The sequence below is a fragment of the Petaurus breviceps genome, unplaced genomic scaffold, assembly GCF_028583685.1.
Source record: "Petaurus breviceps papuanus isolate PSGF00001 unplaced genomic scaffold, PetGlider_PUasm1.0 90903, whole genome shotgun sequence".
Classification (NCBI taxonomy): Eukaryota; Metazoa; Chordata; class Mammalia; order Diprotodontia; family Petauridae; genus Petaurus; species Petaurus breviceps.
Window position 1 is genome coordinate 13,385,157 of NW_027187376.1, and position 144,179 is coordinate 13,529,335.

Here is a 144,179-nt window from a genome sequence, read left to right on the forward strand (position 1 = left end):
GGTCTAAGCAAAGACTGGAGGACTTACTCATGGAATCATAAATCTAGAGCTCACTAGTGGTCATGTGATGCATTTTACAGATGAGTAAACTGAGGCCCGGATGATTTGCTCAGAATCTCTGGTCATAAATTACAGCTTAGACTCAAAGTCAGCTCCTGTGACTCCAAGATTTATTCTTTTTCCTCTGTCTCTAGCATTGATCCTTAATACTATCCAATGCCTAATGTCAAGTGTTGTTCATTATTTTTGTCAGTTGTGTTCCCCTCTTCATGAGGTTTTCTTGGCAAAGATACCAGCATCGTTTTCCATTTCCTTCTCCCATTAATTTTATAGATGAGGAAACGGAGGCAAACATGGTTAAGTGACTTGCCCAGAGTCACACAGCTAAGAAATATCTAAGGCTGGATTTGAACTCTGCTCTTCCTGACTTCAGCAGGGCACTCTATCCATTGTATCACCCAGCTGTCCTAACATTTTAACAGAGAATAGTCCCTGTCATTGCCAAGAGCCAGTGAGTGATAAAGCAATTGAGAAGAAAAAAAAAGGAAGTAGTTTTTTTTTTTTAATATTTTATTGAGAAAACTGACACAGCCTGCTAATTGGTCCTGCCCATGGGTGGTATTTGGTTTATGGTTTATGGTTCCTCCTCCCAGTGGTAAAGGCTAGTAGGGTCACAGGACCTGATACTGTTTGTTTCGTTAGAAAACATATGGTCAGGCACTAATGGGGCTGGAATGGACTGGAAGCCCAGATTATCTTGCCAACTGTCAGGGTGAGATGGGAAGGAACAATGAGGATCTATCTATCTGCTCAGTAGCTTGTCCTTGTTCTTTTGCCCTTGAAAGGGTTGAAAGTCCCCTGCTTTTTTTCTTGCCTTTAGAATTTCTGAGTATTTCATTTTGTTCACATGGAAGAAGAAAAAGGAAGACACTTTAAACTTCTTTATACTCCAGGAAAAAAAAAAAGTGCCTGTAGGTCACATTGCCTTGGAGAGTTAGTTTTGAGATATTTAAAAATTAAAAAAAAATTTTTTTCCTTTCTTTCTCCTAAGGTTAGTTTCTCTGATGGGCCAATTTACCCTGAGGTTTCTGGGATTTGGGCTGAGTGGGGAAGAATAGGCCAAAAAAACTTTCTCTGGTCAGAACTTAACTGGTTTGGCTGGCCTGATCTTGGGATCACTGTTATGGCAACCGGAGGCAGATAATTTTTTGTTTTTGTTTTTCAAACTGGAGGTTATCAAAGGCTAGTGCTCTCTAGCTAACCAAGCAATTGTCTCACCGAGCTAACAATTTAATGATGCATAGTTTCCTCAGAGCCATTTGCAGTGCAAATCTTTCTCCCCTCCCCCATCTCTCCTATCCACAAAGGCAGAAGAGTGCAGCCCTCTTTTATGATATTGCAGAGCTAATAATGATCTCTATTGATTTTTGTGAGCCTCTCTGCCACTGGGGACCTGGGGTGAGGGGGCTGGGCTCCATCCTAGATGTGTGCTTTCTTCAGTGCTTTTGCAGGCCTCCTTTTAGTAAAGAGCACTGGGTGGGGTTTATTTTATGTTTTGGTTTGTAGAGGATTTTTAGCGGAGTGCTAGCTTTCCGAAGGTCAAGTGTACCTGTACATTTTGTTCCTACTGAGTTAGATCTGCCCTCCCAGCCTGCACAGAGTTGGCCAACTTTCTACCAGGGCAGCAGCCAGATCCGATTGCTTGATTCGGTGCCCTTGAGAAGAGCCTCAAGGAGCTAGTTAGTGGGTGTTGTTGGCCAGTGGAATGTGGTTATAAACTCGTGCCTACAGGAATGGGTGAGGTTTCCTCTTTGCTTAGAAAGCCAGCAAAACATCAACAGAAAGGTTATGAGTGAGAAAAATATACCCAAGCTTTGAGACCTCTCACCAGCCAAATTCACACTGAGTTTAGTGAGGAACTTGGATCTTTTAGAAGGTCAAGTCAACAAGAATTTATTAGGTACCCACTGTGTGCACAGGGGTTGTAGACATGTAAACAAAAACAAGTCACTGCCCTCAACAGCTTTTTCCATCACTTGCCCCCCTTTTTAACATTTTATTCCCCCTTTTGCTTCTCTTTTCCCTTTTCTTCACACCTGTTGTTTATGACTGAGCTAGTTTCTTCCATATGGGCAGAAAATAATTTATTAGTATAGAATCCTGGACATTATTACCATCAGCAAAAGATCTCCAAGAGATCAGTGCCTACTGCCTCATATACTTGTACTTTCTCTAACTACAAAGTATTCCTGAGAATAACTTACATACCTGACAGGGTTATCCTTGAAGGTATGAGAATAGAACCTGTAGATTTTCACAAATTATGTTCTAGAGCAGACCATATCTTTATAGTTGCATAGTTGACTAAAAGATGCAGAGAATAAAAGATTCTGTGGTTATTTACTCTTTGTTTGACTATTGAAAAAATAGATTCAGGAGAACAAAATGCAGTCTTAACAGCTCTCTTCCAGCAAGATGTCTGTCATGCATATTTAAAATGATATGATTCCCTGATAGATGCATCAAAAAGGATATCTTTTGTCAGCAATTCTCTAATTGTAAATATCACACAACCTAGAAAAGGGGAGACACAGAGTTGCCAGAGGTGCTTGTGGCTGTCCTGGAGGATGCCTAGCTTAGAGTCTGAATGGAAGAGAGGTTCCAAGGGTGAAGTACTGCAGATGCTCAGGTTTGCTGGTGACATTGTGCTGGTTGAATTAAGCTCTAGAACTTTGGAGAATCTACTAAATGTCATCAGAAATTATCCCTAAAGAGTTCAACCCATCTATATACAAAGGAAAAGCCAAGGGAATAAGGAATATCTGTTTCTACTTTGATGTAAAGTCATTTGGACAAGTCATTGAGCTGGTCTATCAGTATGTGTACATATACACACATACACACACTTATGTACATATGTATGTATGTATGCACATACGGTCAGGATATGTACATTAACCTTTTCATTTTGAGGTTATCTTTGCCAATATGCTGGGTGTGAAAGAAAGCATCAGTGTTTGTTTTGTTTTGTTTTTAATTTGTGTTTCTCTTATGAGTAATGCAAGGTATAATTTCATACATTGCTAGCTGGTTTGCCATTCTTCTTTGGAAAATTGTTTATATCCTTTGATCTTTGGTTCATAGTCATATAGTCTGCATCTATTCCCTATATATTTATTAAGCATGTATGTATGTGTGTATATATATATATTTTTATACACACACACTTTTTATTAGGGAAAATTAATCTTTTTTTTTTCAGTAATGGTTTTTTTTTTTTCTGGTGAGACTTTGTGGTTGCAAATCTTGGAATAATAGAGTCTTCAAGGCATCAAAGTCTCAGGTCATCCAGAGGATAAAGGAGGGATATGTGATGGACATGAGTAGTCTGCAGGATCTTACAAAATCTTACAAATCTGACATGAGCTGCATGTATTATGTGGCACAAAAGATGTCATTAAAGATATGTATGACTAGGAAAGGTGACCTGGTTGTGTAGCCAGCAGAGTGAGGCATAATAGTCCACATTGAATTGGAAGTCATCTCATTTCTGGATATTGGAGTCCCACAGGGCAAGTGGGTGCTGATGGGTTGCTGTTTGCAGTGTTGGGGGAACACTATGCCTTAGTGAGGTACTAAATCTTATGAAAGGTTGAAGCTAGCAGGATGGCATCAGGGATTTGACTTGGTGGTGCTAGAAGGACAGTCAGGCTTCACTTTTCTATGCTTAGAAAGAGGGCGTGTTGGTAGTGCCATTGAGGACTCCCTAGTTAGTAGCTGCTGGCATTCACAGAGCAGGCTCACAAAGAGGGGTTGGTAATCTAGTCTATCTTCTTGACTGTTAACAAGCATTTATGGAATATCATTTTATGTTTAGGGTGCTGGTAGTTTCCGTTCTTTTCTTTAAGTTAATCATTATTCCACCAAACTTTGAGTCAAGACCATGGTAATGACTATATGATCTGAGGCAGTATGGAGCAGTGGAATGAATACCGGGTTTGGAGTCAGAAGACCTAGATTCAAATCCTGGGCACTTGAGTTACCTTGGGAAAGTCATTTCCTTCACATTTCTGGGTCTCATTTCCTCTTCTATAAAATGATAAGGCTGTATTACATGGCCTCTGAGGCCTCCTATGATCCTATGCTTTTTTGTTAGAGGGGGAAAGGCAGAGCAGTTGGGGCTAAGTGACTTGCCCAAGGTCACATGGCTAGTAAGTGTTAAGTGTCTGAGGCTGGATTTGAACTCAAGCCCTCCTGATTCCAGGGCTGGTGCTCTACTCACTGTGCCACCTAGCCGCCCCTGATCCTAAGAATATTAAGTTTGGAGAACAAAGAGCACATGTGTTTGTCGGGGGCTGAGGCTTATTTTTTCAGGTTAGTTTCTTGTTTGAGCAGACATTATAATATCTGCTCTTAATTCTCCTGTGTATTTGACAGTACGTTCATTTTTGTCTTGGGCTTTCTCCAATACCAGAAAAAAAGGAAGAGATTTTTACAGATATTAGATTCACTCACACCCTTTCTTGAATGCTCAGAAGACAATTTGCCAAATGCAACCAGTGTTGTTGAGGGTGCTTGTGAAAAGAACCTTTCCTAATTCATTCTTCCTTGTCTCTAACATTACTTTCCAATGGTGTTTTCCCAAGAACTTTTGCCCTTAGAAAAACTATCTTCAAGAATGTCAGCCCAGGGGACCTTATATAATGGCAGTTACACTTGCTAACCACGTAGCTAGTATCAGCCACATCTTCTAAGCAAAGAAACAACAGAACTATGACTCTTCCATGATCACAAGGTGAATTGAGGGCCGGACCAAGACAGGGCATAATGTAGTTCCCCTCAATCAGTTTTTCCCCTTAAGGCACATTTTTTTTTAAATATAAGCATATTTGAAATAGAAGGGCCTATCCACTACATGCCTTTTAGCCCATTGATTGCCTGGTCATCAAACACAAAGACATTTTCATTCGAACCTTCAGATTCTCCAATGTATAGAGATAGAACTGGGTCAAGTGTCCATTTTCCCCTTAAGCTGATATCCTGTCTTAAGAGGTGGGTCCCCTTCTGTATATGTCTTCTATCTGAGGAAACCAGTAGGCCCTAGAAGACAGGATTTACACACAGGAATAAGAAGTTTGTATGTAATAATTAGAGTTCTGATTGCTGCTGGTCTATTTTCCACTACTTCTGTTTTTTCCTACTTCTGAACTTCCTCTTCTGCTGCTGCTACATCTTGCATGACTGGATTCCTTCTCTTTGAGCCATGAAGTGGGATGGCAGAGAAAAAATACTGAGATGATCAAAATTAACCAAGAACTACTAGTCCCAAGGGTACATGAAATAGACTTAATGGAGGTTGGTTTAGTCTAACTTTATTTATGTATTTTCTTAAATTAGGAAATGCCTTTTAAAAATATTCCTTAAGGAAAACACACATACACACACATCAAAATTCTATCTCCTTGTATTTTGCTTTAACTAAACACAAACAAAAAGGGTCTCTAATAAACTGTAAATTTGAAGTGTGCGTGTGTGTACGTGTGTGCGTGTGTGTGTGTTCGTTTTAAAATTTCAGCACTTCATAGAAGTTACTGGAGCAGCTTTCTGTGGATTATCCTAGTTCCCTTCCTTCTCTGCAGTTATAAGGAAGGGGGAAAGGTGGTTGGGAGTGACAGAAGTGGACTGCTATCTTGACCACCCACTTCCCCTCTGAAAAAAAAGAGGAAGTGGCCAGTGAAAATTTGAGAACTTAACAGAGGGGAGCAAAGCGATGGGTATTTAAAGTAAGACTTTTGTACTTTGCTCCCTTTCCTCTCAACAAATAAAGGCATATACCAAGTGCTAACTGGCAGATCTAGGGCCAGGGTAGATGCTCCATAGAGGAAATAGGGTCTTGTGAAATAGGCTGGAGCTTGGGGTACTGCATTGTATTTTCAGCTCTGATCCTGACTTAGAATATCTGCTTGTGTAAGAGCTGTAGAGGATTAATTGACCCTGGTGGTAGGTAGAGTTTGAGGGTCATTGGTTTGTTGCATTAATTGAATACTTTGAGATTCTTGGATGTAGTGAAGGTGGGTTATTAGTAGCTAAAGTATTTGTGTGCTGTTCTAAGTTATACTAATGATTTAACTCCATGAACTATGGTGGGGGGGGGTTACATTTTGCTTGAGTAGAAGTCAATAAGAGAGGGATCATAATATTTTTTTTTATCTCAGAGGTAGCTAGATGGCACAATAGATGGTGTTCTAGAATTGGAGTCAAGAAAATCTGAGTTTAAATCCTTCATCAGTCACTTACAATTAGGTGATCCTAGATAAATCATTTCACCCTTCTCAATCTGTTTCGTTATCTGTAAAATGGGGATAATAGTCATATCTATCTCACATGTGGTTGTTTTGGGCACCAAATAATCTGTAAAGTGTTTAGCCAATTATATAAATGTTAGTGATTACCCTAAAGAGTGACTGATATGACAGATCATTTTCAGATTTGGGGAAAAGGACATTTGTAGGAAGCATAGCCCCCATGTTACTTTCCATGAAGATTTAAGATCTAGATAACCAACCAGATTTGATAGTGCTGGAGTATATATTGCCTGGTTTTTGTCTTGCCTTTTTTGGGATGCTTTCTGGAGAAGGCCTTTTCTATAAGTCTCTTGCCTGGTGAATCTTGGTTAGAGAGTTTAGTATATCTTTCAAAGTGTGTGATAAAAGGTTATTCCTTATCTTTTGACTTATGGTGCTCCTTGAGTCCACACAGTTGGTCTTGAGTAAAGCCTGGGGGATTCGACACTGTTGGCTTCTCTGTCCTACTGATATATGCCACAGGCTCTTTTTGTGGAGGAGGTTCAAGCCTGGCATGACCATGAAGCTCATGAAGATAGCAGATGCTGCTATGGGCAGTGAAACTCTCCTCCAGGCAGTGTCTCTGCTGGGGCTCCCATGCTGGGAAATTCTCAAGAGAGAAAACACATTTTCTTTACAGGGAATCTCTATTAGCCAAGGTGTTCCGGTATCTGATTCAGGTTAATTACTGATATAGTTAGGTTGGTGTTTTGCCACGGTTTCTATTCCAGTAAGCAGAACATTGGGGAAAAGTCAGAATTGGTATAGCAAGCCCCATTCAGAAAGGAATCCCTGATGTAGAAAACTGAAATAAATGCCTCTGTAGTAGACTTATCAAAAAAGATATTTTTGAATTGATTCCTAATTCAGATGCAACTTTAGACTTTGAATTCACCTAGGGTCCCAACCCTTGCTGTACACTTCAAGGAGAAAAATATATCATTTTTGAATGGAAACATTCTCTAACATGTGCTGGTGGATGTAGTGATTGAGGCCAGATCAGATTTAGAGCATCTGTAACTGTCCTCCTGTGCTTAAGGTCACTGTTTTCATGGGTCTTCAGAGTTCATTTCAAATCAGGGTGATGCACTTTAACCTAAATTCTATCGTGCATATGTATTAACCCTCCTTGGAGGTCAAAATGACTTTCCCCATCTATATTGGAAATTTGATTTTCTCCCTCATGCTGCTAATGCTGTCCTTATGCTTCTGGGATTTCCCCTTAGTGTGGGGGTGATGGTCTTTGAAAGTGTATGGAAATTGGTTCGGGCAGGAACAAAGGAAAGAGGAATTGCAGCGATGATTCAAATTAGTGTCTCTCTCTTTGAGAGCGTAGCACTTCTTCTGGTGTGAGTGTCAGCCGATATCATCAGACTTGTTCAGGGTTAAGTAAGGTTACAGAGCTATTGGGATCAGAACTTCCAGATCTCCTTTTGCTTAGTCCAGTGAATGATAACTCCCTTGTCAAGTTGAGTTGAATTGTTAATTTGAAATCCCTAGCATTGTAATGTGGTTCAGAAGTGGGGCAGACACAATTCACTCTTCCTGACATGATGGAATATTCAGCTTTCTCTTTCCTCTCACACCTCTTCCAAGGCAACATGTAAAAAAGGTTTTCTGTGGCCCTTTCGCTGAACAAAAAAAGTGATAGCTTGGGGACTCAAGGATCTAATGATAGACTTAGAGGGGGACATCTCAAGCGCCAATGAATAGCTTCTAACTTTCACTGCCAGTAGATGAACAAAAATAAATCCAACAGCCTATTGATATGGCTCCATGTAAGCACACGTTTAGTATTTTCACCCTCTATCCTAACCTATTTCAAGTGAGTACCCTCTTAATTAGATTTTGGATCCATTCCAGGTTCAATGCTTGAGGTTACATCGTATCTGAGTGGTTGTGGTTTGAGATAACTAGCCCCCTCTTAGCAGAAAAGCTCTGTTAGGTCAAATTCAAAAACATGGAATAAAATCGTCCTTTGTCTGAAAATCATGTAAAAATCATCAGACTGGACTAGGGCAGGTATTCCAAAAGGATCACACCTGAATCATCCTACAGAGTTGGAGTTGGTAAAATTCAGATGTTGGAGCTTTCCTGATATATGTTTTGGAATAGTCTTTCACGCTAAAAAGAATTATCTATGGGGGAGAGAATTCTGATTCATATACCCTGATTCTGTGATAAATACAAAAATGTAAGAAGAGGGTCAAGTTTCACTTTTTATCTATAGGTAATACTAACTAAGACTAACATTGTGGAGATCTGAAAGCCCCAAGCTGGGCTGAGCTTTTAACCAAGAGTCCCTCAGGATATAAGCACCTGGGGTCTAGGGGAGATGAGAAGGGGTTTGGGGCGTGTGTGCATGCCTGTTTTCCCCATCCCTACACGAACACCTTGAGTGCATGATGCAATACTAGCTTTTGTGGAGAAATGACCTCCGCACTTACTTGAAGTGAAGCAATTGGAAGAGACCAGAGGCCTTTGGGGTCAGTTCTGTACACAACTTGGTTTTGAGACAAGATTCCATTTTTAGTCAGACCTAACGAGTGTGAATGAGTGAATGTTTTCTACTTGCTCTATGTGAATAAAGTGAAGAGGTTTTTTCTTGGGTAGGAAGTTTTAGGTGAGAGAAACAATGACAGCTAGTCTCCATTTATCTCAGGGCAATTTTGATTGATTGTTATCAAGAATCCAGCACTCTGGTGAAGAGAGATGTTGGCATCTCCAGGCACTCCTGTTATTTTCCAACATGCAATGAGGTTCACAAAAAACGATTTTACCTTCCTTTCAATACGTCTTGATGCACTTTACAGGTAGAGGGGGGTGGTGTAACCCAAATTAAACAACTCCCCAAATGTTGGGACCCATTTGATCTGCAGTCGTAGTGCTAGAAGTTATACTGTTGATGGGATTGGCTTGCTGCTCACTAAGCCTCCAAAGCAAACTTTCTTAGACTCCATAATGCAACATCTATATATATTTGTTTTTCTGACTTTTCTGACCCCAGTTATTTTTTTTTTTGTGGGGGAGGGAATTCTTGACAAAGATACTAGAATGGTTTGCCATTCCCTTCTTTAGCTCATTTTACAGATGAAGAAACAGATAAACAGGGTTAAAGGACTTGCTTAAGGTCAAACAACGAGGATAGGTCTAAAGCCAGATTTGAGCTCAGGAAGATGAATTTTCCTGACTTCAGGCTCAGAATTCTATCCACTGTATCACCTAACTGACTGCATCTATGCAAACTTTGACCATTTTATATCAGCTAGTCAACAAACTTTTATTAATCACACATGTCACCGTGCTAGACATTGGGGATCTTGTTTTCTTGCTTTCTCATCTATCCCCTTTCTTTCTCTCTCTCTCTTTTTAAGCAATTGGGGTTAAGTAACTTGCTCAAGATTACATGGCCAGTTATTCTGTGTGGGTGTTAAGTATGTGAGGCCAGAACTGGGGCTGGTGCTCTTAGTCACTGCACCACCTGGCCGCCCCTCTTTTCTCTTTTTCTCTCCCTCTCTCCTGTTTGTCTCCTTTCCTTTCTCCTCTCTCCCCTTTTCTCTCCCCTTTCTCTCCTCTTTCCTCTCTTGTTTTCTCTCTCCTCCTGGCTCTCCTTTCCATTTCCCTCTCCCCCTTTTCTTTCTTTTCTTTTCTCTCCCCTTCTCTTCATCTTCCTTTTTTTTTAATCTCCCTTCTCTCTCTTCCCCTCCCCTTTCTTCTTTCTTTTTCCACTCTCTGTCATACTTACTACATCCTTGCAAAATGGAAAGATGTTTGAAATGTTTAAAAGTATTTAGCATTAAAAAGACAAGAAAATCCCACCTATGTTCCTTTACTGAAATGAAGCATAGCACAGTAGATAGAACACTGACCTTGGCATCAGGAAGATCTAGGACCTAGATTCTAGGTTCATTTCCCATCTCTGACACATACTAACTGGGTGACCCCAGAGAAGTCACATAACCTCTCAGTGCCCCAGCAGCTCTTCAAGACTTTAAATTGCAGAGAAGGAGCTGGCCAGAAAATTGGTAAAGGGAATTACTGGGAGCTCCCTAAGATGATGAAATCACAGAGAAAAAAAATGATCCTTTGTTACTTACTGCCATGTGAACTTCTGAAATCATGAACTCACAGGAAGAACTTTCCTCTTAACTAAAAGGCTTATAGACTCCTGGGGCTGGAAGGGGCCATGGAGATCTTCTGGTCCTGTTCCCTCATTTAAAAAAGGTGGAAACTGAAATGGAAACAAAGCTAGATTTGCCCAGAGTTGCCAAGTCAGTACCCAGAATTCCCAAGCAAGTGCCTTTTCTTCTAGCAATAGACTGTCAATAACTGAAATCTATCTGGTCTCCTGGAAATTTTTGAGGTGCTCAGTACAGTTCCTGGCACAGAGTAGGCACTTAATAAATGTTTGTCCATTTATTGTTGCTATGGGAGTCTGTGGTGGTCTTGCCTATTGCAGATAGGGAAGGGGCAAGATAGCTAATACTTTAGCTGAAGCTAGCAGCCCCGTGCTGAGTATATGTCTGTGTAAGTGAACATTTAAATGAACTTGTGTGTGTGTGTGTGTGTGTGTGTGTGTGTGTGTGTGTGTGTGATGATCCTAAGCTACATAAATCAGACCGTTCCCTAGAGGAACACACTCCCTGGTGAGAACTGGCTGCTTTTTGGTGTCTACAGTTCATTTGGTGCTATGCAGATCTCCTCACTTTGTGCCACCTTCTCTCTTGAATATCTCACCAAGAAGATGGGTAGGGATCATAGTTTTGAAAGCCTCACGGAGAAGATCACTACCCATTAAATTGCCTCTGTACTGAAAAGTCCCTTGGGACTGGAACCTGTTATTCCTGGGAAATCCAGTCTTTGTGTGTATGTCCAAGTGTGTTTTTAGTGAGGATGAAATTGTATGTGTAATTTTGGGGGGGAGTGGGAGTGGGGGAGGGATGAAAGCTAGAAGGAGGTGGAGAATGTGTACTTAATTAACCCGACCAAAAAGGGAATAACAATATCTTGGGAGGGAGTGAATGAAACTGGCTTATTTAAAAAATACCAACAGCCTGAGTCAGCCTGTGCTTGCGATTTGGAAGAGGAAGGGGGAGGTGATGTCATGTGTTCGGCATGCTCCCCCTTGTCTAGCTAAGTGCAAAGGGATTTGGGGAGTTGGGCTGAGGGGAGCTCTGCGTGTATTTGTGTGAGGGAGAGAGTGTCTCAGCTCCTTGAAGTTAGCAGCAGGCAGGGATGGGGAAAGGGGTAGGGACAAGGGTAGTAAGAAGAAAAGAGTATTAATAACGCCTTGTCAGCTTGCCCTGTTGTTAACGGTTTTTTTTTTTTTTTAACATGAGTTGATTTGCATGAAGACTTTATAGGCTGTTAATGTTTGTTTATTTCCCTTGGAAAAGCATGGTGGGGGAAGGGAGGAGTTGGATGAGGAGTGTGTCTGTGTGTTTTATTTTTGTTGTCAAATTCGGTTTTCCATTTTGGGAGAGGGTGGTGGGCTCTGCTGGTTTGGAATTTCAACCAGGGCTGCCTTCCCCACCCCCACCTCCAAGAGGCAGGAGGCAAGATGTGGCCAGCTGGTGTCTTGAACTGACACAGGTGCAGAGGCTGTGGGGGGTGGGGAACCAAGAATAATTACAGGTTTCTGAAGCATCAGGCCTCGCCTGACAAGGGCTCATCGAGAAAACTGTTCTTTATGGAAAATTAATGGTGAAGCTGGGAAAAAAAAAAAAGAAAACAAAACAAAACACTACACACAAAAAACTGGTCAGGGCCATTGTTGCTCTTGGGAAGTCATCCTTCCTTAAAGGGATCGGCTCTTCAGAAGTCTTTAGGCCAGAATGAAGAGGAAAGATAGAGTCCTCTCCTTCTGGAGCCGGAACCAATTGACTCTGTCACTAGGCTGAATGGACTCATCCTCTGGGAGTTTCTCTCCCATCCACATTTTGTCTTCCTTTTTTCTCTCTCCCTTCATCTCAGATTCCAAGATTAAGTTTATTTTCTCACTGGTACCTTTTTCCCTTTCCTTGTAGGATGGGTTCTTACATTAGAATAAAATATTTATGCTGTATTTGCCTCATCAAACATACAGGAGAAAGTTAAAAGACAGGAAGGAGAGAACTGTCAAAGGCTCGTTCTTTGTTTGGCTAGTAACAGATGGGCCTTTGCTCCAGTGGTCCTAAATTTCATACTAAGACCAGAATGGGTCTGGTTCTGGTGAGGATATTATTCAATCTTTATCTGTTTATATAATACAGAAATAGTATAATCTACAAGCATATACCAGTGAAAGTTTTTTTTTTTGTTTTGAATTCTGGAATTAGTCAAGTTACCTGGCACCTAGAATCTTTCTTTTTCTTTTTTTCCCCCTGGTTCTAAAAAGCAGTGAGTGACTGGTGTTGTTTCTGATTTATAGACATGTAGGAATTGCATATCATGGGGAAGAATTTGAGAACCCTTTCTTGGTCATCCCTAAAAAGCCACAGCTGAAAGAACAATGAACCAGCTGAGGAAACAATTGTGTAGGACAGTGGGCCATCTCCTTTTCTCCGAAGTGGACTTTTTTTTCTACTTGATACATTGAAGAATCTGTGGATTTATTGGTATGGGTCCACCCCTCCTCATATTTCTATTTACTAAGATTCTGTGATCTCTCTGTGCATACACGGTCTTACTGACATGAGGATTCCTTCTACCAGTGAAGTTAAAACATAATATACTTTTCTTCCTAGTGAAAGTCTTGTTCATTTTTTCCCCTAAATCTTGTAGAGAACATTATACCAATGAGCCAGTTCTTTTAACGTATATTTCTGTAACGCAGGGAAGCAGGATGTTGTTTGTCCTTCGTTCTTGAAGAGGACCATGACATCAGTAAGAAGATGTCATGGCTTACAAGTGAATTACAAGAGTCGGAATGGAGTAGTGACTGGATAGAGGGCAGGACTTGGAGTCACAAAGACCATTTCAGAGTCTCACTGTCTGTGATGTTGGGCATATATTAAAAACTCTGTATCTCAACTGCCTTATCTGTAAAGTAGGGGTGGGGTGGGAGTTTGACCCATAGCTTTCTAATGTTCCTTCTAGCTCCAAATCTATGATCCTATTAAAGAGGGAGATGGTTAATTTCAGAGTGACTTTGGGGGATGGGGAAGAAAATTGGCCAACTCTTCAAACTACCTGAATAGACATGTTAAGTATATATGTTAAAATGTAAAGCAAACCAAAATACCAATATTGGGTCGAGCCAGAGCTAGACCCAAACCTTTAAAACTGCTGCTTCCTGTTTTGGGCAGAATTCTATGCCGGTACAACTTGCTCTAATACCTAATGCAAACTCTTTGGTTCAGGCCTCGCTTCAGAGTGGCACCTAAGGACATATTGTCAGGTTGTGGTCCCAGCTGGATGTCTGAAGTATGGCCTTGGTCACTATCCTCTTCCTAGAACCCAAGTTCCACATGTTTAAAAGTAAAAGGACTGAAAAAACAACAACAATAGAACAAACCAACAAAAGGGGGGGGGGGCGGCTAAGTGGTGCAATGAATAGAGCACCAGCCCTGGAGTCAGGAGGATCTGAGTTCAAATCCAGCCTCAGACACTTGACACACTTACTAGCTGTGTGACCTTGGGCAACCCAATTGCCTTGCCTTCCCCCCTCCAAAAAAAAAAAAGTAAAAGGATTGAATTATATAGGCTCCAGGTTTTGGGAGGCTATGAAATCTTATTTATTTATTTATTTATAACACAATTGGGGTTAAGTAACTTGCTCAAGGTTACATGGCCAGGTATTTCTGGGTGGGTGCTAAGTGTCTGAGCTGGATTCGATCCCAGGTCATCCCGACACTAGGGCCGATGCTCTTACTTGCTGTGCTACTTGGCCACCCTGATGCTATGAAATCTTGAAGGATGCAATGGGACAATTATTTAAAACTGATTTGTACCAGAAAAGAGATATACTTTCAATGAACTGTTTCCCTTTTTACCCTGCTCCCCCCTTCTCCTAACTCAAGGAAAGGGGACAAAACCCACAGGAACAATTTTGAAAACAGTTCTGGGAAAAGAACATGCTGGAGCAGCTTTGATAAAGATTTCAGCATTTTCATGTTTACATTGGACTAAATTAATGTTCACAACATTGTTTCTCAGATTTTGCAAATTACCAAAGGGAAAATGTAAATTCAGTTTCAGTTCAAGCAACTAGTTGATGTGAGAAGCTATCTGAAGAAATGCAGCCTTACATTGGTTACAATACTGTGGTTATTCTGCGGAGTTCAGCAGTTCTGACAGTAATGTGTAATGCTATTGTACCTCTGGGGTGTACTATAGATGGTTTTGTGTATTTCCTCCCACCTGATAGCTTAAAAAATGCAGTAAGAAGAACACCTCACTAGGATATTACTTGCTTATCCATGGTTCCTAAAGGAATCTCATTTTCTTCTGACCTTCTGCTCAATATCTTCTGGTAATGAAAGTCAAAAGAAAAGTTGCTTAGCTTTTGGTTTTTAAAATGTCCCAGAAAATGATTCCTTAGTTTTGCATAGCTTATTATAACTAATTTATAGCCACAATATGTGGATATATGATATATATATATATGGATCTCTCTCTCTTTCTATATGTATATATTTATATGTACACACACACACACTCACACACTCAATATGGGGTAGATCAATATTAACACCACTTGTCCCCCAACCTGGTTTTAAAATCCTTGACCTGAGACACAAGAAGGTTAGATGACAGTTTCCCCAGCTATATATCTAGTCCTAAACATCTCTGGGATTCGGGGTCTGGGATCTAAGTTACTCTATAGTCCTGTGACAGAAGACTGTGACATCTTTGTGTAAAGGTCATTTAGACATATTAATGATTTTATCTCCCTGGGGGAAAATGGTAGCTGACCTCAACAAGTATTTACCATTCTTCCCACTTCAGTTCCAATTCTAATAACTATAAATACCTGTGTAAGGAGGAAGGGAGGTGGGTGAGGTAAGTTTCTACCAGAAACCAGATTAGATTTCATGAGGAATACAAGAAGGACCTAAATGCAAGTCAGATGGATTAGAGGTTTGTAAAGTAAGGGGTATATGGTTAGATTCAGGGGTTCCATGAACTGGGATGGGAAAATAATTACATGTTTATTTTCATTAACCTCTAATCACAATTAAGCATTTCCTTCAATTATTTAAAAATATTATTCTAAGGAAGAGTTCATGACCAAAAAAGGTTAATCTGTGGTGTAAAGTAAACAGACAATTTGCTAATAGGAGTTAGAGAAGACAAAAAAATGTGCCTGAGATTTTAGTAAATATCAACCCTAAAGTTCAGGAGAGTTGAGATTTGGTTCCCTATGTTAATTTCATCTTTCCATTTTAGACGCCCTCGAGGATCTCAAAGCACAAAAAAGTAAATTAATTGTCATCATACACCCCAGGAGAAAGGTATGGGAAAGCCAGGGATTAGTCCCTCTGTTTCTGTATTTCAGACTCACTTGGGGTTGTGGCACCAAGGCTAACCACTCAGGGCAGAACTGCTAGTAATAAAGGACCTAAAGGAATCCCTTAGGAGATCAAACCTTCAGGTGCTGTTTACTCAGGCAAAGTGCAATTATATGGGCTAACATTCAGCCCAGGAACCACTGCTCATGCCTTATTCCTCTTTGCTGGATGTGTCTTCAAGTCAGTCATGCTCTATGTCTGAGGAGAGGACCAGAAGATCTAGCTGACCCAAGAGCCAATAAGAGGCCATATTATCGGCCATCATATATTCCGTATCCCTCCATTTCCCTCCAGCTGTCTCACAAGATATCTCTCCACTCCTAGGGTTTGGTCCCACATTTCTTCAACTAGGAGTATGTGGAAGCAGGATTATGTGTATAAAGCCCAGCAAAGGACTGCCAGATAACTGCAGATTGATTATAAATTGTAGGCACTGGTTAGATGGGACTTTTGCTATATTAACTCTGGATTACTTCAGTGAAATTCAATAGTAAGATTCAATTCTTTTGATTTTTATTTATGAGCATCTCACTTGGGTATATTTCCGGTGAGGCACTTCCTTAGTTCAACAGAACAGAAATTTTCAACTATTGATTGAATGACTGTTGACTTAATGGGTAGGTCTGGTACAACATCAGAATGATAGCTTTGAATTCACCTGTGTGTATCTCTTTTGAAAAGCACAAGGGTAAATACACCAAACCCCTTAGTGTGGACACAGTGGGGTTGCAGGCTATTTTTACACTACATAGGGCCTTCAGTAGTATGAAAATTTCTGTGTTTCAAGCATCATACTAACCAAATGTGGAGAGTCAGGAAGGTTAGCAGGGATATGTTATAAATGTTTAACAAAAAGTTCTGAAAAAATAATGTATGCAGGACACACTTTTAAATTTAATCTTCATTATTGACATTTTATCCATCACTTTAAGTTTAAACAATCAATAAAACATTAAATCAAGCCTCAGTTTGTGGCATTCTCCAATTTCTAAGGTATAAATGCTCACACTGAAAATTTCAACAGTGTGTTTAAGTTGGTTTCCACACTTAGAGGTATACTTATACTTAGAGGTAACATAGGATGATATAGTTATTTTTCACTACAAAAAGTGTCTTGGCTTTGTGATGTAAATATTTAATTCTAGGCAATATCAAATTTTGGTGTCATTTGGCATAGGGACATATCATTTACAACCCTATTAGATTCAAACTTCTCTTAAATCCTCTCATTTCCCTCCACTTTTTGGAGCTGAAGCAATTACTAGACCAATTCTTCCTTAACCTATTCCCAATACTTTTTAGAACATCATCTCATTCTCATCTAAGGTATATACCTGTTCTTTGACTAGAGTTGCAAAAGATTTTTTAAAAAAAATCTGACAATTTAACATCTAAATTCTAACCCACTTATCCCAAACTCTATTTTATTTGAAACCTGTTACCATCTTTTTTTTTAACATCTTGTCACTTACCCCCAGTAAACAATCATTGTTGAGTATTATCAAGTTTACTTCCAAAATAAGTACCAAGTGCATTTCCTCCTTTCCATTTCCACTGCCATCACCTTATTTTAGGCTCTCATTTCAGCTCCTAAATTATTTCCCCCTGTTGTCAGTTTCTTTTCCCCCTTTATGCTTCCTCTAGATTAATCATAGATCAAATGTCATTCCATTGATTTCCAAACCATCAATAACTCCTTATTTCCTAATAGTTAAATTTGAAATTCTTTTTTTTTTTTTTTGCCTTTTGGAGGGAAATTGGGGTTAAGTAATTTGCCCAAGGTTACACGGCTAGTGTCTTTGTGTGTGTGTGTGTGTGTGTGTGTGTGTGTGTGTGTGTGTGTGTCCAGAACCAAACTTGGGTCCTTGGGTCCTCCTGACTCTGGGGCCTGTGCTTTACTCACTGCACCACCTAGCTGCCCCAAATTTGAAATTCTTTACCAGGCATTCAAGACCCTCCAATCTACCTTTGGATCTTTACCTCTCCTTTAATAGTCATTGCTTGAGTTAGTCTGGTCTACACTCTTCCCTTACCTTTTACTTGCCATTCCCTATGTTTGGAACACTCTCCCTCCCTCCCCCACCCATTCCTACATCTTCAAATGCTACCCATCCTTCAAGACACAGCTCATGAGCAACCTCCTCCATGAAATCTTTTGTGAATCTCCACCCCCCTAATGCAGAAATGATCTTTCCTTCTTCATAACTTTTATAGCATCTTGTTTGTACCCTTTAAGCAATTACCATATTCCCTGATGCATCAAGGACAGGGACCATATCTTTTTTATTGTGATGCCTCCCACAATATCAAGCATAGTGCTGGGTATATAGCAAGTACTTGATAAAAGTTTGCTGGATCAACCCATGATACAAAACCTATTCACAACTCTCAAAGAAATTACAGTCTTGGGGTACTGAATGGATAACACAAATGTTTAATGTTAACTTCAAAAAGGTATTTTGGGAATATTATTGCATTGTATTGTGGCACCTATAACTTGTATTATGAATGAAAGGAGGATTAACTGATAATTAAAGGACTGATTTTTAGGCAATTTGGTATGAGAAAAAGGAAAGAGAAATGAAGATGTAAAGGAAAACATAGAAAGTGAAAGGAAGTTTTAGGGATAACAGTAGAGGTATTTGGGGAATTTGGTGAAGAAAATTGAAGCATAGAGTAATTGTAATTTACAGTGAAATGAATATAGGCTTGAACTGAAGCTTTTTGGTGTTTATAGTATGCAAACTTGGATGGTGGGAGAGGGTTATACATTTTTGTTTGATTTCATTTTATTCCCCTGTTCCAAGAGAGAGGTTAGCTCTTGCTCAGAATAGGAAAGCTGAGCAAATTTGCTTTTTGATTTGAGCTGGGGGTGGAGGGAAGGTGGGAGGGATGAGCTGGATAATTCCCATTGGAGCTTTTGCACTTAACAGAAATGGTGGGTATGATATCAGCAATGCTTGTGCCTTTGAGATCAATAAGGGAGTGCTGGGCTTGATCCAACCAGTGCCTGGTCCTCAGTAGCAAGCAAGCAAGAGGACTTACTGCTTATGTTTTAGATTGAAATGATCAAACCAATGAAGAGAAGGTTTCTTTAATGGAGAAGTAGAGTGATTGGCACCTGTATTAGGAATGTGACTATTGGAAAAAAGGGTCAGGGCCATTTTGGCAATGTGGCTTAGGCAGAATTTTCAGGTGTGAGATTCCAGCCTGAATGAGGAGAAAGAGTTAAAGATGACAGCTGCTAGCAACCAAGATGATGCCTCATTGAGCTAGATAGACACATTCCAGGATCAGATAAAAACAACAACTAAAACAAACAAAAAACCCCAAACAGACCCAGAACAAACCCAGAACCCAGATCAAAATCTGTTGTCTCCAGGAAAATCTCTGCTTAATTCTCACTACTTATCCCTTATGCATTTGTAAAGTTTTGGATCCCAAGACCTTCAAGGACAAGGATAAGTGATCTTTATTCCTCCTCCTTAAACTTTTTCCTACCAAATGCCTGGAGGTGATGTTATTAATACCAGTGTTAATAGTCGTATTAGAAGAATGCTGTGCACACTACGGGTGTTGAATGAATATTGGAATCACTTATTTATGCATAATCTTTTTTTCTTTTTAAGTAACAATGATGCCCAAAGGCAGCTCAAAGCTCAAATCTGGTCTCCTTATCTAATAATGCAGAGTTCTACCAGAAGTTTGATTTTTTTTCTCTCCCTTTGCTTTATCTTTGTAAATGTCACCAAAAATAGAGACATATTTAACTTGTTGACAGGTACATTACAGATTAGATAAATGATTGAGAATAAAAGCCTGAAGACAGAACATCCGATTAAAAAAAAAAAGGTTTGATAGAAGGAATATGGAAATATAGTGGCAGTCTACTCCCTCCCCCTCCCTAATTTTTTGTTATAAATATCTGACTGTGGTAGTTCTACATTTGGTCATATGTAAGCAGATTGACATGAAGGCTGTAAATTGCTAATCACCATTAAAGAGCTGGAAGGGACCTTAGAAATTGTGTACTCAACCTTATTTTATAGCTGAGGAAACTGAAACCCAGAGAGGTTGTGATTTGTCTAAAGTCATCCAGGTTGTCAGTTATAAAACTAATATTTGAATCTAGGACCACTTAATTCCAAATCCAGATTATTTTCTATTTGTAACAATTTCATTTTGTTTCCAGGGTAGAAACTCTTTTCATATTTTATAACTGATACCTTCAGTCTTAGATGATCTTAGAGCGCTTGCCCATAGTCACATAGGTATGGGATTTGAACCCAGATCTTCCTGACTAGGAAGGCTTAGATTTCTTTCTGTTGACTATACTAATGCCTCTCAATGTTGTAGAAGCATGCAGAAAGTCTCTTGTTGATTTCCCCTCACCCTTTAAAAATAACAACCAAGGAGGGGTTTTAGGACACAAATTTGGCCATTCCTTAAAAGTCCATTTTGAGCTATTCTAAAGATTTGGGCTTAATGATTCAAGATTTGCAGATATTATGAAGCATTTTGGATTTTTCTTTTCTTATACTATTAAATCTTATGAGAGATGGAGCTTTGGGTTTTGTTGAGACCAGTCTTTACCAGATCTCTTAACTGTGTATGAAGTTATTTCATAATGTGGTTAGAGGCTCCAAGCCAGGGGTGGGGAACCTGTGACCTTGAGACTACATGTGGTCCTCTAGGTCCTCAACTGTGGCCCTTTGACTCAATCTGCTTGGACTGGCCACACTTGAGGATGTAGAGGGCCAGATGTGGCCTCAAGGACAGGATTCACACTCACATACAATGCTGCTGCAAAGCATGTTGCAATTGTATTTGGAAACAATGCCTCTAGAAGTATCAATGCTATATCTGTCATAGTATCTGCAAAAGCTACTCTTTAAAAATGATTTGGAGTTTCAGTTGGAGAATATTGGTAGAAATATGACATTGGTTGAGAGAAAACAGAGAAACATGATTTTTATTTTTGTTGCCTGCTTAATAGCTACTTTGAAGGAGAATGTTGGACAATAGCAAGGCTTTCTCTTACTATGGTGGGTTTTTAATTTGATTTCCCTACTTTTTGTTCACACGGGAATGACCTCCAACAAGTCCTTTGAACTTGTGCACATTATTTCATCTGCAAAATGGGCTTATCTGTTTTATCTCCATACATTCTATGGGGCACCATAGAAATGTAAAATTATTAGCTATAAAATGAGGCCCTTAGATTAACTGATCTCCGATCTTTCTTTTAGCTCTACCAAATGTTGATTTGGTGATTTTTAATGATGGTGGATGGCTCTGAACTGGATTAGAAGGGAGATTATCTCTTGTCGGTTCACCTCCAACACTATCGTGCTGACTGATCTTGAGAGAGTTAGCTAGCCCTTCTGAGCCTTCATTTCCCCATCCAGGTAGTTGGGATAATGGCATCTGACCTGGTATAAGCCTCTGGAAATTAGCACGAGAGCCTTCAAGGAGACTGAGGATGTTAGGCCTTATTAATAAATAAAGAGACTGCTCTGGTTCCAGCTATGGTATATTTTCTTGTAATTTCTTCCTTTGCCTTCTGCTAGCATGTAGGCTTGTGGTGTTCTTTGCTTCTGATAGCTGTTTCTTTCCCTCCTCCTCCCCTTTTGTAGACATGCCTCGAATTGGAACGCTACTTGCAGACAGAGCCCAGGAGGATCTCAGAGACTTTTGGAGAGGACTTGGACTGTTTCCTTCATGCCGCTCCTCACCCAAGCATTGAGGAAAGCTTCCGGCGCCTGGATCCCCTCCTGCTCCCCATGGAAGCTTCCACGTGTGAGAAAAGCTCTGCAGTGGACATTCTGCTCTCCCGGGACAAGTTGCTATCTGAGACCTGCCTCAGCCTGCAGCCTCCAAGTTCCTCCTTAGATAGCTACGCAGCAGTCAACCAGGCCCAGCTCAATGCAGTGACCTCATTAACGCCTCCTTCCTCCCCTGAGCTCAGCCGCCATTTGGTCAAAACCTCACAGACTCTCTCAGCTGTAGATGGCACAGTGACATTGAAACTGGTGGCCAAGAAGGCCTCACTTAGCTCAGTAAAGGTGGGAGGGGTGGCAGCCGCGGCCGCAGTGGCATCAGCTGGGGCCATAAAGAGTGGACAGAGTGACAGTGAACAAGGAGGGATAGGGGCTGACGCATCCCCTGAAAACAAGAAGAGGGTTCACCGTTGTCAGTTTAACGGGTGCCGGAAGGTTTATACAAAAAGCTCCCACTTAAAGGCCCACCAGAGGACTCACACAGGTAGTGGTACAAGTAGGACACATGTGATTTCTCTCCTTTTTTCCTCCTTTAGCCCCATAGTGTAATGGACCTACTCTTATTCTGAGGCTTGTTACTCCATAGGCTATTTCTGAGGACAATGGCAGTGGGAGGTGGGAGGTGAGAGAATGGAATGGTTGGCTTTTTGGTGCCAGATGTCAAGATGCCCCATGTTCTAGAGGTGGCATTAGGCTTGATATTAGGAACCATTTCCTACAATAAGGTCTATCCCAAAGTATAATTGTGCTGCCACCAAAGGTACTGAATTCCATTTCTCTAGAGATCTTTGAGTGACTTTTTATCAAGATTGTAGGTATAGGTTGGACCACTAGAAGGTCTCTGAGGTTATTTAGGGGGTCACTGGACACTGTGGCTATGAAATACCTTCATAAATTTGGTGGGGTTGATTCTTTATGATTAGATTTAGGCAATCTGTCCTTTTCAAAGAAGGAAGCAGCAGTAATCTAGCTATGTAATCCACTGTAGTCATCTAGCTGCTGTTATTCTATGGTCTCTTTATGTATTTAGACTTTGTTATTAATTTAACTTGATATGTATGTGATTATAGAATTTCAGCCATTGTATTTGGTTTGGTTTATTTTTATTTATTTTTTGGTTGGAGGCATCCTTCCATGAATTCACTATTAAAAGAGAGACCTAGGGTTTTACTAGCCCCAGTTCCTCCAGCAATTCTGATTTTTATCACTCACCAACAGCAGGGGAGTTTCATTAGATGTGATCATTCTGTAATTAATTGGCATTTCCTCTTTTGCATTGTTCTCTTGCTTTTGCTTTACTGGGAGATGGTAAGATAGCTTTATAATGAGCTTGTTATTACAAAATTGCTAACATGTGCCTGTATTGCAATGTGTGTGGCATGGAGGGGTCAGTATATTTCAGTAGGACCTCCTTGGTATAGGTAGACTAGAAGCCAGATTGATCTTTTTTTTTTGCCTTTTGGAGGAAAACTGGGGTTAAGTAACTTGCCCAAGGTTACACAGGTAGTGTGTGTGTGTGTGTGTGTGTGTGTGTGTGTGTGTGTGTGTAACCGAACTCGGGTCCTCCTGACTCCGGGGCCGGAGTTTTACTCACTGTGCCACCTAGCTGCCCCCCAGATTGATCTTTTAAGCTAAATAATATCATAGTTAAACTAATATAGTATGGTTTACCCAAAACCAGAGTGCATTTATTCCTGTAAAGAAGATGTTGAAATCCTCTAGTGAGTGTATTTTCAGGGATCTTGTAAGAGCCACCAGTGGTGGTCACCAGTGGCATAGTGATGGTCACCAGTGGCATAGTGATGAATGTCCTAGGCATCACCTTAATCAAGACTATCAAGTGATAGTCTTTGTGACCAAGATAGTCAGAAAAGAAACAAAATCATATATGGGTTAGGAAGAGGATGAAGTGAAGAGGGGCGGCTAGGTGGCACAGTGAATAGAGCACCGGCCCTGGAGTCCAAAGGACCTGAGTTCAAATCCGGCCTCAGACACTTAATACAAAAACTAGCCATGTGACCCTGGGCAAGTCACTTAACCCCAATTGCCTTCCAAAAAGCAAAAAAAAAGGAAAATAAAGTAAGAGGATGAAGTATATGGAAAAAATTGGGTGGACAACTCAAAGGTGATTGGTCAGTTAGTATTGGGAGCACTCTTTGGTGCAACTCATGGGACTAATCTCAGAGAAGCAGTTCTGGGACTTACAGAACTTGTCCCAACCAAATGGCATTGGCCTTTTATTTGAAATTGGTCTCTTTCAAAGCTTTTAGGCAGGAGAGAATATGACATATTTTATAATGTAGGGCATAATACATAGCAAGATACAGCTATAATGTTTGACCTCTAAATCTTTATCACAGGGACACTGGGATGAGCCGCATCTGATATTGTTCCTTTGCCAGCAAAGGACTGGGACATATGCCCCTCTAAATCACAGCCTTAATTTCCCATATGGCTCACGGTTGGTGTAAGTCTTCTTGGGAGGCATACTTTTATAATGCTGTAGGCTCATCAGAAGAGTGACCTTCATGCTTGCCGTTGAATGGTTGATTTAGTTACTAGATTTCAGGGTCTGAACTTTCTTCTGTCTAGACCAAAACTATCTCTGTTGATTCTCTATCTCTTGTTGTTCTTAGTTATTTCTTTTTCTTATAACAACTTTATTCTCAATTTTTTTTAGTCTTTAGAGTCAATGATTAAAATATTGAGGAGACGCTGAATTGTTAGCCAACTTGACATCCTAAGCTATCTCATCTTGCTTCCTCTTCAGTGACTTGAAGGAGACAGGAGGAAAAGTTGGAGGAGTAAGTTGGAAAAAGGGCATAGGTGGTTCCCACATATGTGCAGAATTTGTGATTATGGACCTAGATCCAGTAAAATCCAATTGCTATGAGTGACAGTCCTGGAGTGGTCATATCAGCAAGAAAACTTTGGAAAGCAAAGATCCTTTCCTTACCTGTCACAGGTCTTAAAGAAACAAACACATACTCTAGAGGTTCAGGATTTACTTACTCACCTTGAAACTTTGGATGCAGAGCCACATCCCACAGTGGGAGGCAGAACTAGAGAACTATTTCCCACATTGGCAACTCATTTCAGTGTAAAATCAAGGACTGGTCAGGGATTACTGATGCTTGAAAGGTGGCATGCCTCTTGGAACCCAGAGTACACACACAATGGGATGGTAAGTTAGCATTAGGGGAGTTTGCTAAATTAGTTTGCTAAATTTGCTAAGTTAGATTTGCTAATCCAGGTAAAATGCTAAAGTTGTTTTATCCCTCCCTTCCCTCAGAGCCCCCACAATTGTGTCCTACTTTTCAGTAAAAACTGAGTGGGAGATGGTGACCCAGGCTAGACTGCCAATGAAAATGAATGATGAGTCACCCCTCATCAGTAGAATGTGTTTTGGTATCTATTAATGGTCCATTGAAGTTGTAGTGGTCTTTAGCAATACTGATGGCTTTATCCTCTGAAGAAAAGAGAAAGTTATCACTTTGTATCCCGGAGAAACAGTTTGCCTGTGAAACCTTCCTCAGGGGAAAAATCTTTAGAAGGAAGGATAGGTGTCTGAGAGCAAAGAGAGAGAATTAATTCAGGCTAAATGGATGGGAATGCAAAGTATTTATTTGGATTTGGTGTGAATGGGGCACAGGGGGAACTGAAAAAAAGGTGATAATTTATGTGGTGTAGATGAACCAAGAATAATGGAGGAAGTGTGAAGGATGGAATTAAATTAAATCCAAACATAGATCAGGAAAGAGGAGAGTAAAATTTGGAGGGGAGAGGGACACCAGTACATGGCAAAGGGGATTCTGGAAAGAAAAAAAAATCTGCTGATATAAGTGAGAAATGCAGGGAGAGCTGCTGACCAAATGTTTGGAGGAGGTTAAAAAAGCTGAGCAGGATAGATTGGTTCTGGTTGGGTAGAGATTTAATCCAGCCACTCTAACCCAGGGCTCCCATGAATTCAATATTGACTGTTCTAGCCTCTTCCTCTCTTGGAAGTGTAGGCAGAGAGGGCCACCCCTGAAGAGGAGGGGATGGGGAGAGGTAAAGAAGTTTTTGATTGGTTTCTAGAAGCACATAGAAGTATGGCAAATACCTTGGGCCTTGAGATCCAGGAAGTAGTTGGAATAAATAAGGACACGTGAGGCTTTCCCTGGCCCCTGTACAAACAAAGAGTTCCAATAAATCACCAATATTGATGATTTGCTTACCTTGGGGATTTAAGAACTATTTGTTTTAATCTCTATAAAGATAGCATTCACTGCCCTGGCAAGGATGTCTCTCTCTGTGTGGCAGGCTCCTTCTAGGTTGATTCTTTCAAACTCTCTGCCATGGAGGAGGCCAGACAATGAAGTTAAATGAATTTTAAAGGCAGGAAAATGTCCAACCTAATGTCCAAGGCATTAATACTAGTTGGCCATGGAAGTGGGAGCGGGGAGAGGTGAAGGAGCCAGGTCAGAAATGGGACAAAAGAGGTAATAGACCTCTGTAAAATAAAGTTCATGCAAATGGAGACATGGTTTAGTCTTCCTTCTTGCCCCCAACACAAAACACACCCAAGTGCGCACACAAGCATAAGCACACACACACTCCTACTTTTAAAACTTTAGTGCTTGCATATCTTAACAACACCCCCTTTGGAATTCATGCTGTTCTCTCTGGTCCCTCTTTCATCACATTTTTGTTATGGGGGGGGTTCCTTTCTTTGTAATTAAGCTATTGTGAACATAGTCTAATGGGTTGATTGATTCAAGGTGAAACAAGCATTACTCCTAGTTATAGTTCCACTAAAATTATTTTTGTTTATTATCAGTGCCCAAATCCCTCCAACCCCCACCCCACCAAAATGGTGTGTTAAAATGTTATTTCCCTCTGCTGAAGATAAAATGTAAATTTGCTTATTCTCAAATGCTCCTTTAAACAAGAAAGAAAAAAGACTTATTAAAATTAGTAGTTTATATATTATTGGTTTAGAAATAATTTGACAAGTCGTTTAAACCTAGGATCATATACATACAATATGATAGAGTAATTAGAATTGAAGAGATCCTGGGAAGGTCCTTTAATTGTATCCTCTAAGACCTAAACTCTCATCAGCAGATGGGTGTGTTTTGTTTGAATTTATTTGTTGAAGGAAAATATTTTAGAACATGAAAACCATAGCAACTAGATTGTAAACAATAACAGGAAAACATTTTTTTTTAGCCATAGGGCTAAAAAAATCATAGGATTGCAGATTTAAAACTAGAAGGAACCTCAGGGACCATCTAATCCAACCCTTTCATTTTAAAGATGAGAAATTTGAAGTATGTGGAGGCTATGATTTGCCCAAGGTCCTGTGGGAAGTAGGCATCAGAGGTGGGCTTTGAATCCAGGGTTTCATGTTTTTGTAGCCATCTCTAGACATTCCACAGTGATTACAGGGGTAACATGGAAAGTGGAAATCCACCTATTATGCCAAAACCTAATCTTAGCAAATCATGTCAACCTTCTCCCAAACCAAGCTTTCTTATAGGATACTGTGACAAAAAAACTAAATGAACTTTTATCACTTGAATACAATCAGCGCACAAGTTCTCTATAAAAGTAAAGACAAAACTTCCTCTTGAACCAGCAAGATTCTGCTAAGAAGTATATTTGTGACACCATTAGGGGAAATTATTTTATTGTTTCACTGCCCTGCTTACTCTTTGCCCTGATTAAGTTGACTTAGAATTGACCATTTGCCTTTTTGGAGAATTACTCTTTTTTATAGGCCAGTTTTAGGACTACCAGTCTAGCTAGGATGGAACACTGCACATTCTGGAGTCCAGAAGACCACTTGGGGAGTGAAGCTTGTTCTAAGTCAGATTAGTGTGTAATACAGATTAGGGCTTTTGAGTTTAAGTAGACACCAAGCCAGACTCTTAGGGTAGTTCTGTGGACCTGCTTCAGTGTTAAACCCTTAAGGAATGCTGTGGATCCAGAAAGAGAGAAATGATAAGTACAATGAATATTGGTTTTTTTCCTTAGCCAAGTATTAAAAGGAATCGAGCTTGTAGTTTAAAACCAAATGGAGTAAATGGTAGCCACTTTATTTGCATCCCAAAAGAAAGTACTGGGAAAGGTTTTTAAAAGCCCCAATTACCAGATGAAGTAATTAGTCCAAGGAGATTACAAAAATGTCTCCTTCTGTTTTCCTATCTCCACCTTTTGAACTGTTGCTGTTTCAACTAAGAATCATCTTGCATTTATATAGGGGATTTCCTGTGAAATCCCCAAGCAATTTTACATAAAAATGACATCATTTTTCTATTTGCTGTTTCCCAAAATAAGTAACCTCTGTTGCCTGCTGTCAAAGCAGAGAAAACTGAGGTCCAGAGAAGTTAAATGTTTGATCAGGGTAAGGGAAGCCTTGTCAGTCAAACTCAAATTCAGGTCTGCTGACTATAGAATGGGGTGGGGAACCCGTCTCCTCAAGGCCACATATGGCTTTCTAGGTCCTTGGGTGCTGCCTTTTGACTGAGTCCAAGTTTTACAGAACAGATCATTAAGGGGATTTGTTCTGTGAAGTTTGGATTCAAAGAGCCACACTTGAGGACCTAGAGGGCCACATGTGACCTCAAGGTGACAAGTTTCCCACCCCAGCTATAGACCATCTCATTTCTTATTTACTCAGTGGATTTGGTCTTTTCCAAGTAGGAAAGATGAAAGAAGGAGGGAGGGGCAGGAATTCAGGGAAGAGGCAGTCTATGAAAGTGAGAGAGTAAATGGTTGTAAATCTTTGCACTTGGATGTCAGAGACAGTATGGATGAAAATGTTTGAGCTGGTGATAGGAAATAGCTGATGGGGTAATAGGATGCACCTCAGCTAGGAGAAAGACTCGTGATGAAATGCTCCATTTCTCCTGTAGAACTGGGTGGTGTCTGATGTTATGCTTGTCTTTCAAAATGATGCCATGGGTGATAATACCCTTATTTATAGTTATGGTGGCCTTATTTCAGTATCAGAAACATCAATCACCAGGGGAAAAAAATGAAATACTTCAATATATATCAGGAGAATATCTGCCACTTGCACTGCTGGACTACAGAAAGGGAACACTTGGGTGTGTACAATGGATAAATTTAAGATGTTAAAGAACATTTAATATGCTAACACAGGGCTGAGCTGTTAATGAGGCTCATTAATTAAGTTTGTCCATGTGGTAAGAGAAACTCATTAAAACCTGATTACAGGAGAAAAAGTTGAATAAAGTCAGTCAATCCAAAAAAAATACATAAAAGTTTAATAGTCAGATCCTAATATTTGGTCTCAGTATGTTATTTAAAGATGGAGAAGAGGGGATATGCAGTAAAGTGCCCCCAATGAATTAGATGACATGATTTTTCAAGTTAGGAATCATTTTTCATTAGCAAGAATGTTGGGAGAACTGAACCACATGATATTGGGCAGAATAGCATAAATGGTGCCTACATACGAGAAGAACATTTATTTAGCATTATAACATCTAATAGATGTTGGTGTTATGGTAAACTCACTCCAGATGTCTTTGTAATGCATAATTGGTAGTCACAAACTACATAAATATATGTTACAAAAGGGATGGAAGAGAAAGAAAAAATATATATAGCTAATGGGTATTTAATAATCACCAATTAAGATCTATCAAGGGTCTATTACACTTAGCACGGAATAGTCCCTGTCCTCAAGGACCTTACATTTTAATGTAAGGAAGCTTAAATACGCAAGAGCAGGGTATTTAATAATGCTATTATGGTTGAAATCTGATCTCAAAAAAGGATCTAGCTTAACAACATGGGGTTCCTGAAGGGCAGTGAAAAATGATAGGACGTAGGGGTGAAAGCTTGCTCATGCACAAAAGATTAAAAAGATTAGGCTGGTTTTATTTGAAATAGAGCGGAGAGATGCTATGAAAGAGCCCCAACTCAAAGAATGGCATCGAAAGGCAGATTGGGCACAATCCCTTTGCCTTACTCTTTAACTAGAGAACAATGGAACATTAAACAAAAACTGTATCCATTGCAGTGTGGTGATGATTATGGTAATAGTGCTTATCCCATACATTTTGCTTGGGGTTTTTTTGACAATAGGAAGAAAGTAAAATGAGTTGTAGTTTGGAAGCAGAAGGGATGGCGTAATGGGTTCTAAATTATTGCAGGTAGGCATCATTATTACTCTTATAGCTCCTGAAGTTGAAATAGCAGTAAAAAGAGGAATGATTTCACTTGGATGAAGCAGATGAAACTTGAGCATGTCCTGAGTGATAAAAGGAAATCTTTGCCGCTTTTAAATTTTGATGGGACTCACTCACCATCTTAAAAGTTAATAAATACAAGAGGATATATGAAAGAATATTTGTAAAATACTCGGAAACACCTCGATTAGGTAATGCAATTAATAAAGCCTTTCGGGACAAAATCAGCCCCTTTGAACAATCTTTATAAATTAAGCATTCCTGTTGAAATGCTCATGTGCCAAACCAAAAGCAACCAAAATGACTGTTTATTTCTTTATCTGTAAAATGAGGCTTAACTAAATGACCTCTAAGATCCCCTCAAACCCCCCTCTCCCCCCTCCAGCTCTTAAAAGTCTATGTCTATGATTCTACCTCTCCAAATAGTTTCTATAGGTATGTGCAGAGCTGAAATTAAATAGGCCAAATCCTTGGCAAAGTTTTTGAATCTAAAGAATTTATCTTCCTAGTTCTAGCTTACTCTTTCTGTACACATTTTTTCACTCCTGTAGCAACCTCTCTTCATCTATTTCTCTCCTTTTACCTCTATTAAAATTGAAAGGACACAGTATTGTTCATTTATATCTTAGATTTAGAACTAGAGGAGATGAGAGGTTATCTAATTGCTTCCCCTCCTTTGACAGGTAAGAACAGTAGTTAGTTTGAGGCAGAACCAGGATTTTATCTTGGGTCCTCAGGTGGTAAATCCATTTCCCCCCCACTCTTACTTTCTGATTACATGTTGGTGTCAGTGTTACTTTAACCAGTTGTTTGTGTTTTAATATTAGATTATAGAAGGATTTGCTCAGGGTTAAGAGAATTTCTGGAATTAACCAGCAGGTCAGGAGAGGTTTGGTTTGGGGCGGAGGAGCTCTCTCTGTCTGTTTCTGTTTGTCTCTCTGTCTCTATCTCTTCTTGGCAAGACCTAACTGAGGATCAGATGAGATGTTTATAAAGCATTTAGCTCAGTGGCTGGCACATAGTAGGCCCTTAATAAATGCCCACTCCCTTGTTCTCTTAGCAGATCCCTTCCTTCCCAGACTCCTCTGGGTCCTCCTTTTCTCTCCAACCACCCCCTTTTCCTCTTTAAGCAGAGGTCAGCTCTTTCTCCTTGTCTCCTTCAGTCTCAAAACCCCAAGTCTTTTTTTTTTTGCTTTCTAACACATGTGGCACTAGTTTAATGAACTTTAAACAATCTTTTTATATAGTAATCACCACTTTTTGATGCCCTGAAATGCATCCATTGAATTCTGTGTCATATCTACTTCTGATAAGGAAGCCTCTACAAAGACTTGTCATTGGAATGCATTTTCTTGATTAATTTTTTAGTTTACATTCCATGTTTAAAATATGGAAGGAGGGGTGGCAAGGTGGTGCAATGAACAGAGCACCTGCCCTGGACACTTAACACTTAATAGCCATGTGACCTTGGGCAAGTTGCTTAACCCCAATTGCCTGCCTTCCCCCCTCCAAAAAGCAAAAAAAAAAAATATGGAAGGTGTCAAAATAATAGTAGTACAGGGTATCCCAAAAGCCTTAATCCAAATAGTTTAAGTTTTTGTAGCTTAAAACTAATTGAAGACTTTGGGAATATGCTATATGCCATTTTTTCACAAGCAACATAGTTTTTAGAGGTTTAAGTATACCTGAATGATAAAAGCCACAATAGTTTACTAGACCAGATAAAGAAAATAATAGATACTAGTGTGTTTGCCATAAGGGAAAAAAATGACCTATTACCATCTGTGAGAGACATTTTCCTTCAGGGTTGAATTTTGCCCAGTTGAGTATGTTATTGTTTAACTTTTGCCTCTGAAATATCTTGCCTATGTTGCTTTTCAGACATAAGATATTTTACTCAAAGGTTTATTGGATTGTTTCTGTATAGAAACTGATGTTAAGTGAGAGCTATTCCCCAGGCCCCAGGAGTCTAAGGAATGGATTATCAAATACAATGTGTAATTGCATTTGTCCAGAAAAAAGTTACACAGGTTGGTTGTGTGTATGCCTTATGTGGAATAGGGGGAAAGAAGAAAGTCTGAGTTTAGCCAGCAGAGCTGGCTTTGAATCCTGCTCATGATATTTCTTAGCTCCTTAACCATGGGCATGTCACCTAATGCCTCTTAGACTGTTTTTTTTTTTTAATATGGGGGGAAAACAGGGGAGGGGAGAAGGATTATATTCCTTACCTGATGGGTAGTTGTGAAGACAGTGCTTTGTAAATGGTAAAATACTACAAAAATATGAACTAAACAACACAAACTGACTTGTGCACATCCGAAATCACAGTATTGCACATGGAGATATGCTGAATATTTTAGAATTTTTGCAATTTTTTTTTACCCTTATGTCACAATAGTTGCCAAGTCATGCATTTAGGAGTTTCTCTTTGCGTCTTCCAACATAATGTCACCTCAGTGGAATTAATTACTGTAGTGACAGAGATCTAACCTGGTGGTCTCAGCCCCTTTGCAACCAAATGCAGAGAAACTTACTGTCTACTCGTCTCAAGGTTTTACCTGTGCCAAGGAAATGATGAGTTCCCAATGCATCTGAGCCTTTTGAACTGCTGAATCTTGTACTTATGTTTACAAACACACAGAGCCAAAAGATAACTAGATCTCCTCTCTTTGATAGAAATAATAGAATATTTTTTAGTTCTAGGGTTTAGGTGGAAGTTTCAGAAAATCATTTTGTACAAATTCAAGGGTATAGAGCTTTCGATCTAAATATAGTATGTGTTTAAAATGGCAGGATGGATTATTAAATACCTTTTTCCTTGACCCAGACATAAATACAAACATTCAAGGAAGGTGCCACAGGCTATTTAGACATTTCCACAAGGTATGTTTGGCTGTTATCTATGTGTAGGTTGGGGAGGGGGTTAAGCTTTTTAAAAGTGTCTGAAGGCTTACAACTAAACAGAATTTGAAACTAAATACTGTCATTATGGAAGACTTTTTTTTTCTTTTTCTTTCTTATCTTTTTTTTTTTTTAGTTCTTCCAATCTCTCTGGGGACAAAATAATGGCAGCTTGGAGCAGTAGAGAAACAGTAATTAGGGCAAATAGTAATGCTGTGTATGATTGAGGGAGATGTGAAGAAGGGAGGGAGAAAATGCAACAGACAGACTTGTACAGCTTGTTACTAGGAAACCACATCAGCATTAAATACAGTGTGCTAATTGGCTATCCTGTTACTGCCTGGGTACCAGCCTGGGCCTGCTACACCACAGCTGTTTCTGCTCTTTCTGGTTGCTAGGTAACTGCATCATTTTTTTTTTCCTCCCTTTGTATTCTAGAGGCTAATTGGCTACTTCTGCTACTGGTGTTGCTGCTGGGTACCAGTCTGGGCCTGCTGCTTTGCTGTTCTCCTGTCTCCTGAGGGATTTAGTTGGGGGGAGGAGAGGAAAGGAGAAGGGAAGATATGCAGGCGATTAATGGAGCATAAGTGCAAATTCTACATGATGTCTGGCACCTGCGTCCCCTAGACTGATTCTCTGTTAAACCCTCCACCTTAGAATTCGTGTTAGAATCCTGAAGTTGGTCTCTTTTTTGATTAGCCTTATGAAGTCACTCTAAAAGAAAGGAGAATTTTGAAAGCTTATCATAAAAATTATGATTCTTACCTATTTAAGAAGGAGTTAATATATTAGACACAGATTTTTACACAATGTAAAAATTGCTAATGCCCTTATAAGGAGACACCTTTACTCTTAATGCTATAAGATATCTAATTATTTATTTTTTTAAAAGCCCTGAGCTTGCCTTCTTAGAATCAGAATAAAATACTATTCCTTTTGCCAGTGTAGGACCATTGATGCCAAATAAAGGAGACCACAAGTAGATCATGTTCATGTGTATCACATGACTGCTAACTCAAAAATGAGGGCAAAAATGGAAAATTCTTGTTTCTTATAACCACTGATAGTGAATTAGCTTGTTATTGGCCAAACTATCTTCCCTGATGGCTATACATGTATTCTATGTTCTTTTCATGATAATGAATGTGCTCACGTGCTCATGTAACATGTGTTATTAAAAGAATTAACATAGCACATAATGTATGAATAATTTAATAAAATTCGTGGGTTTTAAAAATTCTGTCAGATATCCCAAATAGGAATGCAATGAATATGAAACTGATTTTAGTTAAAAAAAAAGAAAAAAGAAAACCATGGAGAAAAAAGACTTAGGATCTTTTGTTAAATAGGATTTTCCATTTCTCCATAGGTGATAGGTGTAGCCAATCATTTAAAGAAGTGAGTAGAGCATGGGGCAATGGAAGGGTCTGTAAACACATGGAAAATTAAGAGGAAGGTCTAGAATAGTTTCATTTTAAAAGGCTGAGAAACTGTGCCTAACTTGCTTCCTTCAGAGAATGAACAGAGGGAAATTGTTTGCTTTTGAGAAGTCAGAGGTTGTTGTGTTGAATATAAGGGCAGCAAGTAAGTCCCTAGAAAGGAGACTTTTTACTTGAGCACAAACCCAGAGCATCATTTTTCTTACACTGCTTCCATACCCAATTCCCATCATAACATGAACAGCAAGACCTCTGTCCCAAAAACCTTTAACTGAAGAAAATTATCTGGCCAGCTCTCTAGTAGCATGGTTCAGTGGAAAGGATACTAGACTTGGAATCACCTCTGCTGCTTTCTAGCTGTTTTATCTTAAGCTAGCCACTTGAACATTAGAGTCTCACTTGTGTAAAATAGCAATATAATATTTGCAAAATATAACTCATAAGGCTGTTAACATGAGTCAAAAAGTTCTTTTTAGCCATCCAGCTCTATATCATTGTAAACTGTTTTTTCCCCAGGTGCAATTAAAAGGGAGCTACTACAAAGTCCCCCTCCCCTTACAGTGAAGTGTGGACTGTGTTCAGTGGGTGACACTCAAGAGACCCAAATTTAGGTGAAACCCCAGCAACTTGGCTGTAAGATTTAGGAAAACGAATTGTCTAATCTCTCCTGTTATTTAGAGAGTGAAATTGAAACTCAAATAAAAAAAACTACTCAGAAGTGAGTATATCCTTGTTTCTGTATTGGTTAGATGGAGCAGTGGTCTTTGTGTTTTTATCTTGGATATCTCCCACTCTTGATAAATTTTGCTTATTTTTCTTCTCCCTTCAATCAAATTAGGATCATGGATCTAGTGCTGGGAGAGACTCTAGTTCAATACCCTCATTTTACAGATGAAGAAACTGAGGCCCAAGGAGGTTGCATGTCTTGGCCAAGGTCACCCAGTTAGTAAGTGTCAGAGGTGGGATAGGAATACAGGTCATCCAAATTCACAGCTGGTTGTCAAAATGGCAACTTCCTATTTGGGTGAGAGTTGATTTCCATTGTACTCAAATAGGGCCAATGGATTCATAGAATGATAAAACTAGATGGGTCTCTTGAGATTTGTTAGTTCACCTCCCTTATTATGCAAATGAGAAAACTAAGGCCCAGGCAGAGTATATATACTAATGGAATAGGAAAAAAAGTTACCCAGTGTCCTGTCTTCACAGCCAGTAGAAACTGTTCTCTGACCTGTGTGATCATGCTTGAAGGTCTTTTCAGAGATACTAGATTGTTAGTTAAAGGCAATGATATTCGGTGTATTATTAGACAGACACAGAGGTCTGGGCTCCCAGGATAGGTATCCTGGTGCCTGAAGTCACAATGGTTAGGAATCTCAGCTATAAATAAACCCTTGGACATACTTCTTTCCTTTATTGTTATTCTTGGAAGGCAGCTTTTAGTTTTTTTTTTTTTTATTCTTTTGATCTATAAAGTCCTTGACTGGTGTGTGTGTGTGTGTGTGTGTGTGTGTGTGTGTGTGTGTGTGTGTGTGTCTGTGTTTATGAGGTCTTTGGAACTTTGAAGGGACATCATCCAACGGCAACAGAAACACTTGCATCTTTTCCCTCTTAGAGATCTCTGGGTTGGAAAACCAGTAAAACAAATTGGATTACTTATCCTCAACTGAGAAAGACCCTCAGATAGATCAATGAATGAAGATGGAAGGGAAAGATGAGCTTAGAAATGCTATTTATCTACTCAGTGCTGACCTCTGACCTCACCTAGTACCTTCAAAGTAGAGAAACTAAATCCATGGTCTTGTGTCCTTCTGCAAGGATAAAAATTTTTTTAAAGCTAAAAACATCAGACCTTGTCATAGGCACCAGCAATATAAAGACAAAACTGAAAAATCCCTGACCTTAAAGGAGATAACATGTACATATATGTATAAGTATATATAGAAAGATTCAAGGCAGTTTTTCAAGAGAAGGAATTAGTAACTTCAGAGGGGGAGATAAGAAAAGGTCTTGAGCAGAAGGTGGCATGTGAATTGAGTTATAAAGAAGACCAGAAATTCTAAGGGTTCCAGATGAGAGAATGAGGGACAACCAGAGCAAAGAGATGGAGATGGGAAATAAAATGCTTCAAGAAGCCAAGTCTAACTGAGTTATTGACCAAATGAAGGTAGATAATGCACAATAAGGCTAGAAGGGTAGGTCGGGGCTAGGTTGTGAGCTAACAAGAGTTTCTATTTGATTCTAGAAGAAATAAGGAGCCCCTATTGAAAATCCTTCCCATATCCAGCATTTTCCTCCTTAAGAACTCAAAGTACTGCACACATCCTGCAGTAGTTTTCTCATGGCATTTGTGTGAGCCAAATAAAAGATACAACAAAGTGAGTTATATCTTGGCAAAATTGAGATTGAGTGCTTTTCCGTGCCTTCATGTTCTCCCGGGCCCCTTCTGGCTCTAGATAAATAATCTTGTGACCATAAAGCAATCCAAAAGGAAAATCAGAACTAGAAGCCTAAAGTCATGGGACTTCTACCCTTAATCCAGAAGGGTAAACGTCTTTTCTTTGTATTACCTGTAGTGCCTATGTACACAGTAAGAACCTGATAACAGACATTCTCCTCATACCATGAGTCAATTCTAGTTAGATACAGGTCTTTTCTTCTACATGAATAGGAAGCAGAACAGTCAGGAGTCCCATATTTGGACACAGAGGTCAATAATACATTGCAAGGTCAATAATAAGTGTGTGTCACATTGCCTTTAGTATTCAGAGCCAATACTGCTGACATTATTTCTTGCGTACATTCTATTCTCATCAGGTTACTCCTTGGACTTTTGTTCCTTTGTTATTTTCATCCCATTCAGTCCATCTCTAAGTTGTCAGTTTCCTACATTGTTTTTTTGAGCCAGTATCTAATATATGCCCCCACACCTCTATCTGTTAGATGTAATTTTTTATCCTCTCTGAAGGTGTCCCCAAGCCTATCCCTATGTGAAGCGATCTCTATCCCTCCTTACGTTTCACATAACACTTTTCTTTGCACTTATCATTGTATCATAATCATTTGTGTTCCTATTTTCCCCTCTCCACCTCTACTCCAGTGTAAACTCCTAGAAAGTAGGGTTTCTCTTATTTTGTCTTTGTGTCTCTAGTGCTATCCCTTAAGTAGACACTTAATAAATTCTTGTTGAGTGGATGCTGAATAAATGAATGGATGGATGGATGTGGCCTTGGGGATGGATGTATATAATCTATGGACGCCACTCTGATTAGTCTACCTTTTACAACTCGCAGGGACTAATAGCAGTGAACTAGCCCTAAGGTTACCTAGGGTTGGTAGCATATTTGTATTGGCACTTGTTTCTGGTATCTTAATTTTTGGAAGAGTGTAATGGGTGTTCATTGTCATCCTGTTGCCCTAGGGCTAAAAGATACCCTTAAATAATACTTCATAGAAAAGAATAAAAGAAGTTAAAATGATACTTGGTCATTGTGATTGAGTAATTCCAATGTGTACCCTAAGAATGGCTGAAGACATCCATGCTTTTGTATTTCTTACAGTCTGATTTGGTAATCTAGGTTCTTCTTCAAGTACTCATTTTAATTGAACAAGCATTTATTGAGCACCTTCAGTGTGCTAGAGACAGTGTTAAGCATCATCAGGACACTGTGCTTGATGTCCAGTGCTGTCTTCATTCCTGTTGAGCCTAAATCAATAGAAATTAGAAGTAGTTTCAGTTATTTTATTTCAGGGAAAAATGCTTAATATTTACAATGTTACATATACATATATATCAAGTCACTCAGGAGTCAGTGCCCAACACGGCCATCATGACAACAAATTCAAGATTGTTAGGAAAACAGCCAAATAATGCCGGTTCTTCTAGGCTAATTCCATTTACTTGTTTTCAATCTAGGAACTTTTTCATTTTTAAAAATAAACCTGGAAAGGGAATGGGATCTTTGTTGTTGATTCTTGAAGTAATGTGCCAATGTTTTGTAGTATTCTTTGGGAATGGGTATGCTATCGTGGACTAGGTAGTCAGTATAGTACTGTAGAGTTAGGGTTAGGATTTATATTAGAGTCAGAGGGCTTGGTTTTGAGTGACCTTTGTCGAGTGACTTAACCTCTTTGGTACTAAGTTTCTTCATCTCAACAGAAATTTGTAGCATTCAATCCTCTGAGAAAGATAGTTAGAAGTTATAATTTAAATAATTACCTGATTGGAGTTTTTACTATGACAAAAGAAAATCTGAAATACAGCCAAGGAAAAAATTATTTTAAGAAAAAAACCCTTAGAAATATCAATGTTTTATAAGTAGGAGGCAGTTATGTATATTGTGAATTCCTAAATATATATTTTATCATAATAAAATAAAATTGTGCCCCCAAATTCCCAAATTACAATTTTATTCACAATTTTGAAAACTATTTTGGAAAGTTTTGCTTTGCCTCTAATTTTACTAGGTGAATATGGCAATTTTTTTTTAGCACTTTCAATTCTCTTAATATGAAAAAATGGAGAAAAGGTTTATGCTACTTTCTTCATCCCTTCCCTACTTTGTGAGGATCTTAATGATTGAATTATATACCTTTATTTTAAAAATGCCTTATAAATATAAATATATTATTATCAATTTGTTAATGGGCCACAATATGAAACCCAGGCAGTTCATGTGGTTATTTTGAAAGATAAGGAAATAAGGACAGCAAAGTCTACTCTGCATTTATGCAAGCCAAGATTCCATCTTGCCAAATGGCACTCTCTCCATGGGTGTCCCAGTGGTGGTAGCTCTCATTGTTTTTGACAGATCTGTAGATGTAAAAGGTTGCAGTACTAGAAAACATGTTATCTGGAATCATTCTGTACTGCCAGGTAAGTGAGGAGGAGTAGACCACATGACCCATAACAGCTTTGCAGTCTTAAGGGTCTGATTCTGGGATTTTCTTTGTTTCAGGGTGTACGGTTCTGTTCTTGAAACCTAACTTTATTTTTGGTGTATTCTACAGTGAAGAAGTAATCCTAATTAAAGAATGTTCTGGCTGCATTCCTCAACCTTGAGCTTAGCCTTTTTTCTACTTGTAGAAATCTTAAAAACAGTGAATAAGCATTCAGAAGGCTGTTTCACACACCTGTGTGAGGCCTTTTTTTTTTCTTGTGTCCCCCCCTCCAATCCAGCCCAATCTTTAAGTGTTATATGGTTTTCTTGCATAATGAGCATAGGAGGATCTGGAAATAATCCTTTCAGTTGAGAAAAACCTTTTATAAAGTCATTCCCACTACTGTCATTAAAGGAGTTAGCAACATCATGGGCAGCTTGTAGGCTCAATTACCAAGAGATTTTTAAAAATATTATTCACCCATTGTAGGGTGAATAAAGCTATAATTAAAATGAACAGTTAGGGCAGCTTTTGCTCTATTGAGGCGTTAAATCTTTATGTAAACACAATCCCTGTCTGCAAACATGGTGCTTTCCAGTTGGGTGATTTAGGAAGCCAAACCAGTTAAGTTTTGAGGTCTCTGGGTCAAGGATCTCTTTTGACACGGCTTGAAAGGTCACCTGCTCATTTGCTTCTGAGTTAATGCTACCCAGGGTAATGGAAGCAGGCACGATTCCTGGCAGCACAAAGAGACCCTGTCTGACATTTGGCAGATAACGGTTTATGATGGAAAAGGAAGGAATCTTCAAACAAAGCCAGACTCAGTTACAGCAGCAAATCGGGAGTACTTCAGAAAAATCTCTGGAGCACTTGCAACAAAATTGCTTGAATGTTGAGAAAACAGCCGTTATAAAATATAAATGTGTTTTTTATTACACTAGGCCTATACTATATAATTTTACACACTCATATATATGATTTACTGCCTTAGCTTGATATCAAATAGAATCTAGCTAATTTACCCAAATTGATAGGGAGGCCCACTGAAGATTATCCAATTGTATAGAGCAGTAACTGGGGGAAAATGATTAAAAAAATTTTTTACAGGCGGCTGCTGTATCAGAAGCATTCTTTGTTCATTTATTTTGATAAGCTTAGTTTAGTTTTAATTATTCATGATAACGCCTCCTATTTAACTAGGCAAATGGTCTGTGTGAGTGTATGTTGTAAAGCGGAAGAACTAAGGTTAGTTTTTTTCATAAGATCTGTGATGCTTTCAGATTTGAAAGGTGAGAAATGTTGATTTCCTTTAGCACCTGTCACCACTGACTGAGGTGTGTGGGCAGGTGCTTCTAAGATGAATCCTACATCTCCCAGGCAGGAGCTAGGGAAAGACATTTAAGAACACAAGCAAAGGCCAACAAAGAGAAAGACTTTTTTTTTCATCTGACCTGTGTCCTTGTCTTGGATCAGCTTGCCACCATTATTATTAACAACTTTATGAAGTGGCTTTTGTCTCAAATGTATGCCTACTTAAGTATTCTGGAAGTTTTGAGGAAGGGAAATATTTGGGGAACTTTCAGGAGGAAAGACACTTTGGGACAGACTTATTCTGCTATTGATTACTCCTTAAGCATAGAAAGCTCCCATGGCTCTTACATGCAAGTTTCACACTCAGAAGTTAATAAGATGCTGAAAAAACTTGATAGCACGTTTATACATAATCATTCTTTCTAGAGTGGAAGACAATAACACTGAGTTTGAAGCAAAGTGCTCCATATTCCTTAAAGCACTGGGTAAAATGTTAGTTGCTATTACTCTTCGTATGGTACTTTCCAGTTTTCTCTTTCACATCCATCATCTCATTCCAACACAACAAAACCCCATGAGGCCGATAGGAAGAATGGTGTTATGGTGTAGTGGACAGAGCACTAGATTGGGAATTGGAGGACAAGCGTTTAAATCTTAGCTGTGTGACCCTGGGGAAGTCACTCAACCTCTGAGCCTCAGTTTGCTCATTTGTAAAATAAGGAGATGGGACTAGAAGGTCTTTGAAGACTCTTCCATTTCTAAAATCTATGATGCCCATTTAGAAAATGAAGAGACTCCAAAGGTCAGTGAGGTTACATCACTTATCCATAGTCACAGGGGCAGAGATGTTCTTTCCATCTGAGTCTTCTGATTCCCAAGCTATTCTATGTTGTTGTTGTTTTTCAGTTGAGTCCGACACTTCATGACTTTCTTGGTAAAGATACTGGAGTGGTTTGCCATTTCCTCCTCCAGCTCATTTTACAAATGAAGAAACTGAGGTAAATAGGGTTAAGTGACTTGCCCAGGGTGACACAGTTGGTAAGTGTCTGAGGTGAGATTTGAACTCCTGAAGATGAGTCTCCCTGACTCCAAGACTATCCACTGCATCACCTAGCTGCCATATTCTCCTGTCCTATTCTCAAAAAACTATTGGCCTAGATGTTCTAGAGATCTTTTCTTCCCCTGAATGGCTGAACGGATGGTCCACAGTGCTTTGATCCTGAAGTGTTCACATTTCTTGAAATTTGACACTGAGGTCACTGTGTGACATTTCAAAATATCCTTTTACTGTGTGTTCTAAATGTGAATAAATGTTCCCCATCCCTGATTAGGTCTTTGGGGAAGAGAGGTTAGAGCAGAATAAAGACACCATATTCTTCCTTAGTCTCTTCTACTTTATTAAGGCTTGCCAGCTCTTCTTAGTATGAGGTTAAGAAAGGGAACCCCTCACAGGGCTTCTGTTGCTCAGATGGCAGAGGCTTTGGGTGATGTATATGTTCTCTATAGCTGTGCCCCAGAGCTATATAGAATATTATCTATCTTCTTGGTTGCTGTGGAGGAAAAGTAGATTCCTATAAAATGGAGAAGCTGAATGTCCTTCTGGGCATACTGTATAGAATAACAAAATCATTGTAAAATATTTCTCCTTTTGAAATTTTCTATAGACACTAGAGATACTTTGGAAATGAAATTTTAGCCAAGGAAACCGATATAAACCATGAAGCCTAATAACAATGCTGTCTTATGTTTGTACAGTTATGAGAGTTTATAGGGTCTTAGAGATAGGGGAGACTTTCAAGTGTATCTGATCCAGCTTCCTCATTTTACAAATGAGGAAAGAAAGCCCAGAAAAGTTAGGCACTATGCCACCTGTCCTGGGGCAATTGATGGATTAATTGATCAGCCAAGGTCACATAGGTTATAGCAGAGTTCAGAATTTGAAATGTCAGAATCAAGTCCAAGTCAAAAGGGATCAAAGACCATCTGGTTCAACCTATTCTTGATCAAGGATCCTCTCTACAACGTACCCATCAAATGTTCCCCACCCCTAATTAAAAATCTTGTTCGGAGCAGCCAGGTGGTACAGTGGATAGAGCACTGGCCCTGGAGTCAGGAGGACCTGAGTTCAAATCCAAACTCAGACACTTGCTAGCTGTGTGACCCTGGGCAAGTCATTTAACCTTGATTGCCTAGAAAGAAAGAAGGGAAGGAAGGAAGGAAGGAAGGAAGGAAGGAAGGAAGGAAGGAAGGAAGGAAGGAAGGAAGGAAGGAAGGAAGGAAGGAAGGAAGGAAGGAAGGAAGGAAAGAAGGAAGGAAGGAAGGAAGAAAAAAAAAAGAAAATCCTTAGGGAGGGGGCACTTACTAATTCTCAAATCAGCCTATTTCACTTCTTGTCAGCTTTAGCTGTTAGAGGGTTTTTCCTTACATTGAGCCTGAATCTGGTACTTCCACAACTTCCCCTGTTGGTCCCAGTTCTGCCCTTTGGGGCTAAGCAAAACAAGCCTAATCTCTCTTTCACAGCCTTAAATATTTGAATGCAGCTCTTCTATCTCCCGGCTAAGTCTTTTCTTGTAAGCTAAGAATGCTCAGTTCTTTCAACTGATTCCATAAAGCAGGATTTAAGGCTTTCGCCATCCTACTTTTCCTCTTCTGGATACCCTCTAGTTTACTGATTTTCTTCCTAAAAGGGGGTGCTTTGACCTGGACAGAACTCTCCAGCTGGCATCTAACCAGGACAGAGAGCAGTGAGACAATGGGTGCTTCTTCTGTTGTTGAATCGTTTTGGTCATGTCTGACTCTTCACAACCACATTTTGGGGTTTTCTTGGCAAAGATACTAGGGTAGTTTGCCATTTCTTTCTCCAGCTCATTTTGCAGATGAGTAAACCAAGGCAAACACAGTTAAGTGACTTGCCCAGGGTCGCACAGTTCCTAAGTACCTGAGGCCAGATTTGAACTCTGGAAGAGAGTCTTCCTGGTTCCAAACCCAGCTCTCTATCCACTGTACCACCAAGCGGCTTCTCTTAATACAGCCTAAAATCAGATTAATTTTTTTTAAGCTGCCTATCACAATATATTAATTCATATCAAGCTTTCAATCCACTAAAGCCCCTGGCTCTTTTTCAAACAAACTGCTGTCTAGTTATACCTCTGCCTTGTACTTAGGATGATTATTTTTTGTACCCAGGGGTAAGACTTTACAATTATTTATTTATTCCCCATTCAATTTCATCTCATATCTTCAGAGTTGAGAGAGACCTTAAAGAACATGTAGTTTAAATCTCCTAATTTTATAGATGAAGATGCAGAGCCCCAGAGAGGCCCAGTGATTTGCCCAAGGTAGGAAGGTGACTGAGCTGGGTTTTGAACTCAGCGTCTCTGATTTCAAACCAGACAGTTTTTTTACCATGTCATTCTGTCTCTTGAGATGCAATCCTGCTGAGATTTTTTTGGATATTGATTCTGTCCTCCATTTTATCCCTTCTACTATTTTGTCATCAGAAAATGTGATAAGTATGCCATGCATATCATCCATGTTAGTCAAAAAGGAGTAGTCATGACAACTTAGCTCTAATTGATGGAAAAGTAGGCTCTAGAGTGAAGTGGCACCTTTCTCTTAGCCTTACCTATTTCTACATGGGCCTCCGGACAACTGCTTCCTTATAACATCCTCTGAAAAAGAGCAGACTTTTTAAAAAATGTGCTTCTTTTTCATTTTTATATTCTAATTTCCTGCATTCTATAAAAGCCTGTTCCAATGCAATTACATGGACTGGGGTGAAGTAACAGTTGAAAATAGCACTTAGCTTTGAAGATGATCTACAATACCAGAGCTCTGTGAAATTAATGGGTATGGCCTCGAACAAGTTGCAGCAATTGTTATGTTCAGGGTATAGAAAAGACTATGTCCTCTTTGTGGCTTTTAGGCCATAGTATTTGCATGCAGTGACACAGAGAGGGATGGGGGACCGTGACAGTGATTTCAGTTATATAGAGAACTCCCATGTGAGGGAAACCCCTCTACCAAAACAGTTCTGCATCTTCTCTGCAAATTATAGTCCCAGTGTGGCCTCAAGCCCTGAGCAATTAGTGGACTTTTCCAGGGTCACACAGCTCATAGGTGTTAGAGACAGTGTCTGAACACAGCTGTTTCTGTTGTCAAGGTCAGTCCCCTACACACAATGATGCCTACCTCTAAGACTGTGGCCCTGATTAACCACATTAATGTAGTGAGCATCTCACTCTTATACTTGAAGGATGACTTATACTGATTTTAAGTCCAGAACCCTAAACAAAAGTTTTCTTGTTTTTTTGCATGGTTGCTTCCCATTAATCTCTGCCAAAAACTCTGTTGCAAAGAAACCAATAAATTGACCATGTCTGACAATGTATACTCCAGTTCATACTATTAATTTACCACCTGTTTACTAAGAGAAAGGAAGTATATTTTTTTCCATCAGTTCTCTGGAATCAAGAATTACATTGATATGAACTCTGATATTCTTTCAGTTTTGTTTTGCCATGATATTATTCTAGTAATGTTGGGTTTGTTCTCATAATTCTGCTGAATTTTTGTTGTTGAGTAGTGATTTCAGTCATGTCTGACTTTTTATAACCCCATTTGGGGTTTTCTTGGCAAAGATATGGGAGTTCTTTGCCATTTCCTTCTCCAGTTCATTTTAAAAATGAGGAAACCGAGGCAAGCAAGGTTAAGTGACTTGTCCAGGGTCACACAGCCAGTAAATGTCTGAGGACATATTTGAACTCTGGAAGAGAAATCTTCGATACTTCAGGCCTGGCACTCTCATCTACTATACCACCTAGCTGTCCCCTGCTTAATTTACTTGGCACCAATTCATAAAAATCTTCTAAAGTTTTTCTGAACCCTTCATATTTGTAATTATGGTACAATGATATTCCATTACATTTTTATACCACAACTTGTACAGCTATTTCCCAATCAATGGGACATTCACTTTGCCTCCAGGCTTTTGAAACCATGGAAAATACTGCTATTAATATTTTTCTATTTGTAGGATGTTTCTTTGTGTTTATCCCCCTTGAGATATAAACTCAGTAGTTATATCTCTGGGTCAAAAATTATTAAAGGAATAAAAAAAAGTTAATATAGCATAATGAATAGAGTGCTGGGCTCAGAGTCAGGAATGATTTAAATTCAATGTTTACTTCCCATACTGGCCACTATTCATCCAATTAGTAAATCATTCAATTTCTTTGAGCCTCAGTTTCCTCATCTGCCAAATGGGGATAATAATACATCAAGTAATCCTTCACAGGATTGTTATGAGTCTCAAGTGAAATAACATACATGAAGTGTTTTGTAGATCTCAAGGTATGTTTTTCCAATATCAGTTACTTTTATGATTATTATTATTTATCCATACATAGTTTCGAATTATTTTCCAGAATGGCCCAACCAATTCACAACTCCACCATCAGTGTATTAGTGTCTTTCTACAGGCCCTCCAACACACACTGTTTTTGTCATTTGTCATCTTTGTCAATTTTCCAGCACTTTTCCAATGGACTTTTCATAAAAATATACTGTCCACATCAAAGAAATTAGTGTAGTCTTGTGCCATGTTCTTTTTTCCTGGTTGTCTTCATTCACAGTGATCATGTGCATGGTTTTGGGAGCCTCTCTGTTTTGGATGGCTCGCAAGATAGTGGACAGGGACACAGAATTAATTTGGGGAAGGGAGAAGAAAAAGCAGAGCAATAGTTAACATTTAACCTTGATGACTTGGGACATTCTGTTAGAATTGATAAATGGGAAAGATCTAATCTTCTCTTTTAAGGAAGAGATCTTGTTAATATAATAAGTCTAATATTGTATGGCAGTCATCTCTGCATTATGCTGAGGCAAAGTTGAGCAGACACTGGACTGGAAATTATAAGCTTTGAGTTACAGTCTAGGTAGGCAAGTATGTTTTAAATTAACAATAAGTACATCTGTACTTGGGTGCATCTGAATGCCCCAGACATTCTTTCCAGTTGAAACATTTGTTTCACCAGCAAATATTTCCAAAGTGGGTAGAAGCATTTCTTGTATTTTAATTGTTCATGCTGAAATGAGCGTCTGTTTAGGGCTTTCAAACACTTCTATATAGTGGAAGTGGGTGGTTAGGTGGAATTGGTCCACAAATCTTGGCCCTTTAGGATAATTCGCAGCATCATCTTTTTAAAGATGAACTCGCAATAAGTCTTTCTCATTTGAAAAATGTTGTCCTCTTTCCCACAGCTGACTTGTTAGTATATATCAGTCTTACATAACCTGAGGCAAGTCATTCAGTTATCAGGGCTTTGCTTTCCACCAACTAGTTATTAAAAATAGAAATAGACTGTAACTTATTTTTTTCTTCTAATTAATAATGGTGATCTAAATATCTTTTATTGGATTTTATAGTTTAAGAAGACCTTAAAAGTAGTAAGAGACAAGGATCCTAGACTTGAATCTGGAAAGGACTTTAGAGTTTGTCTGTGCAACCCTTTCATTTTTCCAAATGAAGAAACTGAGACCACCCAAGGTGAAATTATTTGTTCAAGATCACAAAAGAAATAAATAAAGCATGTGAATGCAGATCATCTGGCTCAGTGGGCAATATTCTCTCTCTCTCTCTCTCTCTCTCTCTCTCTCTCTCTCTCTCTCTCTCTCTCTCTCTCTCTCTCTTTGCTTTTTGGAGGGTGGAAGGCAGGGCGATTGGGGTTAAGTGACTTGCCCAAGGTCATACAACTAGTGTTAAGTGTCTGAGGTCGGATTTGAACTCGGGTGGATCCTCCTGACCCCAGGGCAGATGCTCTATTCACCGTGCCACCTAGCTGCCCCAGGCAATACTTTTTCTAGTATATTTTGCACCTGTTTTCTTATAACTAGTGGACCATTTTGTGATCCAACAAGCTGGAGTGACATGAATAATCTCTGGATTGATTAAATCAAAGGTGACACAAGGAGCCAGCCTGCATCTTGGCTCATATGAATTCTATGTTGTAACTACTCAAGTTCTCCAGATGTAAACTAGATACCATGTTTGTCATTAACTGCTCTTCATATGGACAGTGTTGTATATGACATTATTTTGTGAATAGTTTTTTGAGGTAGCCTTTCAAGGTACAGTAGCACCTCATAAAGAAAAGTTTTAAAGTGTCTGTAGCTAGAAGATTACCCTGGGAATTGGGAAACCTGGGTTCTAGTCCTGGTTTTGCCATTGATTCACTGTGTGATCTTCAACTAATCACACAGTCACTTTACCGTGACTGATCTGAATGACCATAAGATCCTGCAGAGCTATAAAATTCTTTTTCCATAAGGTATAAGATGATTTTATTTTACAAATTTTTGACCCAGCATTAGTGGCATCTAAGTTTTCCAAGAAGACTGGAAAGGTTGGGGTGGTAGTGGAGGTTATGAAGAGTCACGGAATGCTAAACAGAGGTTTTGGTATTTGATCCTGGAGGTAATAGGGAGCCACTGGAGTTTATTGAATATGGGGGTGACATGTTTAGATATGCACTTTGGGAAGATCACAGGATTAGTGATCTCTTCCATAGCAGAGCCAATTGTCATGCCCTAACCAAAACAGTATTGATTTGAATATTGTACCAAGAGCCAGAGATGAAAGCATAGGGTATTGGTGGTAAGCTGTAGTGGAATACATGAACACGCAACAGGGTGGATGGCAAGATGGCTAGATGGAATGCAAAATTTCATGTGGTACTGACTAGACAGAGTGGACTAGGTCTGTGCTAGCTCACTAATCAAGATAGTTTGAGAAGTCAGTTTTAAACAATGTCGTACTATAGAGACTTTGATAAAGGAGTGTGAGGGTTAAGAAATGGCAACGAGGACCTCATTACTGACTTTTGAGACAGCAGTTTTAGCTGATTGGCAGTGGAAGCCATTTTGCAAGCAACTGATAAATGAGTGGCCATACCACTTCCCTGCTTGAACACTTTCAGTGCTTCTCAAACTCAAACTCCTCCTCACCTTGGAATGTAAAGCCCTTTACAATCTGCCATCAGTCTATTTTTACAGAGTTATTTTCATGTTATTCCCTTTTATAAACTACATGTCCCAATAAAACTGGTCTACTTGTTCCCTAAAGTTGACAATTTATTTTCTCACCTTTGTACTTTTTCTATATGCTAGTCCCCAAGCTTAAAATGGATTATCCTCTCACTTCTACCTTTTCAATTCCTTAGCCTCTTTCAAGCCTCAGGTCAGGTGCCACCCCCTCCATGAAGCTTTTCCTGTTTTCCCAGTTGCTAGTACCTTCTCCATCCTCAAATCATCTTGCATTAACTTATCTGTGTACATATTGTATCCCCAGCAGATTGTAACCATCATGAAGCTAGATACCATTTATTTTTTCTATTTACTTTCCCAGAACCAAGCACAGTGTCTTGCATGAAATAGGAATTTAATAAATGCTTCCTAAATGAGAAAGAGGAGGAATCTTTATTGGTAAAGGGTTGCTCAGGATATAGTGTTTTTATGGGGATTCATTGCAACTAGTTAAAGGATGGAGAATTAGCATTCATGGAAGTAGACTGTTGAAAACAGAATGCATGTCTTAAAAAACTGGAAGTAGGGACAGAAAAGAATGGAATCGGCTCATGAAGAGTCGAGTTGGATGCTAGGGAGGAAGGTATGAGAGGCTGAGGGACAATAGAAAACATGCATATTGGGACCTAGGCCATAGTCCTGGAAGACTGAGGTTAGAAAACCAGAAGATAAGTTTGGGAGGTAAGATAAGAGAGGGCACAGTCAGGCAGTAGATGAAAGAGGACCAATTAGACAATGTTTAGTTAATGGTAGAAGGAAAGAATTTGAAATTTGCATTTAATGAAAATATTGCATTATTTGAATGAGTAATTGATGATTTTGTGAACAAATGTCTAATTCAGGTTAACCATGATTGTGCATGTTGTGACACTTTGTCTTTTTAGAGCGTAAACTTATATTGCATTGATGTTTTTCTCCTAGGATCTCCTTGTGCAGGATAGTTATTTTATTTCATTGCCGCAATGTGCGTGTATCTTTTGAGGGAGGGATTCAGGGATTTGTATTTTTTTTTATTAGAACAGCTAAAAGAAATCATTTGGGGGTTATTTGGCTTGGTATGGATATGTTGAGTATTTGAGGTTAGGAGTATATATACTGACAGGCTGTGTGGGGGTGTAGCTACATATGTGGGTGCCAGTATGTTTGAGCCAAATTGTTGGCAGATCTTTAACTTGGAAGGGGGAGGGGGGTGTTTCTGTGTGGGTTGGTGTGTGTGTGTGTGTGTGTGTGTGTGTGTGTGTGTATGGAATCTAGATGTCTATACCACGGGTGGCTTATATTGTATTGTTTCCCATTATTAGAATTCCTAGCATGGAATGATAGGGGAAGCTGTGGGAGTGTAAAATGATAAAAAGATTTGGGGAAAGGAGAAGAACACATGCATTAGAATCTGCCTATTGGTTTTCTGGTGGATGAAATCATTTTTGCATGTTTTGCATGGGATGAGGTGGAGATGAGCTGACCAGAGTGTTATTGAAGGCCTTGCTCTAATTTGGAGCTGTAACAACCATGGCACAGCCAAGATTGCTGGCGGATTGTGCTGCTCTGAGGAACCAAGGACCAGTTGACACCATGCCCTCTGCAAGAGCGTTTGGAAGTGGAAATGCAAAGTCTTTATACAGTATAGAGTAGTTCCAGTTTATTTTAAATGAAGAGAACAAATCAAATAGCCTTAAAACAGTATCAGGCACAGTAGCATTGTAGAGAAAAACAACTTTGAAAGACTTAAAAACTAATCAGTGCAATGACCAGCCTGATTCCAGGGACTGGTGCTGAAGCATGCTACTCCCCTACTGAGAGAGGGGCAATGAACTCTGGCTGCTAAATGAGACATATATTTTGGGATATTTACCAGTGCAGGAACCTATTTTTGTTTGGCTATCCATATTTATTAAAAGGCTAAAGGGGAGGCAAAAGGGAGAGAAAATAAGTGCTTTTTAAGTGAAATAAGAATATAAAAGTTATATTTAAAAACAATTGGGTACACAGATATTTATGCTCAACTGTGTATCAGTGAATTGAAATGCACTACAGTTCAGATGACTGAAAGTTATGGAGATTGAATAGTCTTATGGACTTTAATTAACCTGTTATCTATTGATCGGTCAGATGTTTATTGAGGGCCTTCTTAGTGTAAGGCACCCTACTGAGGGAAATACAAAGAAATTGAAGAAGCAACCTCTGTCCTTCAGAAGGTTATATTCCAGGGAAAAAGAATAAGATCTATCCCTATTAAAAATGATTGACAAAATAGTAATTAAATATGTTAACAAAAATTAACATGTTATTTAAAATGAATAACAAAATAATTAACAAAAATGGAGCAAAGTACCAGATAGACTTAATATGTACTATGAATGCATTTTTAAAAAAGCATTCATAAAGTGTTTACCATCATGTGTCAAATACTGTGCTTGGGAGGTTCAAATAGAAAAAAAAATCAAGAGTGTCTACTTTCAAGCATCTCAGAAAAAGCAGCCAACTTTAGGCTGTAATGTGAGTCTAGTCTTTATAAAAAGTACAGGATTTGAGCTGAGTTTCAGATAGGCAGAGAGAATTGAGAAGCACATTTTGTGGTTGAAGTTAGAAAGTAGAACAGTTCAACAGGAGAGATAAGTAAAAAAAAAAAAAAAGTGAGAGAGATGGAGGAAACATAGGTAGGTCTTTACTGCACAGATTCCATTACCTAGAGCCTACCCATGTAAGGTTTATCGTTGTCAAAATGAGAGTAAAATTTTCTGACAAAATTCATCACAACTGTACCTAAAACTTCTGTGGCACCTTTAAATTTACAAAATACTTTCCATACAATGAACCTATGGGGCAGGTAGTCCAGGTATTACTGTGTCTCTCTTTCACAGAAGAGGAAATTCAAGTTCAAGGGGATTACATGATTTACCTACAGTTGTGCACTCAGGTGTTGAAACTGAGATCTGAACCCAGATCTTCTTAGTCTTGGTCCAATATTTAAAGTCAACAAACAACCAGGGTGAATCACATTGTCTCTCATGCTTTAAATGTTGAACTTGCCTTCGACTTAAGGGGAAATTCTATATGCTAAAAGGCAATTTGATCATTTTCAAACTGGTTGTTTGTTGACTTTAATTCTACTGTGTTTTAAGGTTTGTGATGAGGTGCTGGTCTTGTTCAATAATTGCCCCTTGGCAGGGTGAAGGTGGAGGACTGTTATCACTTGGGGCTTGGAGAAAAACTTATAGAGGGCAGGAATATCATGTCTGCTGAACTCATATGATATCTTATGCTGAGCTATTTTTGACCTTTACTTCTTACAGTCAACTTTCAACTAGCCATGCAAATTAACACTCTTGATTTTTAACCCAAGGTAAATTTTCTCTTGAGGCACATCCCCCTTTCATCAAATGGTATATGGTCAGGGAGTAGAAACGTATAGCTCCTATTGTCCTTCTAACATGAACTATGTCCATTTTTGCTATCTTTAACATTTTTCTAGATAATTTGCATTTCTCTTGTCATTAGTGATTTTGAAGTCATTCTCTATGTTTTTAAAAAATTATTTGCAATTCTTCTTTTGAGAACTTTGTTCATATCTATTGGGGAATGGCCCATGTCATGTATTTTTGCCAACTCCCTACATTATGAATACCAAATCTTGATTAGAAGTTTTTGATGTAAAGATTTTTTCCTCATTCAACAGTTTCCCTTCTTAGCCTATCTCCATTGATTTTGTTCAAGCAAAAAAACCCCAAACAAACAAATAACAACTGCAACTTTGTTTTAGGCAACTAAAATTGTCTATATTTTGTGATTCTATGCCTTGTGTGATTAAGAATTTTCCCTTTAGCCATAGTTCTGAAAGATGCCTCCATCCATTGCCCTTGATTTTTTTTTAAATAACATGACCTTTTATATTTAAATCAAATATCTATTTGGAGCTTATCCTGCTATGTAGTATCAGATGCTGGTCTAAACTTGTTTTTTGCTTCTAAGATTTCTCAAACATCAGGTAGGTCTCAGTAATTACATTATCATCAACATCGTTGACATTCAAGTAGCAATTTAAGGACAGCAAAAGGCTTTACATAAATTTTCATTTGATAACCACAGTCTTGTGAGATATTATTCCCATGTTGCAGATGAAGAAACTGAGACTTGCAGATATTGAGTGACTGATTTTCCCAGTCAGTTTCCCACATGGCTAGTAAAAGTGTCTTAAAAACAAACGGACAAACAGATATGAACATAGGTTTCCTGAGTCAAGGCTCAGTGTTCTAGCCATTGCACCACCTACCTGCCTCTAGCATATGTTATACTTGGTTAGATTTATGATCTCAACAATGAGGATCCCTCCTCAGCAGTGTAAATTACAGCCTTTTCAAATCCTTTCATCTTGCCTAATTTATAATTCTTCTCCATGGCGCAGTTAAGTGACACAGAAGATAGAGAACTTGTCTGGAGTAGGAAGATCTGAGTTCAAATCTGGCCTCAGACACTGTGTAACTCGGGGCAAGTCACTTCACCTCTGTTTGCTTCGGTTTTCTCATCCTATTCCCCATTCCTACAATGGAGTTATTAATAGCACCTACGTCCCAGGATTGTTCTATCACAAAGGGCTAGCACAGTGGTCGGCACATAGCAGTATATAAATATTAACCATGATGATGATGATGATGATGATGTCCACCCAGAAATCCTTAGGGAGCCCACTCAACATGCTGAAGGGCTCCCCCAGTTCTCTTGAGATTGCTTGGATACCAGTGGAATACGTGCGTAGGTTCTAAGTTCTTCCTTGTTTTTGCTACAAGACCAGTTTGCCTTTTTCTACACTTGCAGGTCTCATGCAGCCTCTACCCATCTCCCCACATGTAATCGTTGACCAAACTACATTGTGACCAACCCACCACCACCATACTTCTCCGTCTTGTTGACTTTTGAGGCTTATTCTTTAGGGACTGGGTTATTCTATGAGTTGTAGTCATGCAGCATCACTAGAACATCATTATTTTAAAGATGGGCCTTCATTCAGGGAGAAGCTTCTGTATGCATCTTCCAAAAATCTAAGCTGGTTAGTGAGTGTGCTGTGCATCCATATCAGTTTCTCTAGGCAACTTCCCTTTTATCCTTGCCAATATTATTTTTCATTATGTCTTCAGATTTTCATTCTGGAGAGCTCCTTATTCCTGTTGGGAAGGCTTCCCCTGGTAGAATTTTAATATGTAGTATTTAATCCTATCCTTTCTCTGAACCTTTTGAAATCTACTCCCCCAAGATGTAGAACACAGGTCAGACTATGTCCAGCTTTCTTTTTCTTCTTTATCGTTACTCATTCAATCAATTAACCAGCATTTATTAAGCACCTACTTTGTGCAGGTACAATATAGTTGCTGCAGATATAAGTAGATATAATGAAATTATCCCTCCTCATATTGAGCTTAATGGGGAAGACAAGTCCATATTAAAATATGCACAGTATAAATGTAATGTTAATAAATACACATACACAAATATGCACAAAGTAAGTAATTACAGGTACTATAGAAGAAAGGGCACAAGTATTTGGAAGAGATTAGGAAAGTCTTTATGCTTGATGATATCAGAGCTTCATTTTAAAGGAGAAGAGGAGCTCTATGAGTGGAGGTAAGAAGAGCTTCCATTCCACATATGAGAGATGACATATACAAAGGCACGAAAATGGGATACTCTATCTGTATGATGATATTCTATCATCAGTAAGGAACATGAATTCTAGGATGGATTAATTGCTTACCCCAAAATTCATATCATTTCTACCTCAGCTTGTTGGTGAGAATCATGTCCAGAATAGACATTTCCCTCTTCCAAAAGGTATTATCAGTAAAACAAGCTAAGAAATTTATGAGCAACTTTGCTCTTCACAGAGACAGAAAAGGCTCCACTATTTGTTTGGATAATTGAAATCTTCTATCTCTGTCTTAATGCCAGGCTTGTGTGAATTTTTCCTTTATTTTCCCTTTGTTCCTAGGTGGTCTGTAGTAGAGTCTGGTGATTTTTTTGTTTGTTTCTCTTCTTATTTTTTCCCAAATGTTTTTCATTCTGCTAACCCCACCCCAATCTTCCTCCTCCCAATTCCTGGAATTAATCTCATGAGTTTATGATCTTAAGATACAGTATTAGTCAAATTCCCTTTTGCCTAGCCTTCAAATAGGTCTGCTCACTAAAAGTCATATTCTAAGCATGCATCTCATACCATCAAGTTACAGTGATATTGATGAGGTCAAATTTTCTTCTTTACATTAAGATTTCTGAACTTAATTGTTTGTTACTCAAACATTATGCATTTCTATATAGGCATCAGAGATTCTAAGTAGTGTGTGTTTCTTGTTAGTTTTTTATTTTTTAGATTTTGTCTTCTGAGAGAAGACAAAATTCACATTTCTGGGTATCTCCACTCCTTTTTCCTACACGACAGCTATTTTTCTGATATGTACTTTGGTGGATATATGTAGACAATATTCTCCTGCCTTTCTTTTCAGTTTTCTAATCTTTTGATTAGATTTGTAGGACTCCAGGAAGATACATTTCCTACCCTAGCACTTGTTAGGTATACTCCATCCCTGGCCAAGAGACTATTATCTATTTTTAAGCTATGAGCTCCAAATCCAAATCCCATTTTCATACATCATCTTCTTAACCAGCTCAAATCTACCCTTTTTTTCTGAAGCACTTTTTTTCAACGTCAGTCATGAAGGCACCACCTAAGTCCCTAAGGTCTTTAGTTTCTTGCTTAAGATGTCATAATCTTTAACAATACTTTCCAGACTGCTTCTGGCAGCATCATCGTGACTCATTTGAATCACCAGAAGTGGGTAGCAGTCATCAGGTTAAGTAAAAGATAAGATTGTGATATATCAGAACTACTTGGTCATAATATAAATTAACCATCGTGATTATATATCATTTAGAAATAGAATAGAAATTCTGTCAATATTTATCTCTTTTTGTTAAATACTTAAAACTGATGTCAAAGAAAAATGAACTTTTGTTCACTGTCCATAGTGAATAGCTAATGTCCCCACATATGTTCCATGCATTGTTATGCAATATATAGTTGTGAAACTTGATATGATGTATGTTACTCTTGTGGGTTTTGAGTGTTGAGAATTAAGGTTAGACTTGGGATCAGGTTGTTTTTCAAGTTTCAAGTTCCCACATTGTTATGGTGCACTTAGAACTGGCTGAGGTCAGACCTTTCTTACTGGCTAAAATGAACTTCTGAAAATCACTATTGAATGAACTCTAATTACATAGACTGCTTTCTTAAAACAAAAGGGGAAACATATATTAATTGCACACTTAAAAAAAAAATCCTGGCTCTCCTCACTCCTGAAAACCAGGATGGCATGCCCTTAGCATCATCCTTGTTATTTTTGAGGGCTAATGAAAAATAAGATTATTTTAACTGAAATGCTGAAGGGCATTAAATTTGCTCCAGATTTAACTCCAGTAAAGTAGAGTAAGAGAGAAAGTAGAATCAAATAATTTTGGGGCCAGCAAGACATTACCCTCACCCCCTTCCTTCCCAAAGACATAGCCTTTCCTATGCTCACCAGTTTCATAGCAATGTGTATTAACTGGTTATAAATTACTATAACCAAGAGAAGGGGAGTTTGCTGGTGTTAAGGTCTATATATATTTTGTACTAATTCCCTTTTTTCAAAATTACATCACCTTAATTTTTTCCACACCTCATCAAGAAACCTGAGTAATGTTTGACTGCTATTCATTTTTAAAGGAAGACAAATGAAAATAGATGGAATTTAAAAATTTTGTGCAATGTTTTTAGATAATTGCAAATACCCTGCTATATCTCAAAATTACAGTTGGAATTCACTGGTTCAGTGCGACAAAACCTCTTAATTTCCCACAGCTCAATTTCTGCTAGGATCTGGGACAGCGTTCAAAGCAGCTGGAAGTAACGTTTTATAGGAGACAGTGATAGGTACTGAACCTGTGATTTTACTGGTCTAGCTAGGTCCTTGATGAGGATATTACCTCTACCATTGCTGATCAATACTTTCCCTCACTCTTCTGATCTGAAAATTACCTGTAGTAGTGGCAAGTTATTTATATGAAGTCACACAGCCAGTATGAGTAGGTAGGGCCACGGTCTTACTTGGCTCTGAGAATTAATGCAAAAATCTTCAGCAATACTCCCCATCCTCTCCCCTTGTGGTAAACTTTGGGTATTGACTAAACTTGTGTATTACATCAATAATTTTAAGAAATGACTTATTGTGTAATTCACACACATGCAAGCAGTTCGTCTCCGATTTCACACCTGTATCCATGTTGGGCTGTGCTCTAGTTTGGGAAGAGTTTTTTTTCTGAACTGTTTATCCTTTTGGCAGTTTTATTTTTAATACTCCCCCAAATGTTTTAGTGAGTAAATGTTCTAAATTCAAGGGGCAGGAACTGTGAGTTTATGTATTCTGTACAAATTTTGGATGTTCGGTTCCAGGCACCCTCTTAAATTGGATGAATGTTTGAACAAATTAGTAAATGATTAAGCAATCCTCTTTCTTCAGACGGTCTTCCTCTTCTTTCTCCTGCCTCACAACCAAAATAATCTTTTGTGATAAAGTCGAACTCTTAACAGGCACAACCTTGGCAGGATATCCTAAGATGCTAATCATTGCCTGCTTTACTTTATTATGTGCTATAGTGTCACAACCACTGACTCTGTGACAGAGAAGATCAAATAAGCATATATACAGTGATTAACAAATTGTAAAACCAGATATATACACAAATGCTAGCTATCATTGTTATTGCTAATCCTGTACCTTCTGTCCAATGTGACTTATCAAATTTGTCTCTGTGAGAACAATATGGAGGAAAGAGAATGTGTTTCAGTATTATTATCCACGTACACATTTTCAGCTCATACAAACCAATCTGCCTTGAGTTCCTTTTTATTTTTCCATTGTTTTTGAGGTTAATGTTGCTTAAATTTTTTTGATGACCAGAAACATGTTTATAATAATAGTAACTAACATTTATAACTAATATTTATATTTATATAGTCAGGCACTGTATTAAGCACTTTACAGTATTAAGCACTTTACAAATATTTTCTCATTAGAGCCATACAATCCTGAGAGGTAGGTGCTATTATTATTTCCATTTTACAGTTGAGGAAATTGAGGCAAGCAAGGTTAAGTGATCTGCCCAGGGTCATACAGTTAATAAGCATCTGAGTCTGGATTTGAACTCAGGTCTTTCTTACACTAGGGCATGCATGATAGTAATATCTAGAGCCTTTTCAAGACTGTGGTAGGAAAGTTCTATATTTTTCTAAGTAATTTACTCAGCAGATATGACCAAAACCTTGTACCTTTTCTGTGGGCAGTTTCTTGTCTATAAATTAGGATCAGTACTATTGATGATAATTTAAGTAATAGTAAAAATAAATGTTCCTTGAGTGGAAGATGCTATGATAATTATTTCCCTGCTACATATTACTATCTATGAAATATTAGACTACGGAAGACAATTCCTGTTAGGGAAAATTGAAAACACAATATATTTGAAATAGCACTTACACGTTCTCCAAGTCCAATCAGTGGAAAGCAGCTGCACCAATGAGTTTCATAAAATGACGCACTTGCTATCCCTGTGGAGTGACACCCAAGAGGACTGTGGTATCAGGCACAAGAACAGAGTCTTAAGGGAAATGTAGGGGTGTTCATTGTCTAGGCTGGGGGGCGATGGAGGAGTCTGTGATTTCTGGGCCATTGTCAAGGGACTCTCAGGAGGTACTTGGGGAAGGCAAAGCGGTGTGTCAGGTTAAAAACTATGCGTTTTCCTTTCTTATTACAGCATAACTGTATTACACTGGGGAAAACCATAATCTGGGCAGATCCTAGCAGTTGTCTAGAGTGGCATTGCCAATCAGAGTAATTTCCACTCTTCTAACAACTAGTCAAGTAGTCTGTAATCTCCTGGATCTAGAAAAGTCAAAGACATACATCACTGGCTCAGCCCAGTTCTGTGTTCTATGTCATTCTATCAACAACATTATTTTTGTGTGTTAGAGAATGATTTCTCTCTATAATTCAGCCTTCCTGTTTCCAGTCCCCTCCCCTCCCCCCAGTTAGGATTGTACCACAAACTTCCTTTAATAACATTTTGTGGGACAGTATAGCATAAATCTGTTTATATTATCAATATATCATCTATTTGGGGTTCAACTTTTTCCAACAACTGTGTAAGAGGCCACAAATGAGACAGAGAAATGAATTCTGAATTTGAAATGCTGAATAAACTCAAAAGAGTCATAGGGTCTGAGCTCAGATTCAAGCTTTACACTCATTACCTATGTAGTGACTTCATGCAAATCCCTTAATATTTCTGGACCACAGTTTCTTCATCTGTAAAATGAGGGACTAGATGACTTCCAAGGCTTCTTTCCTCTCTAGGTCAATGATCCAATTTTTAAATTTATCTCAGACTACTACCAATAAGTTACAAGGGAGGGAGCATGATGCCTGTTAGTCTTCTGAGACATGGTAAATAGTAATATTATCATTCTGTTCATACTTTTTGTGACTTTTATAAACTTTGGTCTTCTTTCCAGATGAAAACTTGCTTCTTGGGGGTTCATCTTCTTTATCACTTTTTTTTGTTCATACAAGTAGATCTTTCTTGGTGAATTTAGTTTCCCTTTTCTATAGACCTTTTCTAGCTTCCAGAGTCTCTGGAGAGGAGAAGACTATGTCATCATAGTAATTGGAACTGTAATCAGTTGTAAAACTTTCCAGGTCTTTTGAGTCTAAACACACCATTTTAGAGATAAAGAAATGAACTTGTCCAAAGTTGCAATGATAAGTCTATGTGTTATTACAGATATATTCCCACTTTAGTTTCATATGCATTACCCAGGAGGACAGCCCTCTCAATAGAGAGGAAACAGAATGGTGGGACAATAGGAGATGAGGGCATTGAAGGAATTTGTTCCAAATGGTCATTGTTGCCTTTGTACCAAGATAATAGATCAGATCACACCTGTTTATTTATAATTTACAAAGTGTTTTCTTGACAAAAATTCTGAGAGAAGGGAATTAAAGAATCAGTGGTACAAGGATTATTATTCCTATTTTACAAATAAGGAAATAGATGCTTAGGTTAAATGTCCACTGGCAGAGTCAGGTCCTGAACCTGGATTTCCTTCCTCTAGGTCCAGGACTCATTCCACAACACTACAAGGCCTCTCTGATTATGGATAGAGTCTGCTTCAACTGTGATCCAACTGACTGGTTTCTTGGGGAGGAGGGACATAGCCTCTTGCAAAATAAGCATTTTACTAAAATAACAAACAAACAAAAACTCTAGGATGAAAACAAATACATTGAGGGCTTTTCAGCTCAGCCATGCAATTATCTGGTGAACCACAGGTATGACCTTAAACACATTGACAGAAGATTCTCCTTTCTTTCCCTCTTGGATGGTTATTGGTGTCTGGAAAGTGGATAGAGAATTCTAAAAGAACTTTCCCTGCCCTCCCCCCCTCATTGTCTGTGGTCCTTTACCAATTTAACCAAGACATTCCTGTATTTCTTCCTGATGTCTAGAACCAGCATGATTTGGAGCAAGGCTGATTATGGTACATAAGCCCCTCTTGTTTGGATGAGAGTCTCTGGTTTTCTGCTGTTTTCATTTCATTTTGATATTTTCATCAGACATGATATGGTATAAGCAAACCAATTAGGGGGATGAGGAAGACATCTTTATGAAACAGTAAGATGTAACCAGGCTAGATACCATCCAGACCCAGAGGGGCCATGCTTAAATATTCTAGGCAACACCTTCCACACTGAGAGCAGTTAAAGCTTGTAAAATGATAACATTCATAAATAATAATTGGGCTGCCTGAAGTTGCTGTATAGCTAGAAGTTAGTATAGTAGTACTCTGAGACAGTATATATTAAAACAGCCCAGAGAGACCTGGAAAAGTGGGTGGGGGATCCTTGCTGGGTGAGTAACTCAGTGCATATATTATCTGCCTTGAGTGCACCAGCAAGTTTCATTGTGCATCAAGGGAAAAACTTATTTAATAAATAACCAAATCTAGGTACAGAATGTGGGGGTGGAAATGTTTGCTTTGAATTAAAGGATAACTTCCTCAGCTTTCCTTTTTCCCCTTCCCCTTCTTTTGTCCTTCAGAACACAGTTAGCCTATGATAGGCCAGTCAGCTAGATAGATGGATTGATTTCTGGGACCTGGCTCTCTGTGTTCACCACTGCAGTCTTTCATGGGATTTCCTCTAAACCTTATTGCTGGGTTTTGAATTTTATTTGGTCCTGGAGGCTCTGAGTGTTTCTTACTTGTTTTTAAAGGTCTTTGGGAGGGCAGGGCATTTTGAATTTCTAAAATCCAGTGACTTCCTTTCTCTGTTTGGAACCAATTTTCTATTTTGAAATCTCTCTGATGATCAATAACATTGGCAAATGGCAAGAGCTGCCAAGATAAATCCCTTTCCTCCCTTCTCTCTCCTTTCTTGGACAGAGCTCTGACTTATTCCCCCTCAAACATTCAGTTCCATAAGTGCAAGCCCGTGCTTCCTGTTTGATATACTAGGAGCAAATGCAGAAACCTTACAAAAACCTTGCATTTCCTGGGAACAAAGTTAGCAGAAGGCCAGGCTTGGTGGTGTCATATCACATAGAACAATAAATGTTTTCTTTGGTGGCCTGATTGTAAATATCACTTGAACAGATCCAGGGGGTAGATAGTAAGACAGGAAAGGTAAGGCATGAATCTTGCATTTGTGACCTGGGATTGCTGTTGTCTTTGCTATGCAGCACGGAGCAAGTCACTTAACCCTGTTTGCCTCAGTTTCCTCATCTGTAAAATGAACTGGTTTTCATTGCCAAGAAAACCCTGAAAAGACTTACAACTGAAAAAAAATGACTAAAGAAATGGGACAGGAAGGGAGGGACCTGATGCTTCCCTTTTACCTGGGATTTGTTTATTTAACAGTTAACAAAAGGACAAAGGAGATAGCTATCTGTGTTAGTATTTTATCTCCCCACTAGACTGTAAGCTGCATGAGGCCAGAAAACTTGATCTATTTAAATATTGTGCTTCCACTAGCAAAGTGTCAAGTTACAGGTTGCTATGGTATCCTTTCTGGAATTTTGACTGAAGTCCCCAAATTTAGACTCATGATAATAATCAGTGAAATTGTTTTTTTTCTGACTTTTATACTGATTCCTGGTTTCTCCCATACCTCTAATCCTCATTCCCAAGCTCTTAGAGTATTTAAAAGAAAATATTTCTTATTGGCATTGACACATGAAGGAAAAAAAAACATTAAGATTTAGTTTTAGTGTAAGCTAGACTGAAGAAAGACTATCTCTTTCCTGATCACATTTTAAGGAGAAGAGAGAAGAGGGGAGAAGAAAATGAATTATGTAGTATGCCTGGACCATAAATGTCTCCTATAGTTTCAAAGTGAAGGGCAGGTTTAGCTTGTCAAAGTAGAAATAATGGAGCAACCAACAGGATATCAATAGTAATAAGTATTTATTCTCCAAACCTTCTGAATTCCCAAGATTTAACATTTTAAGAGTGTTGACTTTGGAGTAAAATCCCCCCGGAACCGAGGTTTTAATCCTACCTCTAACTCTTGCAAATTATGTGAATGACTCTGGACATGTTACTGAAACACTCTGACTCTGAGTTTCTTTAGGTGTATGATTAGAGCCAATGTGATATAGTGGATAAAGGGCTAGCTTTGGAGTCAGGAAAACCTAGATTCAGTTTCTGACTTGTACTAGCAGTGTGCCCATGGATGAATCACTTAACCACTCAAGTGTCTCCAGGTAACTCTCTGAGATTGTCAATCAGTAAACATTTATTAAATACCTACTGTGCCAGACACTGTGCTAAGGTAAACTCCAGGGATCCAAAAAGGGGCAAAAGACAGTCCCTGCCCTCAAAAAGTCACAATCTAATGGATGAATTATAAAATTATCTGATATTCTGTATCAACAAAGAGAGTTGCGCCCCACAAATGTGATATATTGGTAAAATAATAGATCTGAACTACACTCCACTGCCCCATGGTGGGAGATGGGAGGGGTGAGAAAAATGGTGAAAATACTTGTAGTAACCACCTCATCTGGTTGTTGCTAGGCTCAAATGTGATATGGAATATAAAACTCTATGAAAGCCTTAGGGTCTTGTATAAATGTCAGCTATTATTATTAGTAAATCAATGTCTACAACTGTTATCTTATGGGAATTTTCCCTGAAATTGTCCTTCCAATAGGGTGAAAAGTGTAAATGTGTGTCATGTTTGGGGATAGACATGATGGGAAAGAAGGCTTTAAAGAAAAATCCTCTTCTTCCCTGTACTGTGTCTCTTGGTCTGTAGTTGCTATATGGAAAGGTCCTTCAGGGAATCCTAAATGCTATAATTTCAGACTTACTGATGTAAGAGCTCCATTCTGGCTAAAACATGCCTCCTAAATTGGCTTGCAGTCTCTGGTGGCAGGATACGTCAGAGCTCAGAATCGAGCTCTCAGCTTTGCTAAGCAGGGTTTTCATGGCTGAAGGTAACGCGGCTGCCTGAGACCTTTCACACATTTGGTTTGCCTTGTCTTCCCTAAGATTGTGTTCTTCCTTTTGCCTATTTATTCACCTGCATTTACTGGAAGGAACAATCGTCACTCTTGGAGTCGTGAGTTGCTGTCCTTATAAATCAGCCACAAGCCTACAGTTTGTGGTGATAGGGAAAAAGGAGAGATGGAGGGGGAGACCAAGAAGCCAGAAATGGCGAATTACCGTAGGTTCTGGCGGAAAATAGAATTAGAAGCATTTGTGGTTCTAATGAAAATAGCACATTTCCTTCCTGCTCAGGCAGTGGGGGTGAGCATCCTCCTGGGATAAGAAATGACTGCTTTACAAGTTGAAGGAAATGCCCTAACTCTGGGAACCAAAATAGGATTTCCAGATGCAGGGACCTGGTAAGAACACTACTGAGGTCCATTTAAATCTCTCACCTTGCCACCTGTGAAGCCAGGGAGTTTTACCCTTTAAAGTAGCTCTTTCCAAGATAGTGGCCATTGAAGTAGTGAAGTGTGCTGCCATTTACTAACAGGCCTCATTTCATCTCTTCCTGCAGGTGAGAAGCCTTATAAGTGTTCATGGGAAGGGTGTGAGTGGCGTTTTGCACGAAGTGACGAGCTTACGAGGCACTACAGGAAACACACGGGTGCAAAGCCCTTTAAATGCAACCACTGCGACAGGTAAAGTGGTTTACGAGATGATTTGGGGAATTGATGGAGGGGAGAAGTGTGTGGATTGATCAGCCTGGAGGACTGAACACAAGTCTTTTCCAAAGCATGTTTGTCTTCGGCTTTTCCATTAAGAGAATTGGGACCATAGAGGTGTTCTCCCGAGGAAGTTTTAAATAGGAAAACTGAAAGCATGGGATTTTAATTTTACTCTACCAGCTATGAGTTCCCTAGTAACTCTGCCTCATGCTAAGAAAGGAAACAAGTCCTTGGTTTGATATGCTGCTCCCTCCCCTCTCTGCTTTCTCTTGGTCATGCAGTTGTTATAATCTTATATTCTTTCTGTTAGAGATAGAATTATAAATACAAAATGATTTCCTCTAAAAGCAACTCCTTAATAATTCCACTCAGTATTTATTAAGCACCTACTACATGCCAGGCATCGGGGAGACAGAAAAAAATAAACCTCAAATTTGATTTAATGATCCCTTGTTGAGTGCCTGTTATGTGAAAGGCAGTGTTAGGAACTATGAGGTTAAAACTGATGAATAGGGCAGGATCTCAGATCTCAAGAACCTTGCGATTTAGAAGTTTTTAGTAAGCCATGCACTTAAAAATGTCTAACACAAAATACAGTGTGAAAACCCACAACAGAAATGCAAAGTAAATGGCGCTCCAGAGTCTTTGTGTTGTTTTAAATTTGAATAGCTTGAAATGGCACTAAGATTTTTGGGATACCTGGGACTATGAAAACTCAGAGAGGAAAGTATTGCATGTGGTATAAGTGAAAGAGGTGAAATTTCAACTGGACCTTGAAGCCTGAATAAGTGGGATTTCAGATTCCTGCTCTTTCTTCCTGGCTCTCAAGAAGTTGAGTCTATGTTTTCTAAGGACATTCCTGTTCTTTCAGAACAAAGCATCAAAAATCAGAAGACTTGGGTTCAAGTCCCACCTCGGATAAACTACCTAAGTGACCCAGCATGTCCCAAGTCTCAGTTTCCTCATCTTTATTTATAAAAAAAAATTATTTATTTATTTTTTTCTTTTTATGGAGGGGAGAGGGCAGGGCAATTGGGATTAAGTGACTTGCCCAAGGTCACATGGCTAGTAAGTGTTAAGTGTCTGAGGCTGGATTTGAACTCAAGTCCTTTATTCGCTGCGTCACCTAGCCGCCCCTCCTCGTCTTTAAAATGAAGGGGTTGTATTAGCTGGCCTCTGAGGTCCCTTCTGGCTCTCGATCTATTGATCTTATGAAATAAGAGAGAAAGGTCCAAGAGTTGCAAGATGGAAAGGTTTCAAAGAATTATCCTAAAATTTAATTTCAAGTCTTTAGAATTTGGAGTGGAGGAAAGGACGAGTAACAGCAGACACGGCCCAAGTAATAATATCTGACAGCGCTGACATTATCAACCAATAAAACCCCCAAACTGGAGACTGTGCAGACCAAGGTGAAGCCAGGATTAGGTTTAGACATAATCAAATAACGTGCTTGCATCTGAGCGTGTTATCCTTCTAATCCTATTTCTGTATTAAAAAAGAAGCTTAAGAAAATTAACTGTCTTTTTAATGCAATACTAAGGGTCTCGGTTGTGATAAGAAAAATGCTTCTAATACAATAAAGGCTAACTGAAAGCCTCTGGGCTCTCTGAGTTGGCTGAGAGCATGCAGAATGGCAGGAGGGGGTGGACAGGATGTAAACAAAGACCCAGCTTTCATAAGGAAGGAAATGCGATCAGTTTCGCATCCTGTCTTCCCAAGCCCTGATGTCCCACTCCGGTCTCCTTTCACCAGGGCTTCCTCTCTGCCTGTTATCCCTGTATTAGTTTTTGTTTGTTTCAAATGAAACACAGGATAAGCCAGGTCTGCGGCTGCGAGAGGGGACTTTTTCCTCTTTCTCTTAGATATTTGTAAAAGAGAATTCACATTTCTTTGTTTTTGGCAGACCCTTCCCTCTGCCTACCTTTCTTCCTCTTCTAAAAGGGGTTATTTCCCATCTTATCATCATTCTTTAAGAATGAAATAGAAACCTTGCTTCCTAAAGTCAAAGAATTAAACTCCCCACACCAGGGCATAAGGAAGTATAGTAGCTAAAGGTGTTATTACTCATTCTCTAAGAGTCTGCTCCTCTTCCATTAGGAGGGGCTACTCTTTTCCCCTTATATGCATTGCTCCCAAACTCATTAAGTTGACATCAGCCAAGCTCTGTCTTCCTACTGAGGGTCCTTTGGTCCTTTGGGTCCTTTGGGCTCCTTATATCCTACTGTCTAATGTCTTTCATTCCCATCTCTAGACTAGATCAATCTTCCCTCTTGGCTAACTGAAGTGTTAGGTCTTTATAGGAGGCTAGAATCTTTAGCCACCTCTCTGTACATCATACAAACTTCTCATGTGCCTCAGGAAGACAAATTCTTTGGGAGCTTTCAGATATTTTCAGCTATGGGGTAGTCAAGTCCCAATAGAAAGCTGACCACTTCTGAAGGGCAGTTGAGACTCTAAATTAGAGATAGTGTGGGCATGGCCACATTGGTTGAGGTAGTACTTGGAAGAGAAGGACTGACATTGGGGAATTTACAGCTTTCTCATGACAGATGTGTCAGAACCTAAAGTGTCCATTCATGCATCGAGTAAAGATGGATCGATCGAACTGTTGCAGTCATGTTTGTGGAAGGGGAGAAGAAGATAGATATATTGGTAGTGTCCTGTATTTTGTGTCTTTGATTCCAACATATTTTAGTTTCTGGACCTGGAAATTTGCAGGTAACTGGTTGGATGATGTGAACTGCTTTTCTCTTGATATTTTGGAAAAGTATAAACAGACCAAATTCCCAACTGGAAAAGTAACTATGACATGGGCAAACAATGGGTATCCTTGAATCCAGGGGCTGAGGTTTGTGCTGAGGCTTCAGGACGCACAAATGCTGGAGTTAGTTTGAGTTGGCAGGCCATCTTCCTTTTCAATCAGCATTTATGTGCTAAGAATAGCATTGATTTGGGATGTGGCATGGGGAGCCAGAGAGAGAGCTGACATGGCACAAAGATGTGGGAGAAAAGCCCTGGGCAGCTGGATGATTACCATTCCTGACCTCCCACACTGAGTCTCACCTTTAAGACGGTTGTAATGCTCTATACCAGCACAGTGCAGCCATCTTAGCAGAGTGTGAATGAATGGGAATCAGAGCCTTCTCTTGCTTTGAATCTGGTACTCACTTTAGGAATGCCATCCTGTGGAGTTATCAGCTATGATTGAGGTTTTCTTTGGCAAAAAGTGTGCATGTGGCGGTGGTATCTTGACTGCCATGTGTGAGGATGGATTTGGTCATCCTTTACATCCCATCAACTCCTCAATATTCTCTGACTTTTCTGTGGCCTGGCAGAGGAAGGCCATGTTGTTCTCTTGGGCTGATAACCTCCTCACTGTTTGATGGGGATGTTTCCCACTCTCACCAGCTGCAAGGGGGAAGAGCTAGAGGGAGGCACCAGGCTTCTTTGTTTACAGAAATGCTCTCACATAGCATGACGCTGCTGATAGGAAACAGTGCTTTGTTCCCATTAGCACTAATATCCAGCGTTACTATGCCACTGACTCAGCAGGCTTGCAAGAGTCCAGGAAGGCTGCTTCTGGCAGAGGGAATGCAAGAAGTGATCAGGGCATTGGGAGGAAAGAAGTGGACCTTTGGAGTTCTCAGCCCAACCTAGTGCTAGGTAGGAATGCAAGCTGGTGGCTGTTTCTTTGGTATTCACTAAAATGGCTATTTGTTTTGGCAGCCATATGTCTTTCATTACTATGTGACTCCCAGCAATGACAAATTCAGAGTTTGGCTGGCTTTCTGCTCCTGTCTAGTTTATATGTGTGTGTGTATGCACACACATGTATTGCACACATGTTACATATATAATAAAACATGTTATATATCACACATTAATATATACACATACATGCACAAACTACATGTATACATATTAACACATAAGTATATACATGACATATATACAGTATACATGTACACATATATGTACGTATTAATTATATTTTTACATATTGTAATTATATAAATTGTGTCATATAATTATATTCCATATAATTATATATTGCACATATAACATGTTATGCTATTATTATATTATTATTAACAACAAACAGCTCACACTTACATAGCATTTTCATAGTTTACAAAGCACTTTCCTTCTAATGTGACCTTGAGGTAGGGAGCAGCTCAAGGATTTTCACCGTCATTTTACAGAAAACAAAAGTGAGACTCTGAGAAAATCAGTGCCATGTCCGAGCTCATACAATTATTCTAGGTTGAAAGCAGGACTTCTGCATATGTCTCCTGATTCAGTCTTCTGGCAGCCTCTTGGAATGCTTGGATTTTGTGTTTCTGGATTCCAGACTTCCTCAGTATCACATGTCACTCCTCATCAGTGTTCAGGTACTTTTTTGGTCAGGAGCTGTGATTTCATCCATGTTTGATAAACAGGAATGGAGATAGTGTCAGGACTTGGGACTATCCATTTACTGATATAGTTCAGTAGATCCTAGTTAATAATAGTTAAGTATGTTGATGTTCTATTGAATAGGAAATTCAATTTCAATCAAGGGATCCAGTCTAACCCTTCTTGTACAGTGCTTATAATTTGAACAAGTAACAGCGATAAATAGCTCTGCCTAACACACAAGACAAATTTCATTAAAGTGGCTACCAATGCGTTAGACCTTTTTTTGGTTTGATTTTCATTGATTTCTTTTTTCACTGGAACTTTCCATGTCCTTAGAGCAACACAGTTTTTGCGTAAATATATCTCAGTACACAGGGCTAGGCACATTCTGTGTATTGTTGAATGAATGGCTAAAGATGCAAAGTAGACACATTTCTGAAAAATAAAAATTTAAGCAAACTTCTGTATATTGAATCTTATTTCCTGATTGGTTTCTATTGCACAGTTAGAGAAAATTTTTTTGCCCATTGCTAGAACTACTAGACTCTTACTTCCTATATCTTCCTAGCTTTTGTGGTCTTTTCCTGATAGGCCTCAACTTTAATGTTAATGGGAATAATCCAGTAAAATCCCTTCTTTTCCTCCACTGTTTTACCTCATCTTATGTGCTTTTTGACCTCTCACCTTGCCCTCAGCTCCTCATTTTGGTCTCCAGGATGTCCCTTATTCAGAGTTTTGTTCCTGAGATCTAGCCATCTGCTTCTAGGGGTGGGGAACCTGTGGCCTCAAGGCCACGTGTGGCCCTCTAGGTCCTCAAGTGCAGCCTTTTGACTGAATCCAAACTTCACAGAACAAATCCCTTTAATAAAAGGATTTGTTCTGTAAAACTTGGACCCAGTCAAAAAGCCACATCCAAGGAACTAGAAGACCACATGTGGCCTTGGGGCCTCAGGTTGCCTGAGAAATCCCTTGGAAATCCATCATCTTTCTTCTATTTTCAATCTGGAAGGTGATATGTGATGGTGATATGTGATTTTTAACCCCTTTTAGAATAGGACTCCTTTTTTTAAGGACAATAGGAGGAAGAAATAAAGAATAGAACACAAGGAGAAAGTGGGTGGGATACAAAGCAATACCTAGCTGCTGAACCTTTTATGACCAGGTCAGCAGCAATATATGCAATGACCTTGACCATTAAGACCAACATATAGTGACATGATGATTGTTGTTCAGTCATGTCCAACTCGTTGTGACACCATTTGGGGTTTTCTTGGCAAAGCTACTAGAGTGGTTTGCAGTTTCCTTTTAGAGTGTGTTCCCAATTTACAAATCAGGAACTGAGGCAGATAGGGGTTAAATGACCCTTGCCCAGGGTCACACAGTTAGTAAATGTCTGAGGTTGGATTTGAACTCAGATCTTAACTCCAGGTCTGGAGATCTATCCATTGCGCCACCTAGCTGCCCATGACATGATATCTTTGCCATTCAATACTGATTTTTTTTTATGCACCCTAATATTATGCTGACTTGGAAAGAGATACTACTCTGCTGATCTGTAAGTTGGTCAGATATCCTTCTTGATAACTCTAAGGAGGTTGTTCAAGTTCTTTGGTTTAGTTGTTACTTCTGTTGTGATTCCATTGATAGGTTTATTCCATCTATTAATGCAGATCTCAGCCCCTCCAGTCTCCAAGAGTTTACCAAAGTCAAAAACATCACCTGGAGATGTAGTTCCTAGGGGTGGCTAGGTGGTGCAGTGAATAGAGCGCTGGTCCTGGAATCAGAATGACCTGAGTTCAAACCTAGACACTTAACACAAAAACTAGCCATGTGACCTTGGGCAAGTCACTTAATCCCAATTGCCCTACCTTCACCCCTCCAAAAAGCAAAAAAAAAAAAAAAGATTTGTAGTTCCCAGAACTGGTCTTTTATTGATTGACACAGGCTTGTATTCCAAGTTCTTCTGGCATAGTAGAACCTGCTGGTGCTGATTTAACCCTTTGATCATCTAGTGACTCTTTCATGACATTATGAGTCATTGAGTAGGACCTTAATAGAGAATGTATTCAACTGTTGCTTGAAATAATGACAGATTTTGGCTTGGGACATGTGCATCTTAGTTTTACAGAAACTTTGTAGGGTCCTGTTTTTCACAGGTTTTGATCTATACTCCATTTATGATCCCTTATAGTCAATTTATGATTATTCTTATTATTTGTCTATATCTGGAGAGGCCCTATGGTACATTGGGAAGAGTGCTTGATTTGGGACCAAAGGTCCCAGCTTTGTCACTTATCATCTGTGTGACCTTAGATAGATTATATAATCTCTCTGGGGTCTCAGATTCTTCATCTGTAAAATGAGGGAATTGGGCTTAATGAGACCTTTAAGGTACCTTTCAACTCAAAATCTAGGATCTAATGGCCATTATTTTTACTGATTATTGCCAGCTTTGTATCTATTTAAGAACAAGACATGTTGGTCTAGAGTGGATAAGAGAGTTCCCTGCCAGTAAGACTAGCTTAGAAAGTTTCTTAGTCTACCATGATTTTGTACACTTTGATTTCATTGTGGTCCCATGGAGAGGGGGTATACTCTTTTTTTCTCTATTTTACTCAATTAAAGAAGAAATCTCTGTCTAAAAACTTACCTGCACTCACAAGTAGGTTTAGGAGTCAGTATAGTTATTAATCTATATCTGCTATCTATAGGATATAGTTGTACTTTAATGTCTATATTTTTGTGATGGTATGCATGATGAGAGAAAATGGAAAGAATGTGAGAATATGCATGAATGGAGAGAAACCCCAGCCCAAAGAGAAAATTTGTAAACAACTTGTTAGCATATTTTTAAGTACTTCTGACTATGGGGCCTTCTTCTTCAGGATAAGAAAAGCCTTGGGGAGTGTTCTCAAAGGCAGGAAAGCTATCAGGCTTAAGAAAAAGGAGGCCAAATGGGAGAATAGGAAGGTACTCACACCAGGCATTTTGACAGTTTTCCATTTTAAGAGCCTGAATCTAGTGAAACTTTTCAGCCCCTGATTATGAATTGCAGAAAAAGAGGCAAATAGAGCTTACTTGACAGTTGATCAGAGTGGTAAAAATCAGGAAAATATTCTGTGGCTTTTTAAGATACCAGTGGTGGATTCTGTGTTTATAGTACCTATGGTAATGTAGTGATTTTAAGGGGATGAATTATTTGAAAGAAAATTTAATATATTTGAAATATATTTTCAAAAATTGAATTTTTGTAGTTTTTTCTAAATTTTAATTTTTTTTAATTTATGGAATAAAGCATTTTCATATTACATGATAGAAATGCTGTTATGAAAATGATTGTTTTATTCCATAAATTAAAAATAAAATAAATAAAAATTCAAACAAAAACAAAAATTTAATGTATTTGAAATATATTTTTAAAGTAAAATCAAATAATGGAATCTTGGCATAGTAGAAAGAGGACCCAAGTTTGGGTCCTTACCCTTGTACTTACTACATTGGGCAAGTCATTTAAGCTTTCTTGTTCTCAATCCCATCATTTGTAAAAGCAGTTAGAGCATAGATAGAGTCCTGGCCTTGCAATCTGGAATATCTTCTCAAATCATATCATCTGGGTGACGTTGGGCAAGTGATTTAAACTTTTTTACCCTCATCTGTCAAGTGAGATTTAATAATAACACCTATAGGGGTGTTATGAGGATCCAATGAGGTGACATATTCAAAAGGGGTATTGCGAACCTTAAAGTGCTGTATCAGCATTAGCTATTATTATCATCAGAATTATTGCTGCTATTGATTCTTTGTGATCTCCAAGATTCTTTATGGGATCAAATCAGAAACCCTATGACCACAGTTCTATAATGTTATCGTCTCACACAGATTCTTTCCTGTTAGATGAGGGTGACCCTTGTCTTTTGGATAGAAGGAGGCCTCCATTTTCATGCAGTGCATTAATTTTGTGTTGTTTCTTATTTTCTTAGGTGTTTTTCCAGGTCTGACCACCTTGCCCTCCATATGAAGAGACATATCTAAATAACCTAATGACCAGAGTAGCTCCATGGCACCGGCTGTTGTCTAAAGGAAGAATCTTTAGACAGATGGCTGGAATTTGGTCAGAACTTTGCTGCCTTGCAGAAGAGAGAGAGAGAAAGAAAGAGAGAGAAAGAGAGAGTTCTCACTTATAAACCTCTATACACACACACACACACACACACACACACAGTCATGCACTCAACTATACTCAAGATATCTACATCTGTTCTTTATGCCTTGCCCTAGCCAGATGGTAGAAGATGATGAAGAAACCGGGTGAACTCTCAGCAAGGCAGAAAGGCTGCCTACTTCAGCGCTATCAGAATTGCATCCCGCTGTTGGCAATGGAATTCAAAGAAAATGGATGTGACTTCTCTGCAGGTGGACGGCAGCAGTAAGAGGGGCTTATTTAACTTGCTTCTCAATGCAACTTGATAGGAGAATACATCATCTTAAAGTTGCATACTTGTAGCACTAACTTGTCTTCTTTTTAAATGGTTGGGGGAAAAAATGACCTAGAAAACCAAATCCCAGTTTGGTAGCCAAAATTAACCTCTTGGTTCATTTGTCCTTTGTGTCAGAAAAATCCCAATATTCAAAGCGTCAGACTTCCTCACAGACCTTTTGATCTGTTTTGGTTCTTCATAGGACTGAGCTATTGAGATCTTTTCAAGTCCGTACCAATGGCCTTAACGGCAGTAGACTGTGGAATGACACCTTACACTTTCTGGCCTGCGTTTGTGTAGACTTCGTGAAAGAGGAATTTTCTTTTCTTACTTTTTGCACACCATATGCACTAGGGATTCTGGAAACTTCTAGCATGACTGCAAAGTGGCCAAGAGAATAAAACCCTTGAAAAAAATCACAGTGTATACCTTTGGCCTCACCTTATTGCCATAGCTAGATTTTTTCTTTTTAATCTCTCTGATTTTGCTAATGAAAACTTGAAAAGCTTATTTCGAAGCTTAAATGTTTTATCTTTTCTCCATGGACTAAAACCTCTAGAACTATCTCGTCACCTGGATGCCCGAATCTTGGAGTGGCCAATCAGATGTGACATCACACTTCTTATATCCTCCTTGGGGGCGTGCTGGCCTCAGCCCATGGTGATCAACAAATTGTGTTGTGTGTTATTATTGTGACCCTACTAACCAGTTACAGCATAGATGTCTCTAGCCTCAGTGGGCATCTGTGTCTTTAACCTAACTTTGGGTTATGACCTGACAAAAAAAAAGCCAAAAATACCCCTCCATCCAGGAGAGGAGGGAAAATGAGGATGTCTCCCAAGTCCAGAGGCTTTACACAGCATCAGTCAATCCTTCTTTCTTATTTCCACTGAGCTCACATTATCCTGCTTGTTAAAAAGGGGAAAATATATATATATATATATAGATAGATAGATAGATATGTCTATATATCTATCTATCTCTATATATATACTTTTAGAATCCATTGTGGGAACGAAGGGCTGGCATTTATGCAAAGTGTTGAGGTTTTTCCATCTAAGGGAGAGAAGTATTGCTTATTTCAGGCAGTGGGCCCAGCATGACCTGTGACTTAGAGCATCAGGACTAGCAGAGGCCCCTAAATTATTCTCCAAGCTAAATCCTGCCCATTGCTAAATTTGACCTTTGGAGCTCAAAGGAGATTAAAATTTCTCACTTTTTCATCACACACGTAAAAACTGATATCTACATACCTGTATCTCTAGCTAGTTGGCACTGGCCTCAACTCCAAAGACTGCCTTTAGGGCCATTAAATGGCCTATGCAAGCAGGTGGGGTGGTCACTAGGACAGGTTGTATATTTTGTATATTCTCGGACCATCCCGTCAAGACACATCTAGGAAACAAAAATGTCATTTGGTCCACCAATGGTCGCGGTTCCTTCATACCAGCCGGCTACCCTCCTGCCCTCCTTTTGACTGTTTTGACTCATTGACTGTTAAAATGTCACCCCAGACATATTTGGGATGCAAAACTGAACTCTCTTTAAAATAATAACAATAATAACAATTAAACATAAACAACATGAGTAGTCATCAAGATCTTTGGCACTTGATTTTCCTCAGCTTTCTGTAATTTTTATTTCATTGAAATGTTGAAATTCCTCCACTGTGAGTAAATGAGCCTCTTTAGCCAAATGCTGTGGGCTTGCCACTTGGACGTTTGGGGGGTGGGGGGAGGGATTTTGAGGTCTGGCCCATAGAATTTCTTTTGAGACGTGGACCAAAACAAACAAAAACTCAACAACTGAAAAAAAAACACACACACACAGAAATTCTACCCATCTGCTGGAGGCAATGATATAAACATTAGTCGGAGGGTATTTTTTAAGAAAAAAATTAATTTTATTCCAAAGATGTAAAACTTAACACAAGTTAGAAACAATTCCTGGAGCACTGCTTGCTGACAATCTTGTAGTCGTCTACTTGTACATTTGAATACTTTTTTGGCCATTCCATCCGGAGTTCCATGGGATTGCATTTGAATGTGTGGAGCTTCCTTTAGGGGTGATAGCTGGGAGTGTGAGTGTACTTGAACCTCAGCTGTATTCCTCTGCAGCGCATCCAGCCAGTGCGTTAGATGAAAATGTAGACACCCTAGAATCTCATTTCTGTTTGCGGCCTTCAGCATGAGTGCATGGACACATCACATCACTCGCGATAATAGGCCTTGGGCTGCCAACATCCATAAGGGTCCTCTCCTGAGCCATAGCTGCTCTTATCTCTTGAAATGCTACTATTAAGGGTCTACAAGACTTAAATTTTAAACTGACAATTCAATGCAAGGCTCTTAAAAAAATAACACCCATAACTTTTTTTTTTATAAAGAGTAATCATTAATTATTTACTTCCTATTGTCATTTGTGGTCTTGTCAGGTTCTCATTTAAATGTGGCAGAACAAGGGCCCTTTGGTACTCATCAGAATGTCTGGAATGTATTGGTAATCCCTCTACCTTTCCTTGTACCAGTGAGACCCTTTGTTAATTTGTTCTTGACCTCTCCTAGAGCTGGGCTCACTGATACTTGGTGGTGGCACTCTCTTACTCCTGATTCATTTGTTGGAACATTAGAATTGCTGAAGAATTTGATAGTTGCTATATATGTTACTTTAAAGCTATATTCCTTTAAGCTGAAGTCTCATCTGTGAATTAGCACCAGCCCCAATTGGCACAGGAACTAGATGCGATTGTTTGGGAGAAACAATCGAGACCACTGAATATCCACTGAAAATGCCTTTCTTACCAGCTGGTGAGAAGGTACAAGGATGATTTGTAAGGGCCTATTTAAGGAACTAATCTTAGTGTGTACATATGTGTATATACATACACATTCACATGTACATATATATAGATCTGGTACACATATATGCCTGTGTGTATATATGTGTATATGTGCACATGTGTATACACACATATCTATACATTTAAATGAGAGAGGGAAGGAAATTAAGGAAGATTGGATATTTAGAGCAGTATTTTCTGAGTTGTTCCCATTGGAACAACAATTTCTTCCCCTTCTTCACTTGAAATGGTGTCTTCTAACATGCTGGGGAATCCCAACCTTGCAAGGACAGTGCTGACATGTTATTTCATGTAACAGATCTTTCAAACGTACCTTGCTCTGGGGCCCACAATTAACTTTGCAGAATGGAAAATATTGTTCTCTTCTGCTTATGTGTCTTTTCCCCCTGTCATTTGAATATAAGTCAAGGACAAGGTACCGTTAAATCATAATGCTGCTCATGGCTACCAGCCTCTCAGTCATTGTGTACAAATCCCACAGAGCCTCCTGCCCCTTGAATGACTAATTGGCACAGCCCAATGGCCCAGTAGTAAAGGGTATTATGTCCAGAAAAATAGATGTCTGAATTCCATGACAAAGCAGCATCTTATAAAATATTCCCAGACTCAGAATGAATCTCATAAACCAATTCTTTCCTTCCCTCCCCCCGCCCAATGTGCTTTCTCCAGCAAAGATCATAACAAATCTTCCCCATTTCATCACTTCATCCTGATTCTACTAGAGACTGCCCCCTCCACCCCCATCTTTCACTCCCTTTTCGCCATCTTCTCCTCCCTCTTTTTGGAAGGTTTGATTCTGAGGAGATAAAAGGAAACTCATATACATATTTAACTGCACTGATTCCTCTTTTTAAAATTCTCTACAAGCCTAGAAAGCAAAGGAGATTTTAAAAGAAGGATTTCACTTTGGCTCAACTTCCAGGATAGCCATGTGGAGTTTTTGCACCGAAGGGAGGAAATAAATTGGACCTCAGATGTGTATATTCAATATATTAAAGACATAGATACTGCTATGTCACTGCATAAGCTAAGCTTAAAGGAAGGATATTAATCCAATGTCATTTAAACAAGAGAACTACTTTTAATGGCTCAAATATATTTTTGAAAATTTTCCCCTCTGTGGAAGTCACTCCTTTAAAATTCATGGTATGGGTAATATTTACCATTTCCATTTCCCACTATTTGCCCTTTGGAAGGAGGGAGAAGAATGAAAAAAAGGTATAGGGATGCAAAGCATTTAATTATATCACCCAGAAAATCAGATGCATTTTTTTTTTAAATCTCTGTTCTGTGACAGCCAGCTTTTCTGGCTGTTATCCTGCCCCCAGATCTTTGCCAAAATAAAATAAAATTTCAGAAATTAGAACCTGATTGAAATGTACCAGCTGAAGCTTTCCAACTTGCATTTCCCAGAAGTAATTGGCTGTCTTACATAGGGGTAGGAGAGCAAGTTTTGGAAGGTTGTCATTCACTTGGATAGATGTAATGGGATACTTTATTTTGAACCATCAAATGTTGCAAATGGAGGTTAGATTGACTTCTTGGGTCCTTTTCCTATGCATGATAGTTACGCATAGGGAGCAAGAAAGCAGTTCTGGGAAATTGTGATTCATTTGGATAAGTGTGGTGGGATACCTTATTTTGAATTTTAAAATACTAGGGAATAGAGACTAGGCCGAGTCCCGCTTCCCAGGGTCTTCAGGATCCCTGGAGCTGAGGAAGCAACAAAAAGCTTCAGAGTAAACAGCAACCGCGTCAACATTAAAAAAAAACTGCTTGTAAATACCACTAACAGCCTAAGACTCCAGGGTTTTCTCTTTCCTTTAAGTACACTCAAATCTCCCTTGCTGGATCTTCTGCAAGATCACAGAAAAGCTATCATTGACTATATTCATCCTTCAAATCCTAATACTGCTGGATCTAGGTGGAGTTCACGGGAAGCATGTGTCCACAAACAGAGGAATCGCTTAAAGTCCTCAATCCCCAACTATCCCAAACCAGAGACTTTGTTTTGGGGCCTTTTTTGTCCCCCACCCCTCTCCCTAAACAGGGCTTCTCTGACTGTGAGGGAAGGCGGATGCATTCTTTATTGGGATTGTTTTTACAAGTTTTTTCAACTGTAAGCTTGGAAATCTTCAATTGATTTCACTCCAGCTTTTGTATACTGCCATAAAATGAGCCCCACATCAAAATTCTGAGGGTGGTGTTCACACACATATGTGCGTGCAATACTTTCACCGAAGGAAATCAGTTGGGCTGCAAATATTTTAAGTGGAGTAGCCACCAGTGCCTATTATCTTCTTTGGAGGGAAGCATGCTTACAGTTGCCAGTCTATCAAAACTAGTCAATGCTGGGAGGAGAACACAATGAGGGGACATTTTAACTGTGATGCCTTTGGGCTCGAGGTGGAATAATCGCAATCGTATACACCCAGAAAGGTTTTCTGGCTTATGGGCTGGTCCTCGATTTGGATTTATTTTTTCTAGCATGCATTTGCTATCTGAATACAGTCTCAACTTAGAGGGTTTTTTTTTTCTTTTTCTTTAACTCTGCATTTGTATTTCATGACCAAGAAGGGGTCAAAACAAAACAACAACCACTTATTATCACCCAGATCTCCCCTATCAACACTTAAGGCAAAATAAATGTTTAATGGTTTTCCTAGCCCTTCCCTCTTCACTATTAAAACTACCCCCAAAGTTCCTCTCTCACTCCCACAATCCTCCACGCACAAGCTTATTAACTTTTAAATTACATCTGATCCTCCTTTTTTTTTTCTTAATGATACTGCTTGAAGGAATTTGTTTTTTGCACTATATCATTTCTTTTGCCAAGATGTGTCTAACAAGTGTGTTTGGAGAGACCCACCCCTCAACCCCACAGTCACATTCTCTCAGGCCTTCTCTGGTATTTATAATATATCACAGAAGTACCTAGTCTTATAGCCCTCAGTTCTGCCTTTTTTTGACATTTTATTTTTTTTAAGCTTTTTATATATATATAAATATATTACTTTGTCAAGTTTTTTTGCTGTACAAAAGTCTTAAGATTTAAAAATATTATTTGTATTATATGATGGTGGTATGTTAATGTTACAAAATTATTAATGAAGAAAAAAATTTATTTTTGTTACTGGTCTGTTTCATAATTCTTTTTTAAATTGGTATATTGTAAGATATCTATGCAAAAAATGTTATGTGACGCATTTTTATTTAAGAATGTAATATGTGTAATAAACAGTAGAATGTGTTTGGCCTGGGAATGGCTCAGTGTATCCTCCTTCTCATTTGATTAGAAGTAAAAAACAATCACAGAAGCACAAGTCAGACATTATGTACTTCATGCTGTAACTTTTTCTCCAGGACAGAAAGGTACCAGAAGAGGTCACCTCAGGTCTTTTTAGTTTGAGAGTAAAAACAAAAAATTATCAGGTCCAATGAGATCATTCAAAGCTCAGATAAGAAGGGTAGGAGAAAGTTCATGCCTTTGAGGGAAGGAAGAATGAGTGGAGGTTTTGAAAGGCAATATTTTAGACTGAGTCAGATTATGGAAAGTTAGATGGGGAGACTTGTTGGAAGCAATTTCTTTTAGGTGTGGGATATAGGAGGTTATTTGCTCTGCAGCTGGTTAAAGGAGGCAAATTTTTTCAAAGGGATTAACTGATAACTTTTTATGATGGGGAAGAGGAGGAAGGGAAGGTTTATAAAGGTAGCTTGATTAGGTGGGGAAAAGGGGTTTATAGGAGTTTATTATGAAGGGGAAAGGAGAGGGTCTATCAGAGGGGGTGGTCCTTTAAGACTCATCACAGTAAAACAGGAATACAAAAGTAGGCCTCAACCTCACAAACAAGAGGAGGAGAAAAAACTCGTAGATGTTGGGAAGGGAAGACTATAGACTAGGCCCCAAACAAATTTGAGGATTGGAACAAAACTTAAAATATCCTGTTAGTCCAGTGGTTTCAAGGGAATGTTAAATTAAGAAAAAATATATGGAGTGTACAGTTTAATTCTCTGCACCCTTTCACAATACGTGCTTCACCAAGGCAGGTAGTATCCTACTTCCACTTAAATCTGAAATGTATTGTTTGCCATGAGGGAGGCAACATCACCAAATCATCACCTGCTGGGCTCATGAGGAAGAATTAAATCAGAGGCAGATGACTAAAGGCAACGGAGCCTTGGACTTTGATTCATAATCAAGGGAGTATCCTGAAAGAAGGAAAGTTGAATAGGATTATATGAAAAGCTATAATTACAAGGGTGGTGTCAGAAGTTACACTCCCTTCTCAGGTAAGGAAGCCCAGTAGGGAAATAGCTTTAGAAAAGAATTTGAGTGACAATCTTCTGATCCCAGAGCTTTGTCCTTAATGAACAGACAAAGCCTAACCTGGGAAGAAGTTGTTTTAGAAAAAAATAATTTCACCTGAAATATCTTCTGCTTAACATGTGAGATGAAAGTATTGCAGGCAAAGACATGACCAAACTATGTATGGGAAAGCTTGCCCTAACTAGGAGTCAGAAGCATGGGGTTTGTACTTTGCTTCCCCTAACTAGTTGTAGGACACTGGGTAAGTCATTTAACTTTTCTGATAAGTGGAAAGACTCTTGCCTAGAATTGTATAGAATGAAAGAATCCTTTAGAGGCAGTACAGTAGAATGGAAGGAAGCTAGATTTGGAGTTAGAATAGCTAACTATGTGATCTTGAGTAAGACATTTAACCTCAATGGACCAAAGTTACAAAATGAGAGGGTTGGACTACATGACCTCTGACATCCCTTCCACCTCTAACTATTACTTTGTGAACCTTATAAAACTAAGTTGTCATATTGAAGAGCCAGAAGTGGAAGACCAAATGTTTGCTATAAATTTTGAAAAGTCATACTAATGGGGTACTTTTCATCAGAATTTACTTACAAACTATAAACTTATTTTTTAAAATCATAGCTTTAATTTGGAAGCTAATTTGGTAAACTGATTGAGGCATGGGGATACTTGTCTATACTTGAATGACAGAAGGAGGTGAAAGACAATGTTCTGGGTTGGGGAAGCTGAAGTCTTGGGGCCACATGTGCCTCTCTAGGTCCTCAAGTGCAGCCCTATTGAGTCAAAGGGCCATATTTGAGGACCTAGAGGGCCACATGTGGGCTCAAGGCTGCAGGTTCCCCATTCCTGGTATATGTTTTGTTTCTCTGGCATCAAAGAATGAAATGTTTTAATTTTTTTTTAAGTTTCACTTTACTGAAATTTTAGTTTTTAAAGAGCAAAACTTTTTCATTTCCCCCCTAAAGTTTGCCTGTTTTAATGAACTGAGAATATGAACAAAATTGACTAATTTTTGTGTGACTCAAGGTCATCATTATAAAGATCACTTGTTAAACTATACTGTTTTATAGTGAGGACCTTAGGGTTTATTGAAGGGTGTGGAGCTGTTTTTGCCAGCAATGATGATCCTAGGCTGCTTTGGATCTCTACTGTTTTCCTCACTGTCAGCTACAACTTCTTAGTCCATCAGCTCTAAGCAGCTCTCACCCCTTCCTATTTAACAAAAGACATTTGTGAAGGGAAAACCAAGTTTGTTGAGTCAGCAAGTTCAATTTTCCACCACCTTCTAAGTTTCTTGACCCCATTCTGAAGGGGGCTCCATTTCCCTGAAGGAAATAAAGCAGGGCAATGATTCTCAAAGTTTTTGGTCTTCAGACCCTTTTATACAAAAATGATGGAAGACACCTCCCAGAAAGGCCTTTTGTTCATGTGAGTTATATCTATTGATATTTGTCATATTAGAAATTAAAATATCTCAATATTATGATGAAAAAGTTTTGACCTCATGGGAACTTCTAGGGGTCCTCAGACTTCACTTGGAAACTACTGGTTTGGTGGAAAAAAGCATTGGTTTGGAAGTCAAAATACTTCAGTTTGAATCTCAGTTCTACTTCTGTATGATCTGAAAATTGTATGACCTTGGGCAAGTTATATCTCTCTGAGTCAGTTTCCTCATCTTTAAATGGAAGGGTTGAGCAAGATGGTCTCTAAGGTTCCTTCTAGCTCTAAATACTATCATCCATCACTGTGAGTGAGTGAGATTATCAAGTGGGCAATATTTATATAAAGAAGAGAAGAGAACCAAGGACAGACTCTTGGAGACATAGCAAGGTTTTGAGGAGAACACAAGAAGAGGAGGAGAAGAAAGGGGTAAAGAAGTAAAGGAAGTGAAGAAAGAGAGGAATTAGGAAGGAAAAGAATAGTTTAGGATCTCTGAAATTGAGAGAAAAATCTAATGAAAAGTGTATGTGTAGGGGGAGAGGAGGTAAGTCAATAGCGTACTAATGTGGAGAAAGGTCAAAGATGATAAGATAAAAAAGGCCATTGGATGTCGTCATTAGGGATTATCTGGTGGTCTTTGAGAAAACGTTTTGAGTAGACTGATGTGTAGGGGTTAGGGTAGATGCTGGATTGCAAGGATATGTGGAAAGAGGAGATAGGAAGTTTGGGCATCATCTATGATAGCTAAGATTGATGTAGCATTCTAAGATTTCAATCTACTTTACATATAGTATCTTCAGAACAACCATCTAAAGTAGGTGTTATTATTATACCCATTTTATGGATGAGGACACTGAAGTTCAAAAAGGTTAGGCATTTGCCTCACTAGGGCTCCTACTGCTAGTAAATGTCTAAGTCATGGTTGACTTTAGATCTTTCTATAAAGAGGGAACAGAACAAACATTTATTAAGTGTTTCCTCTGGGTCAGGAATTGCCCTAAGCATTTAGATGATCCTTAAAACCAACATGTGAAAGTCATATCATACCCATTTTGTGATGAGAAAATGGAAGCAAGCAGAGGTTAAGTGATTTATCCAGGGTCACAAACTAATTAGTTTCTAAGGCTGGATTTGAACTCAGATCTTCCTGACTCCATGCCCAGAGTTCTATCCACTGCTTCCATAACCTTTTTGAACAAATGTAACAGTGGTGAGGAAAAGCAAGATGGAGAAAGATGAGGCAGTAACTATAAGGTGTTGACTGATTGAGGAAAAAAATTTTTTAAGGACTTGAGAAGACTCAAATTTCTCAGTAGGCAGACGGGAAAGAGTTAGTAGTCAGGAAGAGATGGAATGTTTTTAAAATAAAGGGTCCTGATTGTTACAACAAGGCCCTCCCAGCAGCATGAATGAGATGAATTGAGGTTGTAATAGAGAACTTATATATAGTTTGATAAAGGAATAACTCTTTTATGACAAGAAGAAAATAAGAAACAGTGGCTGATGGAATGGAGGAGGGCAACTGAGGGAGGGTGACCTCTATCTTCTCAGTGCAGATGGAGGCCAAGTGCTTAGCTGTTAAGTATGGGGGAGGAATTTACATTTTTTTCAATTTAAAATTTTATATGAAATTGGGAAGTAGAATTGGGGAAAAGAGAAGAGAAGAAAAAAGGAAAAGCTGGTCCCTATTTGGAAATCATCAGGGAGGCTATCAAAATGGATAGAGTCCAAATGATGTTGAGCCACACGTAGCAAGGATTAGATGAGGTTATATATGCTATAACTTCAGCTTTTCCCAGAATTAGTAACAAATAGAAAGGAAAAAAAAGACTGATTTGAGCATAATCTATTTTTCCTGCTAGAGGTAGTCATGAATAAGGAAATGACCATAAGGAAGGTACCCAGAGGGCAGAAGAAATGAAGATATTGGATAAATCCCTCTAGATCACTGAGAGTTGACTCAGTGCTTCTTAAATTGTGGGTCCTGACCCCATATGGGGTCTCAAAAAATTTGGCAACAGTAAAAGGTTTCTGAATGTGTAATGACCAAAAATTAATTAAAAATCAAACTCGTAATGAATCTGAGGTGTTTCTGGCAACGCTTACCCATGTTGCATCTTACAACTTTGCTACAGCCTTGGTTCTGAACACAAAGCATGTGCCCTTTGCATTGCACATGCTGCCAGTCTGCACAGTGCCAAGGAACACTGCCAAAAAGTGAAAAGGAGTAGAAAGTAAAAAAAAAACAAAACTTTAAGAAGCCTGTATTATATACTTTTCCATATATATAAACATGTCATAATAAACAATCTCCTGGACTATATCATGTCTCCCCACTCATCCCTCCCCATCATTTCCTGTCCTGATTACAGCTGATAATCTATGCGATGTTTTTTATGCCCCCCAACACCTATACAAGGTCTGACTTTCAATGGGTGTGACATTTCTATGTAGGCTTTCATGTTCATTTTTTAGTCTACGTGATTTTCCTTGGGACTTAAGTTGGAAAAAAAAAGGTTGTTCTGCATTTCATATTGGGTATTTTCTGTCATATCCACGGAAAGATTTAATACATGCTAATCTGATTCTTGTGAAGGTTACTTAAAGGTATCAGAACACTTTTGACAAAGGAGAAATAATATTGCATGTAATAGGAGTAAGTGTATAGGTTTTATCTCTCTTTTACGCTTTCCAACAGACACATTCACCCATAGGGGAGTGAACTGTGCTTGGATGGTAATGGGTAAATGGAGCATTGGGCATAAACTATTGAGATTAGGTGTTGAAGATATTAAAATGTTGTTTTATTCTTGTTCAATTGTTTTCAGTGATTTCAGACTCTTTGTGACCCCTTTTGGGGTCTTCTTGGCAAAGATACTAAAGTGGTTTGCTATTTCCTTCTCTAGCTCCCAGTTAAGGAAACCGAGGCAAACAGGGTTAAGTGACTTGCTTAAAATCATACAACTACTAAGTGTCTGAGACTGGATTTGAACTCAGGAAGATGAGTCTTCCTGACTCAGTGTACATCACTCTATTCATTTCACCACCACTCTCTCAAAATCACTAAGTAATACCACTCCCATACATATACATTATAGCATTATACATATACTTATAGCACTATCTTCAAGAGTAGGTATTTACCTTTGAGGTGTGGTTTTGGCCACCAAAACTAACAGACAAAGAGAAAAACACACAAAAGCCAAAACCCCAATCCTTTCCTCCTATGGACTTTCTTATTCCTAAAACGATACCAGTAAGAATCAATTCCTTTGACCTCCTTTTTCCTTTACTATTAAAAAGGTAAGTACTCCTATAAAAATTATGCCTTATCAGTCACTTACCCTTTAGCAAGAATTCAATTTTTTAAAAAAACTAGACCAGGGATTTCATCAGAATTGGGAGCTCCCAGTGAAGAACTTCCTTTTACCTCTATTAAAACTTCAAATTTTACAGTGGAAGGTTAGTTGACTTGTCCAAGATTTACATGGTGTGTGGTGAAGACTGGATTCAATTTTCCTTACTTCCTGACTCCAAAGTCAGCTCTTTGGCCCATTCCTGAAACCACTGCTCCTGAATGAGATTATCACCTCTTTTTCTAAGTGTAAATTGGGAGGTAGAAGGAACTTGGAGAAGAAAATACTTGGAAGGCATGGTAAAAATAAGGAGGAAGGGGTAGCAAATCTCTTGATTCCATGGTTGTGCCTTGGGTATTCACAGTGTTCTTGGGGTGTGGTGACAGGGGTGAGGCAAAGATCTCTGATATCTTTTCTGACATTGTAACTCTGCCTGTGAGAGATTGGGGGCAATTAGACCCAGTGAATCATAGAATGTTAGGAAAGAACTTTGATCTCCACTAGCTTGGGTTCCACTGCTCAGTTACCAGACAATTCAGTGAATTTCCTGAAGAATATGATTTAAAAGAGCATTTTGTATTGACTGCAAACAGAGTCATCTGCATGATCAGAAGAATGATAGCCTGATTCTGCAAGACTTCCATTGGGAAAACAGTCACTAGCCTTAATGGATGGCCTCTAGTTATGCGAGATGCTGACAAGCAGGTCAATGGCAGATCAATGGATCAATGACAGATCCATGATGATTCAGTCTAATTCTGTGTGTAAAGCAATAATTTCTTGGGTCCTAATATTGCCGGTAAGCAATTGTGTCTTTATTGATGGTAGGTATATTCACTCATGTGAGTCATTGGGGGACATTTGTGACATCTTTTTCAGTATACTAAATCATGTCAAGATGGATGCCCCGATGGAGCCACATCTTTGAAGCTTGTCATTTTCCTGAAGTCCGACAGCCCAGGAGACAGTCTGAATTTAGTTTAAGGCTCAGTGCATGTTTAGGGCCTTCTCAGGACATGGTCACTCACATAAATTCTCCTCTGGAGCTACTATTTCCCCGTTTTTTCAACTTAAGTTTTTCCCCTAAGTTTTTTCAACTTAGAATGTGTGTATTCACAGATCCTCTCCACCCTACCTACCTATCTAGGGGCCTATGATTGCTTACTTACATTGAGGGGGCATCATAACTAACATTGATATGCTAATGTTGCTATTAAACTATGTTGGACTCTTGTAAATATGCAAAAAGATTTGTCGTAGGTACCTTCAAACAAACAGTCTTGTGTTTTTGTTGCAAAATTATTTTACATGTCAGAAACATCTATGTATGCCATTATATTTTACAATATTCTATGTTGTTGCTAATGACTCACAATGTCATCCAAGATCCTTTAGTTAGAAAATGAATACCACATATTTTGGCTCTGGAAATTTTCCATAAGAATGTTACTACCTTCTCTGTCATCTATGTATTGACTACCTATACCTTTCCTTCCCCCACCTCTTCTCCTTTTCTGTCCTTCCCTTTTGTTTTTTCATTTAACCATTTCCTTATATTCCCTTTTCCTATTAGTCATCTTGAGCCATAGTTCCTACAGCTGTTTGGCCTACTCTTCAATCTAGTATCCATTTACCCACTTTCTCTTAGAGTATCTCCTCTCTGTTTCTGTGTCTTTCTCCATGTTTGTTCCTGGCTCCATCTTTCAGTCACCATCCGTCTCTGTTACTCTATCTGTTTCACTTTCTTTCTCCGCATATTCCTCAGAGGTGGAAGGTCACTATGTCTCTTGATTACAGTTTTGACCTATCTGCTTCTAAATACATTTAAGATTGGGAATTCTGAGTAGTAGTTGCTTTCTGTTGGCTTCCTGGGACTCTTAGGTACAAACTGACATTCTTATAATTTAGAAGCAGGATTGAAAATTCCAGTGTGTCATGAAACCACCTCAGCTTTTCACACACACACACATTGGACTGCTTAACAACTACTGTGCAGACTTGCAAAGAATAACTATTTGCATACTAGGAACTAGGAAAGGCCATGAGAGGAAAAACACTTAGATAATTCCCCAAACAGTTCATTCAACATAATTCATTCATTATACCTAGAGGTTCCTTTGTAAAATAGATCTGTTTCTGTAATGTTATGTCTAAAACACATCATGAGAAGCAACATGGCATAATTGATTGAGAGCTCGCCCCAGAAGAAGCTGGGTTCAAGTCCCAACTTTGACATATAATGGGTGTGATCCTGGACAAGTCACTTAATCTCAAAGGTCTGGGAAACTCTGCAAGACTAAATTGCAGGGAAATACCAACCTGCACTGGTAGGAAGAGTTGATTCAATCAGGAATTTCATATACCGGTGGGATCATAGGTCCTGTCTCTTTCCCCTCTCCCAAAACAAATCTCATTTCAAAAGTTATAGAGGAAAAAATTTTAAAGTCTTTTTTTGTTTGTTTACAAAAATGTAGAGTTAAAGGGGACCTGTATCTGAATAGAACTTCCCTCTACAACATCCCAAACAACTGGTCATTCACCCTGTTATTGAAAACCTACCGGGAGGGACAATTCAGTGCCTTCTGAGGCAGTGCATTCTCCTTGGGAACAGCTCTATTATTAGAAAAACCTTACAGTGAGCCAAAATCCACCTTTCTTCAACTTCCATTCTTTGTTTCTGGTTCTGCCTTCTGGGATAAGAAAGAAAGCTAACCTTCTTCGAAATGACTTAAAGAAAGCTATCATGACCCCCTAAGCTTTCCTAGTCCAAGATAAACATCCTTAGCTCCTTTCACAGATTCTCAGATGGAATGATATTCAGTCCATTCTCTATTCTAGCTGTCCTCTTTTGAATATACTGCGATTAGTTAATGTGCTTCCAAAAATATGGCACTCCAAAGTAAACACAATACTGTCGATATGGCCTGAAAGAGCCCGTGTAGTACAGGGACAGTATCAACTCTGTTGTTCTGGTCATGTTTGTCTACTATGTTTACACTTTTGCAAATGACTTTTCAAGTGACTAAAAACATAAGATTTTTTTTTAATCTTCACGAACTATTGTCTAGTCATATTTCTTCTTTGTACTTGTGAGATTGATTTTTTGAACCCAAGTATAGAACTTGACATTTATCTCTGTCAGGTTTCATCATGTAAGAATTAGTCTCCCTGCTTTGTGTTATCTGTAGATTTGATAAGCATGTCATTAAGTTCACTTATGAAATATCAAAGGGCATAGAGCTAAGGACAGATCTCTGGGAAATGCCACTGGAGATTTCTTTCCAAGGTGACACTGACCCATTAGTGCCTACTGTTTGGGTCAGTCCATTTATCCAGTTCTAAATTTACCTAACTGTACTGTCATCTAACCCAATTTATCCAACTCATTCAAAGGAGGAGAGATTGGGTCAAATGTCTCACTAAAATCTAAGTAATGAAACAGGGACTGAAAATGTGATTTCATTGGTATAGGGAACTCCTGGGTGGTATAGAGAGCCCTCTGCCAATGAAGGTCAGCACATTTTCTCTAGCCTTTGGAGTTTCCTAGATAACTGAGACATAAAGTGAAATACATGTATATCTCATTTATAGCATCCACTTGATCTACCAATCTAATAATCCTGTCAGAAAATGAAATGAGGTTAGGAAGTCATTCTTGATAAAGCCATGCTGGTTTTTAGTGATCGCTATTTTCCTTTCTTAATTCTCACAAACCATCCCTTTGAATACTGGGTTTTAGTCTAACAGTGACTACAGGCAACAACTTAACTGAGATTTCAGGGTTGGCAGTATGTTCCATTCCCTATCCTTTATCTTCCTTTGTGGTTTGCCTAGGTTCAGTTCTAGCAGAGACTGACCTCTCCTTGGGATATTGGGCTCTCTACACTCATATTCACTAGCTTGTCACCTTCACATTAGCTATACTGGGAACAATTCTATTTTTAGCTTTAGTCTAGGGTTTCCACAAATGGGGGAAAGTAAAAGAGGTACTCAGTGTACAAATATGTATTGTGAAGAGGAGGCAATTTATTGCCACTTGAATAAAGCTATGGTAAGCACAAGAAAATCATTGTGTGCCACAGATTGATCATAACAGAATTCAGTAGCTTACTCATTACTGCTAGCACAGTGCTTTGGCAGGCCAACATTCAAGCTTCCTTGAGACATAGGATAATTAATCCAGATCCACTCATTAGCCCCTTCACATTTTACCTCTTCAACTGGCATTGTCTGATCAAAGAGTCAAACTTGATTTGGCTCTTTACAATGCTGCTTCTTCCTTGGAGCGTGCCCATTCCAGCTGATGCTTAGCTGTGTTCTACTGCAGGTAGTTGTAGCGGCAAGCACCCCAAGGGTCCTCAGGGTTTGCAGCTACCACAGGTTCTTGGATCTGCTTTGTTAAAGGAAAGCAACTCAAAATGGGTTAACAAGCTTACTTTAATCAGTCAGACATATATCGTTTACCTTGTTCAGGGGAAAAAGGTCAGCACCCCGAACTTCAAAGCATACAGGCAGAATTATCAAGACAGAAACAGATCAAGTAGACAGATTTCCAAACTGTCCAACCATTACATCCATACCCAGTCAACATCTGGGTTTCCACATCTGGGTTTTTCAAAGCCGGGGGACTCTCAACAACGGCTTCCCAGAATTCAGATCAAATCACAGAACACTTCTCAAAGTGAGTCCCAAAACAAAGCTACACATCAGGGTTTATATAGCCTTCTCCTGGCTCAGAGAATGTAACAACCTTTTGGACCCACTGGCCAATCAAAAAGTATCTACTGAAAAACAAGCCTCCCACCCTAGACTTCAGGTGCACTTTAGCCTAGGGGCAGGGAAGATCTTCCAAATTTGCATTTCCATTACAGTAGTCAAACTGCCCAACACAGTCATCCCCTCTGTTGTCAGTCACTGCCCCTCCAGGGTGATGTTGGAGGCTATCTCCAGTCATTCTTACACTATATCTGGCCTCTGGACTCAGATGGCTCTGGAGGAAAGAGTGAGGCTGGTGACTTTGCACAGTCCTCCCTCATTTAAATCCGATTCATTTCCAAGTCATGGAATCATCTTCCTGGTGCCTTGGTCCTCTGAGAATGAAAGACAAACAACAACAATGACAATGACCTGTGAGGGGGATGTCACTGCCACCTTGCTGGGGAGACAAGCAGCAACTGGAACATCTAGGTTCTTTGGGTTTTCACAAGGCCCTGTCCCCCCAAAATAAGGCACAAAAGGACATGGTCCCAACTCGGATAGAAGCTTACCTAGACAGGACATGTACTCATGGAGCTAAGGGAGCATTTCATAATCCTACTCTCTGGACATTCAGACAATCATCCTTAGGCTTCTAAGACAGAAGGGAGAGAAATGATCAAAGGGCAGGTTGCCCCTTTAGTAAATGCAGAGTTTTGTATCAGTAGCAAATTATGAGAACCCAACCTAGAGATAATTTCAATCATGAGGACTTGACCTAATAATGAGTCAGAAACTGTCTTCCCCCTGGCTTTCCCAGCAAGCTCCCAAGCAGTCACTAAGAATGATGACTAAGCATGACTTTAAAGGGAGGGGGGTGGTGTGGGGAGGAAGGGCACACAAAGAACCCCTGCTCCACTAGAATTTTGCTAGGAATTAAATCAATACACTGATCAATAGCGTGATATTCTATCTGCTTTTTTTTTTTGAAAATGGAAACATTTGCTTTGATCCTACAACCTCTCCTGTTCTCCATGGTTTCAACAGATCTCGAAAAGAGGCTTACGATTGACATCTAGCAGTATTTTCAGTAACCAGGAGAGTCTGTATGGGTGTGATGACTTGAAGTTAGGCATTCTCTTACCTACTCTCCTCCCTTGTCCTTTTGCCAACTTGATAGTATATTCTCCCCAGTCCAAAGATGATTCCCTTTGGAAGAGCAGATGGAATTAGAATGAGAATTGTGTAGTTTTGCTTTCTCTCAGCTGTCTCTTATCAGCTCATTCATCTCTTCTTTCATCCTCCTCCTCCCTCCAACATAGCTAAAGAGCCTTTTTTTTAATCATCATTATCAACCTCATTATATTTAACACTGGGGATTATGTAATTTTTTATGCAACGTCCTTTTCCCCTCATCTTTTTTTCCATGTTTTTCACACACATACATGCCCCAAAACATATATGAGACAGAGAAATGCAGTGGATGGAAAATTGACTCCACAGGTCAGGAAGATGGAGGTTCAAGTTAAGCCTTTGACACATACTGACTATGTGACTCTGGAGAAGTCACTTAACTACTCAGTGGCCCAGGTATTTCCTAAGACTCTAACTGTATTGGTGTGACATGTTTACTGCACTAATGAAAGCACAAGTTAGGCACAATGACAAAATACATGCATGTATACATGTGTGTCAATACATACACATATACTTTAAAGGTTTGCAAAAGATCTTGCTCATGTTTCCTCATCTTAGAGGTAACAGAAAGGGAATAGTAGATAAAAAGCTGGCTTTATATGGGATAAAGTCTTGCCAGTGATGCATAAAGACTGTGTGACCCTGGCCAAGTGATGTGACCTCTCCATGCTCTTCAAAACTATGGTTGAAGCAAAGGTACAAAAAGACCTATTTTGATGAAGGCATTTTCTCACCAGGATCTTCTTATGACAATGAAATCATAGTTCAGTCCCTCTCATATCTCATGTAATTCTCATAATAACTCTGTGACCTAGGTACTTTAAAGGATATTATTTCCATTTTTTATATATAAGGAAATTGAGGGTCCTAGAGGTTAAGAGACATAGTTAAGTAGCTAACAAGTATCAAAGATAGGTTTTGAACCTAGGACTCCTGATATTTCTATTCTGGCACTCTTTCCTAATATTGGGAACTTGATAACATAATTTATTAGGAATCAGTTGAACTTTTTCTTTAAATCATCTGTTATCTTTCTTTATTATAGCTTGGCTATTGAAGCTCAGCTTGTCAGCAGAGGTTTCCTAGGTCTGCAAGTTAGCTGGAAGGTACCATGATGGTACTGGCCTGTTTTGCCTTGGGCCAACCTTACTTTCAGCCTTAGATTTTATTCTAACCAAAGCAGGAGATAGAACAAAGGTCAGACAGCAGGAGAATATGGACACATCTATATTCTGAGACAGGAGCTCTAAAAATAGGGCTGTGGAAAGCCGACCAGGAGGAAAAAAAATGCATAAAAGAGAAATTTTCAAAATGATAGTGAAAGCTTTCCTCCAAGATCCTCTGATACAGATTTCTGCTTTTCTCCTTCCTTTGACCCTGAAGCATTGGAAGGATGATATAGTTAGCTCAGGGTATATGCAGAGAAGTGCTGTAAATCTAAGCTAATTTGGAAAGGGGAGGACAAAGCAGATATCCAGCAATCAATATAACAAAGCCTTATTTTGTGGTAAATGTTTACTGAATATGTTGTTGGAATTTATTTCTCTCATATGAGCAAGGGCTTATAGAGGTGAGATGAGGTCTGTTAGAGACTTTTGACTTTTCCCCCCAGTGTCTCTAATGAATGCATTACTCCCAAGACATTACCTCTTAACACACACACAGAGGCCTAGAGTCCAATCTAAACTGGGGGAGAAATTTGGGACCGCTGTTTCATTGCTTCTCTATTTCTCACCTAATTACACCTGACAAAGAAGGACCTATTTAGCCTACATGCATCGCAGACTAGTGCCCGGTCCCTGTGGAGGATGGGATGGACACATACCAGTTGCTGTTTTCTCCCAGCTCTAAAAATGGAGTGGGGGAGGCAAGCAGAACAAATAAGAAAATTGAACTATAATGCAAATGGTGACTCAATTGCTCTGTTGTTGACTAAAGAGGAAGTGGTGATTTATTACTGAGCCATTTAGTGAGGAAAAAATCCTCAAAGTATAAACACATAAAGCAAACATCTTTTTTAAATGTTGCTTTGACCTAAAACCAAAGCAGGTGTGTTAATTGACTCTTAATGAATGTGCAGTCTTAAATGCCTGGAATCTGATTTATACTCGGTGTGATTGGACATTTCCCAACCTTTCTTCACTTTGATGTAATCAGTGTGAGGCAATCAGTTTCTTGGGTGTAGAAATCAAATCAGCTTGGGCACTGACCCAAAAGAGTATCTGGAAGGCAGCCATTGTCACCTCACCTCACTGCTTTTCCACGTTCTTTCTTTGCTGAGCAATTTTGATTTCAAGCTAGAGTAGGAGACAAATTGTGAACCTCCCTGCTTCAATCCTTGGGTGGTGATGCTTCCCCATAGGCAGTGAAGTCAATTAGACTTCGTTCTTCTGGATCTCAACTTTTCCACTTAGTAGTTGTGTGGCCTTGGTCAAGGCCTCTTGAGCTCTCTCTCAGCCTTCATCTGCAAAATGGGAATGATAACCTGTATTACCTCTCTCACAGAGTTGTTGAGGAAAGGACTTTGGAAGCTACAAAGCACTTTATATTCACTCCAATTCTAGTTGATCTCTGTTCCCCTTTCCCATTTCCTTAGAAGGTCACTCTGTTTTCCCATGACTATACAACAAATACTTTTTTTCCTTTCCCTGACATTAATTTACCTGCACATTTTAAGTTGAGCATAGCCTGTCTGCTCTCTTCCTTTGAAGATACACATTCCTCCAGGGAGCTGTATCATCTAAAGCCTTTCATCTCAGGGCCATGCTTCTCACAGAGGAGATTGTTCTAGATAACCAAGACAGTGGTGTCCTAAAACCCATATCAAATGTATGCACCACACTGAAGTCACTAGCCAGGGCTACTGGATTGTGGAATGGATAGAAAACTGGGTCATTTGCGAGTTGTTTGACTCCAGGTGGGCCACGATTACTTCTATGAACCCCCATTTTGTCATTTATAAAATTACCATAATAATACCCATATTTCTTACCTTGGATGGTAGCTGGGAGGCTTATGTGAGATACAGACATACCTCAGAGATATTGTGGGTTCACTTCCAGACCAACTCAATAAAGCAAATATCACATTAAAGCCAGTCACATAAATTATTTGGTTTCCCAGTGCATTTAAAAGTTATATTTACACTATAATGTAGTCTATTAAGTGTGCAATAGCATTATATCTAAAAAACCCCAATGTATACACTTTAATTAAAAAATATTTTATTACTAAAAATGCTATCATCTGAGCCTTTAGTGAGCTGTAACTTATTTTGCTGCTAGAGGGTCTTGCCTCCATGTTGATGGCTTCTAACTGATCAGGGTGGTGGTTGCTGAAGGCTGAGGTGGCTGTGGCAATTTCTTAAAGTAAGACAACAATGAAGTCTGCCAGATCAATTGACTGTTTCTTTCACTGGAACACTTAGAGACCATAGTAGGGTAATTAATTGGCCTAATTTCAATATTGTTGTGTCTCAAGGAATAGTGAAGTCTGAGGAGAGGGAGAGAGCCAGGGATGATTGGCTGGTGGAGCATTTTGGATTGTTTGCCATCTTGAAGGGCAAAATTCATGGCACCCCAAAACAATTACAGCAATGACATCAAAGACCACTGACCGCAGATCACCATAAGAGATATCATGATCATGAAGAAGTTTGAGCTATTGTACAAAATGTGACACAGAGACACAGCATGAGCACGTGCTATTGGGAAAATGGCATCAAGAGACTTGCTTGATTCAGGGTTGGCACAAACTTTCAATTTATAAAAATGCTGTACTATCTGCAAAGCACAACTTAAAAAGGTCTGCCTGTAATACACGACTATAAAGCACTTAGAAGCTTGAAAACACTAGGTATATGCTAGTTGTTATTATTCATCCAAGCTTCCTTCCATTCCTTATATCACAGACTTTAGAAGATATGTTTAATTCATACTCCTAGAGGTACTCATGAAAACTGAGAAGGCAGAAATATCAATTTTGCAGTCAAAATTCCATTACAACAAATTACAAAGGACATCTCTCCATAACAATAACAAGAACACACACACTCACACTCACACACAAATGACGACGGCCCAGCTAATGGCTCACTTATTTAATGAGGCTGCTAGTTCAGTGGAAAGGGCATAGAATGGGGAAATCAAGAGACCTGGCTTCTAGACCTGACTCTGCCACTACCTTACTCGGTATTTCTAGGCAAGCTGATTAACCTCTCTAGGCCTCTTATTTTTAACACTTATTTATAACCCAGGGAGATGGTTTTGTTTATTGGAAATAGAATTGGATTTGGCATGAGGATCCAAATCCTGGCTCTGACTGAGTACAAATGAACACGGATCATTTAATTCTTACCATCCTCAGGCTCCTCATATGCATATGTACAATGGGGATAACAACCCTTGTACCTTTAAAAAAAATAAAATTTTAGAGTTGGTAAGGAACTCAGAGGTCATCTAGTCCAAATTACTCCCAAAATAATGAATTCCATCTACAAAATCCAACCCATAGGGTCAAATCTTCTAGCCTTTAATTGAACATTTTCAGTGATTGGGAACTTACTTCCCACTTTCCATTCACTGTTTGAGTAACCACAGAGGTTCCCAAACTTATCTGGCCTGCTGCTCCCTTTACCAAAAAAAAAAAAAAATCCTCAGCACACCCCCTTGGAAATCTACTTTCTTTAATCCTTTAACATGATTTTTTTGAAATTTGATCATTTAAAAATATATAAGCTATTTTTTTAAATGATGCATCTTAAATTTAACATTTATTGTAAATTTGTAGAGATTTTCCTGCATTGAATACTGCATTGATGCAGTATTGCATCATGTAACCATATGTATGTATCATATTGTAAACCAGTCATTACACACACGTATTCCTGTTGATGCATGCTGCACTTCCTGACAATTCAAGACACACTTGCTTGCCAACACTTGCTTGCTAAGACCTGTCAGCAGATGTGACCACTGATGGGTTAAAACTCACATTTTTGTGTGTTTGTTTGGAAAACAATATAGTTACTATGAATTGAAACTCTGTTGTGCAACAGATGAAACAAATATGAGTGGCTTTTCAAAATGTTCTCTTTTTTCCTTATGCTTCTACTGCCCTCTTATTTTTATTCAATGCCCCCCAATTGCACCCAAGGCTACTACTGCCCCCCTTGATTGTTCTAGCCCTCCATGGGGAAGTATCTCCCACTTTGGGAACTTCTGTTCTAACCCATTCCAATTCATTTTATAGGTGATGAATAAGAGACCCAAGTAGGGTAAGATCACACAGATAATAAATAGAAAATCTGAACTGAAATTGGTCTTCTGATTATACATCAAATATTCTTTCCTCTGAATGAGCAAGACAACTTCTTCCATTAGAAACAGTCCATATTTAGGCAGCTTAGATTCTTAGAGTTTCTTCTTATATTGAGCCAAAAATCTGCCTCCCTGTAGTGTCTTATAATTTTGTTCTCAAGGGCCTAGCAAAAATAAGTCTAATCTCTTTTCCATATGACAAATCCTTTAAGTAATTGAAGCTAGTTATCATTTCCCCATCTAAGTTTTTTCTGGGCTCAATAACCCTAGGGCTTTTGACCATTCCATGTGTGGTGTGGTTTCAAGCCCCCTCATCATCCTGATCAGCTTTCTCAGGACATAGGACAGCTCATCAATGTCCCTTATTTCTAAAATGTGCTACCTGTCATATGCTTACTACCTGCTGCCAAGAGCCCTTTTCTAGAAATGAGGAATTTCAGTGAAGAAAGTACTTTGTAAGCTATACCACACTCTAGAAATATGAACTTTGAGGTATATGAGTGACTTTGATTCTAATGGATTTCATAGAAAAAACTCAATTCTTTTTAATAATATAGCATCTTCTGAAGGTGTCAGAATATTTCAGGCATGCAGCATGATCTCATGAATGGAGTTCATATTCTTGGAGATCCTACTGAGACAAGTTCTTCTTTTTATTGATGTTTATAATATCCATAGTACTAGACCAGGTTGGCAAAAATTATTTTCCAAATTGGCAGGTTTGTCTAAACACAAACTTTGGGTCCTCGGACCTGCTAACCTCAGAAATAGTCTTCAATCTTAGGAATATGAATTTAGAACTGGAAGGTACTTTAGAGATAATCTAGTCCAACCTCTTCATTTTATAAATGACAAAATTAAGGCTCAGAGGTGGCAAGTGATCACTTTGTAATGTCTTGTGGTGAGAGTATCTTTCTTTTAAAAGATGGAGAAATAAATTACATGGGGGCAGCTAGGTGGTGCAGTGAATAGATCACTGGCCCTGGAGTCAGAAGGACATGAGTTCAAATACGGTCTCAGACACTTAAAACACAAAAATACTAGCTGTGTGAACTTGGGCTAGTCACTTAACTCCAATTACCCTACCTTCCCCCCTCCAAAAAACAAAAACAAAAAAAAAAGAAAAAAATTACATGGCCAAAATCTTATCACAAAACTCCTTCAATTACCAGTAAAATTATGATGAAAATAAAAATTCTCCTTTCAATCAGTCCATTGATCTATCTAGTAATCATCATCATCATCATCATGGTGGCTTACATTTCTATAATGCTTTAAAGTTTATCAATTATTTTATTTATTAGAAAGTCAGTGATATAGATAATAAAAATATTATTGCCCACGGTTTGTAAGTGAAGGAACTGGAACTCAAAAAAATAAAGTGATTTGTTCACAATTAAACAACTAGTGTTGGGGGTCATACTATGAATGCAGGGCTCCCAGCCCTAAATACAGCATTGTTTCTACTCTTTTACCAGGTGATATGGTCAAACTCACCAAACTCAGAGTTGGAAGAAAATTTAGCACCTCATCTGGTTCAGGTCTTTGATCTTCAGGCAGATTAGCCATCAGTTTTTCATGTTTGACAGATGAGACAAATGAAACCCTGGGAAGTGAAGTAATTTGCCCAATGTCCTACATCTAGTAAATGGTGGAGATGGAGTTTAGGAAGAAGACTGGAATCCAGATGACTGTTTCCTAGGACAAAGCTAATTCTACCACAATGAGGTAGCTTCATTATGTTCAAACTGCAATACTATAAGATCTCTGGGAGGTGAGAAAATGAACCATACCAGGAAAAAAAAATTATGCTGGTCTAACATTACCTCTTAGATATTTAGGATCATAGGTGATGCCTGCACCTTCATAGCACCAACCAAAATGGAACATCACCCCCTATACATAGGAGTGGTGATATAGAGATGGAAAGTACCTTAGAGATCATTTAGTACAACCCTTTCAATGTACATATGAGGAAACTGAGGCAAAGAAAAAAATTACTCAAAATCTCATTTGTAGTAAGTGGCAGAGCCAGAATCAAACCCCAGGTTCTATGATTTCATTTAGCATCCCATAAGGGTTTTGTTGGGTCTGGGGTCAAATGACTCAAATCTGAATAATCTTCAGAAAATTGGGCCTATCCTTTCACCAATTGTTTACTTGGTGACTTGTGATATTCATTTTGTTGTAGGAGCAGGTAAAGTTATAAGTGAGTTCAGCTGAAGCTCAAAGGATCTGTCTCCTTTCAACCCATTCCTTTTGTTATCCTGAAAAGCATTCACACGTTTAATCTGATTTGAGGACAACCTCCTCTTCCTTAATTCTGGAATAACCAGAGGGATCTACAGAGCTCTGTGTTTAATAGGTTTAATTCTGCTTTTTCTCAAGAGATTTCTTCCCCGAAAAGCTAATCGATGTGTTCTCAGAAAACGGAACCCCAGTGGAAATGTTTACAATTTTCTTTGCTAAGTGTTATTTTTTCCATATTAGAGGCCTAATTTCCTGCAATTCTTGGAGAGTACAGGGAGGAAGAGGGGTCAGGAAACTCTACCCAGAGGGGAGCAGTGATTAAGAACACACTCATTTCCTTCCTTTTCCTTCACAACTGCGGGAAGTATTTTTTTTTTAAACGTATTCCTGCATTCACTGTTGATGCTGTTGTGGTAAGTGAAAATTGTCTTTGTTAATGGTATTCTAAAGGAGGGAATATATTTTCTTTTAGCTCTGTCCCTCACAAATTAAGGGATTTTAGACTTTTTCTGCATCTCACATCATTTGATATAAGGGATTAGTAGTATAGAAGATTGTGATCACAGAGAAGAAGCACTCAGAGGTGAGAGGGAGGGGCAGAAAGGTGAGAAGAGAGGGGAGAAAGGAGAGCATAGAGGAGGAAAAAAGGGAAGGAAGGAGAAAGAGAAGAGAAAAAGAAGGAAGAGGAGGGAAAGAGAAAGAAATGGCTAAAGAGGAGGAAAAACAAGTGAGATAGAGGGGAAAGGGAGAGAAAAAGATAAAAGAAAAAATAAAGAGAGAGGAGAAGAGACAGAGAGATAAGGAGAAAGGAAGAAGAGAATGGGAGATAAAAAAGAGGGAGGGAAGAGAGAAAACAAGAGTGAGAAAAGAGAGAGCAATAGAGGAGAAAAGGAGAGGGGGAGAGAGGGAGAGTAAAGAAGAAGAAAAAAGGAGGGGAAGAAAGAGTGAGAAAGAGAAAAGAAAAAGAGAGAGAAAGAGAGAGAGAGAGAGAGAGAGAGAGAGAGAGGGAGAGAAAAAGAAAAAGAGAGAGAGAGAGAGAGAGAGAGAGAGAGAGAGAGAAATGGTCTTGGTAATAGATCTCAAATGTAAGACAATAGCTATTTTGTTAGATGGCACAGTGGATAGAGTGTTAGGCCTGGAGGTGAGAAGACCTGAGTTCAAATCTGACCTCAGACACTTACTAGCTGTGAGACTCTGGGAAAGTCACTTAACTTCTTTTTGCCTCAGTTTCCTTATCTGTAAAATGGGGATAATAATAGCACCTATCTCCCAGGGACTGTTGTAAGGATCAAATGAGATCATATTGGTAAAGTAGGTAGCACAGTGTCTGGCATATAGTAAGTGTTTTATAAATGTTATTGGTGATGATGATGATGATGTCATCAAACCAGGCTACAAGTCTTACAGTGCCTGGCACATAATCAGTGCTATATGAATGATGGGGCAGCTAGGGGGCACCATAGTGAACAGAGTGCTGAGTCTGGCGTCAGGAAGACTTGAGCTCAAATCTAGCCTCAGACACTTACTAGTTGTGTGATCCTGGGTAAGTCACTTAAACCTCTGTTTCCTTAGTTTCCTCATCTGTAAAATGAACTTGAGAAGGGAATGACAAACCTCTCCAGGATCTTTGACAAGAAAACCCCAAAAGTACAAAGAGTCAGACACGACTGAACAACCAATAAAGATGTTATTAATAAACCAATCCCAGGCTTCGAGTCTTGTTTAGTAAGAAGCTGTAGGGGGGTTGGCTTGATTACCTTCTGCACTTTTTATTCAGGACATTCTCTGAACATAAAGTGAAAATACTCTGCATTAACCTGAACATCTGCCGAGGTTACACAAATGAACATTTCACATTCCAACAAACATTCATGGGGCACCTGGCATTGGCTATGGATGTCCCCATGCTGAGGGAGATGCAAGGACAAACAAGAGGCCATTTTACAGAAGGAGAGTGGGGCGCTAGAAGTCTTCCTGAACTGGGAGTCAAGTGGTCTTGTCTTGAGCTGTGGCTCTGCTCTGTACAGGAGTGAACAGAACATAAGACAGGAAGGAGTCGGAAAGATCTGAATTTGAATCCTGTCTTGGACAAGTCACCTGCATGACCCTGGCACATTATATAAATTCTGTCTCCTTCAGTTTCTTCATCTGTAAAATGGACATAATAATAGCACCTACCACACAGGGTTATTGTGAGAACTAAATAAAATGGCATATGTCAAGCGTTTTTACAAAATTCAAGTCACTATATAAATTATATCTATCATTATTATTATTAATATGTATAAGCCTAGTAAAATTGGGCAAGTTGTTTTTGTTATTCAGTCATGTCTGACTCTTCATGACCTCTTTTGGGGTTTTCTTGGCAAAGATACTAGATTCTTTTGACATTTTCTTTTTCAGATGAGGAAACTGAGGCAAACAGGGCTAAGTGACTTGTCTAGTGTCACACAACTAGTAAGTGTCTGAGACCAGATTTGAACTCAGGTCTTCCTGACTCCAGGCTCCGCCATCTATCCATTACACCACTTAGCCGCCCCAACTAATCTCTGTCTCAGTTTTCCCATCTCTAAAATGGAGATGACAATTTCTGCCTTGCCTATCTCATAGGATTGTTGGGGAAGCCAATGAAATGATGGATGTGAAAACACTGTATGCTTATCAAATATCATTGCACACCTGTGTTAATTAGAACTTCATCAGTTTGGGTTTCAGAAAATTCTCTTATCCAAATTCTGCATCTTTTCCAGCTCCAGATCTTCATGCTCTGTAGCCCATATATGGAAGGTACTTCATAAAGGTTTGTGGCACCTCTGTCACTCATTATCCAGCACCAGGTCATAGATCCTAAGTGGGGAGAAAAGGAGACCTGGGCCTGTCCAAAGGGCAGTGCTTTTCTTAGATAGGGAGGCCCTGGTTGGGGTATGGAGAAAGGAGGAAGCTCAGGAGCTAGCAGCATCAGCAACAGCACTGTAGTTCAGACTTCAGGCACAAAGCAGGGGTCTCATGTCCAGCATCTACACCAACATGAAGAACAACAGCCAGGGCAGGAATTCCAGACCAAAGTGAAGCCTATAATTCTGCTCCTCTGAGATAACAGAGCTTTCTAGCTAACTCTTTGGGGGCAGAGACCAGCAGCAGTCTGCTCCTGCACAGACCCAAACTGAGGTCAGGACTTGCAGGACTCAGACTAGTAGAGCAGTGATCAGACCCTATTCTGGATCAGGCCGTTTAAGGAGCACTGAAAGCTTGCAAGTCCTCAGCCTGTTCCTGAGTCCTTGACACAACAAGGTACTCAAGGCCCCCCAAAACAGCAATAGGGTCAGCCCAGATCATCTCTCTCAAAGGACCCAGACCCCACTCCTAACATCAGATCTGAAGTTAAAAAGTAGGCTAGAAAGTTGGGCAAACAAACAAACAAAAAGAGTCCCACCACAATGAACTATTATAATGTCAGCGATGCTTGAGACACAAACATAGAAGAGAATAACTCCAAAACATCTATAAGCAATTTTTCAGATAAAAACACATTTTGGACAAAAACTCAACTAGAATGCCTTGAAGAGATGAAGGATGAATTAAAATAAAGAGCTAAAATTTTTTTTTATTAATGGAATGAGAGCGCTTCAGGGAAAAATTGGAAAAGAAATGAGAACTACAGAAGAAAGAATTGGAAATAGAAATAACAGCTTGGTACAAGAGTTACACAACCTGACCCAAGCAACAAACTCCCTGAAAATTAGAATGGACCAAATAGAAACCCTATACTCCACGAGGCAACAAGAAATATTAAAACAAAGTAAAAAACAAACCACATTTATGTGATAGAGCATTTAACAATTTACCAAGAATTTTCTTCACTGTGATCTCAGGAAGTAGGGAATGCAGGTGGCATCGTCTCAAGTTTATACATGAGGAAACTGAAATCAGAGAGATTATGAGCTCCTCAGGTTAAGTGACTTGCTAGTGGATATTGTGTCAGTGAGTCAAAACTAGGTTTTCTTACTGCAAGTCCAAGACTCTGTCCCTTTGTCACGCCTGTGATTTAAACTGTTTTCCCCCTCATTTAAATAAGATATTTTACAGAGATGGACTTAATAAAACTAATAACAAGGTATTTCCAAAGGTCAATGATTCGACACTGTTACAAAAGTAGCTATTAACATTTTGAAAGTTAAGAAAAGCTAATTAAACTTGGTTCCTTGTAAAACTGAGGTTATTAGTTCAGTTCAGTAAAATTTTTATAACATTCAAATTAGGATACAAAGATAGCAATAAGAGAAATGTGCTATACCACCATGTGTACACGGAAGACATGGTTTAACTTCATGGCATGATTGAATCTGAGAGACAGTCTGGCACAATGGACAGAGGAATTCGAGTCCTGCCGCATACACAAATGGGTTGTATGACCTTGGGAAAATTGCTTAAGTTTTCAGTGCCCCCTAGGCAATTCTCTAAGACCTTCACTAGAAAGGACTGAGCTATGTCAATAGGGGGAATTTTCAGACTATCAATGAAATGATAGGACCAGATTCTTCCCCTACCCCCAACCCTCTCTAAAAAACTATTGACTCTAGAGACCCCATGGCATAGGAGATTCCCAAAGTGGGCGATACCAACCCCTGAGGGGCAGTGGAATAATTTTGGGGGGGTGGTAATAACCTTGGGTGCAATTGGGGGGCATTGAATAAAAATAAGGGGGCAGTGGAAACATAAGGAAAGAAGATAATTTTGAAAAACCATTCATACATGTTTCATCTGTTGTATAACAGAGTTAAAGTCATAGTGATCCCATTATTTTACAAATAAACATGCAAAATGCAAGTTATGACCTATCAGTGGTGAAGTCTGCTGACAAGTCTTAACAAGAAAGTATTAGAAGGTGAACGTGTCATGCATTGTTGGTAAGTCTAGTATGCATCAGCAGGAATATGTGTGTAATGATTTGTTTACAGTATGATACTATGTGGTTACATGATACACTATTGCATCATCAAAATTTCAATGCAAAAAAACTCCCACAAATTTACAAAAAATTATTAAATTTAAGATATATCATTTAAAAATATACATATTTCATATTTTTGAGATGACATGAATTTTTAAAAAAACATTAAAGGTTTAAAGAAAGTAAATTACTAAGGGGAAGTGCTAAGTAATTTTTCTTCTTTTGGTAAAGGGAGCAGTAGGCCAAATAAGTTGGGAACTTCTGGCCTAGGGTTCACATATTTCCTCTGATACTTATTAGATGTGTGACTCTGGACAGGTAAATTAACTTTTTCAATGCTCCCAGGCAACTCTCCAGGACTAATCTACCTAGTCAGCTTTGTATTGCTGGACTGAATTCTCATAATGGGAGATACTTATGTAAAATGACAAATCATCCTTGTAAGATTGAATCTGTAGGGCAGTAATCAGATCTCAGTTGTGTGGCATTTGGTATTTTTCATGTAGATTATTTCATTTGATGCTTAAAATATTTTCCCATTTTACACAGGAAGAAAAAAGATTCATAAAAGGCAAATTACTTGCCCAAGGTCACACAGCTAATTAGGAATTGGTGCAGGACTAGAATCCAGGTCTCCTGACTGCTAGTTCAATTATCTTTCTATCATATTATAGGGTTATTTAAAATCATAGTTAATATTTAGCTGCCTTTTAAAAGCAGTTCTACATGTTAACAACAACATGATAATTGAGCTTTGATGGGTTACCAAGGCAACTTGTGAACCACCTTTCCTTCCTGAGAAAGATCATTGAATTTAGACTTAGAGAGTTGGGTTCAAATCCCAGCTATGACACCAACTATTTGACTCTGGAAAAAGTCACCTAACCTCTTTGTGTCTCAGTTTCCATGTTCATAAAAAATGGGAGAAGGGGTCAACACTGATGGTCTCTTTCAGCTCTAAATATATTACTGTGAGTCTCAGGAACAAGAGATTCTTCTCTGTTGATATGACCTCTGAATGTAGGGGATTGAGTTATAAATATTTCTTTCTCTGTTTCTATGATTATTATTACAGATGCAACTCTGAAGCAAATGAGACACATGAAAAGTAAAAATGACTAAATAGATAAATTAGGGTAACTTTTGATATAACACAAGGATTTATCACAGGGCTGTCCTAAATTGCATTTGCAATATGATTGACTTTCAGAAATTCAATTTACACACAGCTTTTCTTAAATATGTCTTATGTAATGAAACATGAAGTTCTAGATTTTTGATTGTACTAACCTATGAGATCCTAGTTAGGGTGTTAGCTGTATGAGCTGTATGCTCATATTGTATAATTGTATTTACATAATGAATTCTAATACTGACACTAATATCCCATAGAAAAGATGAGGAAATATACTTTCCTTCTTTTATTGGAGAGGGGGAAAACCGTGCGTGAGGAACACTGTCATCAGACCATAGGTTGTTTTGATAAAGCTTCTTTCTTTGCTACAAAAGAAGACTCATAGGATAGATGATAGTTGGGTTCGAGAGGGGGGAATATATACATACATACATATGTATAATGACTATAATAATTAAAAAGGCATCAATATAACCTAGAGGGGAAAAACACAAACAAACACTACACCAAAAAAAAAATAGTTTGGATTTTTTTGTGTCTGGACATTTAGAAGAACAACTGATCCCAATTTGGATAAAACATGAATTTCATCCTGACCTTTTCTTTTCTTGCCTTTGAATCGAACCAAACCATAGGCGTCTGACATAGGTGCTTTATTTAGTGATGAAGCAAAAGTGTCCCAAATGGTGACAGCATCACCAAGGGGGAAAAATGGCCCCATTAGATGAACTGCAAAGAAAGCATTTCCCCCTGAGAATTATGTTTAGCTAACAAGTAGGCTGCTTGTTCCAAAGATATAGACCTTTGTGATCCATGTCAAGGCAATTTGGGTAACTTCTTTAAAAAAAGTTCCTTTTCTCAATAATCAAAACAGTTGGATGAGAAGGCAATTTGGAAAGCAATAAGCAAAGTAAAACTCATAATAAAGTAAGACAGTTTTCCTGATATTGATAGTTCTTTTGGCACAGGAAGTTTCTGCAATGCTATCTTTACTGCATTTTCTCTTTAAATAAAGATTGAGGGAAAATTTTAACCCCCCCCCCCAGAGATCCCCTAGAAAATAGACTGGAACTTTTTTGTGTTTGAATGAGGATGAGATGGCAAGGGGGGAGTGCTCAGTAGAGAGAGTAAATGTGGGAAAGTAGAGTTAGATCACATGTAAAGATAACTTCAGTGAGAGATGAAGGCAAAATGTTAGAGGAAGATGGAGGGGTCAATAGGACCAGAACAAAAAGCAGGGACAATTTAGTCTGGGAGAAAAGGACTGCAATAGCTAGAAAAACATTTGAAAAGCAGCATTTAATAAGGATCTGAAATGAAGAAGAGTGAACAGATTGGGGTAGGCGGGGTGGAGGGGATCACAAGAAGAAAAACCATTTGGGAGAGAATACCAAGAGCTGGAGGGAAACCTAATGAGCAGAAATAGAGGGGAAAAGAGGGGGAAAATGAGTTCCAGAAAAAGGATGATGACAAGCACTGAGGACCAAGAGGGACAGTTATTAACTCACTTAATTTAGAGGGCTCTTCAGGGAACTGAAGGGACAGTCATGCTGTGTGTTTGTTCATGATATGCTTATGAGAATCCTAGGTGATGCCTGGGAAAGTCTGAAAAGTTATTGTCATTCGTAACAAAATCAGTAAGGATGCTAATTTAATTGGTAATAACATTATTCTTAACACAATGCTTAGGAATTTTAAAATAACACATTAAACACACTTAAATTACCCGGGTTATCATCTAATTATAGTTGGTTAAATAATATAATGCAATTAAATACAAAAAGAAGTCTGTTAATGCCTTTAAAGTGATCACTCACTTTGCTGGATTCTCTACTAGAACTTCGTAATTAACATTCAGTCCTTTGGTTCTGTTCTTTATTGGGACAAATTTTTCCACCGACATTCATAGAAGCTTTATTTGAGTGTGAACGGCTGAATCAGGACAAGATATAGAGCTCTATCCTCAAAATACCTTCATTTATTTCCCACCTCTTATTCTTCATGACTAAGTCTTTTAGGTATTACTAGCTCCCATTCCAAGGCAGTACCTTCATCTCTCTCCCAGCCTCAATTTACTATTATCCCATTATGAGGAAACCCATGAGATAGCCCTGTAGTCAGGTGGAATTCAGCTATGTCAATTCTCTAATATACATACTTTTTTAAAAGGAAAAAATACATCTGGCTTGATGAATTGAAAGTAGAAACTTTGATTATCTAATTCACTTTGATCATCTAATTCACTAACTAAGTTAGCAATTTAGTACCTACTGCGTGCAGGTACTGAAGATGCAAAAACAAAAATGAGAGTCTTAAATGAAAATGAAATAGTCTTTGTCCTTAAGAAGTGAATTAGATAATCAAAGTCTCTACTTTCAATTCTCTGGAGAGAGAACATACATACAGCTAAGTAAATATAAAACATATATTCATACATCTCTCTCTATATATATATATACACATATGTGTGTATACCCACATACCCTGTCCATCCATATGTATATATGTATGTTTATATACACTTACACACACACACACAGAGTAATTTCCAGGAAAAGGCTGGTAGAGCACAACCTACTAAGGTATTCAGGGAACCACTACCACTTGAGGTTAGCCTTAAAGGAAAAATGTCGTCATTCTTGGTTGGATGGAGGAGTAATTCAACCTTTTGATTATCTGTTTTCCCTACATGTTTAACCCAGATCATTCTCTTATCCATGACTGCTGAAAAAAAAAAGAAAACTCAATGAATTACAATGAAAAGAAATGGAAGGGACACCAAGCAAGTGATTCCTTGGATATGAGTTTATCCTCAAGTCTCCCAAAAAGATGGCTTTGGCTTATATCCGAGTTGGACTTGAGAAAACAAGCAAATGGAGCTCAAAAAACAGTGGTACGTATCATTAGCTATCCAAGATGACAGTTGTCTTTCAACCTGCTCTAAACATACTTCCAGTCTTTTGGGGAACTTCAGGAAACTTCAGGGTGTTCACAGAAATTTCCCCGGTGATTTGTCAATGGGCTGATTTCTCTCTGCAGGGAACTCTCTCTCTCTCTATGTGTGTCTCCCTGTCTCTGTCTCTCTCTGTGTCTGTCTCTCTGTCTCCCTCTCTCTCTGTGTCTCTGTCTTTCTCTCTCTGTCTCTCTCTATCTCTCTCTGTCTCTGTCTGTCTGTCTCTCTCTCTCCTGACTCATCCAAGTGGGTACTCTAAAATACACTATTGCCTTCCCTTTCATCCTCCTGCCATTTTGGGAAAAAGCATGCTTCTCAAATTCTTGGTTCTGGCTTTAATAACTGTGAATACAATAAAATTTCCTTAGTACTCATAGCTAGTTAGCTATCTTGGGATGCTTCCCTGTACTTGATAAGTGATTGTTGTGTGCTTTCCCCCCCCCACCCCAATTCCACTTGATGCATGACAGAGTGGGCTACAGAAGAAACAGAGAAATACATGGAAAACACAGTTCATGAGTTGGGGAGCACAAACATGTATAGTTTAGAAGTAACAATAACAATGTAAGCTGGAAATGCCAAGTGTCTCACTGGGGGCCTGGATACATGCATAGGATATGTTCTCTTGCTGAACTACATCCCTTACGAGAGATGGTGAGAGTCAGTATATGATTAAGTGCCCAATGGACACACAGTAAGCTGAATCTGAATGAACTTGGGAGATAAAGCGCCCCGATATTGAGAGAGGTATGGAGACCAATATTAATGGATTTTGACCGTCTGGAAGGTAGAAGATGACCCACAGCAAAGTTCTTTTCAAAGTACCTGATCCTCTGCATTCCTCTCTCAGGAGACTAATACATGCTTCTTTTCTCCTGGAGGACCTGGTAGCAGATGTGCCAGCTTAGATGTACTAGAGGGACTGAGAGTGTTATTGGGATAGTGTTCTAAGAGAGAAAGGAAGAGCTGATTGAGACTGGGGGGCAATATTCAGTTTCTGCAGCTCTAAGAAACCAACTATTTATACTTCAACTTTTAGGGCTCCTAGTAGATGAATTCTATTCATATTACAAGACTCACAGTTAATTAGTTATCCATGTTGCTAGGGATATATACCTCTCTATCTAACATTTAAAAAAATAGAACTCTTCATTTCCATTTTGTGTTAGATACATATGGCTTTTAATAGCTATAGTTTTTGCTGTGATATCATTAGAACACCAGATGAATAAAACACAAAGAAACATTTAAACTGCTTAGTGATATTGGAAGTTATATAAATACTCACCTTGGGCAAAGCAAAATTTATACCTATCTTTGTCAGAAACAAAGTTGGTCAGAAAATTCCTTCTACTTCTATACTGGACCATCCTTCTTCTAGATGGTCTCCGCCCATCCCCATGAAAAGATCTAGAAAATAGAAGAGTTTTACTCTGAATTCTGACACACTTAGTTTCCTCTGCCAACAGGAATGAATTCTTGGGTTTCAGAAATCATTATAGGATGTTAGAGAAATGGTATTTTTTGATGATGGGTTTTAGAGCTGAAAGGGAGCTTGTAATCTGCTTCGTCTAACTCCTTTGTGCTTACAGATGAAGAAACTTGGGCCTAAAAAGGTTAGAAGCTTGTCAAAGGTCATGTACATGACCTCTAGACTGAACTGGGATCCAAATCCAATGTTGTTTCCACAGAAATGTAAAACTGAATATTAATAATTCATTGAATTTACATCTGCCAGATACTGTTAACCTTAAAAGAGAAAAAGGAGACCTCTTCCTCTGAGACAGGAAAGGAAGAGAGCGTTGAGTGTCTGTGGGGGAAGAGATAGTACAAGAGGGGAAAGGGGGAAGTTAATGTTGTTTCTTTGCATTATTGTCCTTCTTTACATATTTTTTTTAGATAATCTTGCTCTCTTTTCTATCTTTAAACACTAGTCATGCATAGAGACTACAACCTGTAGTTTTCTATGTAAAAATAATGCTGGATATGATCTTAAGTGATGGGAAGACTTAAAGATAAGTAAGTAGAAGTACTTTTAATGGAATAAGAGGAAAAGGGTAGAATACAGAGGGAAGATTCAATTCAGTCCAACCGACATATTCTGTGCATCTATGTGCAAAGCTCTATGCTAAGATACAATTCCTGCTCTCAACAAACTTATAATTTTCATGAATATATATATAACAGGTACACAAATAATGATGATATTAATAGAATGTGATAAGAACAACCTAATTTTGCTAGAAAATGGGAAGAATCACAGAATGGAGAGGCCTCAGCAATTAGCTGGTACAACCAATACTTTAAAAATATATATTTAATAATAAATAATAATAATAAAATATATTTAAATACATTTTAAAATATTTTTTAAAATCTCTATATTACAAATGGTCACTCAGCCTTTACTTGAAGACCTCTGATAAGAGAGAATCTACTATTTTCTAAGTTTATTTAGCATTTGAATAGGTCTTGTTATTTGGAAGTTTTTCCTTTCATTTGAATCTTTGCGATTTTCATTCCCAGTTCTCCCATCTGGGGACAAGCAGAGTAAACCCAATGCCTCTTCCACATGACAATCCTTAGAATACTTGGTTAGTTTTTTTTTTATTAGATTACATGAGTAAATTTTACAAAGTAATTATGGAGATAACCTTAATTATTCATTAACATTGAAAATTGTGAATAATTACTTTTGGTTTGGAGGACTGGGGAGGGCTTTATGAAAGAGCCACTCCTTGGAGAATGAGAAAGATTTCAAGAGAAAGAGGTGTGGAAGGCGTATATTCCAGGCACTAGTAGGTGGCCTGTACAAACAGAAGACAGAAACAAAAGGACAAAGTAGGGGAACAGATAACTCAGTTTGGCTGAAAAAAACAGAGTGATAAGAAATAAAGCTGGAAAGGTGGATTGAAACCAGATTGTAAACCTTAAAGCATTATATAAGGCTTGCTGTTGTTATTATTATTATTATTATTATTATTATTAATTATTGACAGCCTTGTGTCCCATCCTAAGGAGTTTATATTTTATTTCATAAGTAGAAGCTAGTCACTGAAGGTTGTTTCCCACCCTCCTCCTCCCCCCAAAGGAATGACATGGTTATACTTGTGTATTAGGAAGTTTATTTTAGCAACTGTATGAAAAACAGATTGGAGAGGACAAAGACTAGAGGCAAGAAGCCCAATTAGGTGGCCAGGCAAAAGGGAACATGGGCCTGAGACAGTAATAATGGCAATGTGAATGGAGATGACTGGACAGATATGAAAAATATTGTGAAAGTGTTACTGACAGAACATGGTGACTGATTCGATGTGGGGGATGAAGAAGAGAGAAAAATCAAAGATGACTCCAAAATTTCTTTTATGTTTAGTGCAATTGTACAACCCAAAAGGATTGAAGTTGGGAGGAGGCATAGGTTCTGTGGAGAAGTTGATGAGTTTCCTTTTGGATGTGTTGAATTTGAAAAGCCAGAGCAACATCCCTATGGATATGTTCAGGATGCAGTTGGAAAATCAGTCCTGGAAAGTAATAGCGAATTGGGGCCAGATGTATAGCTTTGGCAGTCATCTGCATAGAGGTGATAACTGAAGCTTTGGGATTAGATGAGAGTGTTAAAAGAGAAGTTGTAGAGGGAGAAGAAAAGAAGGCCAAGAATAACATGGTTTATGCTAAGGTGCAGGTAAAGGAGAAATTGAATGAGACAACTGGACAGGTAAAAGGAAATCCAGGAAAGAACAGAGGCAGAGGGAAGAGAGGATCAAGAAGGAGGATATGGCAGACAGGCTGAATGCTGCGGAAAGGTCAAGAAGGGTGAAGACTGGGGGAAAAAAAGGTCAATGGACTTGGCTATTAAAGGTTTTATTAGTGTTTTGGGGCTGGTGCCAGGGTATGAGCAGTTGAAGAGAGTGAGTGGGGTGATGAAAAAGTAGAGTAATGGGATGTAAGCCAATTTTTTAAAGTTCTGCATTAAAAGAGAGGAGAGAGATGAGATCATAGTGGCAGTGAGTAGTAGTGCAAAAGGAAAATTTTTTTTTAGGTTTGAGCATGTGAATGTGTTTTACAAGTTTTCATCCTTTAATTCAACAAGCATGTTTTGTACCCAATAAGCATTTAATGCTTTTTCATTAATTCATTAATTAAATATTCACTGGGCACCATGTTATGGGATGAAGATACAAAGATAAATAAGACACAGACCTTTCTTAGGGAGCCCACAATCCCACAATTAGGGAGAAAAGATGTAAGAAATCATGTCATAAGGGAGAGTGAGATGAGTACAAAGGTTGGGTACTGAGAAAGTACTTTAGGAAGTGAGAGGAGGGAGAGATCCCTTTCACCCAGGTAGCAGTGGGGAGCACAATGAGCCTTACTGAGGAGTAGGGACACCTGTTCCTCTGAGACAGAAAGGAAAGAGGTGGGATGCAGATATCCTGCTGTTGCTGAGAGGTTTTGAGGATTGGAGGAGGGGAAATCCTTAGAATCATAGATTTAGAACCAGAAGGGACCTCAGATGGCAGGTAGTACAACTCCCACGTCTTACCTTCCACTTACTCCTCTGTATGTAGCTTTTACAGAACCACTTTTTAACATGTATTAGAATATAAGATTCCCAGGGCAGCCAGGTAGCACAGCGACTAAGAGCACCGGCTCCCGTGTCAGGATGACCTGGGGATCGAACCCAGGCTCAGACACTTAGCACCCACCCAGAAACACCTGGCCGTGTAACCTTGAGCAAGTTACTTAACCCCAATTGCTTAGGGGCGGCCAGGTGGCTCAGCGAGTAAGAGCACCAGCTCCAGTGTCGGGATGACCTGGATCAAATCTGGGCTCAGATACTTAGCACCACACCCAGAAATAACTGGCCATGTAACCTTGAGCAAGTTACTTAACCCCAATTGCTTAGGGGCGGCCAGGTAGCACAGTGAGTAAGAGCGCCGGCTCCAGTGTCGGGATGACCTGGGTTCAAATCCGGGCTCAGACACTCAGCACCACACCCAGAAATAACTGGCCGTGTAACCTTGAGCAAGTTACTTAACTAACCCCAATTGCTTAAAAAAAAAAGAAGATACGATTCCTGAGGGCAGGGACCATATTGTTTGCTTTTCTATGTATCCCAAGCACTTTGCCTGGCACATAGTAGGCATTTAATAACTACTTATTGATCGATTACTGATCAGAATAATGAGGTCTAGAGAAGCAAAATTACTTGTACAAAGTCATATAGCTAGTAGGTGGCAAAGTCAGTATTCAACCTCAACTTCTCAGGCTTTGAGATAACTAGGTAGTATAATATATAGAAAGCTACACAAGACCTGTACACAACATTTGTAGATCTGACCGAGGTCTTTGATACTGTTAGTCATGAGGGCTTATGGAAAATGATGTCAAAACTCAGTTGCCCAGAGAAGTTCATCAGCATTGTATGTCGGTTTTGTGACAACGTGAATGCCCAGGTTCTGGGTAATGGACAATGCTCTTGTGCTTTCCCAGTCACCAGTGGAGTGAAACAAGGCTGTGGGCTTGCTTCCATGCTTTTTAGCATGATGTTTTCAGACATGTTGTCAAATGCTTTCAATGAGGATGAATGCGGCATCAAGGTTGGCTACCACACTGATGGTAAATTCTTCAACTTGAATAAGCTACAAGCCAAGACCAAAGTGGAGGGAGTGTTGGTGTATGATTTTCTGTCTGCAGATGACTGTGTACTCAATGCAGCCTCTGAAACTGGGATGCAACAAAGGATGGATCAATTCTCTGATGCTGGTGATAATTTTTGTCTAACAATGAACACCAAGAAAACACAGGTGCTCCATCAGCCACCACCACACCATCCACATGTGGAACCATTGGTGTCAGCAAGTGAAGTTTGGAATGCTGTGGATAAGCTCACTTAGCTTGATAGAGTGATGCCCACATTGATAATGAGGTTGCATGCATTGCCAGGGCTAGCTCAGTGTTTAGAAGGCTCTGAAGGGAAGGATGGGAGAGAAGAGGTATTAGAGGGATCACCAAACTGAAGGTCTACAGAGCCATTGTGCTGACCTCATTGTTGTATGCCTGTGAAACCTGTACAGTCTACCAGCGCCATGCCGGAAACTGAGTCACTTCCATTTGATCTGTCCTAGGAAGATTCTGAAGATCACCTGGAAGGATTAGGTCCCAGACACTGAAGTCCTTACTTGAACTAAACCGCCAAGCATTCAAATTCTACTACTCTGATGGGCTGGCCACGTTGCTTGAACGCTGGTCAAAAAGATTGTTTTATGTAAAACTCACACAGGGCTAGCGTTCACATGGTGGTCAGAAGAAAGGATACAAGGACACTCAAGGTTTCTCTCAAGAACTTTGGAACTGATTGTGTGACATGGGAGACACCGGCGCAGGACTGCTCAGCATGGCGTGCCCACATCAGAGAAGGTGATGTGCTCTATGAGCAAAGCAGAATTGAAACGGTTCAAAGGAAACGCAGGATGCACAGATTTAGAGAATCCACCCCAAATGTTCACAGGGACCATTTGTGCCCAACCTGTGGTAGAGCATTCCTAGCTCATATTGGTCTGATCAGCCACAGTCGGACACATTGAAACTTGACTTTAGTACAGTGATGTCATTTTTGGTCCTCTTCAAGAACGAAGGACAACAGCCAAACAACCAGCCAACCTCAAATCCAGACGATTTCTAACTGAGTAACCACGGACGGATTGTGCCCTGGGTTTTTGGTCTTTAAAATGAGAGGGTTCAACTTGATGTACTTTAATATCCCTTTTAGCTTTCACACAACGATCTTATGGCTGAGACCAACTCTCTTCCCATGGCACCATGTCTAAGGAGCTCAGGTGGAATAAGGCTTAATCTTAGCAAAGCAGGGGACAAAGCCATCTACTCTAAATTCAGGGGGAAGGCGGGATAACTGGGGACTTAAGGAAGGGAAGAAAAGGTTTGAAACATTCACTGGAGGCAATAAGTTTGTAGATGAGTCAAATAGAATGCTTGACATACAGCAAGGAGAGACCAGCTGAGATTAAGTAGCATCAATCTATAGTGGGTGAAATCAACTTTATTTGGTGTTGGTTAGTATAGAACATTGGGCTTGGAATTAGGAAGACTCATCTTCTGGAGATCAAATCTGGCCTCAGACACTTCCTAGCTGTGTGACCCTGGGCAAGTCACTTAACCCTGCTTGCCTCAGTTTCCTCATCTGTAAAATGAGTTGGAGAAGGAAATGGCAAACCACTCCAGCGTATTTGCCAAGAAAACCTCAAATGGGGTCAGGCAGGGTCAGACATAACTAAAGTGACTGAACAAAATAACACAAAGCAGCCTAGGAGGTTGGGTGGAGAAATAAGAAGCTTGTGGTTGCCCAGGGAGGAGGATTAGCAGGTTAGGGACAACATCTTGCTAATAAACCATAAATTAATCACTAATTGTAGAATTTCAGGGCTCAGTAGAGGATGCTTCTTTCCACCAGGAAGTGAGAGGGATGGGAATTGTCAATAGATTAGCCCACCAACCAACACATGACCCAGGCCAGCCTGGTCCCATCCTGCAATCTGCAGCTGTACCTGTATGGGCAACCAGAGTGCCTAAGGAATGTCCCTGAGAGGATGCCTCCTGCCCCTCCATGCCAGCCAGCAGCACCCGTCTCTTTGTTTGCTTCTTGTGTTGACTGCCTCACAGAGAAGGGGAAATATGTTTTAATTTCAGGTGGTGTTGGAGAACAGCCCAATACTGAGAAAGTGATTTTCCTTCAAGGCAGTCTTTTCTGTTACTATTTACATCATGCAGCCCGTAGAGCACCTAAGGCCAGACTTTTCAAGGTTATGATTTATTCAGAGAAAGAAGAGCCCCTGAGGACTCAATGGGGGTTTTGTTTCTGCAAAGAAACGGCTTGCACGTTTGTGGAGGGGGGAGGGAGAGAGGATGAAGGATGAGGGAGTGTTTGGAGGAAATAGTGATTGTCAGAGTAGATGCTAGTTATTTTGAAACTTTAAGAAGTAGAAATAAAAAAATCCTTTATAACCAACTTGTGTGCCCCCCCCCCCAGGCTTGTCAGGGTAGGCTATCCCAGTGATACTGCTATCTAAGGTGAACAGCTCAGAGTTTAGATGTTCTGTCCGCCCAGAAATGTTTTGTTCCATTTAGTGTTTCTTTTCTTTTGTCTTACCCACCATATTTAGCTTTCTTCAGTTTTCCCCATCTGCTATGTTGTTTTCTTTTGAATTAAAATGAATTTCTTCCCTAGTCCATTTTCTCTAGTAAATTTCTCTAGTCTTTGGATTTTATCTTCTTGTTCAGTCTCTCACCTTCCTCTTTTTTATGTTAAAATGTCCCCTGAAGATATATATTTTCTTCATCTTTTGTGTGTGTGTGTGTGTGTGTTGCTTATTTTAAAGCTGTTGGACTCTATGACTCTGGCCATAAATAGATGTGTGCATGCGGAAACCCACACATCGACACGTGTATAATCTTTTCACATTTACTCAGGCAGCTGGACAAAAGGATTTCTTCTTTGGGGGCCACGTTGAAGATTTTGAATGTGTTTATTAGCACCCGGGGAAATTGTTGCCTTGACTTTTTTTTTTCTGTGATCACAAAAATAATTTTGGATTTGATTTTACTCTAAACTTTTAATTGTTCTGTTGAATTTCATGAGGAAAAAACAGGAAAATTTAGAAACAAAGAGTTGACCTTTGAGTAATTAAATTCTTCCCTATTAGCTATCTATGTTGGCTGAAGCTGAAATAAGGGAAGAAAAAGAAGCCTAAAGGTAATCTTCTAGTTAAATAAAGAGGAAAATTGGGAGGTCTGGATAAACCACAGACTGCAGAGGACACCTGGACTAAAGAAGGTTCATGGCACTTATTTTTGCAGTCCTTTTTATCTAAAGAGTTAGGGGCATTTGGAATATGTGAAATTTGTGGGGCTGTAGGGATTTATTGCTTGGGGGCTGAGTGAGAAGGGGAGATGGATTACTGATATTTGGCCTCAACATATTAAACTAAATATTTGGTTAAGTGAACATTTTTTTTTCTTGAAATTAGACCCAGAGAAGAACATGGACTTCACATGTTTATGCACACACACACACACACACACGTTGAATCAAGTATTGATGCAGTCAGATTCCCTGCCCCCTACACCATCTCCCCACGTCTTTAGTGTAGCCGAAATAATTCAGAAAGGCGAATTCCAAACCTGAAGCCGCACAGTTATTCTTATCACCAAATCCCAATAGGATAGTGTTTGGCTAATTTGGTTCCCCATATTTAGTCATGGAAGAAGAAAAACTGAGGAAGGAGCATTTGGACAACCTGGAGTAAAATAACAAACCCCCAAAATGTGTGTGGGGGGATGTGTTCCACCAGAGCTCGAAGGACACAGCGTGGTTCTTAGACAATCATCCTTTGTTTGCTGAAATCCCCTCCCCCCTCCCCCCACTGCTGTTTCTTCTTTCACTCTTATTAATTTCATCTCAGCAGCTTATCTCTCAGTCTGCCCCAGAGGTGAAGAGAGATCAGAGCCTCAGCACATGCCCCTAAGCCTGGTTGAGCCTTGCCCAGTCTCTGAACCACACATAAAGAGCAAACACCACAGCTGGGCCGTCCAGCAGGAGCCCACTCTGCCGGCCCGGCCAGCAGGCTTTATCATCCCCACCCCCTTTCTCTCACTAGTGGGCCGAGAGAGATTAATAGCAGCCCTCGGCTTCTGGCATTGATTCTCCCTGTTGTGTATTTGGCATTAGAAAATATGTCCAGTTAATGCCTCCTCCTGACCTCCCAAGCCGACTGAATAACCCCAGAAATTTACATGGGCTGGAGACCTGCACCTCTACTTCAATCAAATACCACATTACTTAGAGGAAAATATTCTTAGTGGATCCCTTCAATACACTCAGGAGCCAATGGGCCTTGGAGACATGACATTAGGCAGCAGCAACATTCTTGGAGACGCGACGTGGGTGTCATTGGACTATGAAAGTTAGGTGTTATTTTATTCTGCCTGTTGTGGAATGTATTTAGAGTCATAGTGGGGGCCAGCAAAGATAAAGCAGGAGTCATCACTTGGAGAAAGAAAATGAATGGGCCCAGCTTTCCATGTTTTCAGATTCAATAGACCTGAATTTCAGCATTGAAATGAGAAACTACTCAATGAATCACTAGGAAACAAGTTAAAGTACATTCTACTAGGGATTCCTTATTGTATCAGAATGTGAAATCAGGTGATTATTTTGCAAGCGTGTGTGTGTGTGTGTGTGTGTGTGTGTGTGTGATGATAATTTAGAAAGCATTTTTGCTCGTGATGTAGTTTCCAATCAAGGACTGTCCCCTTGGGGCAGGGGGGGGGGGGAGAACAACAACACAAATTTCTAAGTAGAGGAGAAATCTTTATCTCTAGACCCATTTGAAAAACACGCTAAATGTTCAACCATGCTCAGCTCTGTGTCCCAGACCTTAACACTTGTTTCTTATAAAGTGCTTAGTCTGGCTGCCTTCCCAGCATAGAACAGGCTCCCTAGCCATTTCATTACCAGAAATTACTATGATCATCAGCCTAACTGGGAACTGTATTATCTGAAACACAATTAGAAGTAAACTGAAAGTCTGGGGGATCAGTGACTAATCAAAAATACTGGCCAACCTATCACACCAGACTACATCTCAGGATCATCATGAGCTGTCCTATGTCTTTTAAGCGCCTTAACAACCACTAATATACTTTGGGGAAATGAGGCTTATTGTTTGCATTCCCATTCTGTAGATGGAAGAACTGAGTTACCAAAAGATTCATAATCCAAGGTGACCCAGTGGTTCTGTAAGCAATAAAGATGTTATCATAAACATTTTGGTACAAAATCTTTCTTGACCACTGTCTGCATGACAGTAACATTCATTTGTCTATAAATACACTCATCTTTTCCAAATCTTAAATAAAACTCTTCCCTCCCCTGTTATATCTCATCCAACTACCTTCCTTGCTCTTTTGTCTACTTTACCACCAGACTTCTTGAACAAAAGGTGATGGTAGTTGTTTCTTAACAAAGATACTACAGTTGTTTACCATTTCCTTCTCCAGCTCATTTTAATGATTAAAAAAAAAAAAACTGAGTTAAGTGATTTGCTTGGGTTCACACAGCTAGTAAGTCTCTGAGACCAGAATTGAACTCAGGAAGATGAGTCTTCCTGTTTTTAAGCCCAGCACTTTATCCATTGCACTACCTAAGCTGCCTGAAAAAGCAGTGTATATTTTCCCTACTAGTATATTCTCTACTCAATCCTTTACACTATGGCTTCATTCCCACCTTTCTACTGGAACTGCTCTTTCAAAGGTCACCCATGACCTCAGTATCAAAAAACTCCAATGCCTTTTCTCAGTCTTCATCCTGTTCCTTGGCCTTTCTGTGCTATTTAATATAATTATGAACGTCTTCTTGGATGTCCTCTCCTTGCTTGACCCCAGGGACACGATACTTTTCTGATTCTAATTGGACTCTCAAAATTCTCTGGTCTCTAGAGAGGTTACTTTTTTCTTTCCAAGTTCAACCCCTCTACTTACAACCTTATTTCCATCTCCTCCCTTCTGCCCCTTATCTTTTTTTAGCCTCTAATCTCTCTTTATCTCTTGGCTCATTTCCTTCTGCTTTTAAACATGCCCAAATCCCAACCTTAAAAGCAAAATTAAAAAAAAAAAAAAGACCTTCACTTGACCCTAAAGGTCAGTAATCTTCCTCTATGTCATAGCCAAAATCCTTGAAAAAACCATCTAAACTAGTTACTTCCACTTCTTCTCTTCCTATTTATTTCTAAAACCATTGCCATCTGACTTTCAACTTCATTATTCTCCTGAAACTGCTCTCTTCAAAGTTATTGATTTCTTAGCTTCTATTTCTGATGGTCCCTACTCAGGCCTCATACTTCTTGACCTCTCTATAGCATCTGATACTCTTGACCACATCCCCTCCCCCTGGGAGAGTCACACATTGGTTATCATCCTACCTGTCTGTCTGTTCCTTCTCAGTCTTCTTCATGTGTCTTCATTCATGTCCCATCCTCTTGTGGCAGTACAAACTAGGCGTCTATCCTGGGTCTTCTTCCTAAACTTTTTCTCTTGATACTCTCATCCACTCCCATGGATTCATCTATCATCTCTGTGAGGATAACTCCCATATGTGTATATCCAGCCCTGGTCTCTCTCCTGAGCATCAATATTCTCCTCTTTCCCTAATTTTCCTATTTTTGTTGAGTACAGTACTATCCTTCCTGTCACTCACTCAGGATAGTCAAGACAGTTTGAGAACTATGCCAAACAAGTATATTTGGCCCATGGCCTATAGTTTGTTGATGCCTGGTCTAAACTATAGCATGCTCCCATGACAATGTTATTTCTGTTTCTCCCTCCATTGATCTTAGTCAATCTAATTTTCTCTAATACACTCTCCCCATGGGTTCTTAGATTTCCTCATGTAAGAATGTCTTTTTCATGTGTGATACTACATTTTCCTCACTGCTTCTATCTATCCTGTCCCTTCTAAATCACCTCTACCCTTCAGAGCTGCATGCCAATCACGCATCCTGTGCCATCAAGTTTCAATGATACCCCTGGTGTCAAAAATCCCCTCTTTCCATTAGGCTCTCTAGTTCATCTTGCTCATTAACCCACATGTTGTACATTCATTCACAAATATCTGATGTCAGGACTTTGATTGCTACTTCCTTCCATGCCTTGGAAAGATCTAGTTTTGAATATGGCCTCTGACATCTATCAGCTTTGTGACTTTGGACAAGTCTCTTAACCTTTTCTGACCCTTAGTTTTCTCCTCTGTAAAAAGGGGATAATAATACCTGTATACCTATTTTTCAGGTTTATTGTGAGGCTCAAATGTGCTTATTTGTATAAAGCATTATTCAGTCTTTTAAGTGCTACAGAAATGCCTATCATTATATTATTTATTAACATTTTACCACTACTCCTCAAGTGCAATGGATGTGAAAAGAAATTAGCCTTGAATTCATGAGATGGATCTAGATTTGAATCCTAATAGTTTGTCTTGTAGATACTATGTGACCTTGGGCAAGTCACTTTCTTGGTTTTTAAAACTCTTCACAACCCAGACTTTTCCTGACTTTCCCGTCTTCACTCACTTTCCCATCACTCAAATTTTTTTTGAGCCTCAGTTTTCTCATCTGTAAAATAAGACTGTTGGACCACGTGGTTTCTTGATTCTTTTCCAGGTTGAGATCTATGATCCCTCATGGAATGTAGAACAAAGGGGAAAGGTCGACTAAGAATATAGTACTGCTTCAAATGCCACTGCTGGCTCCCTGCTTACTATTGTAAGGGCAGAATTTTGCAGGCCTTAGGGGAAAGTTAGGGACTAGGTTTTCCTTAAAAGAGAATATCAAATTATACTATTTACAAGCAACAACTATGGAACAGCCTGGAAGATCCCCTCCATGGGACTAATGGGAGGCCTTCTTTCCCTTTTCCACCTTCTGTGACAAAAGTCACAGCAGAATACATCTCTTCAGATGGATTGAATAGAAGAAATGATGATAATAATACCCTGTATTTATGCAGTACTTACCAGATTACAATGCATTTCCCTCTGAAATTCTCTGGGTAGATGGACCATGAGAGTTTCATCGTCTCTGTTTTACTTATGAGGAGTCTGAGTTTGGGAGTGGTTGTGACTAGGCCAAGGTTACTCAGCTAATAAGGGCCTGGACCAGGACTTAAATATGAATCTTATGACTCCAGTTCACTGTTCTTTCCATTGTACCAGACTTCTGAAAGAAAAAAAAAACAAATAATCCCTTTTATGTTTTCTACATTATGGGAATGATAGCCATCTCCATAATATTGAAAGCCAAGAGCTACAAGATTCTCCATCCTAAGGCAGGTCTGGATGTTTGCATCTCAATTCAAGTGGATGATGCCAACCTGTTCAAGCTTTTAAATTTAATTCCCTGCCAGCATCTGCTCTGTTTCTATAAACAGCTTAGAAGGGAGAGAGGGAGTTAGTAACCTGGACTGTCAGCAGCCAAAGTCACAATGGCATGTTTCAGGCTTTGAATTCTTATTGATGTATCTCAGGGTTTTATGGGATTGTAGGTTTAGAGCCAAGAGGGTCTTTAGTCTATTTCCTTTGTTTTACTTACATATGAGAAGACTGAGGGACAGAGAGTTAAGTGACTTGCCCAATGTCTCAGTGCTACAGAAAGTGGTGGTTGAAGTTAGAATCTGAACTCCAGTCCTGTGACTTTAATTTCAATGATCTTCCCCTTGTACCATCTTACATCCTCAGTGGCAGAGGCCAGAAGCTGCATCTACTGGGAAATCACTCACGTCCTCGACTCCAAATTCATGGCATACAGCGGCTTCCAAACTAAGTCACCGTAATGTTCCAAACAGGTGAAATAAGACAACAAAATCGGAATTGGGTCTGTTTTGGCTCTCCATGCCCACAAAACATAGGAGAACACTGTCCCCAATGAAGGATGGCCTTCCAGACAGTGATGGTTCTCAGAAAAGAGCAAATATTGACACTCCAATAATGTTTGCCTAGCAATCAGTGAGCAGCAGACAGCACTCAGGGTGTCCTGTGTTCCTGGAATCAATTAGGAAAATGGAGAATTGATATCCTCCAATGAGAAATATATAGTCAATGCTGACATTTCAGATCCCATCGACTCTGCAAATCACTGCTGAAGTCATAGGTTTACCTGGAGGTCTATCATTAGTGTTTGGGAGACCTGTCTATGCATAAAGCTGCTCTCCCGTTGGTTTTTCTTGTTAGGTAGTCTCCCACCGAACACAAGGAAGCCTTCTCGCCCTGTTAGGTCACTTATATTACTTGTAATTTATACTTTGTGGGACCTGAGAATTCTTTGTGGAGTTTCTTAATTTGAACATCCTTGGAATATTATTCATTCAGAAAATGAGTGAGGACGTCAAAGACCTATAGATCTTTGAACCAGGTTGTGGCTTGGATATGTCAGGATAGCATAAAGATTATTAAGAATTGGCTTTTACTTGGTACTTTAAAGTTTGCAAAACACTTTGCTGATGTGTCTTCTAGTTTGAGATTCAAAACAACCCGGTGAAAAGCAGTACAAAAATCATTAAATCATTATCCCCATTTTACAGACAAAGAAATTGAATTTCAGAAAGGTGAAAGTATTGCCCTAGAGCCATACAGCTTCCAAGATGCTGGGGGAATAGAGCACCGGCCCTGGAGTCAGAAGGTCCTGAGTTCAAATACGGCCTTAGACACTTGACACACTTACTCGAGCAAGTCACTTCCCAATTTTCTTGCCTTTCTCCCTCAAAAAAAAAATTCTGGGGGGAAAGGAGCAGGGTTCAAATCTAGAGCTCTCCCAATGTCAAGGTCGTTGGTCATTTCACTCAATCATGTTGCCCCCATTAAGGATTAGCTTTCCCAACTAGAGTATAAACTCACAAAGAGCAGGGATATCTTCAATTTTATTAGACTTTTTTGGTATCCCATTCCATGCATAGTAAAGTATAAGACATAGAAAATTGCTACTCAAACATTTGTTGAATTAAATTGAAATTGTTAAAGCCAAAGATGATTGCCTTAGTGTATAATATTAGAATGGTAATTGGATAGAGTCAGGATCTAGGTGGTTCTAGTTTGGGTTCTTCCACTGACTAGCTGTGTTCCCTCTCTGGGAGCTCAGTTTCCTTAATCTGCAAAATAAGGTTTGATTGGATAAACCCTCAGCTTCCCTTTTGTTCTGAATTTTAATGTTATTTTTGCCATATACTATAAAAGAGGTACCTGATGCTTTTTTCTCTATTTATGTTTAGTTTTCAACATTCACTTTTGTAGGATTTTGAATTCTAAATTTTCCCTCTCCCCCTTTCTCCTTCTCCAAGAAAGCATGCAATCTGATCGACATAAACTATACATGTACAATTGTATTAGACATATTTCCACATTAGTCATGTTGTGAAAGAAGAATCACAACAAATGGGGAAAAACCATGAGATAGGGAAAAAAAGAGAAAACAGTGTGCTTCAATCTGCATTCAGACTCCATAGTTCTTTCTCTGGATGTGGATAACATTTTCCATCATAAGCCTTTTGGAATTGTCTTAGATTGGTGCATTTATGAGAAGATCTAAGTCCATCAAAGCTGGTCATTCCACAATGCTGCTGTTACTGTGTACAATGTTCTCCTGGTTCTGCTCACTTCACGCAGCATCAATTCATATAAGTCTTTCCAGGTTTTTCTGAAATCCATCTGCTCATCATTTCTTATGGAACCATAGTGTTCCATTACATTTATATACTACAACTTATTCAGCCATTCCACAACTGATGGGCATCTCCTCAATTTCCAATTCTTTACCAACACAAAAAGAATTGCTATAAATATTTTTGTACATGTGGGTCCTTTCCCCTTTTTCATGATTTCTTTGGGATATAGACCTAGTAGTGGTATTGCTGGATCAAAGGGTATGTGTAGTGTTTGTTATAGCTTTTTGGACATAGTTCCAAATTGCTCTCCAGGATGGTTGGATCAGTTCACAACTCCACCAACAGTGCATTAGTGCTCCCATTTTCCCACATCTTCTCCAACATTTATCACTTTTCTGTTTTATCGTATTAGCCAATCTGATAAGTGTGATGTGAGGTACCTTATTCTTAATCCATCCCTAGAAAACTAAAGTTTAAAATTTGCCCTAGCAAGAGAATATTATATATATGTATGAAATTATGACTAATAGTATATACATTTCAGAACTCTAATTTTTTGCCTCATTAATATGGCTATTGCTTCCAATCACGTAGGTCAGATCTGCCCACCCTTGGAGATTCTTGGTTCATTTTCTTTTATAAATTCACAGCAGGTGATTAGCCCAGTATGATGAGGCCCTTCCTTGGGTTCTCTTGGCAACTTGCGTATACCAATAAAGCACATGGGCTGTTTCTTGATTATTCTTCATTTTTACTGTGACCAGACAATTTTCTCTCTGAATCATACATTTCTCTGATGGCATCCTTTATACCAGAAGTATCAAACACAAGGTACCCGAACCAGATTAAAATATAAATGAAAAATATTTAACAAAATACATTAAAATACAATAAAACATAGATAATGTCAATATGTGGTTTTCTGAGTCATTATGTGGTTTGCAGGGATCTGTTTCTATTTAAATTTGAAATTTAAATTTGAATTTGAAACCACTGTTTAATAGCATTATTGTTGTTCAGTTGTTTCAGTTAAGTCTGACCCACTCTTTGTGACCCCATTCGGGTTTTTCTTGGCAAAGATAGAGTGGTTTGCCATTTCTATCTCCAGGTCATTTTACAGATGAAGAAACTGAGGCAAACAGGGTTAAGCGACTTGCCCAGGGTTACACAGCTAATAAGTGTCTGAGGTCAGGTTTGAACTCAGGGAGATGAGTCTTCCAGACTCCAGCCCTGGCGCTCTGTGCACTATGGCGCCACCTAACTAACTGCCCATCTAGCTTTGCTCCTGGGTAATCCTTTGTAGTATAGTATGTTGCAGCCCCTGTACCTGTCATTTGCCTCTCTCTTGTGCTTCGAGGCTCAGTTTTTCAGGAGACTATTTCTAGTGTTCAATGTCTTACATTCATATACAACATCAATACACATTCATTGCTTAGTGCCTTCCATCAGTGAAAGAATATTGGTATTAAAAAAAGATAGGCCTTATGGACATTTATGCTTATATAAATGTTTGTTAATTAAATGAATGAGCATAACATACACAAATATCAATCCTTGCTTTGGGATGTTATTGATAAGATCATTATTGATATTGGCAACCAAGTAACAGCTAGTTTTTACACATGGGGTATTTATAATATAATCAGGATTGAATTGAAAGACCAAGTCCATTAGCTTCATAGTAAAAAATTCTCCGGGAAGCAAAGAAAGGAAAGATTCCAGTTTATGCAGCATTTCAGGAAAGCCCAGCTCCCAGACTTTTAGGCTCAACTGAAATTCTTTCTTGTTGCCTCTATTTCTAAAGGGCAGGATGCCGTTTTCTAATATGGTGGGGGGAAGGGGAGGGAGAAGTCACATAACAGAAATTCCAGCAAGTGCCTCCAGTCTTGGTCTGCTAGAAGCCTCAGGACCACGGCTTTGACCACTCCAGCCCCAGTTAAAAGTAGATGAAAAGGATTTTTAGAGCTGGTGCGGGAGCCATAGTGACGGAATGGTTGCTAAGGATGTCATTATCACTCTGATTGCAGGAATTGGGTGAGTTAATTGGCATGACCTCATTCCAGTCCTCAGGGTCTACCTGTCCACAAATTATATGGGAGACAAAAAAGTTGATCTTTTTATAGCACCAAGCGGGAACACCTGTTAAACATTTAATATCTCATTTAAGAAAACTCAAACGCATATTATTTATTTATCTGTCGGTTTTCTTGTTCTGCACTGACTACCCTCCCCCTTAAATGCTGAGAATTTTAACCTACCATTTTTCTTTTTCTTTTCTTTTCATTTTTAAATTTTTCATTGCTCTATTTTTTCCTCCTTCCCTCTAGAGGTAGGGAAAAAAATTTTTTTAGCCTGAAATCCAACCATTAAAGCTGAAGAAAGGCTCAGGGAAATGAGCTGAAATGTCTCATAGGAAGAAAAATAGCACCATGAAGATGAAAAAAAGCCCAGGGTAATGGAGATTGATCGGTCGATCTATCTATGGCCTCAAATAAAACTGATTGAATTTAACATGTTAGGTTACAGTTAAAAAGCTTAGTTGTTTCAACCGGTGTAATATAGTTTCAGATTTTCATAGGGAGCCATTTATTTATTTTTGCATTTGTGAGTCATTTAGTCATTCCCTTGTGAGTGAGAATACATTTATTTCCCTACTCCCTGCTGTTAGGCATTCTATTAATACCGCACTAGTTGAAATAAATGGAGCAGTTGAAACTGTTTGGTGGCAAATTTGTTTTTCAGATTTTTTTTTTTTGATACAGCTATTTTGGTAAATCAGCTCCCCAACCCCTCCAATAGTTTAAATACAGTCTTTAGCTCCCCCCACCCTTCACATTTTATTGTCAATTTCACTTTCACAGTTGCCACTGGGAGGGAGGTCGACAGAATTGGGAGAACCCAAGAAATGCATATTGACCAGCAGCTGTATGGTAAAATGGCCTAATCAAGTAACAGGATTACCAAAAATCACCAGCAGAAATGACAGTTCTTGCAAGCAGGTGCCCTCCCAGCCTCCTTCTGAGCCCAAGATGGGCTAAAGGTGATTCAGGGTCTGCCCTGATAGGGCAGGGAAGAACCAGCAAATGCCAGGTTCTCCCTCTGAGCTCCAACGAGCGTTTTCAAATACTCTTTGTTTTGATTAAACTGGAAGTGAGTTTTCTTTGTGCACTTTCAGAGGATAGCTCAGCAAAATATAACATCCTTGTTATTTTGGACAGCTAATTACTGCCGGTAATTGTTGTTTGCAATGAACGTGCTACAGAGGACAAAGGCAGCCTATTTTTCTTTTTTTTTGGAGGGGGGGGGGTAGTAGAGGAGAATGTTACTCAGCTTTGAAGCCCATACACAGCAGGGTTGGCAGATCCTGGATGAGTAACGATTCAGAAAATTATCCAATGGATTCAGAAGGTTCTGAACAAAGATTAGCAAACACCCAATGTTGCCCTGACAAAGGAATAGAGCATGTCATCCCATAGGCCTTCTTAGCCTCTCACGGCCACACATCTTCCAATGAGGCCAGCGGGGCTGGGCTGCAGAACGTCCCCAGTGGCTGCCCAACCTACTAGGTGGAGGAGGGGAGAGGAAGCCAACTGTCTGATACCATCCATCTCTCACTTCTGAAACCTTCGGGATGCACAAAAACAAAGGGGAAATTGAAAGGGGGCAGACAATTGTGCTGCCAAAAAAAAAAAAACAACCACAACCCATCAACCAGAGATAAAGATCAATGGCAACTTCTGTGCACCGTGTTTTAAATAAACAGATAAAGCCACCAGAGCAGGCTGGCTGACTAGAGGAGAAAATGAAAAGCACCGTGTAGTTCTGGGCAAGAGAAGGTGATGAAGCCCATACATGGTCCATGCCAATGCATTCCACAAGGCAAAACATCCTTCTGGCCAGGAGCTGGGTTCTCTCTGATTCCTCTCCCTCATTTTATGAAACCAATAAAGTGAAGTCAGTAAAACGTTTTACTGGCAATTCTGTAAGTATTCTAATTGGGATGGAGTGTTGGAGTTCCCGTTAGTGCCCACATGAAAATAACTGCTCCCATTCCCTGCAGATCACTTCAGTGAGTGATTTATGAGGAGGTGTGCCCAGAGTTTAAACCCCTTCTTCCAGTGCCTGTTTTCTTTGACCTCTCTTTCTACTAGTGACCAGCCTATAATCCTTACCCCTACCAGAACTCATCAGCATCTTGGAAATGCACAGAGATTAGTTTCTAGGGACGATTGCAACTGAACAAAGGTGACCCATTGCCCAAGTGCCCCATCTTAGGCATTTATGCTGGATGATGATGTAGATATTGTGCTTGAAATGACAATAACTAATGCAGCATGGAAGGCTGAGGTTGTCTGAGGTTGCACCAAGAAAGATATGGTGTCTCGATCAAGGGAGGAGATTGTGCCACAGTGCTGCACTGATCAGACCGCATATTCAGTACTTAGTCTGCGCTGGATGCCACATTTTAGGAAGGACAAAAGCTGGAGGGTAACCAGCATGGAGGACAGGGTGGGTTAAGGATTATTTGACAGCTCGTCATGTTGTACTTGGAGTCAAGAAGACCCCAGTTTGAATGTGACCTCAGACACTTAGTCACGTGTCGCTGGAAAAGTCAGTTAACTTTTATTAGCACAATCTCCTCAAATGCAAAATGGCAAGTGCAACAGAACCTCCTTCCCAGAATTGTTATGAGGATCAAGTGAGATACCATGCAGCTATGATTATTAAAGGATTCAGTCTGGAGAAGAAAAGACAGGAGGTCTTTTCTGTACAGGGCTAAGAGGAACACCATGGTACAGCCTTCAGGGATGTGAAAGAGCTCCAGGTGGAAGAGAAATGAAATTTCTTCTTGGTCGAAGAGGGGTGGGAAGAAATTGGAAAAGAGGGCAATTTTAGGTTTGGTGTAAGAAAAACTCCTTACTAATTAGAAGTATGCAAAAGTAGAGTTGGTTTCTTAGCAGGTCATTCCCTATCAGAGATCTTTATTTTATTTAATTTATTTTAGCATTTTTATTTAAGGTTTTGAGTTCCAAATTCCATCCCTGCCTCTCTCCCCTACACCTCTCCTGAGACAATAAGCAATCAGATATAGGTTATTCATGTTAAAGAAATCTTTAAGCAAAGCTTGGTTAGCCATTCGTGAGCAATAATATAAGAAAGATTCTTGTTCAGTTTTGGACCAAATGACCTCTGAGGTCCACTCAAACACTTACATTTTGTGATTCTGTGATTACTCTTTTATATGTGGTGTTCTAAAAATCTTAGAGCATTGTTTAGGCCTTAGTAGCTTAAACGTTTCACTAAGACTTTTGGGATACAGTGGGTACCATTTGGAGGCCTACAAAGCACTTTACTCACAACAACCCCAGCAGGGAGGTAGTAGAAGTATTATTATCCTCATTTTCCAGCCGAGGAACCAAAAATCAGAGAGGGAGAGCAGGCACTTGCATTTACAGGGTATTTTAAGATTTGTAAGACATCTATTTTTGATGGAAATTGTAAATGGACAATGAGCTGAGCCCTGAATTGAACAGGTAGAAAAAAATAATCTGTATTACCTCTGGGAAACCTCAAAGTTCTTTTAGTTTATCCAATGATGGAAAAGAACTGTCTTTTAAATACCAGTATTATTTCGGTGATGTCATAAGGCTGCAAATCATAGAATGCTTGTGTCTCTAAAGAACTGAAGTTGAAAATAAACCAGTGGGTACCAGAGTGGCACATAATGTGAGCTGGCAAGTGGCAACATATTATCAACAAGGAATTACAAATGAGAAATAGGGGTAAATGGTGTCATCAAAGAAATGTGTGATTAAAAGACATGAACTGATTCCATAATTGATAAATGATCAAAAGATATGAATAGGCAGTTTTCAAAGGAAGAAATCCAAGACCTCAACATTCATAAGAAAAATGCTCTAAATCACTAATAATTAAGGAAATATAAATTAAAGGAACAGTAAAATTGCACATCCATCAGATTGACAAAGTTGCAAAAATTACAATTGTTGGAGATGCTGTGGAGGAATTCTCAACTGATCCAGGTATTCTGAAAAGCAGTTTGAATAGTGCCCCCCCAAGTTATTAAACTGTGAATACCCCTTAACTCAGCAATACAAGATCTATACCCTAAAGAGATCAAAGAAAGAAGAAGAGGAATCATGTGCACAAAAATATTCAGAATATTTCTGTTTGGGAGGCAAAGAATTAAAATTTGGAGTGCCCATCATGTGGGAATGGCTGAGCAAATAAAGGCATATGGAGGGTGATGGAATATTCTTGTACTCTAAGAAATGATGAAGGGGAAGGTTTCAGAGAAACCTAGGAAGGCTTGCGTGAACTAACAGAGAGTAAAGTAAGTAGAATCAGTAGAACAATTTATATAATAATGACAACTTTGTAAAGAAAAACAACTTTGAAAGACTTGAAAACTGATCACTTCAATGACTGACCATGAGTCTAGAGGAACCATGATGAAACATGCTCCTCACTTCCTAACAAAGAGGTGATAGACTCAGGGTACAGACTGAGACATACATTTTTGGACAGGGGCAATGTGGAAATTAATTTTGCTTGACTATGCATATTTCTTATAGGACTTTTGCTTTTATTTTTAACCTTTTCATTGCAAAGAGGGAAATGTGGGAGGGAGAGAAAATAGCTTTGTGTTAACTTAAAAAATTAAATTAAATTTTAAAAAGTTGGGCTAGTCACATGGCAAGAATGAAGGATGAGGGCCTCACTTGATAGATAGTCATTGGACTCCATTGGTATCCTTGAGGTGTTGAAAGAACTCAAGGAAGGTACTGGCCCTTTGGATAGAATTCCTTTGATGAATTTATAAACAGGCAAAGACAAGAGTTTTGTAGGTGGTCAGGTTACAGAAACATAGGCCATAAAATCCTAGATATAGAACTATAAGGGATTTCAGTAGCCACCTAGTCCAACCTCCCCATTTTACAGATGAGGAAACTGAGACTCATAGAGGTTAACTGTCTTGCTCAGCATCACACAGTTATTAAATCTTGTCTTCTTGACTTCCTCGAGTCCAGCATTCTGTTGCTTCTAGTGATATAAGAAATTTAAGATTTTCCAGAGTAGGTAATCCATGAACTACATGGATTCCCCTTCCTGATGACCACAATGCTATGAGAGCCACTACTTTTTTTCCTCTATTTTTTTGAGGGGAAAGGCAACCAGGGTTAAGTGACTTGCCCAGGGTCACAGCTGGTGAGGTTACATTTGAACTCAGGTCCTCCTTACTCCAGGCCCAGAGCTCTACCCACTGTGCCACCTCGCCACCCTGAAAGTCCCTTACTTCTGAGAGTAGAGTTGCATCTGTCTCTTGGTCAGGCCATGGCAGGGGCTGGGATGGTAAAGTGGGGTATGGGTGGGCTGCATCATTTTTCTTGGTTATACAAGTACTTTGATTGGGTCCCTAAGTTTATGCTGTACAATATTTGAACCTGTGTGAGTCATACACTCCCTTTGAAACCAGCCCATTCTACCACAAAGCCTGGATCATCTGGCTCATGAAATAGGTTTTGAGATCTATATAAAGCAGCACCATCAGTGGCCATGGGTTGACTCTACCTCTCAGGAAGGAAATTTTTTTAAATGACTATTTTGCTATCCCATCCCTGGAGAGCTTATCTTATCATTAATACCAAATCCTCAACACAACAGATGCTACCTAATATTTTTCCAGGAAAGCTTTGGATGGTACACCAAGAGTCAAGAACTCTGAGTGATAATCCTATTTCGGTACCTGATGCCAAGATAGGACAAGTGTGGCCTGGGGCTAGTCACTTAACCCCTCCACCTCTCCATCTGGGAAATGGAGCTAATGATGCCCATCTCCTATGGAGGCATCATTTGGGTGGACTCATCAGTGACTGGGCAGCCTTGGGCAAACAGAAATGCTACATTAATGGAAGCAGTTGGTTCAGGAAAAAAGAGGTCAATGAAAATGTTCTGTACAGAGTGAACCCTTTCTTGAGAACCCCAAAATGTCAATGCTATTCCAAGACTAATCTGCATATATAAACCTCCAAAATGAAAAGATTGTGCTAGAAATCTTACCAAAACAAACAAACAAAGCACTCCAATCCCACCCCCCCCCAGCCCCTATCTTTTTGTTTTCCTTGAACTATTTGATGTTTTCTTCCTCTGAAATATGGATGGCTGTATCAGTCCTCACCAATATGGCAGATAATGTACATTTTTTAATAATGAACCTTCTTTCCTTGCTGTCATCTGTGGGATGGTTGCCTGGGATTTTGCCATCCAGGGTTAAAGATAAATTCTTGCCTTATTCCCACATGGGATGCTCATTCATGTTATGTAATTAGAGTGTTTTCACTATCCTTTCCTCCACAGATTTTTGGTTACCCCTGTAATTATTGGATCATATTCTGGGTAAAACCCATTTTTCCTTTTCTTTTCAATATGCAAAATATATACCAAAGCAGAAAAGTGACTGGACCTTGGAGAAGCAGTGTGGTTTGGTTTTGGAAAGACTACTAGGCTTGGAATCAAAAGACTTGGGGTCAAATTCTTCTTCAGTCACTTATTAACTGGTTGACTTTGACCAAGGGAAGCAACAAGATGTAGATCTGGTTCTAGAGTCAGAGGATCTCAGTTCAAATCTTACCTCCAATATTTCCTTTGTGACACTGGGCAAGTCACCTAATGCCTCTGAGCCTTATCTATAAAAATGAGGAGATTGGCCCATATGGCTGCTTAAGTCTCTTTCAACTCTAAAGCTATGATTCTAGAAGCTTGAATTACTTCATCAGAATTCTCAAATGTCTGCTTCTTTATTTGTAAAAAGGAAGCCATAATAATACTTTCCAGGCTTTAAAGGGCTAAGGAGAGACAGCATGGTGTGGCACATGGGGTACTTGATTTTTTATTTTATTTTATTATACAATTTTATCATTTTATTTATTGCTTACTTATCATATAATTTTATTTCAATATTGTTGTTTAACTTTATAATCCTATGAATTTTATTTTATGAATTTGAAAGCATTCCAAGATGTTGTCTATAGACTTCATAGAAATGCCAAAGGGATACACAAAAATTAAGATTAAGAACTGTTGCAGTAGAAAGAACCCTAACTTTAGAGTTAAGAGAACCTTCATTGAATCCAACCTTTGAAGTTACCAGCTGTGTGACCTTGGAAAAGTCCCTTAACTTCCCAAGTCTCATTATCCACCTCAATAAAAAAGGTATAATAATAGTCCCCATCAGTTATTGTTAAGAGAATTCGATAAGATTTTATATATAATGCATCTAATACATATGTATCTCTGTATTCATGTACTTTTTAATATACATGCATACATGGATTACCATAAAGCCATTGCCCCTCCCCTCTCCAACAGAATCATCATCATCATCATCAGTGAATGATGTTCCTGTTCTAGGAACTATGAAAGGGCCTCTCAGTGTAGTCTTACTATCTATCATAACCTAGGGTGATCTTTTGCTTTAGTGTCTAATTAGAACTAAGGAGTGTGCAGACTCACACCAGTTGTCATCACAGGATGTAGTGGGGAGAGGTGGTGGGACTAGTCTAAAGTTATTATACATTCAGTGATTTCCTGAAGAGCAACTTATGAATGGACCACATTTAAAGAAGGCAGCCCAGGTTAGAAGAAATATTCAGACTAAGGAAATACCTAATTCAAGAATAAATTCTGACTCAGAGAGAGCTAAGGAATTGAAGTGGCTTGATACAAACTTCACTATAACAGTGACCCAATAAATACCTGCCATGAGGCTGTGCTAGCTTACTCAAGGATCTGACTCACCACATCACTACTACAAAACCCAACGACCCCTGTTCTTTCTCCCTTTTTCCAGTGTCGAGGCTCCAGAATAAAGGAGTAGTCAGTGTCCTGTCAGCCCTCTGTGCTGCAAAAAGATTTCTGCAGCAGAGTAAAGGAACAGTGGGAGAGAGGACATATCTGGGCTTGAAACAGAGCTCAGCCTTAGACCCAGTGTCCCAGAACCTAGTATACTCAAACTCCAAATGACAGAAATCACCCTGGAATGCAAGGACACCAGTATGGCAGCGCTCTGAATTGCTGGGTCATTTAACAGAGGGATCAGGACAGGACACCATGTGGGAGTGTGTGCATGTGTGTGTGTGTATGTGTGTTTGGGGGTAGAGGAACTGTGCTTCATTCCAGTAAGCTTTAGAGAAATAGCCCAGAATCTAGCTGGGGTCAGTTCTGTCCCCCCAAAAGTCACTTGGGGCAGAGACCTATATTGGAGAACTGTGAATTGCCTAGTATGGGAGGAGGCTGAAATGCTTTGAGATCTAGTCCCCAGGGAAACCACCATGAGAAAGGAGAGAGCCAGAAAGTGAGTAACAGGGGAACATAAAGGGGGAAAAATTGCCAAAGTCCTCAGAAAGTAGAAAACTCAAAGATCTTGAACACAAGTAGATAAATCAATAGAGAAAACATTAACAATAGAAGGAAATATGGCTTCCAGATCTAGTAAATGAGTTCAGGTGTCTATGAATAAATATTGCAAAACAAAGGAAAATGAATCAATACTTAATGAGACAAAAGAACTTGTGGAATTTGAGGAGAATGTGGAATCCAAACACTGTTTCTAGTGGTTTAAAAGAGAATTATGAGACTAAAATTTCTGGCCTGCAAAGCAAAAATACTCACAGAAGAGAAAAACTTGAATCTATGATGACAAATCTCAGCAATCTATCATGGATCTATCATGTCCTCATTCTTAGTTTACTACTCTAGAAAAAAAATCCTTCACTCTGTATTGTCTGGTATATATACTTTCTCTGATTTCTGTTTGCTATAGATTTGGACAACTAGGTTTTCTTTGCTATTTGTTATGTGTATTCATCGTAGAACTGGTATGTGTTGGGAAAAAGATCAAACCTTGGATATAGAACTTGGAGTCCTACTTTCTCCCAATAACTATAATAATAGTGACAAAGTGATCAGAAGATACATTGAACTCAATCATATCCTCTAGACTAATAATATTTAAGGGAATGATTAATATAATTTTAACCCTGTATCACCTCTCTCTAAAGATAACAGTCTGGTTAAGCATCTGGTCTATAACTTCCTCCTTCCTCTCCTGTCAAGGAATCCTGTCTTCCTTGAAGAAGGATAGGAGAGGAGAGAAGGGGCTACAGAGATCTCCATTCTGCCTCCTTCCTCAACACATAATGACAGCTCTTGCCACAGGTGGCCCTCTCTATACTTAGAGTCCTTTCCCTACATGTAATAACCATTAGAGTATAGGCATTTAATAAATACATTCTTGTTAAATGGAATTGGACTAAGATAGGGGTTTCCAATTCTGGGGTCCACAGATTCCTTAAGGCGTCTCTGAATAGATTTCAAGGGGCCCATGAAATTGGATGGGAAAAATTATATCTTTATTTTCACTAATCGCTAGCAGAAGTTCATCATTTCCTTCAATTATGAATGGTAGCCAACAAGCTATCATTGTGAGAAGAGGTCTATAGGCTTCACCAGTTTACGAAGGGGTCAAGTGATACACAAAAAAGCTAAAATCTCCTGGATTAGAAAATCATAGAAGTTAGAAGAGCTGGAAAAAAAGCTTAGAGTTTATCTAATCCAGTTACGCCATTTTACGATGAGATATATGAGACCCAAATAGATAATGTACTCACCCAAGATCATGCAATTAGCAATTAGAAGAGCCAGAATTCAAACCCAAGTTCTCTACCTCCATTTTTAGTGTTCTTTTAATTATGCTACATTGCCTTTCTGATGTTTAGTCCAATACTTTATCATTCTTCAACAGTTTTACAAAATAAGATAACAGCAAAAAAATATTAATCTCATTTTCCAGGGAGACACAGAGAAATTAAGTGATGAGTTCATTGCTCTAGAACAAATTGGTGACCCAGCTTTCCTGGAATTCAGTGGCACAAGCTGGCCTGGCATTGGAAACATTGATTTCCTCTCACTCGGCATTTCCATTCTCATGGTAGCCAGTTGCTAAGAACTTCATGAGAGAGCTGCTATCTTTGGCTCTCAGAATGGCTATTCTAGCTAGAATTTCTAACTAGGCTGAATCTAAGAAGCACATTTAGAGAGTTGCAGCTTTGGGAAAAAGAAACAACATTTGATTAAGATTCTTCGTACTTAACCAGGGAGCTCGGTAGTAGCCTAACACAAGGTCAAGAACATTTTGAAGAGTATTATTTACATGTACACTCTTTATAACACACACACACATTAATAGCAGCCGACATAGTCAATACAAGCATTTATTAGGCACCTATTAAAGGGCCAGATACTGTGCTAGAATTGGTAACACAAAGATTAAAATAAAATAATTATTAAAACAATTAATTCAAAATGTTTATTAAAATAATCCATACTCCCAAGGAATTTACATTCTAGTGGGGGAAGACATGTACAAAAACAAGTATATAATTGATAGATACAAAGTTTTAGAAAAGTTGTACAAGTAGGGAAGGAAGGTACTAGCAACTGAAGGAAAAAGGAAAAGTCTCATGTAGACGTGTGCTATGTCTTAAAGGAAGTGAGAAGTTCTGGCAGACAGTGGCAAGTGGAGTGCATTCCAGGAATGGGGTACAGCCAGTATAAAAGCATGGAGACAGGAGATGGGGTACTGTGTCTGAGGAAATGACTGAATGTCACTTTATATAGATTGTGCAATACAGGAAGGGTATGAAGTATGAGAAGGTTGGGAAGATAAATTTGGTGTAGGATGTTAAGGGACTTAAAAGTCAAATAAAGCAGTTTATATTTTATCTTAGTGACAATAAGGAACCACTGGAGTTTATTGAATAAGAGAGTGACCTGTTTAGATCAGTAGTTAAGGAAAATCACTGAGACAGTTGAGTGGAACTTGTATTTGAGTGGGGAAAGATTGAAGGTCAGAGGCCAATTAAGAAGACATTGTAGTAGTCCAGGTGAGAGAGCCTGTACTGGGTGCTTGCTTTGTGTAGATTATGTCATTCAATCTTTATAATGACCCTGAGAGATAAGTGTTATTAAAATCTGCATTTTGCGGATGAGCACAGTGAGCCTCAAAGAGGTGGAGTGACTTGACCAGGGTCACCTAGCTAGTAAGCATCAGAACCCTCATAGAATACTTCCTCATAGCAGTCCCCAGAGCTTCCTCCCCTCTCCCCCCCCCCCATTTACACACAAGAAAACACAAATAAAATGTGGCTAAAATCATGCAAACTCTCCATTTTTATGAGGTTTTAATGATCATTTCCTTTTCCAGGAAATCATCAAAGTCAACCATCTACTTCCCTTCCTTTTAGTGGAAGTAGATGGGGTCAAAGCAAATCTCTGTTTTATGCCTTGAACTAATACAAGCCTGGGCCTAGGCAGTTTTATTGTCCTTTTTGCCAAGTTCAGATTCTTTTCATTTTTTTTTCCAGCCCCCAACCTCCCCTTTGTGTACTTAGCTATTTATTAGCATTTCTCTACCACTCACATTTTATGAGTCCCCCTCCCCACCCCATAAGAAATATGACTTATTTTATAATGTTTCTCATCCAGTAAAGCAAGTGCTAAGTCAAACAGTTATCCCAGCTGGAGAGCTGACACTCCTCCAATCAGGATAGGGTCTGGCTAATAGCCATCATGCTAACTTTAAGTATAGGTTATTATTAGTGAGCTTATAACACCATGGCTCTTTGCCCAGCATGTCCTTGCTAACTCAGGGTCACACACACAAAAAAAGAGTAATATTCTGCCACTACTTAATAAGACATGGGATCTGCATGATTAAAATGGCTTTCATATTCAAGAATCCTAAAATAACTGAATTCCACATTAAATTTAAAATGAATTAGATTGTTTCCGATGACTAATTGCTATTACCCAATTCCCACTGTCCTTGTCCCCTCCAAAATCCTCATTCATTCACTGTTGTTCAAACTCTGAGAAGGCCTTTGGTATCATTTCAGAGACCTCAGAGCCTAACCAGTATTTATATCAAATAGGTTAGATTTAGAAGGTACAGGAAAAGAAAATGATGTGATTTTTAAAATGCTTTAAGTACAGAAGGTTGAAGTATGCCTGGCTTATGGAGTTTCTGCAATGAATTTTTTTAATCGCTAACCTGTAGCCCCTTGCTTTACAAAAAAGTCATATTCATATTCCAGATCTGCTTAATATGGAGAAAAAAATGGGCCAACCCACCCATATACAGTTTTTATAGCAAGTCATTCTTCCCTTCCACAGCCAGAGAATCTACACAGACCATGCTGATAATTAAATTCCCAGAAAAACTGTTGTGAATCACCCCATAATTGACTACATTTGGATGGGGAAACCTCTGCTGATGAGGAGAGAGCAGCATGCAATAATGCCTTCACTTTTCACCATGGTTTTATTACCTTATTGGACCTCCAGGGACATAGTATATCCCAAAGAGGACACTTTTCAATTTAATTAACCTGAAGACATTTGGTTTAAAGACTCATAAATTATAGAAAAATACCTTCCTCCCTCTTCCCCCTCTAACATTTGAAGCCATAAGGAAAGGAGATCTGAATTTGGGCCAGGAGTTTGATTTTGAAGGGGATAAGAAGTCAAGATTCAGAAAGCTAGTCACTTAGGCAGGCAGTTCTGTGTCATAACTTGGTTTAGCGTTGAATTTTATGGGTCAATGTTTGTCTTTTCCTCATTTGTTGATCAAGGGCCATGAAAGATAGGTACAATGAAACTTTATTCATAAACAGTGTAGACACTTATGTACTCTGATTTTAGAAACATAGGGAAGAGCCTCCCCAGATAATTTCCTTAATCAATGACTGGTACCTAAAATTCCTTTTGCAGGAAACAAACCCTTTTATTCCATGATTAGAGAGAAAAGACCAGAATTCCAATTAGTTCTGGGAGACTAATACATTGGCAAATTTACTCTAAGATTTGCATATCTGGACACTATCAGATTAAAAAAATCAATTAATAAAATTTTCTTTTCCCTTTTCTAGGTTCTGAAAAGTGTAAAGAGTGGGTAACTGGCTCAAATAGAATCTTTGTGTTTCATAATTTTACCTACAATCATCCCTGGAGAGGAAATATCATTTCTGAAATAATGGGGGAATTCCAGTTTCAGGATATAACTCAATCTGGCCTTTCTTGCCAACTTTTATTTTCCCAATATGAAAAACAAATTAAGAATTGATTTCTTGGTTTTTATGAATAATATCTTGGCAAGAGATGTTAAAATGATGATTCTTAGATTATAGATGAGGCCGAAGATGGAGCTGAAAGATCTAGGGCCTTCTTCAACTTTCTGTTGCAAGACTAAACCCATCTAGAATTTGTTGTTTAGTTCTCTGTACATTCATAACTCACTCTCCATGTGACCTTGGGAGAGTCCCTTTTCTCATCATTTTCCTATTCTATAAAATGGAGGGGTTTTCCTAGATCATCTCTAGGGTCCCTTCTAGCTTCTTAGCTTTTGAAAATAATGGTCCAGTTCATCATTCTTTAGACCACTCCACCCAACACATCAACAGAGAGAAAACAGGACGAGCTATGACAGAGACAAATCAAATTTAACTGACTCTAAGAGTCAGTCTCTTGGTCACTCAGTCAAAAAGCATTTATTAAGCACTGACTATGGACCAAGCACAGTTCTAAGCAGTGGGTAGACAAAGAAAGACCAAAAAAAGTGGTCCTGATCTCAAGGAATTCATATTCTAAAGGGGCAAAGGGAGGAGAAGAAGGGGATAGGCAATATGACCAGGTACATACAACATAAATACAGAATGGAAAAAACCTAATATAAGAGAGGACGACACTACGAGCTGGGACAACCGGGAAAAGCCTCTTACAGGTGGAAATTAAGATAAGTCTTCAGGGAAACTAGAGAAATAAGAGAGGAGGGGTGAGGAGGGAGAGCATTCCAAGCATGAGGAACAACCAGTACAAAGGCAGTGAGATAGGAGATGGAGTCTAGTGGTCAGAGAAGAGCAAGTTGTCCAATGTAGCCAGATTATAGAGGGAATAGAAAGGAATAAAGTAGGGGCAGCTAGGTGGCACAGTGAATAGAGCACTGGCCCTGGAGTCAGGAGGACCTGAGTTCAAATCTGGCCTCAGATACTTGACACACTTACTAGTGGTGTGACCTTGGGCAAGTCAACCCCAATTGCCTTGCCTTTCCCCCCAGCAAAAAAAGGAAGGAATAAAGTATATGAAGACTGGAAAGGTAGAAAGATGATGGGTTGGGGGAAAGCTTTAAATGCTAAATACTGAGAATTCCTCTGAAGATTGCTTTAGATATATCGTAGAAAAGTTGACATGTGTTTTTGTCATCATCATTATCATTCACACAATTATTGTTTCTATGATTTGTTCTTAAAGTAACTCATTATTTCAGATTTCATCTTTAAGTCTCCATAGTGGTCATTTCTTTGTTTTCTCTGGACTGATTACTATTTTTATTGCATGATGGTCTTTAAAGGAGGCCTATGCTATTTCTTCCTTTTCCCATTTATTTGCCATATCTCTGTGCCCTAACACATGATCAGTTTTTGGAAAAGTCCCATATGGTTCAGACAGATATGTATATCCTTTAGCAGTCCCATTTAAGAGATAATCAGTTCTTAAACTTTAGTTTTCCCAGTAATTGTTTTAATTCTTTTTTCCTTTTGTGTATCTTTCTGTTGAGGTGTTCAAGGGGGACTAACATCTCCGGTGTAAGGGCTTGCTGAGCCCCTTTCATGGCTTCTTATCCTCCTTTGGTGTCTATCGGGTACTCAACTCTCACCTGGGACTCCAAGAAATTGTGGCACAAGCAGTGGCCACGCCCCAGTAACCACCTGAGCAGATGTGCCAAACCAGATTAAGGGCATCTGACAGGCCTCAAACCCAGACTGAGGGTAACTGATGGGCCTCAAACCCATTGGTGAGTTGGGGGGGGGGTGTGTACCACATGCATTTGAAGACTTCCCTTGGCTGAATGGGCGTATGAGAACAATTTGTTCCAATGACCACGAAGGTGACTGAAGCAGGTCCTGTGGAGTTCTTAGAGCTTGGTCAGTCATTGAAGACACCAAGAGAAGTAGGCGGAGAAAGAGAGAAAATGGTATCAGGAGAAGAAAGAATGGAAAAAAGTACCAACTCTATACATTGATAGGTTTTTATATAAAAAACACAAAGACTGTACAATTTATAATTAACTTACAGTTCACCTTCAAGTAGTCAATTGTTCTTACAACTAGTGATGGAGCTAGAAATGCTAAAAATCCCAATTTTCTTATGGTTAAATAATATACAACATGACACACATATGCACGTGTGAATACATACCATTGTCCTGAATGAACATCCTTCTACTGATAGTGACCACTATCTATACACATGCAGGAATATAGCTAAAACACATATACATACACACATAGATAAATGCAGACAGATATGCATACATTTTATATATGATATATATCCTACATAATAATACTAGCAATAGTTTACTTTTATGTAGTATTTTGTTTTACAAATTGCTTTGCAGAAATCATCTCATTTGATCCTTACAACAAACCTATGAGGAAGGTACTACAAATATTATCATCTCCATTTTATAACTTAGGAATATGAGGTTTTGAGGGACTTGTCTAAGGTCACATGGCTACTAAGTGGGAGAGTTGAGATTCAGGCCCAGCTTATTTGTTCCCAGGGTGGGAACTTTCCTTTAGTTAGATCATTGGCATACTTTGAATGACCAGAGAACAAGAGGTGTGCCTTTTGTTTTCACCAGAGCCTGAGAGTGAACCTGGCATTCGAAGTTCCATTGTTCCTACCAAAATAAGAGAGAAAGGAGAGGTCAGAAAACAAATCTAGATGGAAGGAACTTGACTTTGAACTTGCTTAAGCACACAGTGGTCCTGCTGAGATACTGCAAGGTTGTTAGTGTTTAGTTGTCAGGCACACTGTCTCCCCCAGTTCTGTTTCCAAGGTTAAGAGTCTTGTTTGTCTAACCCATCAGACAGATCTCTCTCTTTTGCTTAAGAGCCTTTCAGTTGTTGTTTCCCTGACAAACCAATTTAGCTCTGCCCTGAATTTTATTTCTGTCTTGTTTGAAAGCTAACAAGAAAGAAAAAGGGAGGAAGGAAGGAAAGAAGGAAAGGAAGAAAGAAAGAAAGGAAGGAAGAAGGAAAGGAAGAAAGAAAGGAAAGAAGAAAGAAGGAAAGGAAGAAAGAAAGAAAAAAAAGAAAGGAAGGAAGGAAGAGAAAGGAAGGAAGGAGGGAGAGAGAGGGAGGAAAGAAGAAAGAAGGGAGGAAGGAAGGAAGGGAGGGAGGAAGGAAGGGAGGAAGGAAGGAAAGAAGGAAGGAAGGAAGGAAGGAAGGAAGGAAGGAAGGAAGGAAGGAAGGAAGGAAGGAAGGAAGAAAGGAAGGAAGGAAGGAAGGAAGGAGGGAGAGAGGGAGGAAAGAAGAAAGAAGGAAGGAAGGAAGGGAGGGAGGAAGGAAGGAAGGAAGGAAAGAAAAAAGGAAAGAAAAAAAGAGGTATTTGGCTTATGCAATAGGGAAATGGGCTTCCTATTTCAATACCAAAGGATGTTTTTCTTTGAAATGATTTCATGTTTCTCAGAAGATGGGAACAGAGGCTTATTGCAACTTGTATCAATTTATGTTTGGCAACCCTCCTCCCTTTGCCCCCCCGAACCAATAATCCCATTTAATGTTGTAGATATAGTCTAATTTTAAAAATCTAGACTCAATTATCATCATTTTACTTCACCCTAAGAAAGGGTTGGCAGAAGAATTAACCAGTTGTTCACTCAACTTTTACCAGCTTTCCCCTTGCCTTTCTTCCATTTTACTACCCATTCTATGCTTTATAAAAAGGAACAAATCTTTTCACAACTTCTGCCCTCCAGGAATTTACAGTCTAATAGGAAAAACAAAACAGACACATGTAAATAGAATGCAAAGTGATATATGGTAAGTGCCATAAGAGTAGTGTGAGCACTAAGGGCCATGGGAGCATGGGCTAAGGAGAGATCACTTCCAGGAGTGATCAGGCTAAGTTTCATGGAAGAGGCGTCCATGAAGTTGTGTTTGGAAGGATGAGTCGGGTTTCTATAGAAATATGGAGGACATTTCAGATACACAGAACAACATGGGAAAAGAAGCAGAAGAGGAAAAGTATAGCATGTGTTTGGATGATAAGCATTTTCTTATTTAGAATCACAGAATATTCAAGCTGGAATGAACTTTAAGCATCATCTTGTAGAACCCCTTCAATTTACAGAAGAAGCATCTGAAATCCAGTGAAGTGACATGTGACAGCAGTATCAGGATTAGAATCCAGATTTCTTGAGTCCTAAGTCTTATTTCTCCTACACAGTGATGATGCCTCACCTATATGTACATATCCTGTGGTCAGGTGGCAATCATGGTTCCTCTGGCCACATGAAGAAAAGGAAACCCTGTGTGCATATTTTTTCCCTTTAGAACAGGGGCCCTTAACCTGGGTTCCATGGATATACTTCAAGTAGTCCATGAACTAGATGAGAAAATTATGTGTTATTTCAATATAACTGTTCCTTTCATAATCCTGTGTATTTTACTGCATGCATTTTAAAACATAATTTTGGGAAGGGGTTCAAAAAATCACTGGGCTGCCCAACAGGTCCATGACACACACAAAAAGTGGAGATCTCCTGCTTTCAAAGAAAGCAACAGTAGTAACAGCAGTTATTATCCATATTTAGGTGTCAAATCCTTTAACCTCTCTTAGCAATCCCTACATTTTTGAGCTTAAAGGAACATGTAAGTTACCATTAATAGAAGGCAATGTGAAGCAAATAACAGGAGAGTGTTATTTCTTTGGTCGGTTACCCTGCTGAGATGATCAATACCAGGAAGAGCAGACATTTAAATTATGGATGGCCTGAAAATAGACCTCATATAATTGTATGTATTGCCTAGTAGATTGTTGGCACTCAGGAACAGTCAGTAGTAAGAGACACAGTGGACTGGAATTAGTGACAAGGTCAAGGGTAAGTGTTGGAGTCAATCTCTAGATTATTAAGCAAGGGATGGCAAGAGACTTCATTTATGACTTGATATCCTTGAAATAAAGAAAAAATCATTTGGGTTTTTTAAGGAGTCTACCAATTACTGATAATGGGTATATTTTAAGGTCAGCATTGTTTCTTTAACCGAATTTTAGTTGGAGGTCTGGACCAGAGCTCCCCAGGAAAGACAGTTTCATGAGATCAGGGACTGCTTTTCATTTTGTCTTTATATTCCAGTGTTTACCACAGTGCCTTGAATACACTAGACACTTAATAAATGCTTGTTGTATTATATCCACCTTTGTTTGGACTTCTCAGTCAGGTTCTGCATCCATGTGCCTCTTCAAATGTCCTTATATGTATGTAATCAATGTAACCTGTTATCACAAGCTTCCCTATTGTAATAGAATTAGGTATTCTTCTAATGGATCCCTAAACTTATCCCTAGAATATAATGACAGCAGATATGTAAGAGGGAGGGGAACAAACATTTGCTAAGTACCTACTATGTGCCGGGCACTTTACAAATATTTCATTTGATCCCCACAACAACTCTGGGAAGTAGGCGCTATTATTATTCCCAGTATACAGTTGAGGAAACTGAAGCAGAGGTCAAATGACTTGTCTAGGATCACACAGCTACTAAGCCTTTTAGGCCAGATTTGAACTTGGCCTTCCTAACTCCAGGTCCGGTACTCTATGCCCACCATATCACTACCTCTGTAGCAGTTGTTCTCAGGACCAGAAAGTTGAAATGAACAAAGGTTAAACAAGTCTTTCCCCTGAAGATCATAGACCTTAGGTTCGTACATTCAATTATTTCCAC

General features: G+C 39.1%; 1 protein-coding gene and 1 long non-coding RNA gene across 3 annotated transcripts; one reads left to right on the forward strand and one right to left on the reverse strand.

Moving 5' to 3' along the window:
- The first annotated feature begins 21,451 nt into the window (after window positions 1-21,451).
- KLF7 (KLF transcription factor 7) lies at window positions 21,452-78,729 on the forward strand. 2 transcript variants are annotated; one of them, XM_069075270.1, is made up of 3 exons: window positions 21,452-22,102; window positions 63,580-63,703; window positions 72,109-78,729. In XM_069075270.1, the coding sequence occupies exons 1-3, from the start codon at window positions 21,619-21,621 to the stop codon at window positions 72,158-72,160; spliced, it is 660 nt and encodes a 219-aa protein (XP_068931371.1). In that variant the 5' UTR covers window positions 21,452-21,618; the 3' UTR covers window positions 72,161-78,729. The 2 variants fall into 2 exon arrangements, with proteins under 2 accessions (XP_068931371.1, XP_068931372.1); XM_069075271.1 differs by having other exon boundaries at window positions 21,453-22,099.
- A 9,864-nt stretch (window positions 78,730-88,593) lies between these two features.
- Window positions 88,594-90,561, reverse strand: LOC138151597 (uncharacterized). The gene is made up of 3 exons (XR_011165873.1): window positions 90,426-90,561; window positions 89,854-89,936; window positions 88,594-89,676 (listed from the first exon to the last, which is right to left on the reverse strand). It is a non-coding gene; the product is annotated as an uncharacterized lncRNA (long non-coding RNA).
- Between the last annotated feature and the right edge of the window lie 53,618 nt (window positions 90,562-144,179).

What these genes read in the sequence shown, in the direction of transcription:
- KLF7 (XM_069075270.1), top strand. Translation starts at nt 21,619, where the DNA reads ATGGAAGCTTCCACGTGTGAGAAAAGCTCTGCAGTGGACATTCTGCTC. An exon ending in CCAGAGGACTCACACAGGTA is followed by an intron (nt 22,103 to 63,579) that starts GTGGTACAAGTA and finishes CTCTTCCTGCAG; the next exon opens with GTGAGAAGCCTTATAAGTGT. An exon ending in AAATGCAACCACTGCGACAG is followed by an intron (nt 63,704 to 72,108) that starts GTAAAGTGGTTT and finishes TTATTTTCTTAG; the next exon opens with GTGTTTTTCCAGGTCTGACC.